General features: G+C 56.8%; 1 protein-coding gene and 1 long non-coding RNA gene across 10 annotated transcripts; one reads left to right on the forward strand and one right to left on the reverse strand.

The window, feature by feature from the left end:
• Nucleotides 1-16,522: 16,522 nt before the first annotated feature.
• Nucleotides 16,523-67,733, reverse strand: PPP2R3B (serine/threonine-protein phosphatase 2A regulatory subunit B'' subunit beta). 7 transcript variants are annotated; one of them, XM_078362883.1, is made up of 13 exons: nt 67,213-67,733; nt 42,600-42,785; nt 36,360-36,463; nt 36,051-36,153; nt 35,443-35,517; nt 30,216-30,302; nt 29,592-29,748; nt 26,118-26,166; nt 25,631-25,720; nt 24,896-25,071; nt 22,906-23,024; nt 21,974-22,080; nt 16,523-16,743 (listed from the first exon to the last, which is right to left on the reverse strand). In XM_078362883.1, exons 1-13 carry the CDS (start codon nt 67,519-67,521, stop codon nt 16,593-16,595), a joined length of 1,713 nt encoding a protein of 570 aa, XP_078219009.1. In that variant the 5' UTR covers nt 67,522-67,733; the 3' UTR covers nt 16,523-16,592. The 7 variants fall into 7 exon arrangements, with proteins under 7 accessions (XP_078219009.1, XP_078219008.1, XP_078219014.1 ...); XM_078362882.1 differs by having other exon boundaries at nt 67,210-67,733; XM_078362888.1 differs by lacking the exon at nt 67,213-67,733 and adding an exon at nt 60,444-60,516.
• Nucleotides 67,734-67,796: 63 nt separating this feature from the next.
• On the forward strand, nt 67,797-81,313 carry LOC128930582 (uncharacterized). Of its 3 annotated transcripts, XR_013531543.1 has the most exons (5): nt 67,797-67,938; nt 68,327-68,455; nt 71,414-71,488; nt 78,493-78,587; nt 81,157-81,313. It is a non-coding gene; the product is annotated as an uncharacterized LOC128930582 (long non-coding RNA). The 3 variants fall into 3 exon arrangements; XR_013531544.1 differs by lacking the exon at nt 78,493-78,587; XR_008478822.2 differs by lacking the exons at nt 71,414-71,488; nt 78,493-78,587.
• The last annotated feature ends 62,866 nt before the right edge of the window (nt 81,314-144,179 follow it).

Consider the following 144,179-nt stretch of genomic DNA (forward strand, 5'->3'; position numbering starts at 1 on the left):
TGAGTCCGTGTGTGTGGTTGTGTGTGTGTGTCTGTGTGGCTTTGTGTGTATTGGGTGTGTATGAGGGTGTGTGTCCGTGTGGCTTTGTATGTGTGTGGTGTTGTGTGTGTGGCTTTGTGTGTTGGGTGTGTGAGTGTGCATGGGGAATGTGGCTGTGTGTGTGAGTCCGTGTGTGGTTGTGTCCCTGTGGCTTTGTGTGTTTTGGGTGTGTGAGGGTATGTGTGCGTGAGGGAAATGTGACTGTGTGAGTCCGTGTGTATGTGGTTGTGTGTGTGTGAGTCCGTGTGTGTGGCTTTGTGTGTGTTGGGTGTGTATGAGGGTGTGTGAGTCCGTGTGTGTGTCCGTGTGGCTTTGTGTGTGTTGGGTGTGTATGAGGGTGTGTGTGTGGCTTTGTGTGTGTGTGTCTGTGTGTTGGGTGTGTGAGGGTGTGTGCGTGGGGAATGTGGCTGTGTGTGAGTCCGTGTGTGGTTGTGTGTGTGTGTGGCTGTGTGTGTTGGGTGTGTTTGAGGGTGTGTGTGTCTGTGTTGGGTGTGTGAGGGTGTGTGCGTGGGGAATGTGGCTGTGTGTGTGAGTCCGTGTGTGGTTGTTTGTGTGTGTGTGTGAGTCCGTGTGTGGTTTGTGTGTGGCTGTGTGTGTGTTGGGTGTGTTTGAGGGTGTGTGTGTCTGTGTGTTGGGTGTGTGAGGGTGTGTGCGTGGGGAATGTGGGTGTGTGCGTGGGGAATGTGGCTGTGTGTGTGAGTCCGTGTGTGGTTGTGTGTGTGTGAGTCCGTGTGTGGTTGTGTGTGTGTGGCTGTGTGTGTTGGGTGTGTGAGGGTGTGTGTGCGTGGGGAATGTGGCTGTGTGTGTGAGTCCGTGTGTGGTTGTGTGTGTGTGTGAGTCCGTGTGTGGTTGTGTGTGTGTGTGGCTGTGTGTGTTGGGTGTGTGAGGGTGTGTGTGCGTGGGGAATGTGGCTGTGTGTGTGAGTCCGTGTGTGGTTGTGTGTGTGTGAGTCCGTGTGTGTGGCTTTGTGTGTCTTGGGTGTGTATGAGGGTGTGTGTGTGAGTCCGTGTGGCTTTGTGTGTGTTGGGTGTGTATGAGGGTGTGTGTGTGTGGCTTTGTATGTGTGTGACTGTGTGTGTTGGGTGTGTGAGGGTATGTGTGCCTGGGGAATGTGGCTGTGTGTGTCCGTGTGTGGTTGTGTGTGTGTGAGTCCGTGTGTGTGTGGTTTTGTGTGTGTGTGTGTGTGTGGCTTTGTATGTGTGTCCGTGTGGCTTTGTGTGTGTTGGGTGTGTATGAGGGTGTGTGTGTGGCTGTGTGTGTGTTGGGTGTGTGAGGGTATGTGTGCGTGGGGAATGTGGCTGTGTGTGTGAGTCCGTGTGTGGTTGTGTGTGTGGCTGGGTGTGTGTTGGGTGTGTGAGGGTATGTGTGCGTGGGGAATGTGGCTCTGTGTGTGTGTGTGTCCGTGTGTGGTTGTGTGTGTGTGTGTGTGTGTGTGTGTGTGTGTAGTGGTTAATGTCCTTCATCTGGTCCCCGCGTCGTCTGAGCCATGGGGAGGAAATGGGGGGGCGGCAGAAGGAGGGTCAGTGAGTTCACGAAACCCCCACGCAGACCCTGAGCCGGTCCCTCCCGGGTGGTTTTGAGGGTGAGCTCTGGGGTGCGGGGGGCACGTGGTCGGGGTTGGGGGCGGGTGAGTGACAGACAGAGCTGGCTCGGGACTTGGGCGCCACCTGGTGTCCACTCGGGGACTCGCAGCCGAGCCGTTTCTGTGCCTTATTTGAGGGATAAAAGGCCGCGTGGCTCAGGCCTGTAACCCCCGCACTCTGGGCCGCATCGCGGGAGAATCGCCTGAGGCCGGGAGTTCGAGACCAGCCTGGGCAACAGCGACACCGCGTTCTCTGTAAGAACAATTTAAAAGGAGCTGCGGGCGCGGTGGCTCACGTGTGACCCCAGCACGTTGGGAGGCTCAGGTGGGCGGATCATTTGCGGTCAGGGGTTCGAGACCAGCCTGGAGAAGATGGTGAAACCCCGTCTCTAGTAAAAATACAAACTAGCCGGGCGTGGGGCGGGCACTGTAATCCCAGCTACTCGGGAGGGAGACTGAGGCAGCGAATTGCTTGAACCTGGGAGGTGGAGGATGAAGTGACTGACAGTTCCCCCCACCCTGTGCCCCCCCACTCCCCCACACCCCTCCCCCATGCTCCCCCCACTTACCTCCCTCACGAGCGCATTCACCCTTGCGGGCACCCCCCCCAGACCCCCTGACTCCTGCACATCCCTCCCCAGAGCCTGCAATCTCCCAACGCACCCCCCCCACGCTCCCCCCACACCCCTCCCCCACCCTCCCCCCACACCCCTCCCTCAGGAGCGCATTCCCCCTTGCGGGCACCACCCCCCCAACACCTGGCTCCTGCACACCCCTCCCACGCGCCTGCAATCCCCCAACGCACCCCCCCACACGTACCCTCCACATGCCCACACCCCCCCACAGGCACACTATGCACACACACACCCACGCGCGTACACATACAACCCCCCACACCCACGCGCGTAAACATACCCCCCACACACACACCCACGCGCGTAAACATACACTCCTGCACGCCCACGCGCGTACATGCACCCCACACACACCCACGCGCGTACACACATACACCACACACGTGCTGGTGATTGGCGGACGGTGCGGGCGGGGAAGGCGGGGCGGAGCAGCTTTTTGATTGGCGTTCGGCGGGGCGGGCTCGCCGTCGCCAGGCCACGGCACGGGTCGTGCTTCTCATTGGAGGTTCCGTATTAAGTGCTGGTGATTGGCGTGTGTCGCGGGCGGGGAAGGCGGGGCCGAGCAGCTTTTTGATTGGCATGCGGCCGGGGCGGCCTCATTGGCACCACCCTCCGGCACGGGACGTGCTCCTCATTGGTCGTCCCGCGTCACGTGCTGGTGATTGGCGTGTGCCGCGGGCGGGGAAGGCGGGGCCGAGCAGCTTTTTGATTGGCATGCGGCCGGGGCGGCCTCATTGGCACCACCCTCCGGCACGGGACGTGCTCCTCATTGGTCGTCTCGCGTCACGCGCTGGTGATTGGCGTGTGTCGCGGGCGGGGAAGGCGGGGCCGAGCAGCTTTTTGATTGGCATGCGGCCGGGGCGGCCTCATTGGCACCACCCTCCGGCACGGGACGTGCTCCTCATTGGTCGTCTCGCGTCACTTGCCGGTGATTGGCGTGTGCCGCGGGCGGGGAAGGCGGGGCCGAGCAGCTTTTTGTTCCGCGTGGGCCGCTCCCGCAGGACCCACCACCAGCTGCAATCGCCGCATCGGTGGGCGCCGGACCCCGGTTCTCCACGGCGCTGCTGTCACCCGCCGAGCCCTCGCTCCCGTCCCGCGCGGGGTGGGGGGATCCAAGTGCCATTGCACCGTCCCCACCGCCGTTCAGGGGACCCCGCGTCTGCCTTGGGGACTCGAGTCCCGCCCTGGGGGGGTCCAGACGCCGCTGAGGGGTCCCCAGGTTTGTCTTGGGGGCTCGAGTCCCGCCCGGGGGGTCCGGATGCCGTTCAGGGGTCACCACGTCTCTCCTGGGGGTTGAGTCGCGCCCAGGGGGTCCCTACGTCTGTCTTGGGGGCTCGAGTGGTGCGTTGGGGGGTCCCTGGTGTGGTCAGGGGGTCCCCATGTGTGTCTTGGGGGCCTGATTCCAGCTCTGGGGGTCCTGGATGCCACCCGGGGTTCCCCCGCGTCTGCCTTGCGGGCTCCAGGACCGTCTTGGGGGTCCCAGACGCTGCACAGGGGTCCTCAGGTCTCCCTTGGGGGTTTGAATGTCATCCTGGGGGTCCCAGACGCTGCCCAGGGGTCCCCACGTTTGTCTTGGGGGCTCGAGTCTCGCCCTGGGGGTCCCGGACGCCTCCCAGGAGTCCCCACGTCTGCTGTGGGGGTTCGAGTCTCGGTCTGGCGTCGGGTGTGTGTGGTGTGTGATGTGTGTGGGGTGTGTTATGTGTGTGTGACGGGCTGTGTGGGGCATGGGGGTGTGATGTGTGTGTGGGGGTTTGTGTTTGTGTGTGAGGGTGTGTGTGATGTGTGTGTGGGGCATGGGGGTGTATGTGGGCTGTGTGTGGGCGTCGGGCGTGTGTGTGGTGTGATGTGTGTGGGGTGTGTTGCATGTGGTGTGTGATTTGTGTGTGAGGGTTTGTGTGTGGGGTGTGTGTGGGGTGTGATGTGTGTGGGGTGTGTTGCGTGTGGTGTGTGTGGGGGGGTTTGTGTGTGGGGGTGTGTGTGTTGCGTGTGTTGTGTTGTGTGTGAGGGTTTGTGTGTGGGTGTGAGTGTGGGGTGTGTTGCGTGTGGTGCGTGATGTGTGTGAGGGTTTGTGTGTGTGTGGGGTGTGTGGTGTGTGATGTGTGGGGTGTGTTGTGTGTGGTGTGTGCGGTGTGTGTGGGGTGTGATGTGTGTGGGGTGTGTTGCGTGTGGTGTGTGAGGGTTTGTGTGTGTGTGGGGGTGTGTGTGGTGTGTGGTGTGTGTTGCGTGTGGTGTGTGATGTGTGTGTGGGGTGTGTGTGGGCTTCGGGCGTGTGTGGGGTGTTATATGTGTGAGGGTTTGTGTGTGGGTGTGTGTGTGGGGTGTGTTGCGTGTGGTGTGTGATGTGTGTGTGAGGGTTTGTGTGTGTGTGGGGTGTGTGTGGTGTGTGATGTGTGTTGCGTGTGTGATGTGTGTGTGGGGGTTTGTGTGTGGGTGTGAGTGTGTGTGGTGTGATGTGTGTTGCGTGTGGTGTGTGATGTGTGTGGGGGGGTTTGTGTGTGGGTGTGTGTGTGGTGTGTGATGTGTGTTGTGTGTGGGTGTGATGTGTGTGGGGGGGTTTGTGTGTGGGTGTGTGGTGTGTGATGTGTGTTGCGTGTGTGATGTGTGTGGGGGGTTTGTGTGTGGGTGTGAGTGTGTGTGGTGTGTGATGTGTGTTGTGTGTGGGTGTGATGTGTGTGGGGGGGTTTGTGTGTGGCTGTGATGTGTGTGACGGTTTGTGTGTGGGGTGTGATGTGTGTGGGGTGTGTTGCGTGTGGTGTGTGATGTGTGTGTGAGGGTTTGTGTGTGTGTGGGGTGTGTGGGGTGTGATGCGTGTGGGGTGTGTTGCGTGTGGTGTGTGATGTGTGTGTGAGGGTTTGTGTGTGTTTGGGGTGTGTGTGGGGTGTGATGTGTGTGGGCTGTGTTGTGTGTGGTGTGTGATGTGTGTGTGAGGGTTTGTGTGTGTGTGGGGTGTGTGGTGTGTGTTGCGTGTGGTGTGTGATGTGTGTGTGAGGGTTTGTGTGTGTGTGGGGTGTGTGTGATGTGTGTTGCGTGTGGTGTGTGATGTGTGTGTGGGGGGGTTTGTGTGTGGGTGTGATGTGTGTGACGTGTGTTGCGTGTGTGATGTGTGTGGGGGGGTTTGTGTGTGGGTGTGAGTGTGTGGTGTGTGATGTGTGTTGCGTGTGGTGTGTGATGTGTGTGGGGGGGTTTGTGTGTGGGTGTGTGTGGTGTGTGATATGTGTTGTGTGTGGGTGTGATGTGTGTGGGGGGTTTGTGTGTGGGTGTGATGTGTGTGACGGTTTGTGTGTGGGTGTGAGTGTGTGTGGGTGTGTGTGTGGTGTGTGTTGCGTGTGTGCTGTGTGTGTGACGGTTTGTGTGTGTGTGTGGTGTGTGTTGTGTGTGTGACGCTTTGTGTGTGGGTGTGAGTGTGTGTGGGGTGTGGAGTGCAGTGGTTCAGCCTCAGCCCCCTGTAACCTCCGCCTCCCGGGTTCCAGCGATTTTGCAGCCTCAGCCTCCTGAGTGGCCGGGACCACGTTCCCACCACGCCCGGGCAGTTTTCATAGTTTCAGTGGAGACGGGGGTTTCACCGTGTGGACCGGGATGGTCTCGATCTCGTGACCTCGTGATCCCCCCCCTCCCCCGTCCCCTGCGGTGAGTCCAGGGCTGAGCGCGCGTCCATCAGCCACACGGCGGCGCTGTGGAGCCTGAGGTGTCCGTGGTTCCCCGTGGTGAGTTCCGGGCGTCTCTGCTGCCCTCTGCTGGCGGAAACTGGAAACGTCTCCAGGCAGCCTCTGTGCTGAGAACTCCCAGTGCGGCCGGGCGCGGTGGCTCAGGCCGGTCATCCCCGCACTTTGGGGGGCCGAGGCGGGTGGGTCACGAGGTCACGAGATCGAGACCACCCCGGTCAGAAAAAAAAAAAAAAAAAAACCAAAAAGCAAAAAACAAAAAAACTCCCATTGTTTACTCAGCCCTTTAGGGAAGGGTTGGAGCTGAGTTACTTGGGAGTGATTTATTTTCATTTTTATTTTATTTTTTTTTGAGACAGAGTTTTCTCCGTGTTGGACGCGCTGGTCTCGAACTCCTGACCTCAGGTGATTCGCTACTCGGGAGGCTGAGGCAGAAAGGTCGCCTGAGCCCAGGAGTTTGAGCCCAGCCTGGGCAGCACAGCAAGATCCCATCTGTAAAAAATATATCTATATATTAGGTGGGCATTGCCGGGCGCGGTGGCTCCCGCCCGTAATCTCAGCACTTTGGGAGGCCGAGGCGGACGGAATATGAAGTCGGGAGTTCGAGGCAGCCTTGAGGAGATGGGGAAACCGTCTCTGTTAAAAATGGTGACCGGGGCCTGTAGTCCCAGCGGCTCGGGAGGCTGAGGCAGGAGGACGGCCCGGGCCAGGAGGTGGAGGCTGCCGCTCTGTTCTTACGTGGAACACGCGCCACGGGTGGTGCAACCGCAGGTGGGGGGCACGTGACTCTGCAGAGTGACAGCCGGTGGGTCTCGGGGGCAGCCCCTGAGGCCCCAGGTAGGTTCCAGCTGCTGGTGGGAGCTTGTGTGTGCAGGGAGGTGGGTTTTGGGGGGCGCACCCCACCCTTCTGCCTCATGTCTCCCTCCCCCTTTCCCTCCCCTTCTCCATCCCCCTCCCCATTTATCCTCCCCCTCCCCCTTTCCCCGCCCCTTCTCCATCCCCCTCCCCCTTTCCCCTCCCGCTTTCCCCGCCCCTTTTCCATCCCCCTCCCCATTTATCCTCCCCCTCCCCCTTTCCCTCCCCTTCTCCATCCCCCTCCCCATTTATCCTCCCCCTCCCCCTTTCCCTCCCCTTCTCCATCCCCCTCCCCATTTATCCTCCCCCTCCCCCTTTCCCTCCCCTTCTCCATCCCCCTCCCCATTTATCCTCCCCCTCCCCCTTTCCCTCCCCTTCTCCATCCCCCTCCCCATTTATCCTCCCCCTCCCCCTTTCCCCTCCCCTTCTCCATCCCCTCCCTTTCCCCTCCCACTTTCCCGTCCCCCTTTCCCCTCCCCCTCTCCATCCCCTCCCTTTCCCCTCCCCTTCTCCATCCCCCTCCCCATTTATCCTGCCCCTCCCCCTTTCCCCTCCCCTTCTCCATCCCCCTCCCCCTTTCCCCTCCCCATTTATCCTCCCCCTCTCCCCTCCCCTTCTCCATCCGCCTCCCCGTTTTTCTCCCCCTTCCCCTTTCCCCTCCCCCCTTCCCCTACCCATTTATCCTCCCCCTCCCCCTTTCCCCTCCCCTTCTCCATCCCCCTCCCCATTTATCCTCCCCCTCCCCCTTTCCCTCCCCTTCTCCATCCCCCTCCCCATTTATCCTCCCCCTCCCCCTTTCCCCTCCCCTCCCCTTCTTTCTGCTTCCCCTTTCCTCTCCCCTTCTCCATCCCCCTCCCCGTTTCTCCACCCCCTCCCCTTTCCCCTCCCCTTCTCCATCCCCCCTCCCCATTTATCCTCCCCTTCCCCCTTTCCCCTCCCCTTCTACATCCCCCTCTCCGTTTTCCCTCCCCCTCCGCGTTTCCCCTCCCCTCCCCCGTGCTCCCCCACGTGTTGTGTGTTATGGAAAGGGGGTCCCTGGGTTCCCCCCCTGGTATGTTTTTGGCGTTTGTACCTGACCTCAGCGGCCGGAACTGGCACCAGACGCCCGCCCTCCCTCCAACGCCCCGGAGGCCACAGGGCCCCTCCCCTCCCCTCCCCTTCCCTCCACTCCCGTCCTCATTTATTTATTATATTGATTTCCTTTCTTGAGACAGAGTCTCGCTCTTGTCCCCCAGGCACGAGTGCAGTGGGGAGATCTGGGCTCACTGCAACCTCCGCCTCCCGGGTTCAAGCCATTCTCCTGCCTCAGTTTCCCTGGTAGCTGGGACTACGGGCGCCCCCACCACGCCAGGCTAGTTTTTGTATTTTTAGTAGACATGCGGTTTCACCACGTCGGTCAGGCTGGTCTCGAACCCCTGACCTCAAGTGATCCACCTGTCCCGGCCTCCCAAGTGCTGGTGTGACAGGCGTGAGCCGCCAGGCCCGGCCGAATTCAGGTTTTTAACACCGCTGTGTTGTGATGGGGTGTGTGGGGTTCCTGTGGGGTGTGTGTGTGTGTGTAATGTGTTTGTGGGGTGTGAGTCTGGGGGGTGTGTGTGTGTGCGGTGTGTGCATGTTGTATGTGTACATGTGTCTCTGGGAGGTGTGTGTGTGGAATGTGTTTGTGGGGTGTGAGTCTGGGGGGTGTGTAGTGGGTTTGTGGTGTTTGGGGGTGTGTGGGGTGTGGGTTGTGTGTGTGTGGGGGGGGTGTGTGCATGTTGTATGTGTACATGTGTCTCTGGGAGGTGTGTGTGTGTGGAATGTGTTTGTGGGGTGTGAGTCTGGGGGGTGTGTAGTGGGTTTGTGGTGTTTGGGGGTGTGTGGGGTGTCTGTGTGTTTGTGTATGGGGGTGTGTGTGCATGTTGTATGTGTACATGTGTCTCTGGGAGGTGTGTGTGTGTAATGTGTTTGTGGGGTGTGAGTCTGGGGGGTGTGTAGTGGGTTTGTGGTGTTTGGGGGTGTGTGGGGTGTCTGTGTGTTTGTGTATGGGGGTGTGTGTGCATGTTGTATGTGTACATGTGTCTCTGGGAGCTGTGTGTGTGTAATGTGTTTGTGGAGTGTGAGTCTGGGGGGTGTGTAGTGGGTTTGTGGTGTTTGGGGGTGTGTGGGGTGTGTGTGTGTATGGGGGGGTGTGTGCATGTTGTATGTGTACATGTGTCTCTGGGAGGTGTGTGTGTGGAATGTGTTTGTGGGCTGTGAGTCTGGGGGGTGTGTAGTGGGTTTGTGGTGTTTGGGGGTGTGGGGTGTGTGTGTGTGGGGGGGGGTGTGTGCATGTTGTATGTGTACATGTGTCTCTGGGAGGTGTGTGTGTGTGGAATGTGTTTGTGGGGTGTGAGTCTGCGGGGTGTGTAGTGGGTTTGTGGTGTTTGGGGGTGTGTGGGGTTCCTGTGGGGTGTGTGTGTGTGTGTGGGGGGGGTGTGTGCATGTTGTATGTGTACATGTGTCTCTGGGAGGTGTGTGTGTGGAATGTGTTTGTGGGGTGTGAGTCTGCGGGGTGTGTAGTGGGTTTGTGGTGTTTGGGGGTGTGTGGGGTGTGGGTTGTGTGTGTGTGTGGGGGGTGTGTGCATGTTGTATGTGTACATGTGTCTCTGGGAGGTGTGTGTGTGTGGAATGTGTTTGTGGGGTGTGAGTCTGCGGGGTGTGTAGTGGGTTTGTGGTGTTTGGGGGTGTGTGGGGTGTGGGTTGTGTGTGTGTGGGGGGGTGTGTGCATGTTGTATGTGTACATGTGTCTGGGACGTGTGTGTGTGGAATGTGTTTGTGGGCTGTGAGTCTGGGGGGTGTGTAGTGGGTTTGTGGTGTTTGGGGGTGTGTGGGGTGTGGGTTGTGTGTGTGTGTGGGGGGTGTGTGCATGTTGTATGTGTACATGTGTCTGGGACGTGTGTGTGTGGAATGTGTTTGTGGGGTGTGAGTCTGCGGGGTGTGTAGTGGGTTTGTGGTGTTTGGGGGTGTGTGGGGTGTGGGGTGTGTGTGTGGGGTTGCGAAGGGTATGGGGTTGTGTCTACGGTGTGGGGTTGGTATGGGTGGTCCGTCTGTGTGTCTGGGGTGTGTGAGGGGCTGTGGGTGTGGGGGTGTATGTGGGGTGTGTGTGAAGGGATGGGTGGGTGGAGGACTGAGGCCGGTGCGGGGTGTATATGTTGGTCCGTGTGTGAGTGTGGTGGGTGTGGGTGTGGCGGGTGTGTGAGGGGGTGGGAGTCTGTGTGGGTCGGTGTGTGTGGCTTTGTGTGTGTCTGTGTAAGGGGGTGGGACTGTGGTTCGTGGGTGTGGGCGTGGGGTGTCTGGGTGTGTGTGTGTGGGGTCCGTGTGTGGGGGTAGGAGTGTGTGTGGGGTGTGTAGTGGGTGGGTGGCTGGGGTACTGTGTGGGGCGCATGGTGTGTGTGTGGGTCCGTGTTTGTGTGCGATGTCTGGTCCGTGTGGGTGTCTGAGGGGTTGGAAATGTGGGGCACAGGGTATGTGTGGGTGGGGTGTGTGGGTGTGTTGTGTGTGGGGGGTTTGTGGATTACACCTGTGGGGGGTTGTGTGGGTGGGTGTGGGGGTGTGTTTAGGGTGTGGGGTTGGTGTGTGCGGTGGGTGTTGTGTGGTCCGGGTGTGGGTGTGTGGAGTGTCAGGGGCTGTGGGGGGCGTGGGGGTATATGTGGGGTGTGTTTAGTGTGTCTGGGGTGTGTGTGGGGTGTGTGATGTGTGTGAGGGGCTTTGTGTGGGGTGTGTGTGTGTGTGGGGTGTGTTGCCTGTGTGTGGTATGTGATGTGTATGTGGGTTTGTGTGTGGGTGTGAGGGTGTGTGTGATGTGTGGGGCTGTGGGGCATGGGGGTGTGTGGGGTATGTTGGGTGTGTGATGTGTGGGCGTCGGGTGTGTGATGTGTGTGGGTGTGTGTGGGGCTGTGTGGGGTGTGTGGGTGTGAGGGTGTGGGCTGTGTATGGGGTGTGTGATGTGTGTATGAGGTGCTGTGTGTGGGGTGTGTGTGTGTGGGGTGTGTTGCCTGTGTGTGGTATATGATGTGTATGTGGGTTTGTGTGTGGGTGTGAGGGTGTGATGTGTGGGGCTGTGGGGCATGGGGGTGTGTGGGGTATGTTGGGTGTGTGATGTGTGGGCGTCGGGTGTGTGATGTGTGTGGGTGTGTGTGGGGCTGTGTGGGGTGTGTGGGTGTGAGGGTGTGGGCTGTGTGATGTGTGTATGAGGTGCTGTGTGTGGGGTGTGTGTGTGTGGGGTGTGTTGCCTGTGTGTGGTATATGATGTGTATGTGGGTTTGTGTGTGGGTGTGAGGGTGTGATGTGTGGGGCTGTGGGGCATGGGGGTGTGTGGGGTGTGTTGCATGTGTGTGATGTGTGTGGGGGTGTGTGTGTGTGAGGGGCTGTGTGAGGGGTGTGTGGGTGTGGGGTGTGTATGGGGTGTGTGATGTGTGTGTGAGGGGCTGTGTGGGGTGTGTGTGTTTGTGGGGTGTGTTGCCTGTGTGTGGTATGTGATGTGTATGTGGGTTTGTGTGTGGGTGTGATGTGTGGGGCTGTGGGGCATGGGGGTGTGTGGGGTGTGTTGCGTGTGTGTGATGTGTGTGGGGGTGTGTGTGTGAGGGGCTGTGTGTGGGGTGTGTGGGTGTGAGGGTGTGGGCTGTGTGGGGTGTGTGTGGGGTGTGTTGTATGTCTGATGTGTGTGGGGTGTGTTGCCTGTGTGTGGTATGTGATATGTGGGTTTGTGTGAGGGTGTGTGTGGGGTGTGATGTGTGTGTGAGGGGCTGTGTGGGGTGTGTTGTATGTCTGATGTGTGTGGGGTGTGTTGCCTGTGTGTGGTATGTGATGTGTATATGGGTTTGTGTGTGGGTGTGAGGGTGTGATGTGTGGGGCTGTGGGGCATGGGGGTGTGTGTGGGGTGTGTTGCGTGTGTGTGGTGTGTGATGTGTGTGTGTGTGTGTGAGGGGCTGTGTGGGGTGTGTGTGTGTGGGGTGTGTTGCGTGTCTGATGTGTGTGGGGTGTGTTGCCTGTGTGTGGTATGTGATATGTGGGTTTGTGTGAGGGTGTGTGTGGGGTGTGATGTGTGTGTGATGTGTGTGGGGGTGTGTGTGAGGGGCTGTGTGGGGTGTGAGGGTGTGGGCTGTGTATGGGGTGTGTGATGTGTGTGTGAGGGGCTGTGTGGGGTGTGTGTGTGTGGGGTGTGTTGCGTGTCTGATGTGTGTGGGGTGTGTTGCCTGTGTGTGGTATGTGATACGTGGGTTTGTGTGAGGGTGTGTGTGGGGTGTGATGTGTGTGTGGGTGTGAGGGTGTGTGTGATGTGTGGGGCTGTGGGGTATGGGGGTGTGTGTGGGGTGTGTTGCGTGTGTGTGTGTGAGGGGCTGTGTGTGGGTGTGAGGGTGTGGGCTGTGTATGGGGTGTGTGATGTGTGAGGGGATGTGTGTGGGGTGTGTTGCCTGTGTGTGGTATGTGTATGTGGGTTTGTGTGAGGGTGTGTGTGGGGTGTGATGTGTGGGTGGGTGTGGGGGTGTGTTTAGGGTGTGGGGTTGGTGTGTGCGGTGGGTGTTGTGTGGTCCGGGTGTGGGTGTGTGGAGTGTCAGCGGCTGTGGGGGGCGTGGGGGTATATGTGGGGTGTGTTTAGTGTGTCTGGGGTGTGTGTGGGGTGTGTGATGTGAGGGGCTTTGTGTGGGGTGTGTGTGTGTGTGGGGTGTGTTGCCTGTGTGTGGTATGTGATGTGTATGTGGGTTTGTGTGTGGGTGTGAGGGTGTGTGTGATGTGTGGGGCTGTGGGGCATGGGGGTGTGTGGGCTATGTTGGGTGTGTGATGTGTGGGCGTCGGGTGTGTGACGTGTGTGTGTGTGTGAGGGGCTGTGTGTGGGGTGTGTGAGTGTGGGGTGTGTTGCGTGTCTGATGTGTGTGAGGTGTGTTGCCTGTGTGTGGTATGTGATATGTGGGTTTGTGTGAGGGTGTGTGTGGAGTGTGATGTGTGTGGGGTGTGTTGTATGTCTGATGTGTGTGGGGTGTGTTGCCTGTGTGTGGTATGTGTATGTGGGTTTGTGTGAGGGTGTGTGTGGGGTGTGATTGTGTGGGTGTGATGTGTGTGTGTGTGTGAGGGGCTGTGTGTGGGGTGTGTGAGTGTGGGGTGTGTTGCGTGTCTGATGTGTGTGAGGTGTGTTGCCTGTGTGTGGTATGTGATATGTGGGTTTGTGTGAGGGTGTGTGGGGTGTGTGATGTGTGTGTGTGTGTGTGTGAGTCTGTGTGGGTGTTGAGTGCAGTGGTTCAACCTCAGCCCCCTGTAACCTCCGCCTCCCGGGTTCAAGCGATTCTCCGGCCTCAGCCTCCTGAGTGTCCGGGACCACGGGCCCCACCAGCCCGGCTCATTTCTGTATTTTTCGTGGAGATGCGGTTTCACCACATTGGTCAGGCTGGTCTCGAACTCCAGGCCTCGTGATCCGCCCTCCTCGGCCTCCCGACGTGGTGGGATTCCAGGCTGGAGCCCCCACGCCCGGCCGAAGGTGCCAAGTTTTGAGGGTTTTGTCCCGAAGTGGCTGCTTCGACCTCCCGGTTTCGTCCGTGGGACACGGAGCCTCCCTGTTACTGTTACTGAATCCAGGGGACCGTGGAGTTGATCTCGGTAAGTCTGTTGTATCCTCATCATCTTTTGAGATGGGGTCTTGCTGTGCTGTCCAGGCTGGAGTGCAGTGGGGCGATCTCAGCTCACTGCAGCCTGCGCCTCCCGGGTTCAAGCGATTCTTGTGCCTCAGCCCCCGGAGTAGCTGGGATTATGGGTGTCTGTCATCGCGCCCGGGGAATTTTGGGTTTTTACTAGAGACGGGGTTCCCCATGTTGGCCAGGCTGGTCTAGAACCCCTGACCTCAGGTGACCCGCGCACCCCGGCCTCCCACAGTGCTGGGATGACAGGCGGGAGCCCCCACGCCCGGCCCCGGCTGCAGTTTCAACGTGGGGTTCCCTGTGACGGGCAGCACCGTCCCGGGCGGCCACGGTCGCCACGTCTGCCTCTTCCCACCCTCGGGACACCGTGGCCGGCCTTCCTTGAGGGAAACGTGGCTTTTGGGGAGCCCGTGTCAAGTTCTGCTTTTCAGCTCTGGGGGCGGCTGGAGATGGGGAGAGTCTCAGGGACTCCCCCGGGTCTGTGTCCAAGAACCAACAAGGGGGTCCCCGGGGCCATCGTGGGGCACTGGCTTTCCTGGGCTTGCTGTGGAGGACGGGTGGGGGGACGGTTAGGGCTGCAGGTCTGAGGGGCTGGTGCATCCCGAGCCCCCAGGAGGATGAGCAGAGGCCGCACGCCACAGGTGTAGCCTCTTTGGGGTCGGGTCTGCTGGGGGGACAGCCGCGCACATGCCCACGTCTGCCACGTCTGCCACATCTGCCACTGCAGTCCAGCGTGGGTGATGAGAGCCAGACTCTGTCTCCAAAGGACACGGGCAGTGGGGAGTGTGGTTCTGAGGCTCCGCGCCACCCGGCTTCCTGCCCTGGGCCCCCAGATTCTCCTGCAGGGTTGCTCTGAGTGGGGCCGAGTCCCTGGCACGGAGGACAGGGGCTCAGGGCCTCTGTCACCCGGGGAGGGGCGTGCGTCCTGCTGTCCCGCTCAGGTTGTCCCCGTGAGCTGTTGGCCACGGCTGCCACCCAGGTCCACTGTGGTTTTACGGCAGAGCTGTGTGCTGGGGGCCGAGGGACCCCCGGGAGCCGTGTTGTCTGTGCACCTCTGGCTGCTGCTCCATGAGGTCAGGGTGTGCTGTGCTAGGGAGATGGGGTGACTCTGTCCCCATAGAGTGGCTGTTCTCGTGGCCACCTTGTGACCAGGGCACCCCATGTGGTCAGAGCCACTCATGACTCCCACGTGGTCAGATCTGCCTTGGGACGTGGTACCAGGCTGGACACAGGTGCAGCACGGGCAGGACACGGGCCAGTGATGGACCCGTGGGAGACTGCAGTGAAGGCCCGGCCACCCTGCGGAAGAGCTGGGGCAGCCCCCACCCAGGAGCTGCGTGGCCTCATCCTGTGGCTGACGGGGCGGCCGCGTGCTGCACTGCTGACACCTTAACCTGCTCCCCAGGTCCCGAGTGGCGTTTGTGGCAGCAAATCCTGGAGGGGCCGGGGCTGGGGGGTCCTCTGTGCCCTTCCAGGGCCTGCCCGTGGGTCACGGGGAACGTGGTTTGAGGCCCCGGCTGTCGAGCAGCCTCTTGCAGTGTGAGACTCTGCAGGGTTTGTGCTGGGTGGGGTCTGTGTCCCGTCAGCCACGATGTGGCACCTCAGGGCCCCTGTGCTGTGCGGCTCCAACCCCTGGGCCTGGGCCTGGCATTTAGGGGTGCTGTGTGGGGCCGACCTCGGCCTCTGTGAGTCATAAAGTCCTATCTGTCCCCGCTCCGTCCCCCCCATCCTCCGTCCTCCCTGTCCCCCCACCCAGTTCCCTTCCTCCCCAGGAGGCCCGTTTTCTCACAAAACTGCTGGCTGTGGGTGTGTCTGGGTCCGGCTCTGCCTCTGCCTCATTTCGGCATCTGATGCCCACGACGGTTCTGCCCCAGCTCCCCGTTTTTCCTCCCCTTCATCCCCATCTGCAGCTCCCCTCCCCCTCCTCCCCTCCCCCTTTCCTCAGTTCTCTTCCTCCCCTCCTCCCCACTCCTCTCCTCCCCTCGTTTCCTCCTCCTCTTGCTCTCCAATCCTCCTCCCCCAGCCTCCTCCTCCCTCTCCTGCTCCCATCCTCCTCCTCCTCCCCCAGCCTCCTCCTCCTCCCCCCATCCTCCTCCTCCCCCAGCCTCCTCCTCCCTCATCCTCCTCCCCCAGCCTCCTCCTCCCTCTCCTGCTCCCATCCTCCTCCTCCTGCCCCATCCTCCCATCCTCCTCCTCCCTCTCCTGCTCCCATCCTCATCCTCCTCCTCCGCCTCCACATCCCTCCTCCCCACCATGCCGCCTCCTCCTCATCCCTCCTCCTTCCCCCCACACGTGGACTCCAGCACAGGTGTGTGTGTGCACAGCAGGCAGAGATCCGGCTCAGGGCGTGGGTCACCCACTGGGGAGGTGGGAGGCGGGGGGTGCTTGTGGAGCGCGGGGAGCAGGGACTGCAGCGGGCACTCGGGGGACGTGCAGGGGTTTCAGCAGGGACACTGGGTGGGGAGGCCGCTGTGTTCCCTTCCAGGGCCCCAGGGAGGCCTCTGCCATCTCAGCCTGGAACCCACACGGGGTCTCCTCCTCGTGTCCCCCAGGCCGGCCCATCCCAGCCAGGCAGGTGCAGCCACACGGGGTCTCCTCCTCGTGTCCCCCAGGCCGGGCCATCGCACCCAGGCAGGTGCAGCCACACGGGGTCTCCTCCTCGTGTCCCCCAGGCCGGCCCATCGCACCCAGGCAGGTGCAGCCACACGGGGTCTCCTCCTCGTGTCCCCCAGGCCGGCCCATCCCACCCAGGCAGGTGTAGCCACCCGGGGTCTCCTCCTCGTGTCCCCCAGGCCGGCCCATCGCACCCAGGCAGGTGCAGCCACACGGGGTGTCCTCTCCTCGTGTCCCCCAGGCCGGCCCATCCCAGCCAGGCAGGTGCAGCCACACGGGGTCTCCTCCTCGTGTCCCCCAGGCCGGCCCATCCCACCCAGGCAGGTGTAGCCACCCGGGGTCTCCTCCTCGTGTCCCCCAGGCCGGCCCATCCCACCCAGGCAGGTGTAGCCACCTGGGGTCTCCTCCTCGTGTCCCCCAGGCCGGCCCATCGCACCCAGGCAGGTGCAGCCAGACCCCCCCCAGCGCCAGCAATCACCGCGCCTGTGTGAATAAATAAAAATTTATCATTCGGTACAAACGCACTCGTTTTCCACAAAACACAACGCGGACGTTTTTACAGCGGCTGCAGGTCCTCGTCCCCGCACGCGAACTCGTACAGGTCCACGGCGCCCAGGGGCGAGGGCGCCTCGAAGAAGGGCCTCTGGGCCAGCGGCGACCGCAGCGCACTCAGCTTCTGCTCCACAGGGCTGAGCTCGGCCTCGAACCTGCAACGAGGGGATGGCAAAGGCGTGTCTGGCGGCGCCGCGGGCCCTGGAGCTGCAGGTGCCGACCCAGCTGTGCGCTCCCGGCCGGCGGTGCCACCTGCACCAGTGGTCCCTGGGGAGGGGGCTGTGGTCACAGGACGGTCACACCCCCGGCGCCAGGTCCCCGCAGGGGCTTTCCCAGGGCAGGAATCCGGGGGCGCGCGTTTCTCGAAGCCACGTGACGGGGACTCAGAGCAGCGCTGACCTGCGTGGACGCGCTTACAGGTTTCTGCGGGGTCCACGCGGGAAGGCAGAACAAAACCCGGGATGTGACACGGTTTCAAAAACGGCGCGGCCACGCGTGGCTTAGGATTGTCCCAACACACGCACGGGCTCCCGGGGACCAGAACGCACAGCAGCACGAGGCCTGCACATGCGCGCGCGGTGAGCCATCCGCAGTGACAGAGGACAGTGCCCCGGGACACCGGCGTGGCCACCGGCCGCACAGACCCTCGGAGGTCCGGTGTGGACACGTCTGCTCTGCAACATGCCCCCCGGAAGCCTGGCGCTGAGATCCCCACGGTCCCGGTCACTCCCGGCCATGGACGAGAGTGCGGCCAACCAGCGCGGGAGCGGACACGGAAGGTGGCACGTGGCTACCTGAGCGTGGGGCCGGCTGTGCCGCAGACCTGGGCTGGGCGGCGATGGCGGTGGATACTGGTCAGGTGGGGAGCAGGGGGACGGAGGCGGAGAATGGGGGGAGGAGGGGCAGCACGAAAATGGGGGGCAGGAGAATGGGGAGAATGGGGGGAGGAGGGGCAGCACGAAAATGGGAAGCAGGAGAATGGGAGTGGGGAGCATGAAAATGGGGAGGAGAATGGGAGGGGGGAGCATGAAAATGGGGAGCAGGAGAATGGGAGGAGGGGGAGCAGGAAAATGGGGAGGGGAATGGGAGGGGGGAGCATGAAAATGGGGAGGAGAATGGGCGGAGGAGGGTGACCATGAAAATGGGGAGCAAAATGGGAGCGGGGAGCATGAAAATGGAGAGGAGAATGGGAGGGGGGAGCATGAAAATGGGGAGGACAATGGGAGGGGGGAGCATGAAAATGGGTGGGAGAATGGGAGGGGGGAGCATGAAAACGGGGAGCAGAATGGGAGGACGGAGAGCATGAAAATGGGGAAGGGGAGGGGGAGCAGGGACACACGGATGGCGGGGGGTGTGGGGGGCGCAGCGGGAGCCCCAGGAGCTCGGCAGGAATGGGAGGGGCGTCTGGGGAGGCGCAAGGGTTAGAACGCAGCTCCGTGGAGCCCGTGGGTCGGGAACTATAGAGTGTTTTGAGCTGCCGGTAAGTGACAACGCCTGACTCGGCCGCGCTCCCAGGGCCCACTGAGAAGAGAGGAAAGGGCTTCGGTCAGCGGCCCAGGCTGCCGCGTGAAGGCACCTGGAGAACAGAAGGAAAACCAGAACAAAGGCAACAGAAAATCAGTGGCACTCGTGGTTCCGTGACAAGACAGAAAATCGGTGGCACTCGTGGTTCCGTGACAAGACAGAAAATCGGTGGCACTCGTGGTTCCGTGACAAGACAGAAAATCGGTGGCACTCGTGGTTCCGTGACAAGACAGAAAATCGGTGGCACTCGTGGTTCCGTGACAAGACAGAAAATCGGTGGCACTCGTGGTTCCGTGACAAGACAGAAAATCGGTGGCACTCGTGGTTCCGTGACAAGACAGAAAATCGGTGGCACTCGTGGTTCCGTGACAAGACGAATCGACCGTCCTTACCCCCACTGTTCATGCAGAGAAACAGAAATGGGCATCGCGCCCGCGGGACACGCCAGCGCTGTGGATGCTGCGGATGTGAAACCCACAAGCAGGAAACGTCGCCGATGATGACGAAATCACTTGGGTGAACACACAAGGGTCTGGAGCACGGGAACCGGCCAAGCTCCCTCTAGGGCGGGTGCGGGGGCTCAGGCCGCTCTTCCCAACACTCTGGGGCCTGAGGCGGGCAGAACCCTTGAGCTCACGTGTTCAAGACCAGCCTAAACCCCATCTCCACAAAAGTTACCGGGCGTGGGGGCGCTGGCCTGTCATCGCAGCGACCCCCCAGAAAACAAAACCTCACGGACATGGCCTGAGCCAGCTTCTGATAACCGTCACTTTTGCTTTTTTGAGACATGGAGTTTCGCTCTTATTTCCCAGGCTGGAGTGCAATGGTGCAACCTCAGCTCACGGCAGCCAACAGCTCCCAGGTTCAAGCAGTTTTCCTGCGTCCGCCTCCCAGTCGCCGGGATCACAGGCATCTGTGCCACCACGCCCGGCTCACTTTGTGTCCTTGTAGTAGACACGGGGTTTCACCATGTTGCCCAGGCTGGTTTTGAACTCCCGACCTCACGTGATCGGCCCGCCTCGGCCTCCCAGTGTTGGGATTTAGAGGCGTGAGCCACCGCACCGGCTGAATTCGATTTTTAGTTAAAAGCCTCTCACAAAGCTGCCGTTCCCAACGGCTTCCCTGGCCAATTCCACCAAACAGGTCCAGGAAATTCATGAAAATTCCGGTAACGACAGTTCTGGGGGGAACAGACGGGAGCACATGTTGCCCTGACGTTAGTAACGGGTTTGTACGTTGAGGCGCAGGCATCGACACACCCGAAACTTCCGTGGTGCCACCATCGAGCACTTAATGAGAAACCGAGGCCCACACGGGGTCACTGGTGAATTCTACCAGACATCGAGGGAGAAGTAACAGGTCGGCGCTACGCACTCTTCCAGAGAACACGGGGAGACCATACTGCTCCCCATTCCCTGAGCCAGCATTACCCCAACACCAAAGCCAGACCCAGATATTGCAAAAACAGCAGCCGGCCGGGCGCGGCGGCTCATACTTGCCACCCGAGCACTTTGGGAGGCCGAGGAGTGAGGATCCCTTGAGCCCAGGAGTTTGAGGCCAGCCTGGGCAACACAGCAAGACTCTCTTAAAACAACTAGCTGGGTGTGGAGACACAGTCCTGCAGTCCCAGGTGCTCGGGAGGCCGGGACGAGAGCATCACCTGAGCCCGGGAGGTGGAGGTGAGGTGAGATCCCACCGCTGCACTCCAGCCCTGGTGACAGAGCAAGACCCTGACTCACCCCCCAGCCCCCCAAATCACACTGTAGGTTCCAGGCCACGCAGTAGGCAAGAGGAAGATGACAGGTGGCCCCCCACTTTGGGACGTCGAGGTGGGAGGATCACCTGAGGTCAGGAGCTCGAGACCGGCCTGGCCAACATGGTGAAACCCCCGTCTCTAATAAAAATACAGAAATTAGCCGGGCGTGGTGGGGGGCGCCTGTAGTCCCAGCTAGTTGGGAGGCTGAGGCCCGAGAATCGCTTGAACCCGGGAGGCGGAGGTCGCAGTGAGCGGAGATCACGCCATTGCGCTCCAGCCTGGCGCCAGAGCGAGACTCTCTCTAAAAAGAAAGAAAGAAAAAAAAAAAAGGACGTGCAGAGCGCGGTGAAAAGCAAGCGGGAAACGGGACGGAACCTGGTAAGTTTATTTCCTGGAGGTGCAGAGCACAAGGTCGATGAACGTATTTCTAGATGCTGCCGACACGTAACTGGAGACGGGAACCGCAGAAGGACCGTTTACAACACCAGAAAAGCCACTAACACCCGTGTAGACGTGTCACAACGTCCACGTAAAGTGTAGCGGGAAAGCTAGACAGTCCCGCCGGGAGAAATGAGACAGGTGACGGACGGTGCCCGTGGACGGGGCCACGCAGGGCTATGGACAGGCAGCCGGGCCCACGGGTCCGTTCACTCAGCAAGATCTCGCTCAAAGTTCGGATTTTTTTTTTTTTTTTTTTTTTTTGAGACGGAGTCTCGCTCTGTCGCCGAGGCTGGAGTGCGGTGGCACAAACTTGGCTCACTGCAACCTCCGCCTCCCGGGTGCAAACGGTGTTACCGGCACGTTTTAATAAAATGTTCAGTAGAGATGGGGTTTCAGCAAGTTGGCCAGGCTGGTCTCAAACTCCTGATCTCAAGCGATCCATGCACCTCGGCCTCCCAAAGTGCTGGGATTGCAGGCGTGACCACGGCGCCCGAGCTCAGCAGAAGTTTTTGTGGAAGCAGCTTATTTTCATGCAAAGGCAAAGCCGAATAGCCAGGACGGTGGGGAACAAGAGCACTGAGCAGCTCAGCACAGGATGGCGACAGGGGCCTCATCGCTGCAGCGTGTGCCCCTGAGGCTGGGGAGGTACAGAGTGTGGTCAGGGGCAAGCGCTGCCCCCCACGCCAGAGTCCAACACGCATTTCCACGGAGACGACGGGCTGAGTCTAAAAATCAAAAACGGCCCGACACTCCCACGTGCCACCGGAGTCGCAGGCTTCTCCCTGCAGGGAACGGACAGACGCCTGCAGCCGCGGAACACAGGCAGGTTCAGGAACGGGCGGCACCCGGCGCACCTGCTGTCACCACGCCCAGGCGACCCCGTGGCTTTGCTAACGCGGTGCTGGGACAGCTGGACACCCAGAGGACAAGGGCAGCCTCCATCCGACCGTCACAGCCCACGGGAACGGTTATGCAGGTGGACCCTAGACCCCAGTGAACACGGGAAAACGTGGAGGGGAAATCTGGGGGTTTGGCTTCGGGAATGAGTCCTCAGACCACACACCAAAAACGCAGCTGTAAAGTCACACTAGTCAGCGCCTGTCCCTCCGAGTTCACAGCACCGCGCAGACGCCCGTGAACAGGGTGAAAACGTCAGAAACTGCGGAAAACGCAAACGTGTCACAGATAAAGGGTCTGGATCCTGAGGTCCTGAGGAAGCCTTCAACCCGGGGACAAGGGGACAGGGGCCCTGGAATGGACTCAGGCCCCAGGGAGGCCGGCAGCCACCGACCCCGCAGGCGACAGCCGTGAGCTGAGAACACACGCGCACAGGGAACCCGTGTTCACTCAGCCTCCCTGTTCTCCAGGATCACAGAACCCCACACGGCCGTCCCCGCCGAACTGTCCCCGCGTCGCGTTCCCCCCCACTCCTCGTCACTGCTTCTGCGTCCCATGTCCCCTCCTCACTGCCCCCGAGTACCTGTCCCCCCACACTGCCCCCGTGTCGCCATCACTGTCCACGTGTCGCATTCCCCCCACCTCTTCTCACTGCCCACGTGTCCCCCCTCACTGCACCCCACGTCCCCACTCACTGCCCTCGTGTCCCGTCCTCATGGCCTGCCCGTGTCCCCCGTCCCTGCCCCCCATCCCCGGCAGGCACTCACCCGTCCTCCCAGGGCTCTCCCGCAGCCTCCTCGGCCACCAGGATGTCATACTCCTCGGCCGCGTACTTCTCCCAGTCCGAGAGTTCGGGGCCGCCGCTGTCACTGTCCTGGAGGAAGCGCGCATGTCAGGGACACAGCGGGGCGCAGCGCAGGCTGCCTGCCCACGTCCTGAGCACGAAGTTCTCGCGCTGTGACACGGGGGTGGGGGTGGGGGGCCTGCGGTGCTGGCCCGAGTCACAGTCAGAGTGGGGGAGCCCTTTCCTAGCTGTCCGTCACCGCAGCAGCGCTGACTCACGGCGGTCTCGTCGCTCAGACCCTCTCCCAAGGCGTCCTCCCCCCAAACCCCCGGTCCCTCCTTCCCACCTCGTCCCCCCCCCCCCCCCCCCCCGGTCTCTGCGGGCCGCGCCGTCCTCCCACCCTACGCCATCCATCTCGTCTCCTGGGACCGTCCCCGCCCCGCCCCCACCCCGTTCCCCCCTCTCCCCGGGCCGTCCCCACCCCACCCCCACCCCGTTCCCCCCTCTCCCCGGGCCGTCCCCACCCCACCCCCACCCCGTTCCCCCCTCTCCCCGGGCCGTCCCCACCCCACCCCCACCCCGTTCCCCCCTCTCCCCGGGCCGTCCCCACCCCACCCCCACCCCGTTCCCCCCTCTCCCCGGGCCGTCCCCGCCACATCCCCACCCCCGTCCCCTCTCCCCGGGCCGTCCCCTCCCCACTCCCACCCCGTTCCCCCCTCTCCCCGGGCCGTCCCCACCCCACCCCCACCCCGTTCCCCCCTCTCCCCGGGCCGTCCCCGCCGCATCCCCACCCCCGTCCGTCCCCGCTCCCCGGGCCGTCCCCGCCCCATCCCCACCCCCGTCCGCCCCCTCTCCCCGGGCCGTCCTCCCCGCCCCGCCCCCGGCCCCGGCCGTTACCCCGCGACCCCCGCTCACCCTGAGCAGGGACAGCTGCTCCTTCTGCTCGTGGTCGAGGTACTTCTCGATGTTGAAGAACGTGTCGAAGAAGACGTTGGCGAGCTTGCAGCGCTTCAGGTCCTGCAGCGTGATCCGCCCTGCAGGGAGGGAGCGTGTCCGGGGCGTGAGCCCGGCCTCACCTGCGGGGCCGCCTGCGGGGTGCGCGCCTGAGCTGTGTGGCCGGCATCGCGTGCTCGAGGACGGCTCTGGGCGGGACCAGGGCGTGGAAGGACGACGCTCGGGGTCACCTGCGCCCGAAGGATGCGTGGGCTGGGACGTGGGACAGACAGGGAGGCGCGACCAGCGCGGACCCCTGGATGTGAAATTACAGAGACCGGAGCTCCACGTGCAGGCAGCGCCAGAGACCGTCCCGGGATGCTGAGCACGTGGAGTCCCACGGCCAGGGAGGGGCGGGGCCGGGGGAGGGGCTGCAGGGAGGGGCGGGGCCGGGGGAGGGGCTGCAGGGAGGGGCGGGGCCGGAGGGAGGGGCTGCAGGGAGGGGCGGGGCCGGAGGGAGGGGCTGCAGGGAGGGGCGGGGCCGGAGGGAGGGGCTGCAGGGAGGGGCGGGGCCGGAGGGAGAGGCTGCAGGGAGGGGCGGGGCTGGAGGGAGGGGCTGCAGGGAGGGGCGGGGCCGGAGGGAGAGGCTGCAGGGAGGGGCGGGGCCGGAGGGAGGGGCTGGAGGGAGGGGCGGGGCTGGAGGGAGGGGCGGGGCCGGAGGGAGAGGCTGCAGGGAGGAGTGGGGCCGGAGGGAGGGGCTGCAGGGAGGGGCGGGGCTGGAGGGAGGGCCTGCAAGGAGGGGCGGGGCCAGAAGGAGAGGCTGCAGGGAGGGGCGGGGCAGGGGGAGGGGCTGCAGGGAGGGGCGGGGCCGGAGGCAGGGGCTGCGGGAAGGGCGGGTCGACAGGGAGGCGCGGGACAGTGGTGACCGGGAGAGGAAGGACAGTGGCGCGGTGCCGTGGCGACGGAAGAGGGGCAGTGGGGCCACGGGGAGGGACCGCAGGGAGGGTCCGAGGGCGGGGGGGGGGTGCGGTTTCAGAGCCTCAGAGCCATTCCCAACGTGAAAACCCAGTGCTGGATCCCGAGACGCAGAGCAGAGCCACGCGGCGGGGTGCGCGCGCCGCTTTGCCTTGGACGGCACTGGGTGGGGGGTGCAGGAGGAGTTGGGGCAACAGGTGGGGGTACAGTGGTGAGCGGAGCAGAGGGGTGGAGGGAGGCTTCCCTGTGCGGCATCAGCAGAAACGTGGCTACCGGTCCCTCAGCCTGGTGCCCGTGCCCCCGTGCGCCCCGGCCCTGGGTTCCGCAGGTCACTGGGGGTGCCCACGTCCTGAGCACGACGTCCTCGCACCGTGACACCGGGGGCCTGCGGTGCTGCTGACCCTCCTCACAATCTCACAGTGGGCGGGGCCGTTTGGCAGTGTCCCCTCGCAGCAGGGACATTCCCTCACCCTGGGCCATCCACCTCTCACCTGTCCCACCCTGACCTTGGGGCACCCCCTCTCACCCGTCCCACCTCACCCTGGGCCGTCCCCCTCCTCACTCATCCCCACCTCACCCTGGGCCATCCCTGCCTCACCCATCCCACTCACACTGGGCCGTCCACGAACACCCTGGGCCGCACCCCCCTCATCCACCCTCTCACCCTGGGCCATTCACCTGTCACCTGTCCCACCCTGACCTTGAGCCACCCCCTCTCACCCGTCCCACCTCACCCTGGGCCTCCCACCTCCTCACTCATCCCCCTCTCACCCTGGGCCATTCACCTGTCACCTGTCCCACCCTGACCTTGACCCACCCCCTCTCACCTGTCCCACCTCACCCTGGGCGGTCCCCCTCCTCACTCATCCCCCTCTCACTCTGGGCCATCCCCCCTCACCCATCCCACTCACCCTGGGCCGTCCCCCCCTCACCCGTCCCCCCACTCACCCTGGGCCACACCCCCCTCACCCTGGCCTGTGCCCTCCCGAGGCGTCACCTTCGGTCCTCGGCTTGACGAGGTCCAGCATCTGGCAGAGGCAGTCCTGGAAGGGCAGGGACTCGATGGCCATGCTGTCCAGCCTCCGGCACTGCTCCTCGTAGAAATACTCCAGCTCGAACATGGACAAGGCGCCATCCCCGTCCAGGTCCATGCACCGGAACCAGTACTCGATGCTGCGGCCGGAGAGCTCTGTGAGCTTCCCCCACCCCTGCCCCGGGCCCTCCCAGTCCACCCCTGCAGCCCCACCCACAGGCCCACGCAGCCGGCCCCCTGCAGCAACACCCATGGGACCTCTCAGCCCACGCTCTGCGGCCCTAAGCCCCCCAGCCCGCCTCTGCAGCCCCTGCCCCAACGGGCCCTCCCGGCCCACCCCCTGCAGCCCCTGGGCCCGGACCCTCCCAACCCGCCCCCTGCAGCCCCATGCACTGGCCGTCTCCGCCTGCCCTCTGCAGCCCCGGGCGCCCCAGCAGGCGTGCACACATCCACCCGGGACCCATGTCACAGGCGAGTCTCTGAGCTCCACCAGCAGAAGGAAAGCAGCTGGGGCAGGAACCCACCTGGCAGCCCCAACCCCGACCCTCTGCCCGCCCCCTGCAGCCCCAACCCCGACCCTCTGCCCGCCCCCTGCAGCCCCGGGCCCCCCAGCAGGCGTGCACACATCCACCCGGGACCCATCACAGGCGAGGCTCCCAGCGCCTCCAGCAGAAGGAAAGCAGCTGGGGCAGGACCCACCTGGTGGGCGTCTTCTTGTCTTCTTCAGAGATGAGAAACCACACGAAGTCGGCGTAGCTGATCTTGCCTTCCTTCTGCACTCTTCTGCCTCTTAGATTGGAGGCCAGGATGGAGTCAGGGAGGGCAGCACAGGCAGGGAGCCCCTGCCCATGGCCCCGGGGAGAGGACCCCCAAGGCCCAGCCCTCCTCCGGCTCCTCCAGGGAGGAGAGAAGGCCACACAGCCAGACGGCTTCCCCCAGGTCCAGGCTTCCCCCAAGTGCAGGTGGGGTCGGGAGCTCCCCCATCACTTCCACGGCCCCGGGTGCCCTCAGCGACCCCTTCTAGGGGCTCATGGCGCCCGACAAAAACCCCTGGCCTGGGCCATCCCCTTTCTCGGACCTCACGTGACACAGGTTCTTGTGCCACCCCCCCCCCCGTCCCACGAGAGGGCAATGGGACCCGAGCTCTCACGTGGCAGTGGCCGTCAGGCGCCTGAGTCCTACGTACCGCGTGACCGCTCCCGAGAAGATCCTGTCGATCATCTTGGTAGAAATGGCTGCAAAGGAATCGGGGTTGATGGGCAGCCCGCAGCGGGCCTCGGTCCTGATGCCACGACCCCCAGAGCCGCACCTGGGACCCAATGCCGGGAGGCGGCCTGAGCTGGGGGGGGCCTGGGGCCCCTACACCCCTGCAGGCTCCTCCCGGGTGCCCACCGCACCTTCCCGTGAAGCGGGGCGAGGCCCAGCATCAAATCCCCGGTGAGCGAAGCTGCCTGCGGTTCAAAGAGCGGAGCCTCAACCCTTCTGCTTCCAGAGGCACAGTTAGTTCCATCACAAGAAACGCGTTCCGCCGAATTTCACTCACAAAAGGCAACAGTGAACGCGCTGCGGCCGCCAGTGTCCCAAGCCGGCCGTCCCCGCGGTCACCACGGTCCCCGGGACGCACGGGGCCAAGATGCCCCAGCTTCAGGCCGCGCCACGTGAGAAACAGCCCAGCCGGCCGCACCCGCCACCCCAAGACCCAGGGTGGGCCCCACAGGAACAGAGGCCTGCGGCCGGCGCGCGTTCACAGGGGCACGAGCGCTGGGTTCTGGGCTGATTCCCAGGGGTGCAAGCGTTGGCACGGGCCACACGGGGCTGCGCTCTTTTCCCAGCTAGGTACGGAGCTCAGGCGTCTCCGTGAACTGAGTGACAAACACAGCCAGGAAATGCTGCGTCTGCCCAGGTGCGCATCCCACGCAGGCAGGGTGGGGTCCACCACGACGTGGCCCAGGGCGGGGCTCACCCTCGGGGGGCCACGCAAAACTGCCAGCGAGCTCGGAAATCCTCTTCTTGGTAATAAGGTTTTCTTTGGGGGGGGGGAGACTAAAGAAATCCTTTAGAAAATGAAAGCCACACGGGAACATGTAGGTTTCCGCTCCTGCAAGTCTCCCTGGGTCTCTGAGGACGGGTGAGGCGGTGACCGCTCGGAGGGCGGCTGGGAGGTCCCGACTCCCGCTGCTGAATCTGATCCACCTCGAAGCCTGGGGCCCCCCACTTTCAGGAGCTGCCCAGTGGGACATGGGATGGAAACTGGTCCAGGCCTTGGAGGCTGGAACCTGGAGCCTGTGAGGGTTCGGGTTCGGGTTCGCGTTAGGTCCTAACCATGAAGACCCGCGACGATGGTGTCGCAAAGGGACGGCTGTCACAGCCTCGGGACCAGCGGCGCACACTGACCCTGTAGCCGCTACGCACCAGAAGTGTGGTGCAGCCGGGACCCAGACACAAGGGGTGGCCTGGGGGGACAGGCAGCTGCAGACCAGGGAGGCCCGTGAGAGAAGGCGCTCGCTGTTTCCTCGCCCGCCTGCGCCTCTGACCCTGCGCACTGTGCTGGGCGTCTCCGCACCCCGCCCATCCCTCTGCCCCACGCACGGGGGTCATTGAGCTCAGTGCCCGCGCGCCCCGCCCGGCGCTCTGCCCCACACACCGTGGTCATTGAGCTCGATACCCCCGCACCCCGCCCGTCTCTGCCCCACGCACCGGGGTCATTGCACTCCGTGTCCCGCGCCCCGTCCGCCACTCTGCCCCACGCACGGGGGTCATTGAGCTCAGTGCCCGCGCGCCCCGCCCGTCTCTCTGCCCCACACACCGTGTTCATTGAGCTCGATACCCCCGCACCCCGCCCGTCTCTCTGCCCCACGCACCGGGGTCATTGAGCTCCGTGTCCCCAACTGCCGGTGTGCCCCACGCAGCGTCATTGCACTCCGTGTCCCCGCACCCCGCACGCCACTCTGCCCCACGCACTGTGGTCATTGCGCTCTGTGTCCCCGCGCCCCGCCCGCCACTCTGCCCCACGCACCGTGGTCATTGAGCTCGGTGACCCCGCGCCCTGCCCGTCTCTCTGCCCCATGCACAGTGGTCATTGAGCTCGGTGTCCCCGCACCCCACCGTGCTGCTCTGCCCCACACACCGTGGTCATTGCGCTTCGAGTCTCCGCACCCCGCCCGTCTCTCTGCCCCAAGCACCGTGGTCATTGCGCTCTGTGTCCCCGCGCCCCGCCCGCCCCTCTGCCCCACGCACGTGGTCATTGCCCTCCGTGTCCCCGTGCCCCGCCCGTCTCTCTGCCCCAAGCACCATGGTCATTAAGCTCGCTGTCCCCGCACCCCACCCTGCTGCTCTGCCCCACACGCCGTGGTCATTGCGCTCCGTGTCCCCGCGCCCCGCCCTTCTCTCTGCCCCACGCACAGTGGTCATTGCGCTCCGTGTCCCCATGCCCCGCCCGTGTCTCTGCCTCACGCACAGTGGTCATTGCCGTGTCCCCGTGCCCCGCCCGTCTATCTGCCCCACGCACGTGGTCATTGCCCTCCGTGTCCCCGCGCCCCGCCCGTCTCTCTGCCCCAAGCACCATGGTCATTGCGCTCCGTGTCCCTGCGCCCCGCCCGCCCCTCTGCCCCACGCACGTGGTCATTGCCCTCCGTGTCCCCGCGCCCCGCCCGTCTCTCTGCCCCAAGCACCGTGGTCATTGAGCTCGGTGTCCCCGCACCCCACCCTGCTGCTGTGCCCCACACGCCGTGGTCATTGCGCTCCGTGTCACCGTGCCCCGCCCGCCACTCTGCCCCACACGCCGTGGTCATTGCGCTCCGTGTCCCCGCACCCCGCACGCCACTCTGCCCCACGCACCGTGGTCATTGTGCTCCCTGTCCCCGCGCCCTGCCCGCCACTCTGCCCCACGCACCGTGGTCATTGAGCTCGGTGTCCCCGCGCCCTGCCCGTCTCTCTGCCCCATGCACAGTTGTCATTGAGCTCCGTGTCCCCGCACCCCGCACGCCACTCTGCCCCACGCACTGTGGTCATTGCGCTCTGTGTCCCCGCGCCCCGCCCGCCACTCTGCCCCACGCACCGTGGTCATTGAGCTCGGTGTCCCCGCGCCCTGCCCGTCTCTCTGCCCCATGCACAGTTGTCATTGAGCTCCGTGTCCCCGCACCCCGCACGCCACTCTGCCCCACGCACTGTGGTCATTGCGCTCTGTGTCCCCGCGCCCCGCCCGCCACTCTGCCCCACGCACCGTGGTCATTGAGCTCGGTGTCCCCGCGCCCTGCCCGTCTCTCTGCCCCATGCAGTTGTCATTGAGCTCGGTGTCCCCGCACCCCACCGTGCTGCTCTGCCCCACACGCCGTGGTCATTGCGCTCTGTGTCCCCGTGCCCCGCCCGCCACTCTGCCCCACACGCCGTGGTCATTGCGCTCCGTGTCCCCGTGCCCCGCCCATCCCTCTGCCCCATGCACAGTGGTCATTGCGCTCCGTGTCCCCGCGCCCCGCCTGCCCTCTGCCCCACGCACGTGGTCATTGCCCTCCGTGTCCCCGTGCCCCGCCCGTCTCTCTGCCCCACGCACCGTGGTCATTAAGCTCGCTGTCCCCGCACCCCACCCTGCTGCTCTGCCCCACACGCCGTGGTCATTGCGCTCCGTGTCCCCGCGCCCCGCCCGCCCCTCTGCCCCACGCACCGTGGTCATTGTGCCGCGCCAGGTCGTGCGCGTCGATGAGCAGGTCGTGGTCCGTGTCCAGCTCCCAGAACTTGCAGTAGATGACGTAGAAGTGCTCGTAGGAGAAGAACTCGGTCAGCTGGTTGATGTCCGCCTCCTCCTCCAGCAGCGCTACGTTCTGCCAAAGGACATGGGGCGGGGGCTGAGCTCCGAGGTGGCTGCGGGCAGGGAGAAGGCTGGGGCGGAGGGCGGGGCCGCTCCGTGGGTGCTGGGGACGGGCAGCTGTGGCGGGGGTGCTCCGAGTGGGGGCAGTTCCAGGTTGGGGGAACTGCAGCATGGAAACAGCTTGCTAGGCGGGAGTGGGGGTGCTGTAGGCCCAGGGCTCCCAGGACATGGGGAAAGGGAAGGGAGGGGGTGGGAGACAAAACGGGGAGGAAAGGGAAGGAGGGTGGTGAGAAGAGGGAGGGGACGGGGACGGGGGAGAAAGGAAGGGGGCGGGAAGGGGTGGAAAGGGAGAGGGGGAGGGACATGGGGAGGAACAGAGGAGGGGGAGGGAGAGGAGGAAGAAAAGGGGATGGGGGAGGAGAAGCGGGGGGGGGGTGGAGGAGAAGCGGAGGGGGAGGAAAGGGTTAGGGGCCGCCGCACCTGCAGGAATGAGCTCCTCCGCAGCTCAGCGCAGGTGATCCTGCCGGACCAGGACCGGTTCACTGCGTAGAAGATGCGCTGGATGACCTGCGGGGGTGCGTCAATGTCCTGGGTGTGCAGACCCCGAGGGGCCTCACCCCTCGCAGAGACGGGGAACGGGGGCAGACGGGCACTGCCTTGGTCTCAGCAGCCCCAGGCCCACCAGGGAACAGGCGGGGGCAGTGGGAAGGGCCCTGCGGGAGGCACCACCCCAGGCTGCGCTCGGGGAGGGTCTGGTCACGGGTGCCCCTGTGGACAGGTGGGAAAAGGGGCGTGGACACCCCAAAAAACCACGGTCTGCACGACAGCCTGACTCGATGAATGCTACACTCTGGCCGGGCGCGGGGGCTCACGCCTGTCATCCCAGCACTTTGGGAGGCTGAGGCAGGCGGATCACTTGAGGTCAGAAGATCGAGACCATCCTGACCAATATGGTGAAACCCTGCCTTTTTTTTTGAGACGGAATTTCACTCTTGTCACCCAGGCTGGAGTGCAATGGCGCGATCTCGGCTCACCGCAACCTCCGCCTCCTGAGTTCAGGCAATTCTCCTGCCTCAACCTCCCCAGTAGCTGGGATTACAGGCACGCGCCACCGTGCCCAGCTAATTTTTTGTATTTTTAGTAGAGACGGGGTTTCACCATGTTGACCGGGATGGTCTCGATCTCTTGACCTCGTGATCCACCCGCCTCGGCCTCCCAAAGTGCTGGGATTACAGGCGTGAGCCACCGCGCCCGGCCGAAACCCTGTCTTTGACTGTGGGGAGGCACCACGTGGGGCACCCAGGGCGGCTCCTCGCTGAGCGAACCGTGCGCTGACCACACGTGGGGCTGCATCCCGGGACGAGCAAGGCCTCCTGCCTCCCATCCAGGAGGTCATCCCACTCCCTGCGTGAGGCCTCCTGAGCCTGTCGAACCCCTGACAGCTCCAGGTTATCTGAAGTCTCAGCAGAGGAACCACAACCTATCACGTCTACTGTGTAGCCAGAATGACTGAGACAGACGTGCGGGAAAGAGGAGGCACGGACCCACAAACACCACTGCTGAAAGTCACAGGCTGCGTTTAGGATGTGTGCGCTTCCCCACCTGAGTCCTCCCACACAGCAGACATGTGCTCCCACCCACCTCAGAGTCGCACCACACAGGAGACGTGTGCTCCCACCCACCTCAGAGTCCTCCCACACAGCAGACATGTGCTCCCACCCACCTCAGAGTCCTCCCACACAGCAGACATGTGCTCCCACCCACCTGAGTCCTCCCACACAGCAGACATGTGCTCCCACCCACCTCAGAGTCACACCACACTGGAGACGTGTGCTCCCACCCACCTGAGTCCTCCCACAGCAGACATGTGCTCCCACCCACCTCAGAGTCCTCCCACACAGCAGACATGTGCTCCCACCTACCTCAGAGTCCTCCCACACAGGAGACGTGTGCTCCCACCCACCTGAGTCCTCCCACACAGCAGACATGTGCTCCCACCCACCTCAGAGTCCTCCCACACAGCAGACATGTGCTCCCACCCACCTCAGAGTCACACCACACTGGAGACGTGTGCTCCCACCCACCTGAGTCCTCCCACACAGCAGACATGTGCTCCCACCCACCTCAGAGTCGCACCACACAGGAGACGTGTGCTCCCACCCACCTGAGTCCTCCCACACAGCAGACATGTGCTCCCACCCACCTCAGAGTCACACCACACTGGAGACGTCTGCTCCCACCCACCTGAGTCCTCCCACACAGCAGACATGTGCTCCCACCCACCTCAGAGTCGCACCACACAGGAGGCGTGTGCTCCCACCCACCTGAGTCCTCCCACACAGCAGACATGTGCTCCCACCCACCTCAGAGTCACACCACACTGGAGACGTCTGCTCCCACCCACCTGAGTCCTCCCACACAGCAGACATGTGCTCCCACCCACCTCAGAGTCGCACCACACAGGAGACGTGTGCTCCCACCCACCTGAGTCCTCCCACACAGCAGACATGTGCTCCCACCCACCTCAGAGTCACACCATACTAGAGACGTGTGCTCCCACCCACCTGAGTCCTCCCACACAGCAGACATGTGCTCCCACCCACCTCAGAGTTGCACCACACTGGAGACGTGTGCTCCCACCCACCTGAGTCCTCCCACACAGCAGACATGTGCTCCCACCCACCTCAGAGTCACACCATACTAGAGACGTGTGCTCCCACCCACCTGAGTCCTCCCACACAGCAGACGTGTGCTCCCACCCACCTCAGAGTCACACCACACAGCAGACATGTGCTCCCACCCACCTGAGTCCTCCCACACAGCAGACGTGTGCTCCCACCCACCTCAGAGTCACACCACACAGCAGACATGTGCTCCCACCCACCTGAGTCCTCCCACACAGCAGACATGTGCTCCCACCCACCTCAGAGTCACACCACACTGGAGACGTGTGCTCCCACCCACCTGAGTCCTCCCACACAGCAGACATGTGCTCCCACCCACCTCAGAGTCCTCCCACACAGCAGACATGTGCTCCCACCCATCTCAGAGTCCTCCCACACAGCAGACATGTACTCCCACCCACCTCAGAGTCCTCCCACACAGCAGACGTGTGCTCCCACCCACCTCAGAGTCCTCCCACACAGCAGACGTCTGCTCCCACCCATCTCAGAGTCGCACCACACAGGAGACGTGTGCTCCCACCCACCTCAGAGTCCTCCCACACAGCAGACATGTGCTCCCACCCACCTCAGAGTCCTCCCACACAGCAGACATGTGCTCCCACCCACCTCAGAGTCGCACCACACAGGAGACGTGTGCTCCCACCCACCTCAGAGTCCTCCCACACAGCAGACGTGCTCCCACCCACCTCAGAGTCCTCCCACAGCAGACGTGTGCTCCCACCCATCTCAGAGTCCTCCCACACAGCAGACGTGTGCTCCCACCCACCAGAGTCCTCCCACACAGCAGATGTGTTCCCACCTTAGAGTCCTCCCACAAAGCAGACATGTGCTCCCACCCACCTGAATACTCCCACACAGCATACGTGTGCTCCTATCTCAGTGAGTCCTCTCACAGGGCAGACGTGCTCCCACCCAAGTCCTCCCACAGAGCTACATGTGCTCCCACTCACCTGAATTCTCACAGAGATCTGTGCTCTCACATCAGAATCCGCCCACACAACAGACGTGTGCTCCCACACACCTCAGAGTCCTCCCAGAGAGTGGCCGTGTGCCCCTGCCCACCTCACTGAGTCCTCCCAGAGAGCAGCTGTGTGCTCCCGCCCACCTCACTGAGTCCCGCATGGAGCAGATGTGTGTCCCACCCACTGCACTGAGTCCTCCCACCTCACTGAGTCCTCCCAGAGAGCAGCTGTGTGCTCCCGCCCACCTCACTGAGTCCCGCATGGAGCAGATGTGTGCCTCACCCACTGCACTGAGTCCTCCCACCTCACTGAGTCCCGCATGGAGCAGATGTGTGCCTCACCCACCGCACTGAGTCCTCCCACCTCACTGAGTCCTCCCAGAGAGCAGCTGTGTGCCCCTGCCCACCTCACTGAGTCCTCCCAGAGAGCAGCTGTGTGCTCCCGCCCACCTCACTGAGTCCCGCATGGAGCAGATGTGTGTCCCACCCACTGCACTGAGTCCTCCCACCTCACTGAGTCCTCCCAGAGAGCAGCTGTGTGCTCCCGCCCACCTCACTGAGTCCCGCATGGAGCAGATGTGTGCCCCACCCACTGCACTGAGTCCTCCCACCTCACTGAGTATCCCACGGAGCAGATGTGTGTCCAACCCACTGCACTAAGTCCTCCCACCTCACTGAGTCCCGCATGGAGCAGATGTGTGTCCCACCCACTGCGCTGAGTCCTCCCACCTCACTGAGTATCCCACGGAGCAGATGTGTGCCTCACCCACTGCAGTGAGTCCTCCCACCTCACTGAGTCCCGCATGGAGCAGATGTGTGCCCCACCCACTGCACTGAGTCCTCCCACCTCACTGAGTATCCCACGGAGCAGATGTGTGTCCAACCCACTGCACTAAGTCCTCCCACCTCACTGAGTCCCGCATGGAGCAGATGTGTGCCCCACCCACTGCGCTGAGTCCTCCCACCTCACTGAGTACCCCACGGAGCAGATGTGTGTCCCACCCACTGCACTGAGTCCTCCCACCTCACTGAGTCCCCCACGGAGCAGATGTGTGCCTCACCCACTGCACTGAGTCCTCCCACCTCACTGAGTCCCCCACGGAGCAGATGTGTGTCCCACCCACTGCACTGAGTCCTCCCACCTCACTGAGTATCCCACGGAGCAGATGTGTGCCCCACCCACTGCACTGAGTCCTCCCACCTCACTTAATATCCCACGGAGCAGATGTGTGCCCCACCCACTGCACTGAGTCCTCCCACCTCACTGAGTATCCCACGGAGCAGATGGGTGCCCCACCCACCTGAGTTCTCCTACCTGACTCCTCCCAGAGAACAGCCTGCTGCCCCCGCCCACCTCCCTGAGTACCCACGAAGCAGTGGGGACAGCCCCCGTTTTTGTGGGTGCCCTGCCATGTGTGTCCGGAAACAGGTGTGAGGCTGCCGTGGCCTCCAGCGGCTTCAGACCCGCCCGGTACTCAGGCGTGCCGGCGATTGTGACACGCAGCGGCCTGCGGCTGCCAGGGTCACCCCGAGGGCGGCACTGCTGCAGCGTCTGTAATCCGGGGATGTCCTCAGTCTCCCGCGGTGGGGAGTGGGGTCGGGGCAGTGTGAGCTGCGTGTGCCGGGGGCCTGGGCCGCGCTGAGACGGCGGCGGTGGCTGCGCTGCGCTCTGGTTCTGGGATGTGGGGCCCCATCCCGAGGATGGAGACGCGCCCAGAGCAGCCGCAGCTGTGGGCCCAGGACAAAGTCCTCCTGCACGTGTGTGGGTGGGGAGGGGTGCCGGCCACTGGGAGGGAGGGGCTGTGCGCCAGGGGTGGGGGCGCCTGGGGAACTGGGGCGGAGTCGGGCAGGGTGGGGGCTCCAGCCCCGCGCGCCCATCCCTGAGTCCCAGGCACGGCGGAGACACCCTGCCAGGTACCTGCCGCTTCCTCCTGCAGCTCAGAGCTCCCCATCCACGGCGGCAACTCCAGAAACACGCCCTCCCCACCGTGCCCCAGCCCGGAACCGCCTCCCTCGGGGGAAGCTCCCCACCCGCGGCAGGGGGGAAGCAGCAGGTGCTCACCGTGGTGATGTAGCGCGAGTGGAACTCGGACGCCTCCTTCAGGAACGACAGCCCGGGGTGCGTGTTCACCACGTCCTAACGGCAGGAAGACACGAGGCGCGGTGTGGACGCCGGCCTCTCGTGAGCGGGGATGAGGGGTGCGGTGTGGACACGAGCCCTCCCGTGAGGGATGAGGGGTGAGGTGTGGACACGAGCCCTCCCGTGAGGGATGAGGGGTGAGGTGTGGACACGAGCCCTCCCGTGAGGGATGAGGGGTGAGGTGTGGACACGAGCCCTCCCGTGAGGGATGAGGTGTGCGGTGTAGACACGAGCCCTCCTGTGAGGGATGAGGGGTGCGGTGTGGAGGCGGATGAGGTGTGCGGTGTAGACTCAGATGGGGTGTGAGGTGGAGATTTGGCCCTCCTGTGAGAGATGAGGTGTGTGGTGTAGACTCGGGCCCTCCCGTGGGAGATGAGGTGTGCGGTGTAGACCCAGATGAGGTGTGCAGTGTAGACACGAGCTCTCCCGTGGGAGATGAGATGTGCGGTGTAGACACGAGCCCTCCCGTGAGGGATGAGGTGTGCGGTGTAGACCCAGATAAGGTGTGTAGTGTAGACATGGCCTCTCACCTGCAAGAAGGGGACGAAGTCCTCCTGCACCAGATAGTTACAGCCGGGGCTCATGAGCAGGTGGACGAACTTGGCGGCATCATCGTGGCAGTTGTGGAGGATTCTGGAAGGACAGGATGACTGGGCGCCCCCCTCACAGACGCAGGCTGGACGGCAGGGCAGGTGGCCACACACACGACGGCCGGGCCTGTGCCCAGGTGCGGGTTCCCCTCTCGCTGTGGCAGCCCCGGGGACACCAATCCTGGTGCCATGCGGACTCAGGGCCGCCTCCGCCCTCCCAACACGGCCCCTGCCCGGCCCCGGACTCACTTTCTCCACATGGCGACGAACTTGTGGACGGACACGGAGCCCGTGCGCTCCCCGCCGGCGCCATAAAAGAGCGGCCCCTTCCAGTAGAGGGGGCAGCCGCAGGCCTGAGGCAGAGAGAGGGAGGGTGGGCATTCAGCGGGGCCCGGACAGCTGCCTCCTGCGCCCACCTCACGCCTGAGCCACGCTGCCCAGAGACCGCCGCTGCGGGAGCGAGGACGCCCGGCGGGGCGCGCCTGCTGTCTGCACACTCAGCGCGGGTTTTGCTCCAGCCTTTGAGCTCAGTGATGAGAACTGAGCACGGGAGTGCTGGCACACAGTACCCCCTGACCGGGGGCCGTGCATGGGCACTGGGACCGGGGCGGCTGCATCCCCAGCGTGTGGAAACCCAGCGGCACCTCCGAAGAACCAGTGTAAATGGCCACGTCGCCTGGACACTGCGTGGAATGTGACAGCGATGGACACGTCCCATGGAATGTGTGCACACACCCGCAGCAGTGACCACGGCAGGTCCTCAGCCGCAAAGACAGGTGTGAGGAAGGAAAGTTTAAAATCTGTGCCCCACACTTGCCACGCAAGGTCGCAGACACGTGGCAGAGACGGAAGGGAAAGTAACGGTCGGCTGGGAGCATCACCACGATACGGGAAACACTGCTTAAAACTCAACCCCGGCCGGGCGCGGGGACTCAAGCCTGTCATCCCAGCACTTTGGGGGGGCCGAGGCAGGTGGGTCACGTGAGGCCAGGAGTTCCAGACCAGCCTGGCCAACATGGCGAGACCCCATCTCTGCTGAAAACACGACACCCAGCTGGGTGTTGCAGTGCACGGCTGGAATGCCAGCGGCCCGGGAGCTGAGGCACGAGAATCACTTGATGCCAGCGGGCGGTCGCTGCGGTGAACTCCAGCCTGGGCGACACAGCGAGACTCCGTCTCAAAACAGTAAGGAAGAAAACAGAACTCAGCCACGTCGGCTGTAACCACGGATCCTGCAAACATCAGCGAGTCAGTGGACGCTCGGGGATCCCTCTGGACTAGCACCTGGAGCCAAAGGAGAAACCACGTCGGAAAATCTGAAAGGGCTGTTTGTGCAAAAAACTGAGTCCACAATTTAAAACCTTCCCAGCAAGAAAACGGCAGCCCCCACAGGCGGGTCCCGTGAGCGCCACCAAACGGTGAAGGAAGAAGGACACGGGCTCCCCCCGAGATAAAAGGAGGGCGTCCGAGGCGGCACGGGCTGCGCACCGTCAGGGACCCAGGAAGTCAGAGGCCGGTGATCGCCGGACAGCGGAGGCAGAAACCCTGCACGGACACACAGCGGGAAGTCCAACTCGGTGATAATTTACAGGTCACAAGCGTACAACACACCAGGAAAGCAGACAGAGGGACACGCTGATCCTAATCAAGGGTGCGATGGCCTGAATGCCCCCAAGATTCACGTGCTGAAATCCTCTCCCCAGGTCGATGGCATCGGGAGGTGGGGCCTCATGAAGGCGATGAGCACCCTTTCTCTAAGGGAACCCCGAGAGCTCCCTCACCCCTCTGCCCTGTGAGGACTCGGCGGGATGTTGCCGTCTGTGACCCGGGGCCGCAGGTCCTCCCCGTCCTGCACGGCACCATCTGTGACCCGGGCCGCAGGTCCTCCCCGTCCTCCCCGCCCTGCCCGGCACCGTCTGTGACCCGGGGCTGCAGGTCCTCCCCGTCCTGCACGCCACCATCTGTGACCCGGGGCTGCAGGTCCTCCCCGTCCTGCCTGGCGCCGTATGTGACCCGGGGCCGCAGGTCCTCCCCGTCCTCCCCGTCCTGCCCGGCACCGTCTGTGACCCGGGGCTGCAGGTCCTCCCCGTCCTGCACGGCACCATCTGTGACCCGGGGCTGCAGGTCCTCCCCGTCCTGCCTGGCGCCGTCTGTGACCTGGGGCTGCAGGTCCTCCCCGTCCTGCCCGGCACCATCTGTGACCCGGGCCGCAGGTCCTCCCTGCCCTGTCCAGCGCCATCTGTGACCCGGGCCGCAGGTCCTCCCCGTCCTGTCCAGCGCCATCTGTGACCCGGGCCGCAGGTCCTCCCCGTCCTGTCCAGCGCCATCTGTGACCCGGGCCGCAGGTCCTCCCCGCCCTGTCCCCGCCCCCGTGATCTTCCAGCCGCCAGAGCTGTGAGCAACGAATGTCTGCAGGCTGTCGTGTTTCATGATGGCAGCCTGCTGCGCTGAGACGGAGGCCGTCACAGAACACCCCGCCGCCCTCCAACGGTGACGACCGGCCTCCTCGCCACCGTGAGGGAAAGGGGGAGGCAGAGCCGTCGGGATTCACAAGTAACGCACCGTGTAGAAAATCCACGTTTAGGAAAGACGTGAACTGGGAAGTGACTTCAGCAGAGTGACTAGAAAACTAGAAAATAACGACTAGAAAAAAATACCTTCCCTATCGCCCGGGCGCGGTGGCTCATGCCTGTGATCCCTGCACTTTGGGAGGTCGAGGCGGGCGGATCACAAGGTCAGGAGTTTGAGACCGGTCTGACCAACATGGAGAAACCCCGTCTCTACCAAAAATACAAAAATTAGCCGGGCGTGGACATGGGCACCTGCGGTCCCAGCTACTCGGGAGGCTGAGGCAGGAATCGCTTGAACCCGGGACGCGGAGGCTGCGGTGAGCCGAGACGGTGCCCCTGCACTCCAGCCTGGGCGACAGAGCGAGACCCTGTCTCTAAAATAAATAAATACATAAAAATGATAAAAATAATGCCGTCCATCAAAAGCACTAAAATAAAAATCAACCTGAGGAGAAACGCAATGAAAATGACACACAGTGTCTACACACACGCTGAGAAACACACACACACACACACACACACAGTGCTGTCCACACACGCTGAGAAACACACACACACACACACAGTGCTGTCCACACACGCTGAGAAACACACAGTGCCGTCCACACACGCTGACACACACACACACACACACAGAGTGCTGTCCACACACGCTGACACACACACACAGTGCTGTCCACACACGCTGACACACACACACACACAGAGTGCTGTCCACACACGCTGACACACACACACACAGTGCTGTCCACACACGCTGAGAAACACGCAGTGCCGTCCACACACGCTGACACACACACACACACAGTGCTGTCCACACACGCTGAGAAACACGCAGTGCCGTCCACACACGCTGACACACACACACACACAGTGCCGTCCACACACGCTGACACACACACACACAAACACACACAGTGCCGTCCACACACGCTGACACACACACACACACACACACAGTGCCGTCCACACATGCTGAGAAACACACACAGTGCCGTCCACACACACTGACACACACACACACACACAGTGCTGTCCACACATGCTGAGAAACACACAGTGCTGTCCACACACGCTGAGGGACACACACACACACACACACACACACACACACAGTGCCGTCCACACATGCTGAGAAACACACAGTGCTGTCCACACACGCTGACACACACACACACACAGTGCCATCCACACACGCTGAGAAACACAGTGCCGTCCACACACGCTGACACACACACACACACACACAGTGCCGTCCACACATGCTGAGAAACACACACAGTGCCGTCCACACACGCTGACACACACACACACACACACACAGTGCCGTCCACACATGCTGAGAAACACACACAGTGCCGTCCACACACGCTGACACACACACACACAGTGCCGTCCACACACGCTGACACACACACACACAGTGCCGTCCACACACGCTGACACACACACACACAGTGCCGTCCACACACGCTGACACACACACACACACACACACAGTGCCGTCCACACATGCTGAGAAACACACACAGTGCCGTCCACACACGCTGACACACACACACACACACACACAGTGCCGTCCACACATGCTGAGAAACACACACAGTGCCGTCCACACACGCTGACACACACACACACACAGTGCTGTCCACACACGCTGAGAAACACACAGTGCCGTCCACACACGCTGACACACACACACACAGTGCCGTCCACACATGCTGAGAAACACACACAGTGCCGTCCACACACACTGACACACACACACACACACACAGTGCTGTCCACACATGCTGAGAAACACACAGTGCCGTCCACACACGCTGAGGGACACACACACACACACACACACAAACACACACAGTGCCGTCCACACATGCTGAGGGGCACACACACACACACAGTGCCGTCCACACACGCTGAGAAACACACACAGTGCCGTCCACACACGCTGAGAAACACACACAGTGCTGTCCACACATGCTGAGGGACACACACACACACACACACAGTACCGTCCACACACGCTGAGAAACACACACAGTGCCGTCCACACATGCTGAGGGACACACACAGTGCCGTCCACACACGCTGAGGGACACACACACACACACACACAAACACACACAGTGCCGTCTACACACGCTGAGAAACACAGTGCCGTCCACACACAGGCTGAGGGACACACACAGTGCCGTCCACACACGCTGAGGGACACACACACACAGTGCCGTCCACACACGCTGACGGGCACACACACACACAGTGCTGTCCACACACGCTGAGGGACACACACACAGTGCCATCCACACACACTGAGGGACACACACAGTGCCGTCCACACACTGAGGGACACATACACACACACACACACACACAGTGCCGTCCACACACGCTGAGAGACACACACACACACACACACACACACACACAGTGCCGACCACACACACTGACGGACACATACACAGGGTCATCCACACATGCTGAGGGACACACAGACCAGGACAGGAGCAGGTGATGACCCCACACAGGACAGGGACACCCAGGGCAGGAGCAGGTGATGACCCCACACAGGACAGGGACACCCAGGGCAGGAGCAGGTGCTCACCCCACACAGGACAGGAGCAGGTGATGACCCCACGCAGGACAGGGACACCCAGGGCAGGAGCAGATGATGACCCCACGCAGGACAGGGACACCCAAAAACACAATGAGAAAATCAGAGACAATCCAATTGAAAACAGGGTAAGGAGCTGAACACACATCTGTGTCTACAGAGGTACACGCAGCCAGGAAGTACATGGAAACACACTCAACATCATGGGACACGAGGGAAATACACGAGGACCACTGTGGACACAACAGCACAGTCACCAGGCCACGACATCCACAGCTGGGACAGTGAGACCTCAGTGCAGCCATCAGGCCACGACATCCACAGCCAGGGACAGCGAGACCCCACTGCACAATCACCAGGCCACGACACCCACAGCTGGGGTCACACCCCAGTGGACGACCAGCAGGCTACGACACCCACAGCTGGGGACAGTGACACCCCAGTGCACAGCCACCAGGCCACGACATCCACAGCCGGGGACAGCGAGACCCCAGTGCAGCCACCAGGCCATGACATCCACAGCCGGGGACAGCGAGACCCCAGTGCACAGTCACCAGGCCATGACATCCACAGCCGGGGACAGTGAGACCCCAGTGCACAGTCACCAGGCTATGACGTCCACAGCTGGGGACAGTGAGACCCCTGTGCATGTTCACCAGGCTATGACATCCGCAGCCGGGCAACAGTGAGACCCCAGTGCACAGTCACCAAGCCATGATGTCCACAGCCGGGGACAGTGAGACCCCAGTGCACAGTCACCAGGCCACGATGTCCACAGCCGGGGACAGCGAGACCCCAGTGCACGGTCACCAGGCTGTGACGTCCACAGCCGGACAGTGAGACCCACCTCGGTTGCTCCCCCTCCCCCTCACACGCACATGGCACCCACCTCACCTGCTCCGTCTCACCCTCACACGCACATGGCACCCACCTCACCTGCTCCGTCTCACTCTCACACACTCACGGCACCCACCTCACCTGCTCCGTCTCACCCTCACACGCACATGGCACCCACCTCACCTGCTCCGTCTCACCCTCACACGCACATGGCACCCACCTCGGTTGCTCCCCCTCCCCCTCACACGCACATGGCACCCACCTCACCTGCTCCGTCTCACCCTCACACACTCACGGCACCCACCTCACCTGCTCCGTCTCACCCTCACACGCACATGGCACCCACCTCACCTGCTCCGTCTCACCCTCACACATCCACGGCACCCACCTCACCTGCTCAGCCTCACCCTCACACACTCACGGCACCATGTCGGCCTCTCCGCATCCCGCGCGTGTGACACGCACCTTGGCCACCAGGCCCATGTCATCCATGGTGGCCCTCTCCTGGGGGAACTGCGCGAAGGTGCCCTCGATCTTGCTGATGACGGCGTCCACGTTGACGGAGTCCTGCGGGCGTCCTCTGGGGAAGTAGAAGGTCGGAATGCTTTGGCTGGTGGCCGGGCGCAGAGGCTCTTGTTTCAGCGTCTGGACCTGAAGAGTCCACAGAAGCACACGGTTAGAACCTGGGAGCCGCCGCCGCCTTCTCCACCCGGACACGGGACCAACAGCAAGGGCCGCTCTAGGACGCATGGCGCCAAAGCCAGGTGATCCCACATACTCCACTGCAGGGACCCCTCCACCCGGCCACGGGGACACTCACACACTCACCGCAGGGACCCCTCCACCCGGCCACGGGGACACTCACAAACCCACCGCAGGGACCCCTCCACCCGGCCATGGGGACACTCACACACCCACCGCAGGGACCCCTCCACCCGGCCACGGGGACACTCACACACCCACCGCAGGGACCCCTCCACCCAGCCACGGGGACACTCACACACCCACCGCAGGGACCCCTCCACCCGATCACGGGGACACTCACACACCCACTGCAGGGACCCCTCCACCTGGCCACGGGGACACACTCACCCACTGCAGGGACCCCTCCACCCGGCCACGGGGACACTCACACACCCACCGCAGGGACCCCTCCACCCAGCCACGGGGACACTCACACACCCACCGCAGGGACCCCTCCACCCGATCACGGGGACACTCACACACCCACTGCAGGGACCCCTCCACCTGGCCACGGGGACACACTCACCCACTGCAGGGACCCCTCCACCCGGCCACGGGGACACTCATGCACCCACTGCAGGGACCCCTCCACCCGGCCACGGGGACACTCACACACCCACCACAGGGACCCCTCCACCCGGCCACGGGGACACTCACAAACCCACCGCAGGGGACACCTCCACCTGGCCACGGGGACACTCATACACCCACTGCAGGGACACCTCCACCCGGCCACGGGGACACTCACACACCCACCGCAGGGACCCCTCCACCCGGCCACGGGGACACTCACACACCCACTGCAGGGACCCCTCCACCTGGCCACGGGGACACTCACACACCCACTGCAGGGACCCCTCCACCTGGCCACGGGGACACTCACAGACCCACCACAGGGACCCCTCCACCTGGCCACGGGGACACTCACAGACCCACTGCAGAGACATCTCCACCTGGCCACGGGGACACTCACACACCCACTGCAGGGACACCTGCATCTGGAGGGTTACCTGATACCAACAGGGACCCCACAGTGGCTCAGTGCTCCACAGTGAGTACCCACCACACCTGGCAGAGCAGCCAAGCAACCCAGATGCCCGAGACACCCAAGAGGACTGGCTCCTGATTCCCATGGGCCACACCAGTGACCTCACATCTGGCAGAGCGCTGGGGACAAGAGCAGCCCCACGCCCCAGACTCCTGAGGGCACTGACATGGCGAGGCACAACCCTGCCCCCGGAGCCCGGCTCACTCACATCCTGAGAGGCAGATGCAGAGCGGGCACAGACACAAGCAGGTGATGGGGTCGACCAGCAGGTACTGCTGCGGGCACAAGCCTCAGCCCCTCACCCAGTGCAGAGCCCACGCCACGGGCTCCCGGTGACACTCACCAACAGCACTCCCCTCACTCTCAGCACCCGCAGGACCCACCACAAGCTCAAGAGTCTCCCGGTTCATCTCCAGAAAACGTACGAGCTGTATATTTACTGTCATCCCGTGACAGCAAAACACAGAGAAAAACGGTCAATGACATCAGCAAGCAAACAGCGTCCTCCTCCATCAACTACCCAGGGATGGGGCTGTGTCCACCTCCTCCTCCTCCTCCTCCTCCTCCAAATACCCAGGGACGGGGCCGCGTCCTCCTCCTCCAAATATCCAGGGACGGGGCCGCGTCCTCCTCCTCCAGCTACCCAGGGATGGGGCCGCGTCCTCCTCCTCCTCCTCCAACTACCCAGGGACGGGGCTGTGTCCTCCTCCTCCTCCAAGTACCCAGGGACGGAGCCCCGTCCTCCTCTTCCAGCTACCCAGGGACAGGGCTGTGTCCTCCTCCATCAACTACCCAGGGACGGGGCCGTGTCCTCCTCCTCCTCCTCCAGCTACCCAGGGACGGGGCCGCGTCCTCCTCCTCCTCCTCCTCCAAATACCCAGGGACGGGGCTGTGTCCTCCTCCTCCTCCTCCAAATACCCAGGGACGGGGCTGCGTCCTCCTCCTCCAGCTACCCAGGGACAGGGCTGTGTCCTCCTCCATCAACTACCCAGGGACGGGGCCGCGTCCTCCTCCTCCTCCTCCTCCAAATACCCAGGGACGGGGCCTCGACCTCCTCCTCCAACTACCCAGGGACGGGGCTGTGTCCTCCTCCTCCTCCTCCAAATACCCAGGGACGGGGCTGTGTCCTCCTCCTCCTCCTCCAAATACCCAGGGACGGGGCTGTGTCCTCCTCCTCCTCCTCCAAATACCCAGGGACGGGGCTGCGTCCTCCTCCTCCAGCTACCCAGGGACAGGGCTGTGTCCTCCTCCATCAACTACCCAGGGACGGGGCCGTGTCCTCCTCCTCCTCCTCCAGCTACCCAGGGACGGGGCCGCGTCCTCCTCCTCCTCCTCCTCCAAATACCCAGGGACGGGGCCTCGACCTCCTCCTCCAACTACCCAGGGACGGGGCTGTGTCCTCCTCCTCCTCCTCCAAATACCCAGGGACGGGGCTGTGTCCTCCTCCTCCTCCTCCAACTACCCAGGGACGGGGCCGCGTCCTCCTCCTCCAGCTACCCAGGGACGGGGCCGCGTCCTCCTCCTCCAAATACCCAGGGACGGGGCCGCGTCCTCCTCCTCCTCCTCCTCCTCCTCCAACTACCCAGGGACGGGGCAGCGCCCTCCTCCTCTTCCAAGTCTTATGGAGGAGAGGTCCGGGGAGGAAGTCCCAGAACCCATGGACCACAGGTCAGCTTCTTTGGGCTCACAGTCCTGACTGCCTGATCGACGCAGGACTGGGTCCCAGATGCAGTGTCCTCAGAGAGCAGGTCCCCCCCTGCTGTCCCCATGGGACCCTTGCCCACGGTAAGACTCGGCCAGTTTTTCTCTCACCCCATCTAGGAGGAGCAGGGACCGCCTCCGTGACGTGGCGCACAGCAGGCTCCCACAGTGGGCGCCGACTGGATGCTCGTTCCGCACAGCTTTACCTGACGGGCACACCGTTCCCCGTGATTCAGAACGTGACCTCAGTGAGCGGGGGTGGGAGGTCCGTGTCTCCCCGAATCCACCATGCGTCCCCGCAGCAGCACCCTCCTCGTGTCTGGCTACGAGGTCCCGCTGTGGAGCCTGCAGCTCTTCCCCCTTCACAACGCTGGGTTCGCACAGCTCTGCGGTTTGGGTTCTGGAATTGGCCCTGTGGCTATTCCGCAGTGGGCTCTCAGGCTCCTGCTTTTGCCAATATAATGACCTGGGCACACCAACCAACCCTCTTGCTGAAAACTGACAAGAATACTGGACAGAACGTTCCACAGACGTCTTCCAGAAAGCAGCATCCGCAGGCTGGCAGGAGGGTACAGTATGTCAGGCCACAGGTGCCTGCCTGAAAGGAGGGGCCAGGGAGGCCTGGGGGGGAGGAAGGAGCAGGGAGGCCGGGGAGGAGGGGGCAGGGAGGCCAACGAAGGAGCAGGGAGGTGTGGGAGAAGGGGGCAGTGAAGCCCGGGAGGAGAGAGCAGGGAGACCGGGGAGGAGGGAGCAGGGAGGCCTGGGAGGAGTGACCACTGAGGCCCGGGGAGGAGGGAGCAGGGAGGCCTGGGAGGAGGGAAGAGGGAGGCCTGGGAAGAGGGGGCAGGGAGGCCCAGGAGGAGGGAAGAGGGAGGACGAGGAGGAAGGAGCAGGGAGGCCTGGGAGGAGAAAGCAGGGAGGCCGGGGAGGAGGGAGCAGGGAGGCCTGGGAGGAGGGGGCAGAGAGGCTGGGGAGGAGGGAGCAGGGAGGCCTGGGAGGAGGGGGCAGAGAGGCCTGGGAGGAGTGACCACGGAGGCCCGGGGAGGAGGGGGCAGAGAGGCCGGGGAGGAGTGACCACGGAGGCCCGGGGAGGAGGGGGCAGGTAGGCCCGGGAGGAGCGGGCAGAGAGGCCGGGGAGGAAGGAGCAGGGTGATCTGGGAGGAGGGAGCAGGGTGGCCCGGGAGGAGGGAGCAGGGAGGCCGAGGAGGAGGGAGCAGGGAGCAGTGTGGCCCAAGCGGAGGAGGCAGGGAGGCCAGGGAGGAGGGAGCAGGGAGTCCGGGGAGGATGTGACAGGGTGGCCAGGGAAGAGGGGGCAGGGTGATCTGAAAGGAAGGAGCAGGAAGGCCTGGGAGGACGGAGCATGGAGGCCGGGGAGGAAGAGGCAGGGTGATCTGGAAGGAGGGAACAGGGAGGCCCAGGAGGAGGGAGCAGGGAGGCCGGGGAGGAGGGTGCAGGGAGGCCTGGGAGGAGGGAGCAGGGAGGCCGGAGAGGAGGGAGCAGGGAGGCCGGAGAGGAGGGAGCAGGGAGGCCGGAGAGGAGGGAGCAGGGTGGCCATGGAGGAGGCAGGAGGGTGGCCCTGGAGGAGGGGGCAGGGAGGCTGGAGAGGAGGGGGCAGGGCGGCCGTGGAGGAGGGAGGAGGGCGGCCTGGGAGGAGGGAGCAGGGAGGCCCGGGAGGAGGGAGCAGGGCGGCCCGGGAGGAGGGAGCAGGGAGGCCTGGGAGGAGGGAGCACGGAGGCCGGAGAAGAGGAAGCAGGGTGGCCCTGGAGGAGGGAGCAGGGAGGCCCTGGAGGAGGGGGCAGGGAGGCCGGAGAGGAGGGAGCAGGGCGGCCGTGGAGGAGGGAGCAGGGAGGCCCGGGAGGAGGGGGCAGGGAGGCCTGGGAGGAGGGAGCAGGGAGGCCGTGGAGGAGGGAGCAGGGAGGCCTGGGAGGAGGGAGCAGGGCGGCCGTGGAGGAGGGAGCAGGGAGGCCCGGGAGGAGGGAGCAGGGAGGCCCGGGAGGAGGGGGCAGGGAGGCCGGAGAGGAGGGGGCAGGGTGGCCCGGGAGGAGGGGGCAGGGAGGCCCGGGAGGAGGAAGCAGGGAGGCCCGGGAGGAGGGGGCAGGGAGGCCCGGTAGGAGGGAGCAGGGAGGCCGTGGAGGAGGGAGCAGGGAGGCCCGGGAGGAGGGAGCAGGGAGGCCCGGGAGGAGGGAGCAGGAAGGCCCAGGAGGAGGGAGCAGGGAGGCCGGAGAGGAGGGAGCAGGGAGGCCCAGGAGGAGGGAGCAGGGCGGCCGTGGAGGAGGGAGCAGGGAGGCCCGGGAGGAGGGAGCAGGAAGGCCCGGGAGGAGGGAGCAGGGAGGCCGGAGAGGAGGGAGCAGGGTGGCCCGGGAGGAGGGAGTAGGGAGGCCCGGGAGGAGGGAGCAGGGCGGCCGTGGAGGAGGGAGCAGGAAGGCCCGGGAGGAGGGAGCAGGGAGGCCGGAGAGGAGGGAGCAGGGTGGCCCGGGAGGAGGGAGCAGGGAGGCCCGGGAGGAGGGAGCAGGAAGGCCCGGGAGGAGGGAGCAGGAAGGCCCGGGAGGAGGGAGCAGGGAGGCCGGAGAGGAGGGAGCAGGGTGGCCCGGGAGGAGGGAGCAGGGCGGCCGTGGAGGAGGGAGCAGGGAGGCCCGGGAGGAGGGAGCAGGGAGGCCCGGGAGGAGGGAGCAGGGCGGCCGTGGAGGAGGGGGCAGGGAGGCCCGGGAGGAGGGAGCAGGGCGGCCGTGGAGGAGGGGGCAGGGAGGCCTGGGAGGAGGGGGCAGGGTGGCCGTGGAGGAGGGAGCAGGGCGGCCGTGGAGGAGGGGGCAGGGAGGCCTGGGAGGAAGGGGCAGGGTGGCCCTGGAGGAGGGATCCAGGGAAGCCCACTGACCCTGCACAGGCTCAGCCTTCAGAAGTGTGCACCCCGAAATCTGTCACAGCCTTGCAGAGCTCTGGGGACTAGGAGGTAAAACCCAGGGTCCTCGGAGGAAGCTGCATCAAGGAAACCTCCCAGAACGCTCCACCTTCAGTGAGAAGGATGAACTGCCAATAAGACTCCCGCACACCTCAGGCCCCAGGAATGAAGGGAAGACTGTGGCCTCTGCCTGGAGCTGCAGGTGGCAGCCGGGCAGGGTGCAATTCTCCCCGAGGACTTATGGCCGACTCTCCTGCAGGTTTGCAAATGAAAACGACATCACCACGATGGTGAGAAAACCCTCCCACGGCCGGGCACACTGGCTCGTGCCTGTAATGCTGGCACTTTTGGAGGCTGAGCCGGGCAGGCTGCCTGACCTCGGGAGTTCGAGACCAGCATGGGCAACATAGCAAAACCTCATCTCTACTAAAAAAAAAAAAAATTAGCCAGGTGTGGAAGCACACGCCGATAGTCCCAGCTACCCAGGAGGCGGAGGTAGGAAAATCGCTGGAACCCAGGGGGCGGAGGTGGCAGCAAGCTGAGATGGCACCACGGAACTGCAGCCTGGGCAAGAGAGCAAGACTCTGTCTCCCAAAAAACCCCCGTCAACCCGAAAACGTAGAGTTGTTGCCATGCAGGAAGCAAGTTCCTGAGGATACCCAGGACTCAAGGAACCTCCCACAGCTGTGAGAAAAACGAGCACCTCACAGTCAAGAACCACCGACAGGCCCACAGAAGTGAGGCACAGTGAGGGAGTCTTTCTGTCCCTCACTGTGAGGCGAGGGGGCTTCTGACTCAGGAACTGCCGGGACATAACAAACACAACTCCTGCATTTTAAGAAATAAAAGAGAAGGCCAGGCGCGGTGCCTCACGCCCGTAATCCCCGCCGTCTCGCAGGCCGAGGGGGGTGGATCAACTCCGGTCAGGAGTTCGAGACCAGACTGACCAACGTGGAGAAATCCCAGCTCTACCAAAAATACAAAAAATCAGCTAGACACGGTGGCAGGTGTTGGTAATCCCAGTTACTCGGAGGCTGAGACAGAAGAATCACTTGGACCCGGGGGATGGACATTGGGGTGGACCCGGGGGATGGACATTGGGGTGAGCTGAGCTCACACCGCTGCACTCCAGCCTGGGTGACAGAGTGAGACTCTGTTTTTCAAAAAAAAAAAAAAAAAGCAAAACTGTCTCAAAACAAAGCTAACAAAAGAAATGAAAGAGGAAATTGAAACCATGAGCAAGAAACAGGTAGAAACCGACTGACACGTAAATTCTAGGGTTTTAAAACAGGCGAGCAGAGAACGCACAGAGCGGACTGGGTGACGTGGGAGAAAGAAGGGCACAAAGTCTTCACCCTGCAGCCGTAAGAGCTGGAGAGGGTCGCCGAGGCCTGAGGCTCCCGTGAGCCCCAGCAGAAGGGGAAAGGTTGTCCATCCTTCACAATCAGCGAGGAAACCACGGCCTCCAACACAGACCAAATACAATCCACAGCCAGAAACGGGGGTGCCCGGCCGGGCGCTGTGCCTCACGCCTGTCACCCCAGCACCGTGGGAGGCCGAGGAGGGCGGATCACCTGAAGCCGTGAGTTCAAGCCCGGCCTGGCCAACGCGGGGAAGCCGTGTTTCTACTAAAAATACAAAAATCAGCCGGGTGTGGTGGTCGGCACCTGTATTCGCAGCTACTCGGGAGGCTGAGGCGGGAGAATCTCCTGAACCCAGGAGGCGGAGGTTGCGGTGAGCCGAGATCGCACCACCGCACTCCTGCCTGGGCGACAGGATAAGACTCCGTCTCAAAAAAAAAAAAAAAAAAAAAAGCATGAGATGAATACGTGGACATTTTTACAGCAAAATTTACAGAGAAGATGCACGGCCGTAACACAGTGAAGCAAGAGGTGAGGAGACAAGCCGAGGCCTCCCGAACGCAGATGGGATGGAGGGCAGAGCAGGTCACAGTGACCACTGGGACAAGCTAGGCAGGCTGACCACCACACCCAGTTCAGTCCTTAAAAGTCTCAGTATGACAACAGCGTGTCAGTGAAATGGTGACTTGAATGCGTGTGTGACGGACTGTGAGTTGCAGGAAAAGACACTGATCCATGTTGGGCTTGGAAAAGTTTACGACTTGGCATTTTTTCCTTGTTTTTTTTTTTTTTAAGACACGGGGTCTCACTATGTTGCCCAGGCTGGCCTTGAACTCCTGGCCTCCAGCGGTTCTCCTGCCTCAGCCTCCCACAGTGCTGGGGTCGCAGGTGTGAGGTACGGCGTCCGGCCAGCAGCTGACATTTGTAGGATAAACGGTGACCTACTAGAAAGTTCGTACTGCAATCGCGAGGAAGAGCTGAGCTGAAAAAGAGCGGGCGGCAGAGACGCAGGAGGAGACGGCGAGAGCCGCCGTCACACAGAGGAGCAGGCGGCATCCACGTCAGCGACCACGTGCTCCAGTTTCAAGACGAGCCCCGACCGCAGGAAGAAAACAGCCTCCACGTGTTCAGAGAGCGTTAAGACAGAGGCCGTGGGAGACTGCGGAGGCCGTCGGGGAGCCACGTGCCCCACTGACCAGACAGAGGCCCGACCGCAGGAAGGAAACGGCCTCCGTGGTATGGAGAGATGTGACACAGAGTCTCTTTCAAGAAGGACATGAGGCTGAGCGAGGTGGCTCACGCCTGTAATGCCAGCACTTTGGGAGGTCCAGGAGGGAGGATCACTTGAGGTCAGGAGTTCGAGACCAGCCTGGCGAGGCCGTGGGACACGCACGAGGCTTCAGTGAGCCACGTAGTCCGGTTGTAAGAGGGAGACCTGCCTGCGGGAACACAGAGGCCGTGGGACACGCACAAGACCTCAGGATCCAGAAGCTGCACGTGTGTCTTCCAGACGGAAAAAGACACAGCAGGCAGACAGTCAAGAAACCACGCTGGTGTTGCTGTTTTAACATCCGTGACGTCGGCACAACGTGACGGACATATGTGGAGACAGAGAGGCCACCACAGAACGCTGACAGATCGGTCACGGGAGGACAGAAACAGTCCACAGGGGCTGACTCTATCCGTGCCTGGCAATGCAGCCTTAGCGCTCATCAAGTGAATGCGGCTGGACACACACTCAGCAGGCCACGGAAGGTGCAGCCCACCCATCCCGGGCAGCGAGAGGCGGAAGCCAGACCCACCCACCCCAGGAAGTTTGGGGGGAAGCCGGGCCCACCCACCCCGGGCATTGACAGGGGGAAGGCAGAGCCACCCACTGTGGGCAGTGACGGGGGGAAGCCAGACCCACCCCAGGCACTTATGGGGGGAAGCTGGGCCCACACACCCCAGGCACAGACAGGTGGAAGCTGAGCCCACCCATCCCGGGCACTGACAGGGGGAAGCCGGGACCACCTGCCCCGGATACTGATGGCGGGGGGTGGGGTAGGGGGTGGGAGTTGGGCCCACCCGCCCCGGGCACCAACAGAGGAGAGACGGAACAAGAAACAGCCCCAGCACCCCGAGGTCGCGGGCCCGGGAGATTTACAAGTTTAATCTCCGGGCCATAAATAGACCCGGCCCCGGCACAGCTGCAGAGCACACATTCCTTTCAACACACACAGAGCGAGCGCTTGGGCAGCGGCCACCTCTCGGGCGGCAGCAGGTCTCCCTGGGCTCTGAAGCAATCGCCCAGACAGCGGCCCGCCCCGAACGGAGCCGCCGGGCCAGGCATCAGCCGCAAACACAGAAGGACACGACAGCTGCGTGCGCGTGGAAGAAGAATGCTGAAGTCACCGCCTCCTCAGTAAAAAATAAGACAGACCGGAGGGGCGCCTGGTCCCAGGCAGGCACTTTCCGTCCTCCCCAGCGCTTGGTAACGCACCTGTCACGCAGGGCACGGTGGTAGAGGCGACACCCTGCCTCCCAGAGAGCTATTTCTGTTGAGGGCAGCGGGAAGGCAGCTCCTGACTCCAGGCAGTTCCACAGGTCACAGATACGCGTCTGACCCTTCCCGAGCACAGTGTGACTTAGGAAAGCACGTGCCTGCAGCAGCAGACTCAACGCCTCAGCCCGACACGGACGCGGCCTGCTTTTGTGCACAAGTGCCCGCGTGTCAGGGTGCAGGAAAGTTCCACTACACAGGTCGTCAGTGCCGCGACAGGTCCTGAGGATGCCAGCCTCGGGCAGGCCCCCCGAGTGCGCACAGGGTGAGCACAGCAGGCGGTGTGCGGCAACACGCAGACACGGCCCTCGTGCCAACCCCAGCGGGACCGGCCGGCCGGCTCACGGCCACAGAGGAGGCTCTGTGCTTCCTGGTGCCCACTTCAGACGGCGCTGGAAGCACAGCAGCTGTGGAATGGGATGTGGGGGTTCGGGCAGGACCCACACTCACGGATTCCGGCCGAGCCCCTCGCCCACCCAGCCGACGGCCACCACCTGGAAGGCAGGGCCTGCTGCAAGCTGGGAGCATCCTTCTCGGCCGCACGGGCCTCCCAGGGACCCTCCGTGAAGGCTGGTGGAAGGCTGCCAGTGACACCCGCAAACGACATGCTACATGGTAAACACGGGAGCCGGAAAGGTCAGCGTTCACCCACAGCAGCCAACACGGAGATAACAGAGCCGGGTGCCACGTGCAGGTTTACAGGGAGAACTGGTGTGGAGGGTGGACACGGAAGGTCCACGTGTCTGAGTCCACCCACTCATGTGGGCTGACACTCGATCGCACACAGGGCTGAGCCGGGCCCCGCGTGGAGGCCCTCACCTGGGCTGACGCTCACACACAGGGCTGAGCCAGGCCTCGCGTGGAGACCCTCACGTGGGCTAACGCTCACACACAGGGCTGAGCCGGGCCCCGCATGGAGACCCTCACGTGGGCTGACGCTCACACACAGGGCTGAGCAGGGCACCGCGTGGAGGCCCTCACGTGGGCTGACATTCGCTCGCACACACAGGGCTGAGCCGGGCCCCACGTGGACACCCTCACGTGGGCTGACACACAGGGCTGAGCCAGGCTGTGCTGAGCAACTGGGCCTCTGCAGAGACGTCCACTGGGCCCTGCACCCGCCGTTCTGGTGAGCTGCGCGTCTCCACTGAGCTCAGAAGGCAGGGCTGGGGGACGTGGGGATCAAGGCGTCCACCAGCCAAGGGGTGATGGGGGATGTCAGGGTGCACGGTGAGGGAGGATCGCCACCCTCCCCGAGTGCAGCAGTCCCGGCAGCTGCTCCTGAGCCTGGTCTTCTGTGTGGGCGTCCCCACCTGGGCTTCTGTTTCCTGAGAACCCCCCTTGCTGCTGCTCCCCACCAGGTGGGGAACCCCCCAGCTCTACCTTCTCCCTCACACAGTCCTGGGCAGGGTCTGGGCAAACCAAAGGCCACAAGGGGAACGGCACGTGCTCTCGCCATAGACCGGGGAGGTGGGGTGACCGTGCACGCCGTCAGGGATGTGCAGAGCCCAGGCTGTCAACAGCCGCCGTCAGCTCCGAGGATGGGGGGGCTGCCGTGTGGGGGGGGGTGCTCTCAGCCGTGGACGGTGCTGCGTGGGTCTGTGCATCCGCCCGAAGGACCCTGCGGGGACGCTGGATGGTGTCTGTGAGCAGGTCAGCAGGGCTGTCTGTGCGCTGAGCCGCTGTGTGGGGGGTGGGACAGTCACTCTCCAGGCAGGGAGGGCCAGGCTGGGGCAGCACAGCTGTCCCGCGCAGGGAGCATGGTCTGAGCTGTCCTGGAGCTGCCCAGAAACAAAGCCCTGAGAACCCCTGGGCAGGAGGATGCGGGCAGAGCAGCTCCAGCAAGAAGGGCTCGGCCACGCTCCAGTGGCATGCGGGGACTCACGGCATGAGCATGTGCCGTGTAACACACTATCATCACACAGGGGCCTCCTGGGACCCACAGTGGGACCACGTGCCGTGTAACACGCTATCATCACACAGGGGCCACTTGGGACCCACAGTGGGACCACGTGCTGTGTAACACACTATCATCACACAGGGGCCTCCTGGGACCCACAGTGGGACCACGTGCCGTGTAACACGCTATCATCACACAGGGGCCTCCTGGGACCCACGCTGTGACCACATGCCCTGTAACACGATATCATCACACAGGGGCCACTTGGGACCCACGGTGTGACCACGTGCCCTGTAACACGCTATCATCACACAGGGGCCTCCTGGGATCCATGATGTGACCACGTGCCCTGTAACACGCTATCATCACACAGGGGCCTCCTGGGACCCACAGTGGGACCACGTGCCGTGTAACACACTATCATCACACAGGGGCCTCCTGGGACCCACGGTGTGACCACGTGCCCTGTAACACGCTATCATCACACAGGGGCCTCCTGGGACCCACGCTGTGACCACGTGCCCTGTAACACGCTATCATCACACAGGGGCCTCCTGGGACCCACAGTGGGACCACGTGCCCTGTAACACGCTATCATCACACAGGGGCCTCCTGGGACCCACGGTGGGACCACGTGCCCTGTAACACGCTATCATCACACAGGGGCCTCCTGGGACCCACGGTGGGACCACGTGCCCTGTAACACGCTATCATCACACAGGGGCCTCCTGGGACCCACGCTGTGACCACGTGCCCTGTAACACGCTATCATCACACGGGCCTCCTGGGATCCATGATGTGACCACGTGCCCTGTAACACGCTATCATCACACAGGGGCCTCCTGGGACCCACGGTGGGACCACGTGCCCTGTAACACGCTATCATCACACAGGGGCCTCCTGGGACCCACGCTGTGACCACGTGCCCTGTAACACGCTATCATCACACAGGGGCCTCCTGGGACCCACGGTGGGACCACGTGCCCTGTAACACGCTATCATCACACAGGGGCCTCCTGGGACCCACGGTGGGACCACGTGCCCTGTAACACACTATCATCACACAGGGGCCTCCTGGGACCCACGGTGGGACCACGTGCCCTGTAACACGCTATCATCACACAGGGGCCTCCTGGGACCCACGCTGTGACCACGTGCCCTGTAACACGCTATCATCACACGGGCCTCCTGGGATCCATGATGTGACCACGTGCCCTGTAACACGCTATCATCACACGGGCCTCCTGGGACCCACGCTGTGACCATGTGCCCTGTAACACGCTATCATCACACAGGGGCCTCCTGGGATCCACGATGTGACCACGTGCCGTGTAACACGTTATCATCACACAGGGGCTTCCTGGGACCTACGGCGAGACCACGTGCCGTGTAACACGCTATCATCACACAGGGGCCTCCTGGGACCCACGGTGTGACCACGTGCCCTGTAACACGCTATCATCACACAGGGGCCTCCTGGGACCTACGGCGAGACCACGTGCCGTGTAACACGCTATCATCACACAGGGGCCTCCTGGGACCCACGGTGTGACCACGTGCCCTGTAACACGCTATCATCACACAGGGGCCTCCTGGGACCCACGGCGGGACCACGTGCCCTGTAACACGCTATCATCACACAGGGGCCTCCTGGGACCCACGCTGTGACCACGTGCCCTGTAACACGCTATCATCACACAGGGGCCTCCTGGGACCCACGGTGTGACCACGTGCCGTGTAACACGCTATCATCACACAGGGGCCTCCTGGGACCCACGGTGGGACCACGTGCCCTGTAACACGCTATCATCACACAGGGGCCTCCTGGGACCTACGGCGAGAACACGTGCTGTTCCCAACCCGAGGCGGGAGGTCACTGAAACTGAACACCCCCCACCTGGCCGAGTTTGGTTTGGCAAGGATGCTGGAAGTGGGCAGTGGCCAGGAGGAGGTGGAGCTTGGGTTTCACACCTGGGCAGGGAGCAGCCACCAGGGGGTTGGTGGGCAACAGAAGCCCAGGCGGGACGTCCCCACAGCAGAAGAGCAAGCTCAGGAGCCTCTGCCACGGGCTCGTGTCTGTGGCTGATGTCAGCGTGGAAGGCTGCGCCGTCACGGGACTCCTGAAAACAGCACTGTGCTGCCCTGCCTGGAGTGTCCGAGGGCAGAGGCGCCGCACCCCAACACTTCCAGTGGCTCCACCAGGGACACCCCCAGATGACCCTCCTAAGGACGTGTCCAAGTGGGGTGGACCCATGACAAACAGAACCCACGCTCATGCGGGCAGTGAAGGCAGCGAGACACACCCCCCTTCTCCCCAACACCACCCCCACAAACACCCCAAAATGAGCCTGTAACTCACCCACCAACCCTCAGAGACCACGCACTTCACAGTGTCGATTCTCACTCCCTAAAAACGTGGAAACCCGTTTTCCATAAAATGAAGCAAACGTCTGCAGAAGGAATTCCTGGTTTCCCAACGTGACTCCAGTAAAACAAACAGTCCTGCTCAAACAACGCACACTTTGGTGACTGCGCTCTGCCTTCCAGAGGCAGATACACAGGTGCTTGGTCACCACAGGCCCCACGCAGAGTCACGGCCCCGCTGCAGCCACGTCCACGTGTGAGCTAACCACAGAAGAGACACCACAGCCCTCACAAAAGACGCACATCCTCGCTGCAGCGCAGAGGGCTTCCTCATCCAGCCATGTCCACGTGCGAGGTAACCACCTAATAGACTCCACGTCCCCCACAGAAGAGCCCCACCACCCTTCAGGGTTGAGGGTTTTCTCATCCATCCACGTGTGACGTAACCACCGAACAGACTCCACAGCCCCCACAGAAGAGTCACGGCCCCACTGCAGGGCAGAAGGCATCCTCGTCCAGCCACATCCACGTGTGAGCTAACCACCTGAGACTCCACAGTCCCCACAGAAGAGTCACGGCCCCACTGCAAGGCAGAAGGCATCCTCATCCAGCCACGTCCACATGTGAGCTAACCACCTAAGAGACTCCACAGCTGCCACAGAAGAGTCACGGCCCCTCTGCAGGGCAGAAGGCATCCTCATCCAGCAACGTCCACGTGTGAGCTAACCACGTAAGAGACTCCGCAGCTGCCACAGAAGAGTCACAGCCCCTCTGCAGGGCAGAAGCCATCCTCATCCAACCACCTCCATGTGTGAGCTAACCACCTGAGACTCCACAGCTGCCACCGAAGAGTCACGGCCCCTCTGCAGGGCAGAAGGCATCCTCATCCAGCCACGTCCACGTGTGAGCTAACCACCTGAGACTCCACAGCTGCCACAGAAGAGTCACGGCCCCTCTGCAGGGCAGAAGGCATCCTCATCCAGCCACGTCCACGTGTGAGCTAACCACCTGAGACTCCACAGCTGCCACAGAAGAGTCACGGCCCCTCTGCAGGGCAGAAGGCATCCTCGTCCAGCCACGCCCACGTGCGAGCAAACCACGTAAGAGACTCTGCAACCACCAAGCACACACTGCCCACAGATCGTGCTTGAAGCTCATGTCACTCTGAACGGTATCCAGGTTAAGAGCATTTAAAGAAATCATCCTTGTAACAGACACTTACAGCCCCTACCCACTTGCAGGCAAAATGTGAAAACCTGGAAGACAGAGGTCAGATGAAAACTCTGATAGTGTCAACGCTGACGTGATCTTAGAAGAAAAGTTTCAGTTAAAGGGAAAGAAGTGGGTCTCCCTCCCCTTTCAACGCGGATGCTTTGGCTCAAGCTGATGGTCAGGGCCACTAGCTACAGACTCCTGGAACCGAGTTTGAAAAACGCTCTCCGCGCACACACACCCGGCCTGGATGAGAGTCGGGCACAGGGAAAGACGAAGCTCTCAACTGACACAGGGGTCGTCAAGGGAAGACTCACACGTGTAAACGACACGGTGCTCGTACAACTAACCCACAGAACGTACGAGGGGTACAGACACACGTTACTTCCCGGGCACTTACGGGAACTGAGATTACATTTCAAAGCCGGCCGGGGTGGAGGCTCACGCCCCTAATGCCAGCACTGTGGGAGGCCGCGGCGGGCGGATCACTGGAGGTCCAGGAGTTCAAGACCAGCCTGGACAACATGGTGAAACCCCGTTTCTCCTAAAAATACAAAAAGTAGCCGGCCGTGGTGGCGGGCGCCTGTAATCCCAGCCACTCAGGAGGCTGAGGACGAGACTCACTGGAACCCGGGAGGCGGAGGCTGCAGAGAGGCGAGATGGCGCCACTGCACTGCAGCCTGGGAGGCAGCGAGACTCTGTGTCAAAGAATAAAATAAAATACAAAAACGAGGCCAGTGAGTTACGGAACGAAACCACACTGGGCAACCGGCATGGTACGTGAGTGATATCTCAACAGACTCTTAAAGAAACGAGGAAGCCGGGGGAAGAAACGCTGCGTCTTGGAACAAGGACCGGAAAGTTTCCTACCCAACGCCTTTTCCAAGGGTGAAGGAATTTCCCCGCGTCTATTACCAGCAATCCAGGGTTTTATTTAAATGAAAAATCTGCGTGCAGCGAACCGGAGGCACTGCCGGTCCTCACACAGCCCGGCTTATCTCAGCAGGGTGCCACACTCAGGGCTGAAGTCCCGGGCAAGCAGCGAAGCCGGCTTTTCCTGCCTCGGTTGGCACAGCTTCCCAAACAGCAGCACCCTGTTTTCGGCGGCGCGTGGCCCGGGTGGATCCCCTGCGCCCACAACTAGCCCTGAAAACCTTGCGTTGGGGCCCTGCCGGGGACACCGGGTGCCAGGAGCGGCGGGGTGGGGGTCCCCACGCGGGGCACGGAGGGACAGGAGGTGTAAGGCCAGGAGCGGCGAGGTGCGGGTCCCAACGGTGCCTGGCCAGGGGTGACGGCGGGGGGGGGTCCCCACGCGGGGCTGGGAGGGACAGGAGGTGTAAGGCCAGGAGCGGCGAGGTGCGGGTCCCAACGGTGCCTGGCCAGGGGTGACGGCGGGGGGGGTTCCCGCGCGGAGACCGGGAAGGACGGTGGGCGCAGGGCCAGGGGCGGCAAGTGGGGGGGTCCCCGACGGTGCGCGGCCACGAGTGGCGGGGTAGGGGTGTCCCTGAGCGGGGACGGGAAGGACGGCGGGTGGAGGGCCAGGAGCGACAGTGAGGCGGGGGTTGGCCCCGCGTGGGGCCTGGAGGGCACAGCTTGCCGGACCAGGAGGCTCGGCCGGATTTGGGGCCGGGGCGGGGCCCGCGGGGCTGACCTGCTGAAAGGCCTTCAGCCGCTTCTTGAACCGCGAGGGCAGCACGAAGTCGCAGCCGCGGGCCAGCGAGGCCAGCTCCTGGCGCAGGTCGGGGTCCTGGCGCAGCGAGCGCTCGCGGAGCCTCATGCCGTCGGCGCGGGGGGCTCTCCACGGGCCGGGCCGGGCGCCACGCTCTCGGGGCAGGGCCGGGCCGGGGCCAGCGGGGCGCTGCAGGCGGGGCCGGGGCTCAGCGCGCTCCATGCGTCGCCCGCCAGGCGCTCTGGGCCCCGGGCCCCCGCCGCGCACATTCCTCAGGCCGCGGAAGGCGCATGGCGCCGGGGGTGTGGGCAGCCGCCCCTCCCGACCCGAGACTATGCAGACCCGGCCGCTGCCCCCGGTCCTCCGCCTCCGCTCCCCACACGGGCTCGGCTCCCTCCGGTCCCCTCTGCTGCGCTCGGCGCTGCCCGGCTGGGCACAGGGCGCGATCTGCACCGCGCGGGCCGTCACGTGGCTCGCCAGGCGCGCGCATCAACAGGTCTCCGGGAGGACAGCCTGGGGCGGCCCCAGGGACCCGGGCGAAGGCGCTGCCCCCGAAAACTGAGCCCCCCACGCCCCCCACGACGCCAGCAGAGCTGGCTGCAGGCTCGGCCCCTCCAGAGCCACGGGCACGCCGGGTGCGGCTGCGCCTCCATAAACACAGGCTGAGGCAGCCCGGGCATCCAGGCGCCCGCATCCCCGCCCCTCCCCAAGCTTGCAGACTTTCTAGAACCCAGCTGAGCGGCGGAGGCACCTAGGATCCATCTCCCGCGCCGCCGCTCACGGCGACCACGGCACTTGTTCACAGTCCCACTTAGAACAAGAGAAGGAGAGCGGCGGAGAAGCGGGACCCGCGGCTTTCCAACTGAGCTGACCTCAGGGGGCCTGCGCGTTCTTCCCACCGGGACACAGACCTCGGGCCGCAGGTCAGAAGCTCAGCACACCCCTGCCCGGCTGCACGCTGCCAGCAGAAGGCGTCCCAGCTCCCCGACCCGCACGGTCCTGCGTGGCGACGTGCGTTTGCTACAGTCAGTGGACCTCGTTGGACGGGTCACTTTCACCCCGAGTCCACGGCCTGCACTGTGCCATCCTGCTGCCGCAGGCTCTGTGGGCCTGGAAAAGCTCATGACGACGCGGATCTCCCACCGTGGGAGTCACAAGTAGTTCCCTGCCCTGAGAAACGCGCGTGCCACAGACGCACCTCTCCCTCCGACCCTCCCTTGTCACCCCAGCAGCCCCGATCTGCTTCCTGGTCTCCTTTTTCCGAGTATCCTAGACTTGGAACCACGCAGGGTGCACACAGACTGGCCTTTTCTTCTGAAACCTTACTCACTGCCTCTCCCGCCCACCAGAGCACCCAGCCCAACGCCCCTTCCAATTCTTCTGAGGGTACAGGACGTCCCCGTCCCCTTCCTTGTCCTCCAGCCATGCCCGGATCTTTCCATCCTCATTTCCTTGCTGTCCCTGAGGATTCCGAAGCCAGCCTCTGACCCTCTAGGTCTCCAAACGGAAGCTATAAGGCAGCACCGGAGGAAACGTGGTCCAATCTCCACGAGATGACTTAAACAAGGGCACCCAGTGACTTGGGTCACAGGGCACAGCTGCCGCCCGTTGAATTCACACGGGCACCACTTGCTCAGTTCAGAGCAGAACCACAGGCAGGCGGCCTTCCAAACACCTCTGGTGAAACGTGATTAGAGGCCAGCCTCCTGTGATCTCCCTCCAAAAATCAAAGATCAAAACCAAAATGTGGCTAAAGTGACACGACTGAGGCGTGCTCCTCACACTCGGGCAACACACCCCGTCCTGCCACGCCGGTGACACGTGCCCCATCCTGCTATGCTGGGTGACAAGCACCCCCTCCTGCTACACCGGGTGACGTGCACTCCATCTAGCCACACCGGCTGACATGTGCCCTGTCCTGTCACGCTGGGTGACACATGCCACTGTTCTGCCACACCAGGTGACAAATACTGTGTTCTGCCATGCCAGGTGACGCGCCCCATCCTGCCACGCTAGTTGACAAGCACCTTGTCCTGCTACACCGGGTGACACACACTCCATGCAGCCACACTGGGTGACACGCACCCTGTCCTGTCACGTGGGGTGACACACACCCCTGTGGACTCTACTGCCATGGCTGCTCTTCCCGTACAAGACTTTTGGAACATGGCCTGAAACTCCTCAAGTGCACGCATACAGAGACGTAAAGACTCTCACCTGGAATCCTCAAAGCACCTCCAGAGGCAGCCCCACTGCGTCCCTGCACTTCCACGGCCTGCCCCGCACCCGCTTCCCGACGCAGCCACAGGGCCGCTCCCGATGCAGCCACAGGGCCGTCTACGTGGGAGGGGGAGGCACAGGGCCATCCACACACATCAGGGTGGGGACAGCACCATGCGGTCTCAACAGGGACACCACGGGGAGTCTATGCACTATCATGTACAGGGCCAGGGTCGTCCACGGTGGACGGGGCTGTGTATTCACTACCGTGTACACAGACGGGGCTGTCCACACTCAACAGGGCCGTTTTTGCTCCACAGGCAGCGTGGAATCCATGAGGCCTGTTTTCAGCCTGTCTCCCCCACACTGCTACGCGGATGAGACAACATTGACACCTGGGCCCATGAAGGCCCTCACGGCACCCGAATCTCCACTCGCGTCTCATGGGGACACGATCGCACCCTTAGCCTCTAAAACTCCCCAAATGCTCAGAAGACCTTTATGCAAAACGTTCACAAGCATCTCCTCCCTTTTCATTGTCACTAAACACACATTTGTTCAGACCGTTTGAGGATAACAATGTGTGTTCAGTGAGCACACGTAAGTGCTTCTGTGAAATCCTAGGTGTGAAAGGCTCACGGTGGCGACCGAGCCTTTGTGAGAACATGTTTATCTCAACATCCAAAGCTAAGAGCATAGCTGGTAACAGGCAAAGCCACGAGCCAGGAAGGAGGCCCAGAATGCCCGTCCTCACCCCGCAGGCGCCGGGTGCAGAGCGTGGCGGCTTCCTCCCTGTTTCACAGGCCCTAACCGGACGTGCTCCAGTGGATTTGCAACCCGCCCCCCTCATCTCAGGAAACGACGTGGTTCTCTCGGTCCACAGAAGGCCAGGGAGGGAGGGAAGAGGCTCCTCACAAGAGTTTCCATGGTTGCAGAATCTCGAAGGTTCCACACTTTCCTTCCTCCTCACAACGAGATAATCATCGGTGTGGAATCTGCGGTCCCCGGGCAAGCTCAGGACTCCCGAAGGAAACCTTCAGAAACCCTGAGCCCCCACCCTGAGGGTTCTGGGTGCTTCTCTGTCTTGCATCAGGAATTCTGATGAAACGTTAAGATGAGCACACCTGTGTGTGTGTGTGTGTGCACCTCTGTGTGTGTATGTGTGTACCTGTGTGTATGTGTATGCACGTGTGTGTGTACCTGTATGTATGTGTATGCACCTGTGTGTCTGTATGTATGTGTATGCACCTGTATGTGTGTACCTGTATGTATGTGTATGCACCTGTGTATGTGTGTACCTGTATGTATGTGTATGCACGTGTGTGTATGCACCTGTATGTGTGTACCTGTATGTATGTGTATGCACGTGTGTGTATGCACCTGTGTATGTGTGTACCTGTATGTATGTGTATGCACCTGTGTGTGTACCTGTATGTATATGCACCTGTGTGTACCTGTATGTATGTGTATGCACGTGTATGCACCTGTGTGTGTACCTGTATGTACGCGTATACACGTGTGTGTGTACCTGTATGTATGTGTATGCACGTGTATGTGTGTACCTGTATGTATGTGTATGCACGTGTGTGTGTACCTGTATGTATGTGTATACATGTCTGTGTATGCACCTGTGTATGTGTGTACCTGTATGTATGTGCATGCACCGGTGTGTATGCCCCGTGTGTATGTACCTGTGTGTGTATCCACCTATGTGTGTGTGCATGCACCTGTGTGGATGCACATGTGTGTATGCACCTACGTGTGTGTATCTACCTGTGTCTGCACCTGTGTGTATGCCCGTGTATGTACCTGTGTATCCACCTATGTGTGTGTGCTCCTGTGTATGCACCTACGTGTGTATACACCTGTGTCTGCATCTATGTGTATGCCCCGCATGTGTACGTACCTGTGTATCCTATGTGTGTATCCAATGTGTATATTCACCTACATGTGTATGCCCTTGTGTATGCACCTACGTGTGCACCCATGTATGTGTATGCACTGTGGGTATTAACCTGAGTGTGTGCACCTGTATCTGTGTATGCACCTGTGTGTATGCACCTATGTGTGTATATCCACCTAAGTGTGTAGCTGTATTGTGTATGCCCATGTGCATATGTACCTATGTGTGCATGCACCTATGTGTGTGTATCCACCTATGTGTGTACCTGTGTGTGTGCCCATGTGTATGCCCCATGTATGTACCTATGTGTGAGTAAGCACCTATGTGTATCCACCTATGGATGTACCTGTGTATGCCCCGTGTGTATGTGTGTGCACCTGTGTGTATGCCCCGTGTGCGTATGTACCTATGTGTGAGTATGCACCTATGTGTGTGTATCCACCTGTGTGTACCTGTGTGTACGCCCAGTGTATGTACCTATGTGTGCACCTATGTGTGTGCATCCAATGTGTATATCCACCTACGTGTCTATGCCCTTGTGTGCGTATGCACCTACATGTGCGTGTATCCACCTGTCTGCACCTGTGTGTATCCACCTATGTGTGTGTGCATGTACCTATGTGTGTATGCACCTATGCGTGTGTATCCAATGTGTATACTCACCTGTGTGTGCACCTGTATCTGTGTATACAACTGTGTGTATGCACACATCTATGTGTGTATGTACCTGTGTGTATGCACCTGGGTAATGCACCTATGTGTGTGTATCTACCTATGTGAGTGTATACCCCTGTATGTATGTCTGTATGCACCTGGTGGTGTGTCTGTACCTATGTGAGCATATGCACCTGTGTGTGCGTGTACCTCTGTGTGTGCGCTCCTGTGTATGAATGCACCTGTGTGTATGCACCTGTGAGTATGCACCAACTGTGTGTGTATCCACCTGTCTGCACCTGTGTGTACCTATGTGTGTACCTGTGTGTATGCACCTGTGTGTACCTGTGTATATGCACCTGCGTATGCACTATGTGCGTATGTACCTGTGTGTGTGCACCGTGTGTATCCACCTGTGTGTGTATTCCCATGTGCATGTGTAGCTATGTGTGTGCATGCACCTATGTATGTGTATCCACCTGGGTATCCACCTATGTGTGTGCACCTGTATGTGTGTATGCATCTGTGTGTGCATATGCATCGCACGTACACACAGACACACACACGTGTTTATCTCCAAATAGCCCGTTCTAACGTTCTAGAATGCAGGCATGTGGTCTGATAAAAATCATGGGTTAATTGGATACCAAAACTGCAAAGCTTCCAAAAATTAAAGAACAACTAAATAAACGGACGTATTTTTTTTTTTTTGTAGATGGAGTCTGCTCCGTCGCCCAGGCTGAAGTGCAGTGGCAGTGTCTTGGCTCACTGCAACCTCCGCCTCCCGGGTTCAAGCCGTTCTCCCGCCTCAGCCTTCCGAGTAGCTGGGACTACAGGTGCCTGCGACCAAGCCCAGCTAATTTTTGTATATTTTTTCTTTTTTTTAAGACGGAGTTTCGCTCGTTACCCAGGCTGGAGTGCAATGGCGCGATCTCAGCTCACCGCAACCTCCGCCTCCTGGGTTCAGGCAATTCTCCTGTCTCAGCCTCCAGAGTAGCTGGGATTACAGGCACGCGCCACCATGCCCAGCTAATTTTTTTGTATTTTTAGTAGAGACGGGGTTTCACCACGTTGACCAGGATGGTCTCGATATCTCGACCTCGTGATCCACCCGCCTCGGCCTCCCAAAGTGCTGGGATTACAGGCTTGAGACACCGCGCCCGGCCTAATTTTTGTATTTTTAGTAGAGATGGGGTTTCAGCACGTTGGCCAGGCTGGTCTTGATCTCTTGACCTCGTGATCCACCCTGCTCGGCCTCCCAGAGTGCTGGGATGAGAGGCGTGAGCCACCGCGCCCGGCCTGACACGTGTTTCTACCACATCTGGAAGCAAGGTTTTATTACTTTAAACCGCAGAGTATAAAACGACAGAAGGCATTTTTGAAAATACACTGCTGTGCAGATCTGACGATTGGAGATGTACTACCAGGTAAACCAGGAATAAAAGTCCCAGGTTCATTAACCAAGCCGAGCAGGAGACGCAGCCCAGAAGCAGGTCACAAAAAGCAACATAGAGCACTGGAAAGAAACTCTGAGACCAGCCTGGGACCGTAACTGTGTAAATTAAAAGTAAAACCCGAAGCCCCCGAAACCGAGCAAACAGAGCCCCCCGCTCTTGATCCTTGGCCAAGAGAAATCTTTTTGGGTTTTTTTTTTATTTTTGAGACAGAGTCTTGCTCTGTTGCCCAGGCTGGAGTGCAGCCTCCGCCTCCCAGGTTCCAGTGATTCTCCTGCCTCAGCCTCTCGGGTAGCTGAGATTACAGGTGCCTTACATAGAGGCTGCGCTTCTGACCTGCAGTGAATAATCACCTTCTAAGAAATACGTGGCATTTCTTCTACGAAATACGGTAGTATAGGCTGGGCACACGGGCTCACACCTATAATCCCAGCACTTTGGGAGGTCGAGGCGGGCGGAACACGAGGTCAGCAGATGGAGATCACCCCGGTCAACACGGTGACACCCCGTCTCTAGCAAAATAGAAAACATTAGCCAGGCGTGGTGGCACAAGCCTGGAGTCCCAGCTACTCAGGAGGGTGAGGCAGGGGAAGTCACTTGAACCCAGGAGACAGAGGTTGCAGTGAGCACAGATCACGCCACGGCACTCCAGCCTGGAGACAGACAAGACTCCGTCTCAAAAGAAAAAAAAAAAAAAAAAAAGAAATAAAGTAGTATTTTGGGAGGCCAAGGAGGGAGGACTGATTGGGCCTAGGAGGTCCAGAGCTGTCTGGGTAACATGGCAAGCCCTCATCTCAAAAAAAAAAAAAAAAAAAAAAAAAAGCGGGGCGTGATGGTGCACGCCTATAATCCCAGCTAATGGGGAGACTGAGGCAGGAAGACGAGCTGTAGTTGAGCCACTGCACTCCTGCCTGGGAGACAGAGCAAGAGCCTGTGTCCAAAAAAATAAATAAAAAAAATAACATTAAAAAAGGGGCCGGGCACGGCTGCTGATGTCTGTAATGCCAGGACTTTGGAGGCCGAGGTGGGCAGATCACGTGAGGTCAGGAGTTCGAGACCAGCCTGCCTAACACGGTGAAACCCCGTTTCTACCAAAAATAAAGCAATGACCCGGGCATGGTGGCGCGTGCCTGTCACGCATGGCAGGTACTCGGGGAGCCCGAGGCAGGACAAACCCTTGAACCTGGGAGGCGGAGGTTGCGGTGAGCCGAGATCGCCCCACATTCATCAATTGTGTGACTCAGTGACGGAATGTTCACTACGTGGGACTTTGGATGGGGGCGGGGGGGACGGGTGGAGAGACTGACTATTAAACCGTTCTGGGGTCTCACGCTCTCCCGCCAGCCTCCCCCACTCTGCGGCCAGAGCCACGTGCGCGGGTGTCAGCAAAAGGAAGGGGAAACTTACTACCCTCGTGCCTGCCGATCTACGGGTGCCTCGAGCGTGGGGCGCGTTCCTGGGGCTGCAGGCGGCGCCCAGGGGCAGGGCGGGGCCCGGGCCGGGGGTCCCCGGGGGGTCGAGCCCGCTGGGCCTGGGGGTGGCGGGCGGGGCTGCGGGCAGCTCCACGTCCCCCGTGGCCGGCTGGTCTCGCGGGGGCGCCTTGATCCGGCGCAGACAGTCCTGCAGCATTCGCTGCGTGCCGGCCTCGCTGAGCCAGCACAGGAACAGCTCGTCCACCTTCATCTTCAGCACCGGCTGCAGGATCTTCCCGGGCGGCATGGCGGGGGCTGGGCCCGGGGCGCCCCCAGACTCCCCCAGACGCCCCGCCCGTCCCCGGGCGCTTCGGTTCCGCCCGGACGACCCTCGACGATGCGGGGCCCGGCGCCGGGGAACAGAACCCACGACTCGGCAACTGCGGGGACTCGCGGGGCGCGGGGACCCTGCAGAGGGGGGCGCGGTCCTGCCCGCGCTGCTCAAAGGAGCTTCAAAACGGGCGCGCCGGACGCGATCCCAAACATGGGCGCCCGCGTTGCGTCACTGCGTCGCGTCATCGCGACGACGTCATCACGACGCGACGGTGCCGCACGCCATCCGCGGACCTCGGAGCCTTTGCAGGAGGCTTTGCTGGGGTCCAAGCGGCTGCGGTGAGAACGGGGGAGACGCTGTGGCGGCCATGCAGCCAGAGATCTTTTGGCGGTTAGTATTTTTAGAGGCGCGGCCGATGGCGGCGAAGGGGCCTGAACAGCTGCGGAGACGCGAGCATGCGCAGTCCCTGCCTGCCACAGGGAGGGGAGGGGAACCCTGGGCGTGGAGCATGCGCCGTGCGTGCCGGTAGAGACGAGGCGTTCGGGAGGTTGGTGCGATGAGCACGCGCAGTGCCTGCCCGCGGGGCGCGAGCCTCAGGCCGGGAGATGTGTGAGCGGGCGGGGCTGTGGGGGGGGGGGGGATAGGACTGCGCCTGCGCAGTGGGAGGCACCGGGGACGGGAGGGTTGCGGGGTGCGCGCCCCCGAGCACGGGAGCGAGCGTGCGTACTGCGGGAGCGCGCGAGGCGAAGGCAGTTTTCAATACAAAGCTCCTCTTCAGGCCAGTCGAGGCGGCTCAGGCCCGTCATCCCAGCACTTTGGGAGGCGGAGGTGGGCGGATCACCCGAGGTCAGGAGTTCGAGACCAGCCCGACCAACATGGAGAAATTCCGTCTGTATTAAGAAAAAAAGTAAATAAATAAATTATATATATATATATATATATATATATATGCTCCCTTTATGTCAGTTTTATGTATCAAACAGTCAAGACAGATCAGAGGGGTCTGACGCCTTTAAACGCCGCAGTGTGAACTGATTTCAAAACTGCAAAAATCCTTCATGTCCAGGGAGGTGACGTTAGTTATTTAAATGACTTTTCCCATTGCATATTTCCCGTTCCTGCCTTTTTTTTTTTTCTTTTTTTTTAAGTCGGAGTTTTTCTCTTGTCACCCAGGCTGGAGTGCAATGGCGCGATCTCGGCTCATCGCAACCTCCGCCTCCTGGGTTCAGGCAATTCTCCTGCCTCAGTTTCCCCAGTAGCCGGGATTACCGGCGCACACCACCACGCCCAGCTAATTTTTTGTTTTTTGTTTTTTGTTTTTTTTTAGTAGAGATGGGGTTTCACCATGTTGCCCAGGGTGGTCTCGATCTCTTGACCTCGTGATCCCCCCGCCTCGGCCTCCCACAGTGCTGGGATCACAGGCTTCAGCCACCGTCTCTTTTTTTAAATTCTCTCTTTCTCTTCATGGACACGGGGGCCTGACTCTGTTTCCCAGGCTGGTCTCAAACTCCCGGCCCCAAGAATTTCGCTCTTGTCACCCAGGCTGGAGTGCAATGGCGGGACCTCGGCTCACCGCAACCTCCGCCTCCTGGGTTCAGGCAGTTCTTCTGCCTCAGTTTCCCCAGTAGCTGGGATCACAGGCACACGCCACCGTGCCCAGCTAATTTTTTGTATTTTTAGTAGAGACGGGGTTTCACCATGTTGACCGGGCTGGTCTCGATCTCTTGACCTCGTGATCCACCCGCCTCGGCTTCCCAAAGTGCTGGAATCACAGGTGTGACCCACCGCCCCAGGCCTACGTTTGACTTTTATTTTTGACACACGGTCTCGCTCTGTGGCCCAGGCTGGAGTGCGGTGGCACGAACCCGGCTCACCGCAACCTCCGCCTTCCCGGGTTCAAGCACATCTCCTGCCTCAGTCTACCCTGTAGGTGTCAGAGGCAGGAAGGAGCAAGCCCAGCCTGAGACACCTTGATCTCAGACTCCTGCTCTCCACTGTGAGGACAGGAGCCATCCTGTTGTTTAAGTTTCCGGGGTGTCCTCACTTGCCGTGGGAGCCCGTGGAGCACACGCTGGTGACGTGGACGTGTCTGTGTCCTCCCGTGTGCGCTGTGACTAGAAACTCCACACACCGTCCTAGAAACTCCACACACCGTCCTTGAAACACCTGACAGACGGGCACGGTGGCTCATGCCTGTGACTTTGGGAGGCCGAGGCGGGCAGATGCCAAGGCCGGGAGTTCGAGACCAGCCTGGCCGACACGGTAAAACCCCATCTCTATTAAAAATACAAAAATCCCCCAGGCGTGGCGGCAGGCGCCTGTAATCCCAGCTACTCTGGAGGCTGAGGCAGGAGAATGGCTTGAACCCGGGAGGTGGAGGTTGCGGTGAGCTGAGATCGTGCCCTTGCAATCCACCCTGGGGGACAGAGTGAGTTGTCTTCCCCCCCCAAAAAAAAACCCAAATAGCGTAGAGGGTCATGTTGGTGAGAACTGACCGGTCAGGGTGCCACGGACACCACCGAACTTCCCCCCTGCAGCCCCCCACACACACACCTGCCACGATGCAGGAGGTCTTCACCTGGGCCTGCGCCATCTGCAAGGGGTTCACCATGTAGACCGGGATGGTCTCGATCTCTTGACCTCGTGATCCACCCGCCTCGACCTCCCAAAGTGCTGGGATGACAGGCCTGAGCCACCGCGCCCGGCCAATTTTTTATTTTCATATATATTTTTTTGACACGGAGTCTCGTCCCGTCTCCCAGGCTGGACTGCAATGATGAGACCTCAGCTCACCACACCTCCGCCTCCTGGATTCAGGCAATTCTCCTGCCTCAGTTTCCCCAGTAGCCGGGATTACAGGCACACACGACCACACCCAGCTAATTTTTTGTATTTTTTTTTTTTTTTTTTTTTTAGTAGAGACGGGGTTTCACCATGTAGACCGGGATGGTCTCGATCTCTTGACCTCGTGATCCACCCGCCTCGACCTCCCAAACTCCTGGGATCACAGGCTTCAGCCACCGCCTCTTTTTTTAAATTGTCCCTTTCTCTCTTCACGGACACGGGCCTGACTCTGTTTCCCAGGCTGGTCTCAAACTCCCAGCCCCAAGAATTTCGCTCTTGTCACCCAGGCTGGAGTGCAATGGCGGGACCTCGGCTCACCGCAACCTCCGCCTCCTGGATTCAGCAGATTCTCCTGCCTCAGTTTCCCCAGTAGCCGGGATTACAAGCGCGCACCACCACGCCCAGCTAATTTTTTGTATTTTTTTTTTTTTTTAGTAGAGACGGGGTTTCACCATGTTGCCCAGGGTGGTCTCGATCTCTTGACCTCGTGATCCACCCGCCTCGGCCTCCCAAACTGCTGGGATGACAGGCCTGAGCCAACAAGCCCGGCCAATTTTTAATTTTCATATATATTTTTTTGACACGGAGTCTCGCCCTGTCTCCCAGGCTGGAGTGCAATGATGAGACCTCAGCTCACCGCGACCTCCGCCTCCTGGGTTCAGGCGATTCTCCTGCCTCAGTTTACCCAGTAGCCGGGATTACCGGCGCGCACCACCATGCCCAGCTAATTTTTTGTATTTTTTTTTTTTTTTTTTTTAGTAGAGATGGGGTTTCAGCACGTTGCCCAGGGTGGTCTCGATCTCTTGACCTCGTGATCCACCCGCCTCGACCTCCCAAAGTGCTGGGATCACAGGCCTGAGCCACCACGCCCCGGCCCTGTGTGACCCACTTTAAATAAACCCCATCCTTGTGTCAGCGCCTGAGCTCGTGTGAGTTCTTCCTCTGCTCATGACCTTGGGTGGGTGACTTGGACCAGAAGCTGCAAGTCACATTCAAACCTCAGTTCTCCCTCCGGACACAGGATTAACGGGGAGCACACCTGACGGACAGAAAGAGGGTGGATGAGATACACGCAGGGAACAGAGACAGGTGACAGGTACGTGGACCATTGATGAATCAGTAGACATTGCTAGATGATGGGGGGTGTCTAGGGATCATCAATGACACAAATATAGTTGGGCTGAATATGTAGACAGGTAGATGGATGACAGGTAGATACACACGATGGGCAGGTTGATACGTAGATAGATACAATGGATCGATGATAGGATGGATGGACAGAGACACAGAATGGATAGATCAATGATAGATGATACGCAGACACGCGGAGGGGTCGATAATAGACCGATAGATGCAATGGATAGGTAGGATGGACGGATAGATACATAGAAGGGACAGATGCATGATAGATGACAGGTAGATAGATGATAGATTGATACATAGATACAATTGGATAGATGGATGGTAGACGAATGGATAGATGAGAGATATGGGTGGATGGATGGATGGATGAGAGATTGGATGGATGGATAGATGAGAGATTGGATGGATGGATGGATGAGAGATTGGTTGGATGGATGAGAGATTGGATGGATGGATGGATGGATGGATGAGAGATTGGATGGATGGATGGATGGATGGATGAGAGATTGGATGGATGGATGGATGGATGGATGGATGAATGGATGGATAGATGAGAGATTGGATGGATGCATGGATGAATGGGAGATTGGATGGATAGATACGTAGAATGGATGAATGATAGTTGATATGTAGATGGATGGATTGATAGACATGGATGGATGGATGGATGAGAGATTGGATGGATGGATGGATGAATGGGAGATTGGATGGATAGAAACGTAGAATGGATGGATGATAGTTGATATGTAGATGGATGGATTGATAGACATGGATGGATGGATGGATGGATGGATGAGAGATTGGATGGATGGATAGATGGATGGGAGATTGGATGGATAGATACGTAGAATGGATGGATGATAGTTGATATGTAGATGGATGGATTGATAGACATGGATGGATGGATGGATGAGAGATTGGATGGATGGATGGATGAATGGGAGATTGGATGGATAGAAACGTAGAATGGATGGATGATAGTTGATATGTAGATGGATGGATTGATAGACATGGATGGATGGATGGACGGATGGATGAGAGATTGGACAGATGGATGGAGAGATTGCATGGATGGATGGATGGAGAGATTGGATGGATAGATATGTAGAATGGATGGATGATACCTGATATGTAGATGGATGGATTGATAGATATGGATGGATGGATGGATGGATAGATGAGAGATATGGATGGATGGATGGATGAGAGATTGGACGGATGGATGGAGAGATTGGATGGATGGATGGATGGATGGATTGAGAGATTGGTTGGATAGATATGTAGAATGGATGGATGATACTTGATATGTAGATGGATGGATGGATAGATATGGATGGATGGATGGATGGATGAGAGATTGCACGGATGGATGGGAGATTGGATGGATAGATACATAGAATGGATGGATGATAGTTGATATGTAGATGGATGCATTGATATGGGTGGATGGATGGATGAATAGATGAGAGATATGGATGGATGGATGGATGCATGAGAGATTGGATGGATGGATGGATGGATAGATGAGAGATATGGATGGATGGATGGATGAGAGATTGCACGGATGGATGGGAGATTGGATGGATAGATACATAGAATGGATGGATGATAGTTGATATGTAGATGGATGGATTGATAGATATCGGTGGATGGATGGATGAATAGAGAGATATGGATGGATGGATGGAGAGATTGGATGGATAGATACGTAGAATGGATGGATGATACTTGATATGTAGATGGATGGATTGATAGATATGGATGGATGGATGGATGGATGAGAGATATGGATGGATGAGAGATTGCACGGATGGATGGGAGATTGGATGGATAGATACATAGAATGGATGGATGATAGTTGATATGTAGATGGATGCATTGATAGATATGGGTGGATGGATGGATGAATAGATGAGAGATATGGATGGATGGATGGATGGATAGATGAGAGATATGGATGGATGGATAAGAGATTGGATGGATGGATGGAGAGATTGGATGGATAGATACGTAGAATGGATGGATGATAGTTGATACATGGATGGATTGATGATAGATATGGATGGATGGATGGATGGATGGATGAAACATTTGATGGACCGATGCATAGAATGGATGGATGATAGTTGATATGTAGATGGATGGATTGATGATATGGATGGATGGATGGATGGATAGATGAGAGATGGATGGATGGATGGATGAGAGATTGGATGGACAGATACGTAGAATGGATGGATGATAGTTGATATGTAGATGGATGGATGGATGGATGAGAGATTGGATGGATGGATGGATGGAGAGATTGGATGGATAGATACGTAGAGTGGATGGATGATAGTTGATATGTAGATGGATGGATTGATGATAGATATGGATGCATGGATGGATAGATGAGAGATATGGATGGATGGATGGAGAGATTGGATTGATAGATACATAGAATGGATGGATGATATGTAGATGGATGGATTGATGGTAGATATGGATGAATGGATGGATGATAGGTGGGTGGATAGATGATTGATGGAGGGATACAGTGGATGGATGGATACATAATAGGTGGATGATGGACAGATGATAAATGGATGCTAGGTGGATGGACAGATGATGGATGGATACAGTGGATGGATGGATACATAAATGGTGGATGATGGACAGATGATAAATGGATAGATGCTAGGTGGATGGACAGATGATGGATGGATACAGTGGATGGATGGATACATAAATGGTGGATGATGGACAGATGATAAATGGATGATAGGTGGATGGACAGATGATGGATGGATACAGTGGATGGATGGATACATAAATGGTGGATGATGGACAGATGATAAATGGATAGATGCTAGGTGGATGGACAGATGATGGATGGATACAGTGGATGGATGGATACATAAATGGTGGATGATGGACAGATGATAAATGGATGATAAGTGGATGGACAGATGATGGATGGATACAGTGGATGGATGGATACATAAATGGTGGATGATGGACAGATGATAAATGGATGATAGGTGGATGGATAGATAGAATGGATGGATACATGATGACAGATGATACATAGACATATAGATAGGCAGGTAGACAGTTGACAGGTGAGATCGATGGATTGGTTGGTCAATGCACGGGCGGTGAATTTCTCAGGCCACGGCCCCTGTTTGTGATCCCACTGTGCTCAGGGAGGCAGAGGTCGAAAAGATGACATGGACCAGGGGTCCTGGGAAGGGTGACAGCCCTGGGAAGGGTGACATCAGTGCAATATAATATGCAGTTTGAAATATTTAATCTATTAGCGATCTGTTTTATAAGGTACATACACATGTCACATATATAACGTGTATACGTATTGTAGCAATATAGGACAGTACATGCTTGATGTAATGCTGTTATATATTAAACATTACATGTTAAGACTGCATTATATACATATGCACATAGATAACACGTTGCATATTATACAAACATGCATATGTCTATGTAATGAGCATACATTGTATATATGCACATTATACCATGGTACATATATGCATTTTATATGTACATGTATATATGTCTGCATTCCATATGTGCACATTATAATACAGTGATATTATATATACATTATATATGCACATGTGTATCTATAATGCACATGTTATATATATGCACATTATTATAATACAGTGCATATTATATATACATTATATATGCACATGTATATCTATAATGCACATATGTTATATATATGCACATTATTATAATACGGTGCAGATTATATGTACATTATATATGCACATGTATATCTATAATGCACGTTATATATATGCACATTATTATAATACAGTGCATATTATATATACATTATATATGCACATGTATGTAATGCACATATGTTATATATATGCACATTATTATAATACAGTGCATATTATATATACATTATATATGCACATGTATATCTATAATGCACATGTTATATATATGCACATTATTATACAGTGCGTATTATATATACATTATATATGCACATGTATGTAATGCACATATGTTATATATATGCACATTATTATAATACAGTGCATATTATATATACATTATAAATGCACATGTATATCTATAATGCACATATGTTATATATATGCACATTATTATAATACAGTGCATATTATATATACATTATATATGCACATGTATATCTATAACGCACAGTTATATATATGCACATTATTATAATACAGTGCATATTATATATACATTATATATGCACATGTATATCTATAATGCACATGTTATATATATGCACATTATTATAACACAGTGCATATTATATATACATTATATATGCACATGTATATCTACAATGCACATATGTTATATATATGCACATTATTATACAGTGCGTATTATATATACATTATATATGCACATGTATGTAATGCACATATGTTATATATATGCACATTATTATAATACAGTGCATATTATATATACATTATAAATGCACATGTATATCTATAATGCACATATGTTATATATATGCACATTATTATAATACAGTGCATATTATATATACATTATAAATGCACATGTATATCTATAACGCACATGTTATATATATGCACATTATTATAATACAGTGCATATTATATATGCACATGTATATCTATAATGCACATATGTTATATATATGCACATTATTATAACACAGTGCATATTATATATACATTATATATGCACATGTATATCTATAATGCACATATGTTATATATATGCACATTATTATAATACAGTGCATATTATATATACATTATATATGCACATGTATATCTATAACGCACAGTTATATATATGCACATTATTATAATACAGTGCATATTATATATGCACATGTATATCTATAATGCACATATGTTATATATATGCACATTATTATAATACAGTGCATATTATATATACATTATATATGCACATGTATATCTATAACGCACATATGTTATATATATGCACATTATTATAATACAGTGCATATTATATATACATTATATATGCACATGTATATCTATAATGCACATGTTATATATATGCACATTATTATAACACAGTGCATATTATATATACATTATATATGCACATGTATATCTATAATGCACATATGTTATATATATGCACATTATTATAACACAGTGCATATTATATATACATTATATATGCACATGTATATCTATAATGCACATATGTTATATATATGCATATTATTATAATACAGTGCATATTATATATACATTATATATGCACATGTATATCTATAACGCACAGTTATATATATGCACATTATTATAATACAGTGCATATTATATATGCACATGTATATCTATAATGCACATATGTTATATATATGCACATTATTATAATACAGTGCATATTATATATACATTATATATGCACATGTATATCTATAACGCACAGTTATATATATGCACATTATTATAATACAGTGCATATTATATATACATTATATATGCACATGTATATCTATAATGCACATGTTATATATATGCACATTATTATAACACAGTGCATATTATATATACATTATATATGCACATGTATATCTATAATGCACATATGTTATATATATGCACATTATTATAACACAGTGCATATTATATATACATTATATATGCACATGTATATCTATAATGCACATATGTTATATATATGCATATTATTATAATACAGTGCATATTATATATACATTATATATGCACATGTATATCTATAACGCACAGTTATATATATGCACATTATTATAATACAGTGCATATTATATATGCACATGTATATCTATAATGCACATATGTTATATATATGCACATTATTATAATACAGTGCATATTATATATACATTATATATGCACATGTATATCTATAATGCACATGTTATATATATGCACATTATTATAATACAGTGCATATTATATATACATTATATATGCACATGTATATCTATAATGCACATGTTATATATATGCACATTATTATAACACAGTGCATATTATATATACATTATATATGCACATGTATATCTACAATGCACATATGTTATATATATGCACATTATTATAATACAGTGCATATTATATATACATTATATATGCACATGTATATAATGCACATATGTTATATATATGCACATTATTATAGTACAGTGCATATTATATATACATTATATATGCACATGTATATAATGCACATATGTTATATATATGCACATTATTATAATAAGTGCGTATTATATATACATTATATATGTACATGTATATCTATAATGCACATGTTATATATATGCACATTATTATAATACAGTGCATATTATATATACATTATATATGCACATGTATATCTATAATGCACATATGTTATATATATGCACATTATTATAATACAGTGCATATTATATATACATTATATATGCACATGTATATCTCTGAGGCATCTGCATTATATATGTGCACATTAGCATGGTGCATTTTATATATATATTATTATATGTGCACATGTATATCTATGAGGCATCTGCATTATATATGTGCACATTAGCATGGTGCATTTTATATATACATTATTATATATGCACATTTATATCTATGAGGTATCTGCATTATATATGAGCACATTATTTTAATATGGTGCATATTATATATACATTATATATGCACGTGAATATCTAGAATGCACATATGTTATATATATGCACATTATTATAATACGGTGCATATTATATATACATTATTATACATGCACATATATACAATACATTTACATAATATGAAACAATATTCATTATATTTATGATATTACAGTTACTGCTCAAATTATGATGGGGTTACATCCTCGTAAACTCATCCTGAGTTGAAAAATGCCTCAGTCCCAAATTCCCGTCTCTACAAAAAATAAAATATTATCCAGGTGTGATGTTCCCTGCCTGTGGTCCCAGCACTTTGGGAGGCTGAGGAGGGCGGATCCCCTGAGGTCGGGAGTTCGAGACCAGCCTGGCCAACATGGTGAGACCCCGTCTCTACAAAAAATACCAAAATTAGCCGGGCATAGTGGTGCGTGGCCGACTTTTGTATTTTTAGAGAGCCTGGGACCTGTAGTCCCAGCTCCTCAGGAGGCTGAGGCAGAAGAATCACTTGAACCCGGGAGGCGGAGGTTGCCGTGAGCTGAGGTCGGGCCGCTGAACTCCAGCCTGGGGGGGATAGAGCGAGACTCTGTCTCCAAAAATAAATAAAAATAAAGATTGAGAATTAAAATTAGGGCCAGGCGCGGTGGCTCAGGCCTATAATCCCAGCACTTTGGGAGGCCGAGGCAGGAGCATCACCTGAGGTCGGGAGTTCAAGACCGGCCAGACCAACACACAGAAACCCCATCTCTGCTAAAATACACAAAATTAGCCCAGCGCCCCAGCTACTCGGGAGGCTGAGGGAGGAGGATCCCTTGAACCCGGGAGGCGGAGGTCGCGGTGAGCCGAGATCGGGCCCCCTCTCTCCAGCCTGGGCCACAGAGCAAAACTCCGTCTCCAAAAACACAAGAAAAATGGTCTAAACACACAGGGAAGCGCTCAGAGGACACAGACAGCCGGGATGACACGTGAATCTCAGCCCTTAAACGGAAGAGCGCACGGCTGTTCACACCTGCGGTCCCGGCACTGTGGGAGGCCGAGAGTTCGAGACCAGCCTGGGCCACCTACCAGGACCCTGTCCTTACAAAATAAATAACTAAATAAAAAGGAGGTCGTAGGGACTCTGTGTCCCGGGACGCCTCGTGGGTGATGGTGGGAGGGGATTTCCTGGCCGAGGGACAAGGGGAAGAGGCAGGTGACGCCGTGCATGGCCTTTACGCTCTAAAAGCCTCCCGTGCAAAGCCCCCAGACGGCCCCTGCGGGACTAAGCTCTGCGCCCGTCACTTGATACCGGGCCTGCCCAAGTGCCACTATTTTTGGAGGGCAGCTGGAGGAAGCAGGAATGGCTGAGGTTTTGCGGTGACAGGGAAGACACTGAGGGATGCCCGAGCTCGCTGACCTGCTTGGTTTTGAACCATGCTCTTGTGGGCTTGGGAGAGAGTCCACGCGTCCTCTGGGTTCGGGGTTCGAAGGCCGGGTTGCTCGACGGACGTGGCTTTCTGAAATAGCAGTCGGCTGTGTCTCTTGGCTCCCTGCAGCCTCCGCCTCCAGGGTTCAAGGGATTCTCCTGCCTCAGTCTCCCCAGTAGCTGGCATTGCAGGGGACTCCCAGCAGCCCTGCCTAATATATATATATATATATATTTTTTTTTTGAAATGGAGTTTTGCTCTTGTTACCCAGGCTGGACTGCAATGGCACCATCTCGGCTCACCGCAACCTCCGCCTCCCGGGTTCAGGCAATTCTCCTGCCTCAGTCTCCCCGGTAGCTGGGATTACAGGCACGCGCCACCACGCCCAGCTGATTTTTTGTATTTTTAGTAGAGATGGGGTTTCACCATGTTGACGGGGATGGTCTCGATCTCTTGACCTCGTGACCCACCCGCCTCGGCCTCCCAAAGTGCTGAGATTACAGGCATGAGCCATTGTGCCTGGCCTGATTTTTGTATTTTTACTAGAGATGGGATTTCACCATGTTGACCAGGATGGTCTCGATCTCTTGACCTCCTGATCCACCCGCCTCGGCCTCCCAAAGCGCTGGGATGACAGGCTTGAGCCACCGTGCCCGGCGAGATGGGGTTTCACCATGTTGGCCAGGACGGTCTCGAACTCCTGACCTTGGGATTCTCCCGCCTCAAACTCCTGGGTTCAAGCGATGCTCCTGCCTCAGTCTCCCGAGTAGCTGGGACTACAGGCACGTGCCACCAAGCCCAGCTGATTTTTTGTGTTTTTAGTACAGATGGGATTTCACCACGTTGACCGGGATGGTCTCGAACTCCTGACCTCCTGATCCACCCGCCTCGGCCTCCCAAAGTGCTGGGATGACAGGCGTGAGCCACCGTGCCCGGCCGATCGGATGGTTTTATAGGTGGGAGCTCCCTGAACGTGCCGTGTCCTTCCCTGCTGCCGTGGAAGACGTGGCTTTTTTCCTCGTGCATTTTCCACGACGACCGCGAGGCCTGTCCACACAGGGACTCCCTTAAACCTCTTTCCTTTGGGGTTTCCAAAGGGAAACCCCATTTTTTTTTTTCTCTCTTTCTTTTTGGAGAAGGAGGTTCTCCTTGGCCCAGGCACAGTGGCTCGTGCCTGGGATCCCAGCACTTTGGGACGTCGAGGCGGATGGATCACCTGAGGTCGGGAGTTCGAGACCAGCCCGGCCAACAGGGTGAAACCTCTAATAAAAATGCAAAAATCAACGGGGTGTGGCGGCGGGTGCCTGTAGTCCCAGCTACTCGGGAGGCTGAGGCAGGAGAATCCCTTGAACCCGGGAGGCAGCGGTTGCAGTGACACCCTGTCTCCAAAAAAAAAAATGGGGCTTATACACGTCTTTCTTGTGGCTAAAACGTTTTTTTTATTAACTGGATTTACCTGTTTAGTCATATAAATTTCAGGGCCTTTCCTGGCTTGTGTCCAACCTCTTTTCACTGTTGCTATGAAACTTTTATTTTTTCCAGTTGGGGTCTTGCTGTGCTGCCCAGGCTGGACCGCAGTGGCGTGATCTTGACTCCCCGCAGCCTCCACCCTCTGGGTTCAGCCGATTCTCCTGCGTCAGCCTCCCAAGTAGCTCTTGAGAAATGTAATTAAATAAAAGCAAAAATAGTAAAAATGAAATCCTGTAATTTGGAGTTTGCTGTGTGGTGAGTTTTGCTGTTTAATACGAAACCTAACGCCCAGCTCTGCTTACAATTAACTAAGGCTGGGGGGGGGGCGGATCACGAGGTCAGGAGTTCGAGACCAGCCTGGACAACATGCTGAAACCCCGTCTGTACTAAAAATACAAAAATTAGTTGGGTGTCGTGGGGGTGCCTGTGATCACAGCTACTCGGGAGGCTGAGGCAGGAGAATCGCTTGAACCCGGGAGGCAGAGGTTGCAGTGAGCCAAGACCGCACCATTGCACTCCGGCCTGGGCGACAGAGCGAGACTGTGTCTCAAAAAAAAAAAAAATATGGCATAGTTGGGGTCTTGCTATATTGCCCCGTCTCAAAATCCTGGCCTCAACCTCCAGCGGGCCTCCCGCCTTGGCCTCCCAAGGTTCTGTCCCTACAGGTGTGACCCGGTGTACCCGGCCTCAAACGTCTTTAGGTTTCTAAGGAAAATCCCACGTGACACACACACACACCTGCCGCTGTGGGACTGTGGGTGCAGTTCAGGGGGCTGGTCCGCCCAGTGCTGCCTGTTCCCCGGGACAGTGGCATGTGGGGCGCAGCTGCTGGGCAGAGCAGGGTCAGATGTGCGGCTCTGAGCTCTGGTGGGGTCTTCTCACCGTCTCCTCGTCAGTGGTGGGACCTGGGGGGGGGTGGTTTTGAGCCTCCTCTGTGCCCCTTGCTGTGTCCCTGCCACCCCCCACCCCTCCCCGACCTCCCAGCCTGGGAAATGTCTCCCTGGAGCTGCTGTGCCCGGGTGGGTGCCAGGGACGGGCTCTCAGCAGCTCTGCTGGCCTCAGCATTCCGTGGCCACATTCCTGCCCCGGCCGGGGGATTAATCCACAGTCAGGGTTGGCGGCAGGAATGCACCCGCCCGATTTAGCCACCCCGGCCGGGCACGGCGGTCAGTCCCTGGGGCCTGGCACAGAGGCCCGGGGCGGGTGGACACCGGAGACGAGGGAGCGCTGAGATGGCCACGAGGAAATGCTTTTCCACCGGGGCTGCCGGGGAGGAAGGAAGATGCAGAGAAGGGGGGGGAGCCCCAGCACCCACATCGCAGGGCCTTGCAAAGCCAGCCGGGGGCCCCGGCCAGCGTGACCTCAGGCCTGGGGAATGTGACACCTTCCGGAATTAGAAGGACAAGGACGGCGGGTCCCACCTGCTCGTGGGAGGTCACAACAGCCTCTCCCTCCTTCCTCCGGGAGTGTTGGGGTTCACCCCGGGGTGCTTGGGAAATAGAAAATATTACACGTAGATGAGGGGAAGCAAGAAACAAGGCAGGAGGGATATTTAAATATGTCCACACACGCTGAGGGACACACACACACACACACACACACACAGTGCCGTCCACACACGCTGAGGGACAAACACACACACACACACACACACAGTGCCGTCCACACTGAGGGACACACACACACACACACAGTGCCGTCCACACACGCTGAGGGACACACACACACACACACAGTGCCGTCCACACACGCTGAGGGACACACACACACACACACAGTGCCGTCCACACACGCTGAGAGACACACACACACACACACAGTGCTGTCCACACACGCTGAGGGACACACACACACACACAGTGCCATCCACACACGCTGGGGACACACACACACACACAGACACAGTGCCGTCCACACACGCTGAGGGACACACACACACACACACACAGTGCCGTCCACACACGCTGAGGGACACACACACACACACACAGTGCCGTCCACACACGCTGAGGGACACACACACACACCACAGTGCCGTCCACACACGCTGAGGGACACACACACACACACAGTGCCGTCCACACACGCTGAGGGACACACACACACACACACAGTGCCGTCCACACACGCTGAGGGACACACACACACACACACACACACACACAGTGCCGTCCACACACGCTGAGGGACAAACACACACACACACACACACACAGTGCCGTCCACACTGAGGGACACACACACACACACACAGTGCCGTCCACACACGCTGAGGGACACACACACACACACACAGTGCCGTCCACACACGCTGAGGGACACACACACACACACACAGTGCCGTCCACACACGCTGAGAGACACACACACACACACACAGTGCTGTCCACACACGCTGAGGGACACACACACACACACAGTGCCATCCACACACGCTGGGGACACACACACACACACAGACACAGTGCCGTCCACACACGCTGAGGGACACACACACACACACACACAGTGCCGTCCACACACGCTGAGGGACACACACACACACACACAGTGCCGTCCACACACGCTGAGGGACACACACACACACCACAGTGCCGTCCACACACGCTGAGGGACACACACACACACACAGTGCCGTCCACACACGCTGAGGGACACACACACACACACACAGTGCCGTCCACACACGCTGAGGGACACACACACACACACACACAGTGCCGTCCACACACGCTGAGAGACACACACACACACACAGTGCTGTCCACACACGCTGAGGGACACACACACACACACAGTGCCATCCACACACGCTGGGGACACACACACACACACAGACACAGTGCCGTCCACACACGCTGAGGGACACACACACACACACACACAGTGCCGTCCACACACGCTGAGGGACACACACACACACACACAGTGCCGTCCACACACGCTGAGGGACACACACACACACACACAGTGCCGTCCACACACGCTGAGAGACACACACACACACACAGTGCTGTCCACACACGCTGAGGGACACACACACACACACAGTGCCATCCACACACGCTGGGGACACACACACACACACAGACACAGTGCCGTCCACACACGCTGAGGGACACACACACACACACACACAGTGCCGTCCACACACGCTGAGGGACACACACACACACACACAGTGCCGTCCACACACGCTGAGGGACACACACACACACACACAGTGCCGTCCACACACGCTGAGAGACACACACACACACAGTGCCGTCCACACATGCTGAGGGACACACACACACACACACACACAGTGCCGTCCACACGCTGAGGGACACACACACACACACACACAGTGCCGTCCACACACGCTGAGAGACACACACACACACACACAGTGCCGTCCACACACGCTGAGGGACACACACACACACACACACAGTGCCATCCACACACGCTGAGGGACACACACACACACACACAGTGCCATCCACACACGCTGAGGGACACACACACACACACACAGTGCCATCCACACACGCTGAGGGACACACACACACACACACAGTGCCGTCCACACACACTGAGGGACACACACACACACACACACAGTGCCGTCCACACACACTGAGGGACACACACACACACACACACAGTGCCATCCACACACGCTGAGGGACACACACACACACACACAGTGCCGTCCACACGCTGAGGGACACACACACACACACACAGTGCCGTCCACACACGCTGACACACACACACACACACACAGTGCCATCCACACACGCTGAGGGACACACACACACACACACACAGTGCCGTCCACACGCTGAGGGACACACACACACACACACAGTGCCGTCCACACACGCTGAGGGACACACACACACACACACACAGTGCCATCCACACTGAGGGACACACACACACACACACAGTGCCGTCCACACACGCTGAGGGACACACACACACACACAGTGCCATCCACACTGAGGGACACACACACACACACACAGTGCCGTCCACACACGCTGAGGGACACACAAACACACAGTGCCGTCCACACACGCTGACGGACACACACACACACACAGTGCCGTCCACACACGCTGAGGGACACACACACACACACACACAGTGCCGTCCACACACGCTGAGGGACACACACACACACACAGTGCCGTCCACACACGCTGAGGGACACACACACACACACAGTGCCGTCCACACACGCTGAGGGACACACACACACACAGTGCCGTCCACACACGCTGAGGGACACACACACACACACACACACAGTGCCGTCCACACACGCTGAGGGACACACACACACACAGTGCCGTCCACACACGCTGAGGGACACACACACACACACACACAGTGCCATCCACACTGAGGGACACACACACACACAGTGCCATCCACACTGAGGGACACACACACACACACACAGTGCCGTCCACACACGCTGAGGGACACACACACACACACACAGTGCCGTCCACACACGCTGAGGGACACACACACACACACACACAGTGCCATCCACACTGAGGGACACACACACACACACACACACAGTGCCGTCCACACACGCTGAGGGACACACACACACACAGTGCCATCCACACACGCTGGGGACACACACACACACACACAGTGCCGTCCACACACGCTGAGGACACACACACACACACAGTGCCATCCACACACGCTGGGGACACACACACACACAGTGCCGTCCACACACGCTGGGGACACACACACACACACACACAGTGCCATCCACACACGCTGAGGGACACACACACACACACACACAGTGCCGTCCACACACGCTGGGGACACACACACACACACACACACAGTGCCGTCCACACACGCTGAGGGACACACACACACACACACACACAGTGCCGTCCACACACGCTGAGGGACACACACACACACACACACAGTGCCGTCCACACTGAGGGACACACACACACACACACAGTGCCGTCCACACACGCTGAGGGACACACACACACACACACACAGTGCCGTCCACACACGCTGAGGGACACACACACACACACACACAGTGCCGTCCACACACGCTGAGGGACACACACACACACACACACACACAGTGCCGTCCACACACGCTGAGAGACACACAGACACACACACACAGTGCCGTCCACACACGCTGAGGGACACACACACACACACACAGTGCCGTCCACACACGCTGAGAGACACACAGACACACACACAGTGCCATCCACACACGCTGAGGGACACACACACACACACAGTGCCATCCACACACGCTGGGGACACACACACACACACAGACACAGTGCCGTCCACACACGCTGGGGACACACACACACACACAGTGCCGTCCACACACGCTGAGGGACACACACACACACACACACAGTGCCGTCCACACACGCTGAGGGACACACACACACACACACACACAGTGCCGTCCACACACGCTGAGGGACACACACACACACCACAGTGCCGTCCACACACGCTGAGGGACACACACACACACACAGTGCCGTCCACACACGCTGAGGGACACACACACACACACAGTGCCGTCCACACACGCTGAGGGACACACACACACACACACAGCGCCGTCCACACACGCTGAGAGACACACACACACACACAGCGCCATCCACACACGCTGAGGGACACACACACACACACAGTGCCATCCACACACGCTGGGGACACACACACACACACACAGTGCCGTCCACACATGCTGAGGGACACACACACACACACACAGTGCCGTCCACACACGCTGAGGGACACACACACACACACACACAGTGCCGTCCACACACGCTGAGGGACACACACACACACACACAGTGCCGTCCACACACGCTGAGAGACACACACACACACACAGTGCCGTCCACACACGCTGAGGGACACACACACACACACACAGTGCCGTCCACACACGCTGAGGGACACGCACACACACTGTGCCATCCACACACGCTGAGGGACACACAAAAGGTGTGGGAGTTTCTCCCTCTGAACAAAACCGTGGACACACAGAGGCTGTGGGTGTTTCTCCTTATGAATAAAACCGTGGACACGTGGAGGCTGTGGGTGTTTCTCCCTCTGAATAAACCCGTGGACACACTGAGGCTGTGGGTGTTTCTCCCTCTGAAGAAAACCGTGGACACGTGGAGGCTGTGGGTGTTTATCCCTCTGAATAAACCCGTGGACACACTGAGGCTGTGGGTGTTTCTCCCTCTGAAGAAAACCGTGGACACGTGGAGGCTGTGGGTGTTTCTCCCTGTGAATAAAACTGTGGACACGTGGAGGCTGTGGGCGTTTCTCCCTCTGAACAAAACCGTGGACACGTGGAGGCTGTGGGTGTTTCTCCCTGTGAATAAACCCGTGGACACACGGAGGGAGTGGGTGTTTCTCCCTGTGCATAAAACCGTGGACACACTGAGGCCGTGGCCGTTTCTCCCTCTGAACAAAACCGTGGACACGTGGAGGCCGTGGCCGTTTCTCCCTCTGAATAAAACCGTGGACACGTGGAGGCTGTGGGTGTTTCTCCCTCTGAACAAAACCGTGGACACGTGGAGGCCGTGGCCGTTTCTCCCTCTGAATAAAACCGTGGACACGTGGAGGCTGTGGGTGTTTCTCCCTCTGAACAAAACCGTGGACACGTGGAGGCTGTGGGTGTTTCTCCCTGTGAATAAATCCGTGGACACACGGAGGGTGTGGGTGTTTCCCACTGAAGGCAGCCGGTGGCCACCGTGGCCCACTGAGTCACCGTGACGGTGTCACAGGTCATTCATTCACCCCCCACTGAGTCAGGTCCACAGGCCACACTTCCCGGCTGAGCTGTGAGCTGCCACAGAGCTCCGCGCGTGGGGTGCAGAGCCGGGGGGGGGGGACACCTCGGACCCCTGGGCCTGGGACTTTGCCCGGGACCATCTGTGGAAACAGGACCCTCCTGTTGACAAGGGGGACTTCTCGGCTTCGGGGCTCAGCTGTGTTTGGGTCCCGTTGCCGGGTGACACCCGGGAGATGTAAACAGGGCTGCGGTCAGCACGGGCCGGGGCGGGAGCAGGTGCCACCGGGCAGCATGGCCGACGGGCGGCTTGGGAACATGGTCAGGCAGCAAAGCACATCGCATGTGGCGGGGGAAACGGCTCCTTTTATTCCTCCTCCTCCCCTCCTCCTCCTCCCCTCCTCCTCCTCCCCCTCCTCCTCCTCCTTCCTCCTCCTCCTCTGACCTCCCCCTCCTCCTCCCCCTCCCCCTCCTCCTCCTCCTTCCTCCTCCTCCTCCCCCTCCTCCTCCTTCCTCCTCCTCCCCCTCCTCCTCCTCCCCCTCCTCCTTCCTCCTCCTCCTCCTCCTCCCCCTCCTCCCCCTCCCCCTCCTCCCCCTCCTCCTCCTCCCCCTCCCCCTCCTCCCCCTCCTCCTCCTCCCCCTCCTCCTCCCCCTCCTCCTCCTCCTTCCTCCTCCTCCTTCCTCCTCCCCCTCCTTTCCCCTCCTCCTTCCTCCTCCTCCTCCTTCCTCCTCCTCCTCCCCCTCCTCCTCCTCACCCTCCTCCTCCTTCCTCCTCCTCCTCCCCCTCCTCCCCCTTCCTTTCCCCCTCCTCCCCCTCCTCCTCCCCCTCCTCCTTCCTCCCCCTCCTCCTCCTCCCCCTCCTCCTTCCTCCTCCTCCTTCTTCCTCCTCCTCCTCCCCCACCTCCTCCTCCTTCCTCCTCCTCCTCCCCCTCCTCCTCCTCCCCCTCCTCCTCCTCCTTCCTCCTCCTCCTCCCCCTCCTCCTCATTCCTCCTCCTCCTCCTTCCTCCTCCTCCTCCTTCCTCCTCCTCCTCCCCCTCCTCCTCCTCCCCCTCCTCCCCCCTCCTTTCCCCCTCCTTCCTCCTCCTCCTCCTCCTTCCTCCTCCCCCTCCTTCCCTCCTCTGTATTTCCTCTTCCTCCTAGCTCCTCCTCCTCACCCTCCGCCTCCTCCTCCCCCTCCTCCTCCTCTGACCTCACCCTCGTCCTCCCCCTCCTCCTCCTTCCTCCCTCCTCCCTCCTCCTCCTCCCCCTCCTCCCCCTTCCTCCTACCCCCTTCTCCTCCTCCCCCTCCTCCTGCTTCCCCTCCTCCACTTCCTCTCCCTCCTCCTCCCCCTCCTTTTCCTCCCTGTTCTCCTCCTCCTGCTCCTCCTCCTCCTCCACCTCCTCATTCTCCTCCTCCCTCCTACTCCTCCCCCTTCTCCTCCTTTCCCTCCTCCTCCTGCCCCTCTTCCTGCTCCCCCTCCTTTTCCTCCTGCTCCTCCTCCTCCCCTCCTCCTCCTACTCCTTTCCCTCCTCCTGCTCCCCCTCCTCCCCTTCCTCACCCTCTTCCTCCTCCTCCCCCTCCTCCTCTACTCATCCTTTTCCTCCTCTTCCTTCTCCTCCTGCTTCTCCTCTTCCCCCTCCTCCCCCCATTGTCGTGTTCCCCGTGCTGCTCCCCCTCCCACTCCCCCTCCCCCTCCTCCTCTTCCTCCTCCCCCTCCTCCTCTTCCTCCTCCCCCTCCTTCCCCTCCTCCTCCTGCTCCTCCTTCTCCTCCCCCTCCACCTCCTTCTCCCCCATCTCCTCCTCCTCCCCCATCCTCCTCCTCCTCCCCCTCCTCCTCCTCCTTCCTCCTCTTCCCCCTCCTCCTCCTCCCCCTCCTCCTCCTCCCCGTCCTCCTCCTCCTTCCTCCTCCTCCTCCCCCTCCTCCTCCTCCTCCCCCTCCTCCTCCTCCTCCCCCTCCTCCTCCTCCCCCTACTCCTCCTCCTTCCTCCTCCTCCTCCCCTCCTCCTCCTTCCTCCTCCTCCTCCCCCTCCTCCTCCTCCCCCTCCTCCTCCTCCTCCTCCCCCTCCTCCTCCTCCCCCTCCTCCTCCTCTTTCCTCCTCCTCCTCCCCCTCCTCCCCCTTCCTTTTCCCCTCCTTCCTCCTCCTCCTCCCCCTCCTCCCCTCCTCCTCCTCCCCCTCCTCCCCCCTCCTTTCCCCCCTCCTCCCCCCTCCTTTCCCTCCTCCTCCTCCCCCTCCTCCCCCTTCCTTTCCCTCCTCCTCCCCCTCCTCCCCCCTCCTTCCCCCCTCCTCCTCCTCCTCCCCCTCCCCCTCCTCCCCCTCTTTCTCCTCTGACCTCCTCCTCCTCCTCCCCCTCCTCCTCCTTCCTCCCTCCTCCTCCTCCCTCCTCCTCCCCCTCCTCCCCCTTCCTCATACCCCCCTCCTCCTCATCCCCCCTCCTCCTGCTTCCCCTCCTCCACTTCCTCTCCCTCCTCCTCCCCCTCCTTTTCATCCCTGTTCTCCTACTCCTGCTCCTCCTCCTCCTCCACCTCCTCCTCCCTCCTCCTCCTGCCCCTCTTCCTGCTCCCCCTCCTTCTCCTCCTGCTCCTCCTCCTCCCCTCCTCATCCTACTCCTTTCCCTCCTCCTGCTCCCCCTTCTCCCCTTCGTCAGCCTCTTCCTCCTCCTCCCCCTCCTCCTCTACTCATCCTTTTCCTCCTCTTCCTTCTCCTCCTGCTCCTCCTCTTCCCCCTCCTCCCACCATTGTCGTGTTACCCGTCCTGCTCCCCCTCCCACTCCCCCTCCCCCTCCTCTTCCTCCTCCCACTCCTTCCCCTCCTCCTCCTGCTCCTCCTTCTCCTCCCCTCCACCTCCTTCTCCCCCTCCCCCTCCTCCTGCTCCTCCTTCTCCTCCCCCTCCACCTCCTTCTCCCCCATCTTCTCCTCCTCCCCCATCCTCCTTCTCCTCCCCCTCCACCTCCTTCTCCCCCTCCGCCTCCTTCTCCTCCCCCTCCACCTCCATCTCCTCCTCCTCCATCTCTCCCTCCTCCCCCTCCTCTTCCCCCTCCTCCCCCATTGTCGTGTTCCCCGTCCTGCTCCCCCTCCCACTCCCCCTCCGCCTCCTCCTCTTCCTCCTCCCCCTCCTTCCCCTCCACCTCCTTCTCCCCCTCCTCCTCCTCCTCCCCCTCCCCCTCCCCCTCCTCCTGCTCCTCCTTCTCCTCCCCCTCCACCTCCTTCTCCCCCTCCTCCCCTCCCCCCTCCTCCTCCTCCTGCTCCTCCTTCTCCTCCCCCTCCACCTCCATCTCCCCCTCCTCCCCCTCCATCTCTCCCTCCTCCCCCTCCTCCTTCTCCTCCTCCTCATCCTGCTCCTCCTCCATCTCCCCCTCCTCCTCCTCCTCTTGTGCTCAGATGGCTTTTAACTCTTGTCCCCCAGGCTGGAGTGCAATGGCCTCATCTCGACTCACCGCAGCCTCCGCCTCCCGGGTTCAAGCGATTCTCCTGCCTCGGCCTCCCCAGTAGCTGGGATCCCAGGCGCCCGCCACCAAGCCCGGCTAATTTCCGTAGTTTCCGTAGAGACGGGGTTTCACCATCTTGCCCAGGCTGGTCTCGAACTCCCGACCTCAGGTGATCCGCCCTCCTCGGCCTCCCAAAGTGCTGGGGTTACAGCCTCACGCCCCGGTGCCTGGGGGGGGGTCTTTATTCTTAAATCTGGCCTCCCGTCCCCCCCCACGCCCCGACACCCCCAGATCCCCAACATGAGAGAGCGTCCCATGAAGCCCAAATAAATCTCCCTCCAGGAAAAAGCTGCTTTTCCTTTCCTTTCTTTGGAGATGGGATCTTGCTGACTTGGCCAGGGTGGGGTGCACTGGTGCGATCTCAGCTGACCGCAGCCTCCGCCTCCTGGGTTGAGGCAATTCTCCTGCCTCAGTCTCCCCAGTACCTGGGATTACAGGCACGTGGCCCCGTGCCCGGCTAATTTATTGTATTTTTAGTAGAGACGGGGTTTCACCATGTTGACCGGGATGGTCTCGAACTCCTGACCTCGGGGTCCACCCGCCTCGGTCTCCCCAAAGCTGTGGGATCGGAGGCCTGAGGCGTCGCACTTGCTCGGTATCTCGAGTTTGTTCTGGGCCAGGCTTCGTGGCTCACACCTGCGGTCCCGGCATTTCGGGAGGTCGAGGCACGAGGATCCGTGGAGGCCGGAACTTTCCGTCCCCCCGGCCTGGGTTCAACATCATGAAACCACATCTGTGCAGAGAACAAAAGAATTAATTACCCGGGCGTGGTGGGGGGGTTGGCGCCTGTCATCCCGGCTATTGGGGAGGCCGAGGCAGGAGAATCGCTTGAACCCGGGAGGCGGAGGCTGCGGTGAGTCGAGACGAGGCCATTGCACTCCAGACTGGGCAATGCAGTGAGACCCCATCTCAAAAACAAACAAACAAACAAACAAAAAAACCGAAATACGATTGTTTTTATGCCGCAGGCAGAGTGACAGGCCAGGGAGTCAGGGTCTCAACAGGGGACGTCGGGGAAGGTCTCGGGGACACAGAGGCCGCTGCAGCTGCACCCCATCTTTCCCGCCTGAGCGTCCCCAGGCAGCAGCCTCAGTGAGACAAACCCTCCCACAAGTGCCACCTGCTGCCTCCTCCTCTGTGTCCTGGGTCTTGGGACCCGGCCCCTTCCCATCCAGACCTCCAAGCAGGCCCAGCCTTGAACCCCGATACAGTCGTGGGGTGAAGGTTGTCACGACGGGCTCCTGTGTCGTGTATGTCGCCACCCAGATCAAGTGACTGTTTTCACAGGTGATTTGTCACCGTGAGGGAAGAAAGGAAGGACTTCGGGGCACCTGCAGCCGGGCCCGGGTGTGGACGGCCGGGGTGGGGGGGGGTCCCTGGGGTCCCCAGAGCCACAGACCACGCAGAGCCACACTTGCCAGCGTTGGGGAAAGATTGATTACCTGCGCGCAGTGAACAAAGAAAATAGTATCTAACTGCTGGAGTGAACAGACAAAGAAAATAGTATCTAACTGCTGGAGTGAAGTGACAAAGAAAATAGTATCTAACTGCTGGAGTGAACAGACAAAGAAAATAGTATCTAACTGCTGGAGTGAGCAGACAAAGAAAATAGTATCTAACTGCTGGAGTGAGGAGGCAAAGAAAATAGTATCTAACTGCTGGAGTGAACAGACAAAGAAAATAGTATCTAACTGCTGGAGTGAGGAGGCAAAGAAAATAGTATCTAACTGCTGGAGTGAACAGACAAAGAAAATAGTATCTAACTGCTGGAGTGAAGTGACAAAGAAAATAGTATCTAACTGCTGGAGTGAACAGACAAAGAAAATAGTATCTAACTGCTGGAGTGAGCAGACAAAGAAAATAGTATCTAACTGCTGGAGTGAGGAGGCAAAGAAAATAGTATGTAACTGCTGGAGTGAACAGACAAAGAAAATAGTATCTAACTGCTGGAGTGAACAGACGAAGAAAATAGTATCTAACTGCTGGAGTGAGGAGACAAAGAAAATAGTATCTAACTGCTGGAGTGAGGAGACAAAGAAAATAGTATCTAACTGCTGGAGTGAACAGACAAAGAAAATAGTATCTAACTGCTGGAGTGAGGAGACAAAGACAATAATATCTAACTGCTGGAGTGAGGAGACAAAGAAAATAGTATCTAACTGCTGGAGTGAGCAGACAAAGAAAATAGTATCTAACTGCTGGAGTGAGCAGACAAAGAAAATAGTATCTAACTGCTGGAGTGAAGTGACAAAGAAAATAGTATCTAACTGCTGGAGTGAGCAGACAAAGAAAATAGTATCTAACTGCTGGAGTGAACAAAGAAAATAGTATCTAACTGCTGGAGTGAGGAGACAAAGAAAATAGTATCTAACTGCTGGAGTGAACAGACAAAGAAAATAGTATCTAACTGCTGGAGTGAGGAGGCAAAGAAAATAGTATCTAACTGCTGGAGCGAACAGACGAAGAAAATAGTATCTAACTGCTGGAGTGAACAAAGAAAATAGTATCTAACTGCTGGAGTGAGGAGACAAAGAAAATAGTATCTAACTGCTGGAGTGAACAAAGAAAATAGTATCTAACTGCTGGAGTGAACAAAGAAAATAGTATCTAACTGCTGGAGTGAGGAGACAAAGAAAATAGTATCTAACTGCTGGAGTGAACAGACGAAGAAAATAGTATCTAACTGCTGGAGTGAACAAAGAAAATAGTATCTAACTGCTGGAGTGAACAAAGAAAATAGTATCTAACTGCTGGAGTGAACAAAGAAAATAGTATCTAACTGCTGGAGTGAACAAAGAAAATAGTATCTAACTGCTGGAGTGAGGAGACAAAGAAAATAGTATCTAACTGCTGGAGTGAACAGACAAAGAAAATAGTATCTAACTGCTGGAGTGAGGAGGCAAAGAAAATAGTATCTAACTGCTGGAGTGAACAAAGAAAATAGTATCTAACTGCTGGAGTGAACAAAGAAAATAGTATCTAACTGCTGGAGTGAGGAGACAAAGAAAATAGTATCTAACTGCTGGAGTGAACAGACGAAGAAAATAGTATCTAACTGCTGGAGTGAACAAAGAAAATAGTATCTAACTGCTGGAGTGAACAAAGAAAATAGTATCTAACTGCTGGAGTGAACAAAGAAAATAGTATCTAACTGCTGGAGTGAACAGACAAAGAAAATAGTATCTAACTGCTGGAGTGAGCAGACAAAGAAAATAGTATCTAACTGCTGGAGTGAGGAGGCAAAGAAAATAGTATCTAACTGCTGGAGTGAGCAGACAAAGAAAATAGTATCTAACTGCTGGAGTGAACAGACAAAGAAAATAGTATCTAACTGCTGGAGTGAACAGACAAAGAAAATAGTATCTAACTGCTGGAGTGAGCAGACAAAGAAAATAGTATCTAACTGCTGGAGCGAACAAAGAAAATAGTATCTAACTGCTGGAGTGAGGAGACAAAGAAAATAGTATCTAACTGCTGGAGTGAGGAGGCAAAGAAAATAGTATCTAACTGCTGGAGTGAGAAGGCAAAGAAAATAGTATCTAACTGCTGGAGTGAGCAGACAAAGAAAATAGTATCTAACTGCTGGAGTGAGCAGACAAAGAAAATAGTATCTAACTGCTGGAGTGAACAGACAAAGAAAATAGTATCTAACTGCTGGAGTGAACAGACAAAGAAAATAGTATCTAACTGCTGGAGTGAACAGACAAAGAAAATAGTATCTAACTGCTGGAGTGAGAAGGCAAAGAAAATAGTATCTAACCGGTGGAGTGAGTAGACAAAGAAAATAGTATCTAACTGCTGGAGTGAGCAGACAAAGAAAATAGTATCTAACTGCTGGAGTGAGCAGACAAAGAAAATAGTATCTAACTGCTGGAGTGAACAGACAAAGAAAATAGTATCTAACTGCTGGAGTGAGCAGACAAAGAAAATAGTATCTAACTGCTGGAGTGAACAGACAAAGAAAATAGTATCTAACTGCTGGAGTGAACAGACGAAGAAAATAGTATCTAACTGCTGGAGTGAACAGACGAAGAAAATAGTATCTAACTGCTGCAGTGAGGAGACAAAGAAAATAATATCTAACTGCGGGGGTGAACAGACAAAGAAAATAGTATCTAACTGCTGGAGTGAACAAAGAAAATAGTATCTAACTGCTGGAGTGAACAGACAAAGAAAATAGTATCTAACTGCTGGAGTGAGCAGACAAAGAAAATAGTATCTAAGTGCTGGAGTGAACAGACAAAGAAAATAGTATCTAACTGCTGGAGTGAACAGACAAAGAAAATAGTATCTAACTGCTGGAGTGAACAGACGAAGAAAATAGTATCTAACTGCTGGAGTGAGCAGACAAAGAAAATAGTATCTAACTGCTGGAGTGAACAAAGAAAATAGTATCTAACTGCTGGAGTGAACAGACAAAGAAAATAGTATCTAACTGCTGGAGTGAACAGACGAAGAAAATAGTATCTAACTGCTGGAGTGAGCAGACAAAGAAAATAGTATCTAACTGCTGGAGTGAACAAAGAAAATAGTATCTAACTGCTGGAGTGAACAGACAAAGAAAATAGTATCTAACTGCTGGAGTGAACAGACGAAGAAAATAGTATCTAAGTGCTGGAGTGAACAGACAAAGAAAATAGTATCTAACTGCTGGAGTGAGGAGGCAAAGAAAATAGTATCTAACTGCTGGAGTGAACAGACAAAGAAAATAGTATCTAACTGCTGGAGTGAACAGACGAAGAAAATAGTATCTAACTGCTGGAGCGAACAAAGAAAATAGTATCTAACTGCTGGAGTGAACAGACGAAGAAAATAGTATCTAACTGCTGGAGTGAGGAGACAAAGAAAATAGTATCTAACTGCTGGAGTGAGCAGACAAAGAAAATAGTATCTAACTGCTGGAGTGAACAAAGAAAATAGTATCTAACTGCTGGAGTGAGGAGACAAAGAAAATAGTATCTAACTGCTGGAGTGAACAGACGAAGAAAATAGTATCTAACTGCTGGAGTGAACAAAGAAAATAGTATCTAACTGCTGGAGTGAACAAAGAAAATAGTATCTAACTGCTGGAGTGAACAAAGAAAATAGTATCTAACTGCTGGAGTGAACAAAGAAAATAGTATCTAACTGCTGGAGTGAGGAGACAAAGAAAATAGTATCTAACTGCTGGAGTGAACAGACAAAGAAAATAGTATCTAACTGCTGGAGTGAGGAGGCAAAGAAAATAGTATCTAACTGCTGGAGTGAACAAAGAAAATAGTATCTAACTGCTGGAGTGAACAAAGAAAATAGTATCTAACTGCTGGAGTGAGGAGACAAAGAAAATAGTATCTAACTGCTGGAGTGAACAGACGAAGAAAATAGTATCTAACTGCTGGAGTGAACAAAGAAAATAGTATCTAACTGCTGGAGTGAACAAAGAAAATAGTATCTAACTGCTGGAGTGAACAAAGAAAATAGTATCTAACTGCTGGAGTGAACAGACAAAGAAAATAGTATCTAACTGCTGGAGTGAGCAGACAAAGAAAATAGTATCTAACTGCTGGAGTGAGGAGGCAAAGAAAATAGTATCTAACTGCTGGAGTGAGCAGACAAAGAAAATAGTATCTAACTGCTGGAGTGAACAGACAAAGAAAATAGTATCTAACTGCTGGAGTGAACAGACAAAGAAAATAGTATCTAACTGCTGGAGTGAGCAGACAAAGAAAATAGTATCTAACTGCTGGAGCGAACAAAGAAAATAGTATCTAACTGCTGGAGTGAGGAGACAAAGAAAATAGTATCTAACTGCTGGAGTGAGGAGGCAAAGAAAATAGTATCTAACTGCTGGAGTGAGAAGGCAAAGAAAATAGTATCTAACTGCTGGAGTGAGCAGACAAAGAAAATAGTATCTAACTGCTGGAGTGAGCAGACAAAGAAAATAGTATCTAACTGCTGGAGTGAACAGACAAAGAAAATAGTATCTAACTGCTGGAGTGAACAGACAAAGAAAATAGTATCTAACTGCTGGAGTGAACAGACAAAGAAAATAGTATCTAACTGCTGGAGTGAGAAGGCAAAGAAAATAGTATCTAACCGGTGGAGTGAGTAGACAAAGAAAATAGTATCTAACTGCTGGAGTGAACAGACGAAGAAAATAGTATCTAACTGCTGGAGTGAACAGACAAAGAAAATAGTATCTAACTGCTGGAGTGAGCAGACAAAGAAAATAGTATCTAACTGCTGGAGTGAACAGACAAAGAAAATAGTATCTAACTGCTGGAGTGAGCAGACAAAGAAAATAGTATCTAACTGCTGGAGTGAACAGACAAAGAAAATAGTATCTAACTGCTGGAGTGAACAGACGAAGAAAATAGTATCTAACTGCTGGAGTGAACAGACGAAGAAAATAGTATCTAACTGCTGCAGTGAGGAGACAAAGAAAATAATATCTAACTGCGGGGGTGAACAGACAAAGAAAATAGTATCTAACTGCTGGAGTGAACAAAGAAAATAGTATCTAACTGCTGGAGTGAACAGACAAAGAAAATAGTATCTAACTGCTGGAGTGAGCAGACAAAGAAAATAGTATCTAAGTGCTGGAGTGAACAGACAAAGAAAATAGTATCTAACTGCTGGAGTGAGCAGACAAAGAAAATAGTATCTAAGTGCTGGAGTGAACAGACAAAGAAAATAGTATCTAAGTGCTGGAGTGAACAGACAAAGAAAATAGTATCTAACTGCTGGAGTGAGCAGACAAAGAAAATAGTATCTAACTGCTGGAGTGAGCAGACAAAGAAAATAGTATCTAACTGCTGGAGTGAACAGACAAAGAAAATAGTATCTAACTGCTGGAGTGAGCAGACAAAGAAAATAGTATCTAACTGCTGGAGTGAACAGACAAAGAAAATAGTATCTAACTGCTGGAGTGAACAGACGAAGAAAATAGTATCTAACTGCTGGAGTGAACAGACGAAGAAAATAGTATCTAACTGCTGCAGTGAGGAGACAAAGAAAATAATATCTAACTGCGGGGGTGAACAGACAAAGAAAATAGTATCTAACTGCTGGAGTGAACAAAGAAAATAGTATCTAACTGCTGGAGTGAACAGACAAAGAAAATAGTATCTAACTGCTGGAGTGAGCAGACAAAGAAAATAGTATCTAAGTGCTGGAGTGAACAGACAAAGAAAATAGTATCTAACTGCTGGAGTGAGCAGACAAAGAAAATAGTATCTAAGTGCTGGAGTGAACAGACAAAGAAAATAGTATCTAACTGCTGGAGTGAGCAGACAAAGAAAATAGTATCTAACTGCTGGAGTGAACAAAGAAAATAGTATCTAACTGCTGGAGTGAACAGACAAAGAAAATAGTATCTAACTGCTGGAGTGAACAGACGAAGAAAATAGTATCTAACTGCTGGAGTGAGCAGACAAAGAAAATAGTATCTAACTGCTGGAGTGAACAAAGAAAATAGTATCTAACTGCTGGAGTGAACAGACAAAGAAAATAGTATCTAACTGCTGGAGTGAACAGACGAAGAAAATAGTATCTAAGTGCTGGAGTGAACAGACAAAGAAAATAGTATCTAACTGCTGGAGTGAGGAGGCAAAGAAAATAGTATCTAACTGCTGGAGTGAACAGACAAAGAAAATAGTATCTAACTGCTGGAGTGAACAGACGAAGAAAATAGTATCTAACTGCTGGAGCGAACAAAGAAAATAGTATCTAACTGCTGGAGCGAACAAAGAAAATAGTATCTAACTGCTGGAGTGAACAGACGAAGAAAATAGTATCTAACTGCTGGAGCGAACAAAGAAAATAGTATCTAACTGCTGGAGTGAACAGACGAAGAAAATAGTATCTAACTGCTGGAGTGAGGAGACAAAGAAAATAGTATCTAACTGCTGGAGTGAGCAGACAAAGAAAATAGTATCTAACTGCTGGAGTGAACAAAGAAAATAGTATCTAACTGCTGGAGTGAGCAGACAAAGAAAATAGTATCTAAGTGCTGCCTGTGACGAGTATATTTTTCCTTTTGAGCCGGAGTCTTGCTCTCATTACTGGACCGCGATGGCGCGACCTCGGGTCACCTCAACCTCCGCCGCCCGGGTTCAAGCGATGCTCCCGCCTCGGCCTCCTCAGTAGCTGGGACTCCAGGCACCCGCCACACACGCCCGGCTAACTTTTATCTTTAGTCGAGACGGGGTTTCGTCTTGTGGTCCAGGCCGGCCTCGAACTCCTGACCTCAGGTGATCCGCCCGCCTCGGCCTCGCAAGGTGCTGGGATTCGAGGCCTGGGCCGGGGACCGTGGCGTCCAGATACTGAGGAGGCTGAGGCAGGAGGATCGCGTGAGCCAGGCCTGGGCAACGTAGCAAGACCCCATCTCTGCAAAAAAAGGATATAAATCGACTCCAAATTCCGCACCGTCGATTAGTCGCTGAAGAAGGTTCCGGGGGGGGTGGGGGTGAGTTTTTGGGGGCGGCTCTGATTTGTGCAAAGAGTCCAAGGCCGTGTGCAGGGAACAGCAGCGTAGGAAGAGGGATCAGCATGTGCAGAGACTCTCAGGCCGTGTGCAGGGAACAGCAATGTAGGAACAGGGATCAGCATGTGCAGAGACTCTCAGGCCGTGTGCAGGGAACAGCAATGTAGGAACAGGGATCAGCATGTGCAGAGACTCTCAGGCCGTGTGCAGGGAACAGCAATGTAGGAACAGGGATCAGCATGTGCAGAGACTCTGAGGCCGTGTGCAGGGAACAGCAATGTAGGAACAGGGATCAGCATGTGCAGAGACTCTCAGGCCGTGTGCAGGGAACAGCAATGTAGGAACAGGGATCAGCATGTGCAGAGACTCTCAGGCCGTGTGCAGGGAACAGCAATGTAGGAACAGGGATCAGCATGTGCAGAGACTCTCAGGCCGTGTGCAGGGAACAGCAATGTAGGAACAGGGATCAGCATGTGCACAGACTCTCAGGCCGTGTGCAGGGAACAGCAATGTAGGAACAGGGATCAGCATGTGCAGAGACTCTCAGGCCGTGTGCAGGGAACAGCAGCGTAGGAAGAGGGATCAGCATGTGCAGAGACTCTCAGGCCGTGTGCAGGGAACAGCAATGTAGGAACAGGGATCAGCATGTGCAGAGACTCTCAGGCCGTGTGCAGGGAACAGCAATGTAGGAACAGGGATCGGCATGTGCAGAGACTCTCAGGCCGTGTGCAGGGAACAGCAATGTAGGAACAGGGATCGGCATGTGCAGAGACTCTGAGGCCGTGTGCAGGGAACAGCAATGTAGGAACAGGGATCAGCATGTGCAGAGACTCCGAGGCCGTGTGCAGGGAACAGCAATGTAGGAACAGGGATCAGCATGTGCAGAGACTCCGAGGCCGTGTGCAGGGAACAGCAATGTAGGAACAGGGATCAGCATGTGCAGAGACTCTCAGGCCGTGTGCAGGGAACAGCAATGTAGGAACAGGGATCAGCATGTGCAGAGACTCTCAGGCCGTGTGCAGGGAACAGCAATGTAGGAACAGGGATCAGCATGTGCAGAGACTCTCAGGCCGTGTGCAGGGAACAGCAGCGTAGGAAGAGGGATCAGCATGTGCAGAGACTCCGAGGCCGTGTGCAGGGAACAGCAATGTAGGAACAGGGATCAGCATGTGCAGAGACTCCGAGGTCATGTGCAGGGAACAGCAATGTAGGAAGAGGGATCAGCATGTGCAGAGACTCCAAGGCTGTGTGCAGGGAACAGCAATGTAGGAACAGGGATCAGCATGTGCAGAGACTCCGAGGCCATGTGCAGGGAACAGCAATGTAGGAAGAGGGATCAGCATGTGCAGAGACTCCAAGGCCGTGTGCAGGGAACAGCAGCGTAGGAAGAGGGATCAGCATGTGCAGAGACTCTCAGGCCGTGTGCAGGGAACAGCAATGTAGGAACAGGGATCAGCATGTGCAGAGACTCTCAGGCCGTGTGCAGGGAACAGCAATGTAGGAACAGGGATCAGCATGTGCAGAGACTCTCAGGCCGTGTGCAGGGAACAGCAATGTAGGAACAGGGATCGGCATGTGCAGAGACTCTGAGGCCGTGTGCAGGGAACAGCAATGTAGGAACAGGGATCAGCATGTGCAGAGACTCCGAGGCCGTGTGCAGGGAACAGCAATGTAGGAACAGGGATCAGCATGTGCAGAGACTCCGAGGCCGTGTGCAGGGAACAGCAATGTAGGAACAGGGATCAGCATGTGCAGAGACTCTCAGGCCGTGTGCAGGGAACAGCAATGTAGGAACAGGGATCAGCATGTGCAGAGACTCTCAGGCCGTGTGCAGGGAACAGCAATGTAGGAACAGGGATCAGCATGTGCAGAGACTCTCAGGCCGTGTGCAGGGAACAGCAGCGTAGGAAGAGGGATCAGCATGTGCAGAGACTCCGAGGCCGTGTGCAGGGAACAGCAATGTAGGAACAGGGATCAGCATGTGCAGAGACTCCGAGGTCATGTGCAGGGAACAGCAATGTAGGAAGAGGGATCAGCATGTGCAGAGACTCCAAGGCTGTGTGCAGGGAACAGCAATGTAGGAACAGGGATCAGCATGTGCAGAGACTCCGAGGCCATGTGCAGGGAACAGCAATGTAGGAAGAGGGATCAGCATGTGCAGAGACTCCAAGGCCGTGTGCAGGGAACAGCAGCGTAGGAAGAGGGATCTGCACGTGCAGAGACTCTGAGCCGCAAAGGAGCTCCGCGTACTCCAAGAGCTGAGAGGCAGTGAGGCAATCCTGGCACGGGAGTAAAATGGACAAAGGCGCCCCAGAGACAGGACGGGCGCCCCAGAGACAGGACGGGCGCCCCAGAGACAGGACGTGAACACCAGAGACAGGACGGGGGCCCCAGAGACAGGACGGGGGCCCCAGAGACAGGACGGGAACCCCAGAGACAGGAGGACGCCCCAGAGACAGGAGGACGCCCCAGAGACAGGACGGGGGCCCAGAGACAGGACGGGCGCCCCAGAGACAGGACGTGAACCCCAGAGACAGGACGGGGGCCCCAGAGACAGGACGGGAGCCCCAGAGACAGGACGGGAACCCCAGAGACAGGACGGGAACCCCAGAGACAGGACGGGGGCCCAGAGACAGGAGGACGCCCCAGAGACAGGACGGGGGCCCAGAGACAGGAGGACGCCCCAGAGACAGGACGGACACCCCAGAGACAGGAGGACGCCCCAGAGACAGGAGGACGCCCCAGAGACAGGACGGGGGCCCAGAGACAGGACGGACGCCCCAGAGACAGGAGGACGCCCCAGAGACAGGAGGACGCCCCAGAGACAGGACGGACACCCCAGAGACAGGACGGACGCCCCAGAGACAGGAGGACGCCCCAGAGACAGGACGGACACCCCAGAGACAGGACGGACGCCCCAGAGACAGGACGGACACCCCAGAGACAGGAGGACGCCCCAGAGACAGGACGGACGCCCCAGAGACAGGAGGACGCCCCAGAGACAGGAGGACGCCCCAGAGACAGGACGGACACCCCAGAGACAGGAGGACGACCCAGAGACAGGAGGACACCCCAGAGACAGGAGGACGTCCCAGAGACAGGACGGACACCCCAGAGACAGGACGGACGCCCCAGAGACAGGAGGACGACCCAGAGACAGGACGGGAACCCCAGAGACAGGATGGACACCCCAGAGACAGGAGGACGACCCAGAGACAGGAGGACGCCCCAGAGACAGGACGGACACCCCAGAGACAGGATGGACACCCCAGAGACAGGAGGACGCCCCAGAGACAGGAGGACGCCCCAGAGACAGGACGGACGCCCCAGAGACAGGAGGACGCCCCAGAGACAGGACGGGAGACCCAGAGACAGGACTTACACCCCAGAGACAGGACGGGAACCCCAGAGACAGGACGGACGCCCCAGAGACAGGAGGACGCCCCAGAGACAGGACACACGCCCCAGAGACAGGAGGACGCCCCAGAGACAGGACGGACGCCCCAGAGACAGGATGGACACCCCAGAGACAGGATGGACACCCCAGAGACAGGAGGACGCCCCAGAGACAGGAGGACGCCCCAGAGACAGGACGGGAACCCGAGACAGGACGGGGGCCCAGAGACAGGACGGGGGCCCAGAGACAGGAGGACGCCCCAGAGACAGGACGTGAACCCCAGAGACAGGACGGGGGCCCAGAGACAGGACGGGAACCCCAGAGACAGGACGGGAACCCCAGAGACAGGACGGGAACCCCAGAGACAGGACGGGGGCCCAGAGACAGGACGGGGGCCCAGAGACAGGACAGGACGGGAACCCCAGAGACAGGAGGACACCCCAGAGACAGGAGGACACCCCAGAGACAGGATGGACACCCCAGAGACAGGAGGACGCCCCAGAGACAGGAGGACGCCCCAGAGACAGGACGGGAACCCGAGACAGGACGGGGGCCCAGAGACAGGACGGGGGCCCAGAGACAGGAGGACGCCCCAGAGACAGGACGGGGGCCCAGAGACAGGACGGGAACCCCAGAGACAGGACGGGAACCCCAGAGACAGGACGGGAACCCCAGAGACAGGACGGGGGCCCAGAGACAGGACGGGGGCCCAGAGACAGGACGGGAACCCCAGAGACAGGACGGGAACCCCAGAGACAGGACGGGAACCCCAGAGACAGGACGGGGGCCCAGAGACAGGACGGGGGCCCAGAGACAGGACAGGACGGGAACCCCAGAGACAGGAGGACACCCCAGAGACAGGAGGACACCCCAGAGACAGGATGGACACCCCAGAGACAGGAGGACGCCCCAGAGACAGGATGGACACCCCAGAGACAGGAGGACGCCCCAGAGACAGGACGGACGCCCCAGAGACAGGACGGACGCCCCAGAGACAGGATGGACACCCCAGAGACAGGACGGACACCCCAGAGACAGGAGGACGCCCCAGAGACAGGAGGACGCCCCAGAGACAGGACGGGGGCCCAGAGACAGGACGGGGGCCCAGAGACAGGACAGGACGGGAACCCCAGAGACAGGAGGACACCCCAGAGACAGGAGGACACCCCAGAGACAGGACGGACGCCCCAGAGACAGGACGGACGCCCCAGAGACAGGATGGACACCCCAGAGACAGGAGGACGCCCCAGAGACAGGAGGACGCCCCAGAGACAGGAGGACGCCCCAGAGACAGGAGGACGCCCCAGAGACAGGAGGACGCCCCAGAGACAGGACGGACGCCCCAGAGACAGGATGGACACCCCAGAGACAGGAGGACGCCCCAGAGACAGGAGGACGCCCCAGAGACAGGACGGGAACCCGAGACAGGACGGGGGCCCAGAGACAGGACGGGGGCCCAGAGACAGGACGGACGCCCCAGAGACAGGAGGACGCCCCAGAGACAGGAGGACGTCCCAGAGACAGGACGGACACCCCAGAGACAGGAGGACGCCCCAGAGACAGGACGGGAGCCCCAGAGACAGGAGGACGTCCCAGAGACAGGACGGACGCCCCAGAGACAGGACGGACACCCCAGAGACAGGATGGACACCCCAGAGACAGGACTGACGCCCCAGAGACAGGACGGACGCCCCAGAGACAGGAGGACACCCCAGAGACAGGACGGACGCCCCAGAGACAGGACGGACACCCCAGAGACAGGATGGACACCCCAGAGACAGGACTGACGCCCCAGAGACAGGAGGACACCCCAGAGACAGGATGGACACCCCAGAGACAGGACTGACGCCCCAGAGACAGGACGGACGCCCCAGAGACAGGAGGACGCCCCAGAGACAGGAGGACGTCCCAGAGACAGGACGGACGCCCCAGAGACAGGACGGACGCCCCAGAGACAGGAGGACGTCCCAGAGACAGGAGGACGCCCCAGAGACAGGACGGGAGCCCCAGAGACAGGACTTACACCCCAGAGACAGGACGGGAACCCCAGAGACAGGACGGACGCCCCAGAGACAGGAGGACGCCCCAGAGACAGGACGGACACTCTGGCCCCACAATTTTAATTGCGTATTTTCCTTTCGGCCACACGGTGGCGCCGTCACCTACAGAATCAGTGGCCTGCAGGGCCTTGGCCTTCAGGTTTGTGGGTCCCCGGCTGTGAACTTGTCAGGGGGGACATGGGGGGGGTGCCGTGACCTTGTTGGGGGGGACATGGGGGGGGAGGTTGGTGCGGGGGGCGGGGAGGGACCCCTCGTTTCGCCTCCTAGGCTGCCCTGCAGGTTCTTCAAATTCATCCCAAGGCTGCATGAAGCCCCTTCCCTCCCACAGCCCCCCCCCGAACCCCGTGATTCACCCCCTAATTCACACCCAAGGCCAGACCGCCCTGCGGGGGGGGGCTCTGCTCCCTGAAACCCCCGGCCTGGGTCCCTCTCTGAGGCTCCCTTTGCCAAAGAAAACCCCAGCTAATTTTTTTTTGTATTTTTAGTAGAGACGGCGGGGGGGGGGGGGTCTCACCAAGTTGACCGGGACGGTCTCGATCTCTTGACCTCCTGATCCACCCGCCTCGGCCTCCCCAGAAGCTGGGACCACAGCTGTGCACCAGCACCCCTGGCTAATGTTTAAGGTTTTTTTTTTTTTTTTTTTTTGTAGAGATGGGGTCTCACTATGCTGTCCAGGCTGGTCTTCTGCTGTTAACCTTAAGCATTTCCCACTGTGCCTGCTCTATTTTTTTTTTTGGGGGGGGTACAAATCATTTAAGAAGGTCCCACGCCTGTCACCCCGACACTTTGGGAAGCCGAGGCAGGCGGATCACCTGAGGTCGCGAGTTCAATACCAGCCGGGGCAACATGCTGAAACCCCGTCTCTACTAAAAAAAAAAATACAAAATTATATGGACGTGGTGGCTGATGCCTGTAATCCCAGCTACTCGGGAGACTGAGGCAGGAGAATTGTTTGAACCTGGAGGACAGAGGTTGCCGTGAGCCTGAGGTCAGGAGTTCGAGACCAGCCTGGCCAACATAGTGAAACTCCACGTGTAGTAAAAATACAAAATACAAAAATTAGCTGGGTGGGTGCAGTGCTGGGCGCCTGTAATCCCAGCTACTCGGGAGGCTGAGGCAGGAGAGTCACTTGAACCCGGGAGGCGGAGGTTGCCGTGAGCGGACATCGCGCCACCGCGCTCCGGCCTGGGTGACAGAGCGAGAGTCCGTCTCAGAAAAGAAAAAAGTGTTTTTTGTGCAGAGATGAGGTCTCACTACGTTGTCCAGGCTTGTGTTGGAGTCCGGTGGTTGGGGTGGCTGCTCAGCGTGGCCTCCACCACGGGGGCCTCGTCCGGCCTCCCCGACACGGCGGGGCTCCCGGGGACCGTGAAACGCACGGCCTTTGAACCCCTAGGCTGTCGTCGCGGGAGCCCGATCACCTGCCCGGGCTGCAGGCAGCAAACCCAGACCTGGGCCCTTCACCGGGTCCACACGTGGCGGCTGCACACGTGGGTCCTCAAGGGACCCCTCTGAGCCACCACGATGCCCCGTACGTGGGTCCCCAGAGCCCTGGCTGTGCCCGACAGTCCCACCTGGACCCCAGGCCACGGAGCCTCCAAATTCTCCACACTCCTTCTCGGTACCTCTGAGCTCCGACTCCAGCTCTATCCAGCTTCTCCGTGTCCACCAGCTACTCCCTCCTGGGCCAGCTTCTCCTCCTGGATGAGCTTCTCCCTCCTGGGCAAGCTTCTCCTCCTGGGCCAGCTTCTCCCTCGTGGACCAGCTTTTCCCTCCTGGACCAGCTTCTCCTCCTGGACGAGCTTCTCCCTCCTGGGCAAGCTTCTCCTCCTGGGCCAGCTTCTCCTCCTGGGCCAGCTTCTCCCTCCTGGGCCAGCTTCTCCCTCCTGGATGAGCTTCTCCCTCCTGGACCAGCTTCTCCATGTCCACCAGCTTCTCCCTCCTGGACCAGCTTCTCCCTCCAGGACCAGCTTCTCCCTCCTGGACCAGCTTCTCCCTCCAGGACCAGCTTCTCCCTCCTGGGCCAGCTTCTCCTCCTGGGCCAGCTTCTCCATGTCCACCAGCTTCTCCCTCCTGGACCAGCTTCTCCACGTCCACCAGCTTCTCCCTCCTGGACCAGCTTCTCCCTCCTGGGCCAGCTTCTCCCTCCTAGACCAACTTCTCCTCCTGGGCCAGCTTCTCCCTCGTGGACCAGCTTTTCCCTCCTGGACCAGCTTCTCCATGTCCACCAGCTTCTCCCTCCTGGACCAGCTTCTCCTCCTGGATGAGCTTCTCCCTCCTGGACCAGCCTCTCCATCCTAAACCAGCCTCTCCCTCCTGGACCAGCTTCTCCTCCTGGGCCAGCTTCTCCCTCCTGGACCAGCTTCTCCTCCTAGACCAGCTTTTCCCTCCTGGACCAGCTTCTTCCTCATGGACCAGCTTCTCCCTCCTGGACCAGCCTCTCCATCCTGGGTCAGCTTCTCCTCCTGGACCAGCTTCTCCCTCCTGGACAAGCCTCTCCCTCCTAGACCAGCTTCTCCCTCCTGGACCAGCTTCTCCTCCTGGGCCAGCTTCTCCCTCCTGGACCAGCTTCTCCTCCTAGACCAGCTTTTCCCTCCTGGACCAGCTTCTTCCTCGTGGACCAGCTTCTCCCTCCTGGACCAGCCTCTCCATCCTGGGTCAGCTTCTCCTCCTGGACCAGCTTCTCCCTCCTGGACAAGCCTCTCCCTCCTAGACCAGCTTCTCCCTCCTGGACCAGCTTCTCCTCCTAGGCCAGCTTCTCCCTCCTGGGCCAGCTTCTCCATCCTGGACCAGCTTCTCCTCCTGGACCAGCCTCTCCCTCCTGGGCCAGCTTCTCCGTCGTGGACCAGCTTCTCCTCCTGGATGAGCTTCTCCCTCCTGGACCAGCCTCTCCATCCTGGACCAGCTTCTCCCTCCTGGACCAGCTTCTCTGTCTCAGTCCATTTTCTCGGACCTGGTCTGGCCACTGTACCCTGGTCAGCTTCTCCCTCTCAGCGGATCTTCTCCGTCCTGGTCCAGCCTCCCCACCCTAGTCCATCTTCTCCATCCTGGCCCAGCGGGTTTGCCCTGGGACGAGAAGCCGGGGCATGGCGGTCCTGAAGAGATTCCTTTTCTTTGTCGTTGCCCGGCTGAGAACTGGACAGGTCAGGACTGTCCCTACCACGACGCCTCGCTGGTGCGTGCCACGCTGCCCCTTTGGGCCACACCCTGACCGCGGAGGCTGCGCTTCTCACATGGAAGGGGGTGAGAACTGCAGACGGGCACGGTGCTGACTCCGGTATCCCAGGAGCATCCACAATCCTCGGCCCTGGGAGGAGAGATTCCTCCAAGCCCACGAAGGCCACACGTATCGAAGCCACAGAAAATAAAGGACACGGCAAACACAGTCTGTGGAAATTGCAAACATCCCTCTTTAAAGTTTTCTCTCTTCTTACAGAATAAGAGCTCCGATAACTTTCTTAAGCCCTGTCCTAGCAGCTGTTGGACAGAGGACAGGAACCCATCGTTTTTTACGGCTGCATAGTATTCCACAGGTTCTCATTGCTCAAGTCCCACTTATGACCGAGAACGTGGAGTGTGTTGGTTTTCTGTCCCTGTGTCCGTTTGCTGAGAACGATGGTTTCCAGCTTCATCCGTGTCCCCGCAAAGGACACGAACTCATCCTTTTTCATGGCTGCATAGTATTCCATAGAAATCCTACGTGGTTCTTAGACACGCCATGCTCATCCTTTTTCATGGCTGCATAGTATTCTATAGTAATCCAATGCGGTGTTAGACACGCCGACCTCATCCTTTTTCATGGCTGCATAGTATTCCATAGTAATCCCACGTGGCTGTTAGACACGCCGTGCTCATCGTTTTTCATGGCTGCATAGTATTCCATAGTAATCCTACGTGGCTGTGAGACACGCCGAGCTCATCCTTTTTCATGGCTGCATAGTATTCCATAGTAATCCTACGTGGCTGTTAGACACGCCGAGCTCATCCTTTTTCATGGCTGCATAGTATTCCATAGTAATCCTACGTGGCTGTTAGACACGCCGAGCTCATCCTTTTTCATGGCTGCATAGTATTCCATAGTAATCGTACGTGGCTGTTAGACACGCCGAGCTCATCCTTTTTCATGGCTGCATAGTATTCCATAGTAATCGTACGTGGTGTTAGACACGCCGAGCTCATCCTTTTTCATGGCTCCATAGTATTCCATAGTAATCCTACATGGCTGTTGGACACGCCGTGCTCATCGTTTTTCATGGCTGCATAGTATTCCATAGTAATCCTACGTGGCTGTTAGACACGCCATGCTCATCCTTTTTCATGGCTGCATAGTATTCCATAGTAATCCTGCGTGGCTGTTACACACGCCGAGCTCATCCTTTTTCATGGCTGCATAGTATTCCATAGTAATCCTACGTGGCTGTGAGACACGCCGAGCTCATCCTTGTTCATGGCCGCATAGTATTCCACAGTAATCCTACGTGGCTGTTGGACACGCCGAGCTCATCCTTTTTCATGGCTGCAAAGTATTCCATAGAAATCCTACGTGGCTCTTAGACACGCCGAGCTCATCCTTTTTCATGGCTGCATAGTATTCCATAGTAATCCTACGTGGTGTTAGACACGCCGAGCTCATCCTTTTTCATGGCTGCATAGTATTCCGTAGTAATCCTACGTGGCTCATAGACACGCTGAGCTCATCCTTTTTCATGGCTGCATAGTATTCCATAGTAATCCTACGTGGCTGTTGGACACGCCGAGCTCATCCTTTTTCATGGCTGCATAGTATTCCATAGTAATGCTACGTGGCTGATAGACACGCCGAGCTCACAGGCACGTGGGACATTCCACGTCCTTGTCCTTTCACCGAGATATCAGAGCTGGACGTGCTCACAGGCGTGTCCCAGGTGTCCGTGGCCGTCACCTGATTAGAAAAGTTTTAAGTTGTCACCCAGTCGGGTTTGAGTTTAGATGGTGAGTCTGGCTCCGGCCCACGGAGCTCAGACACGGCAGGAAGGACGACCCCACGTGCGTCACGGATACATGTGTGTGTTTTCTGTGGTTCATTGTACTCTCGTGGCACGATGGCTACTGAGGGTCCCCTCCCTGCACCCCGGGAAGTAAAAACTGCGTTGCTGAGAGATCCTCTGTCTCAGGGCTGATGTTTCTTTGTGGCACCGAGCGCCTTTTTCCAACATGAAGGCACGAGAGAGATGCGGCTTTTTCCCACGCAGCGTGCACAGAAGGTGAGTGTTGGTCCACGGAACGTGGAAACACAGGCCACGCCACGGGCATCAAGTTCGCCGCCTGGAGGCCCACGGTGTGGGTCGGTGGTAACCCTCGTGGGCAGTCTGTACTGCTGGTGGGGGATTGGGAACAAGTACCAACCCGCCTGGCTCCCTGGTGTCCTGGGGACAAGCCCTCCTGTCTCCCTGGTTTTTAGGGGGATAAGCCCTTATGCCTCCCTGTTTTTTAGGGGGATAAGCCCTCCTGTCTCCCTGGTTTTTAGGGGGACAAGCCCTCCTGTCCTGGTTTTTTTGGGGATAAGCCCTCATGCCTCCCTGGTTTTTGGGGAATGAGCCCTCCTGTCTCCCTGGTTTTTGGGGGATGAGCCCTCCTGTCTCCCTGGTTTTTGGGGGATAAGCCCTGCTGTCTCCCTGGTTTTTGGGGGTTGAGCCCTCCTGTCTCCCTGGTTTTTGGGGGATAAGCCCTCCTGTCTCCCTGGTTTTTGGGGGTTGAGCCCTCCTGTCTCCCTGGTTTTTGGGGGATGAGCCCTCCTGTCTCCCTGGTTTTTAGAGGGATGAGCCCTCCTGTCTCCCTGGTTTTTGGGGGATAAGCCCTCCTGTCTCCCTGCTTTTTTGGGGATAAGCCCTCCTGTCTCCCTGGTTTTTGGGGGTTGAGCCCTCCTGTCTCCCTGGTTTTTGGGGGATGAGCCCTCCTGTCTCCCTGGTTTTTAGGGGGATGAGCCCTCCTGTCTCCCTGGTTTTTGGGGGATAAGCCCTCCTGTCTCCCTGGTTTTTGGGGGATAAGCCCTCATGCCTCCCTGTTTTTTAGGGGGATAAGCCCTCCTGTCTCCCTGGGTTTTGGGGGGATGAGCCCTCCTGTCTCCCTGGTTTTTGGGGGATAAGCCCTCCTGTCTCCCTGCTTTTTTGGGGATAAGCCCTGCTGTCTCCCTGGTTTTTGGGGGATGAGCCCTCCTGTCCTGTTTTTTCTGGGGATAAGCCCTCATGCCTCCCTGTTTTTTAGGGGGATGAACCCTCCTGTCTCCCTGGTTTTTAGGGGATAAGCCCTCCTGTCTCCCTGGTTTTTGGGGGATAAGCCCTCATGCCTCCCTGTTTTTTAGGGGGATGAACCCTCCTGTCTCCCTGGTTTTTAGGGGATAAGCCCTCCTGTCTCCCTGGTTTTTGGGGGATAAGCCCTCATGCCTCCCTGTTTTTTAGGGGGATAAGCCCTCCTGTCTCCCTGGGTTTTGGGGGATAAGCCCTCCTGTCTCCCTGGTTTTTGGGGGATAAGCCCTGCTGTCTCCCTGGTTTTTGGGGGATAAGCCCTCCTGTCTCCCTGGGTTGTGGGGGATAAGCCCTCCTGTCTCCCTGGTTTTTGGGGGATGAGCCCTCCTGTCTCCCTGGTTTTTGGGGGATAAGCCCTGCTGTCTCCCTGGGTTTTGGGGGATGAGCCCTCCTGTCTCCCTGGTTTTTGGGGGATAAGCCCTCCTGTCTCCCTGGGTTTTGGGGACAAGCCCTCCTGTCTCCCTGGGTTTTGGGGACAAGCACTCCTGTCTCCTTGATTTTTTGAGGGACAAGCCCTCCCGTCTCCATGCTCTCCTGGGAATAAGCCCTCCTGTTTCCCTGTTTTTTGGGGGGACAAGCCCTGTTGTCTCCCTGTTTTTTGAGGACACAAACCCTCCTGTCTCCCTGGTTTTTCTGGGGACAAGCCCTCCTGTGTCACTGGTTTTTCTGGGGACAAGCCCTCCTGTCTCCCTGGTTTTTGGGGGGAGACGAGCCCTCCTGTTTCTGTGGTTTTTTTGGGGGGACAAGCCCTCCTGTCTTCCTGTTTTTTTTGGGGAAAGCCCTCTTGTCTTCCTGTTTTTTGGGGACAAGCCCTCCTGTCTCCTTGATTTTTTGGGGGACAAGCACTCCTGTCTCCCTGTTTTTTTTGGGGACAAGCCCTCCTGTCTCCCTGTTTTTTTTGTGGGGAACAAGCCGTCCTGTTTCCCTGTTTTTTTGGGAGACAAGGCCTCCTATCTCCCTGTTTTTTTGAGGGGAGAAGCCCTCATATCTCCCTGTGTTTTAGGGGGACAAGTCCTCCTGTGTCATTGTTTTTTTTGTGGGACAAGCCCTCCTGTTTCTGTTTTTTTTTGGGGTACAAGCCTTCTATCTCCCTTTTTTGGGGGACAAGCCGTCATATCTCCCTGTTTTTTAGGGGGACAAGCCCTCCTGTCTCCCTGTTTTTTTTGGGGACAAGCCCTCCTGACTCCCTGTTTTTTGGGGGTATAAGGCCTCCTAGCTCCCTGTTTATTTTGGGGGACAAGCCCTCATATCTCCCTGTGTTTTAGGGGGGCAAGCCCTCCTGTGTCGTTGTTTTTTTGGGGAAACAAGCCCTCCCGTATCCCTGTTTTTTGGGGGGACAAGCCCTCCTGTCTCCCTGGTTCCTGGGGGTACCCCCCACTCCCTCTGGTCTGCTGGGTTGGATTGCGTGTGGCTGCCTGGCAGGGGGTGGGGAGAGACGGAGACAGAGACAGAGGGAGACAGAGAGAGACAGAGAGACAGAGACAGTGAGAGACAGAGACAGAGAGAAAGAGAGAGGGAGACAGAGAGACAGAGACAGAGAGAGAGACAGAGACAGACAGAGACAGTGAGAGACAGAGACACACAGAGAGACAGAGACAGAGAGACACAGACAGAGAGAGAGGCAGAGACAGACAGAGACAGTGAGAGACAGAGACACACAGAGAGACAGAGAGAGAGGCAGAGACAGACAGAGACAGTCAGAGACAGAGACACAGAGAGAGACAGAGAGAGAAGAGAGAGACAGAGACATACACAGAGACATGGACAGAGACACAGAGAAAGAGAGAGGGAGACAGAGAGACAGAGACAGAGAGACAGAGACAGAGAGAGAGACAGAGACAGACAGAGACAGTGAGAGACAGAGACACACAGAGAGACAGAGACAGAGAGACACAGACAGAGAGAGAGGCAGAGACAGACAGAGACAGTGAGAGACAGAGACACACAGAGAGACAGAGAGAGAGGCAGAGACAGACAGAGACAGTCAGAGACAGAGACACAGAGAGAGACAGAGAGAGAAGAGAGAGACAGAGACATACACAGAGACATGGACAGAGACACAGAGAAAGAGAGAGGGAGACAGAGAGACAGAGACAGAGAGACAGAGACAGACAGAGACAGTGAGAGACAGAGACACACAGAGAGACAGAGACAGAGAGACACAGACAGAGAGAGAGGCAGAGACAGACAGAGACAGTGAGAGACAGAGACACACAGAGAGACAGAGAGAGAGGCAGAGACAGAGACAGTGAGAGACAGAGACACACAGAGAGACAGAGAGAGAGGCAGAGACAGACAGAGACAGTCAGAGACAGCGACACAGAGAGAGACAGAGAGAGAAGAGAGAGACAGAGACATACACAGAGACATGGACAGAGACACAGAGAAAGAGAGAGGGAGACAGAGAGACAGAGACAGAGAGACAGAGACAGAGAGAGAGGCAGAGACAGACAGAGACAGTGAGAGACAGAGACACACAGAGAGACAGAGACAGAGAGACACAGACAGAGAGAGAGGCAGAGACAGACAGAGACAGTGAGAGACAGAGACACACAGAGAGACAGAGACAGAGAGACACAGACAGAGAGAGAGGCAGAGACAGACAGAGACAGTGAGAGACAGAGACACACAGAGAGACAGAGAGAGAGGCAGAGACAGAGACAGTGAGAGACAGAGACACACAGAGAGACAGAGAGAGAGGCAGAGACAGACAGAGACAGTCAGAGACAGCGACACAGAGAGAGACAGAGAGAGAAGAGAGAGACAGAGACATACACAGAGACATGGACAGAGACACAGAGAAAGAGAGAGGGAGACAGAGAGACAGAGACAGAGAGACAGAGACAGAGAGAGAGGCAGAGACAGACAGAGACAGTGAGAGACAGAGACACACAGAGAGACAGAGACAGAGAGACACAGACAGAGAGAGAGGCAGAGACAGACAGAGACAGTGAGAGACAGAGACACACAGAGAGACAGAGACAGAGAGACACAGACAGAGAGAGAGGCAGAGACAGACAGAGACAGTGAGAGACAGAGACACACAGAGAGACAGAGAGAGAGGCAGAGACAGAGACAGTGAGAGACAGAGACACACAGAGAGACAGAGAGAGAGGCAGAGACAGACAGAGACAGTCAGAGACAGCGACACAGAGAGAGACAGAGAGAGACAGAGACATACACAGAGACATGGACAGAGACACAGAGAAAGAGAGAGGGAGACAGAGAGACAGAGACAGAGAGACAGAGACAGAGAGAGAGACAGAGACAGAGAGACAGAGACAGAGAGAGACAGAGAGAGACAGAAGAGACAGAGACAGAGAGACACAGAGAGAAAAAGAGAGACACATGCAGAGGGATAGAGACAGAGACAGAGCACCCTGATGTCCCTTCCTCTTTTTTTAAAAAATTTTTAATTTCCACAGGTTATTGGGGGACATGGCATTTGGTTACATAAATACGTTTTTCTTTTTTTTTTTTTGAGACAAAACGTCTTCACTCTTGTCACCCAGGCCGGAACTCAATGGCGCGACCTCCGCTCGCCGCGGCCTCCGCGTCCCGGGTTCAAGCGATTCTCCCGCCTCAGCCTCCCGAGTACCTGGGATTACAGGTGCCCCCCCCACCCCAACCACACCTGGCTAATTTTTGTATTTTTAGTAAAGACTGGGTTTCACCATGTTGCCCAGGCTGGTCTCGAACTCCCGACCTCAGGTGATCCGTGTGCCTCGACCTCCCAAAGCACTGGGATCACAGGCGTGAGGTTCGTCATCCGGCCTCCCTGAGGGTCGTAAATCACCGGGCTGGGGGGGTCTACGGTGATCCCTGGGAATGTCGGGGATCCTGGACCCCCGCCCGTCCCCTCCTTCCCCGATGTCACGTGCTGGGAGCTTCCCCCTCCCGCCCCTTTTGATGTCCGCGGCTGACACCCCGAGACGGCCCAGAAGAAAATCACTTTTACAAACCGTAAGGAACCGTAATTGAACTCAACATGAAAGACCAGACTCGGTGTTAATTGCTCCGTCTCCGGCATCACGCGGGCCCCCGAGACCACGTCCCCCGGCCCCACGCCCGACGGTCGGGACTCACATCTCTAATTCCGCGTATTAATGACCTCCGGAAAGGTGAGCTTCGATTGGGAGCGACGGATGCTACGATGACCCTCTGCCTTGACATCAATAAGTCAGACTTGAATTTGGGGGACGGAAAAAAAGATTAATTCTTATTGTAGAAACGGGGCCTTGCGATCTCGCCCAGGCTGGTCTCGAACTCGTGACCTCAAGTGATCCGCCCGCCTCGGCCTCCCAAGGTGCTGATATCACAGGCGAGACCCACGGCCCCCGTCCCTTATTTTTTTTTTAATTTTTTTTTTATGTTATTATTGTAGAAACAGCCTGGGCTGCTGTCCGGAGGGCCAGGAGATTTGGGGTTCGAGACCAGCCTAGGAAGGATCGCAAGACACCGTTTCTACAGTAATAAAATTAAAAAAAAAAAAAGGGGACGGGGGTGGTGGCTCAGTCCTGTGATATCAGCACTTTGGGATGCCAAGGAGGATGGATCATTTGAGGTCAGGAGTTCGAGACCAGCCTGGGGAAGATCGCAAGGCACCGTTTCTACAGTAATAAAATTAAAAAAAAAAAAAGGGGACGGGGGTGGTGGCTCAGTCCTGTGATATCAGCACTTTGGGAGGCTGAGGAGGGTGGATCAATTCAGGTCAGGAGTTCGAGACCAGCCTGGGGAAGATCGCAAGGCACCGTTTCTACAATAATAAAATTAATTTAAAAAAAAAGGGGACGGGGCGGTGGCTCAGTCCTGTGATATCAGCACTTTGGGAGGCCGAGGAGGGTGGATCACCTGAGATCAGGAGTTCGAGACCAGCCTAGGGAAGATCGCAAGGCACCGTTTCTACAATAATAAAATTAATTAAAAAAAAGGGGATGGGGCCGTGGCTCAATCCTGTGATATCAGCACTTTGGGAGGCTGAGGAGGGTGGATCACCTGAAGTCAGGAGTTCAAGACCAGCCTAGGGAAGAACACAAGGCACCGTTTCTACAATAATAAAATTAATTAAAAAAAAAAGGGGACGGGGCGGTGGCTCAGTCCTGTGATATCAGCACTTTGGGAGGCCGAGGAGGGTGGATCACCTGAGATCAGGAGTTCGAGACCAGCCTGGGGAAGATCGCAAGGCACCGTTTCTACAATAATAAAATTTAAAAAAAAAAATAGGGGACGGGGGTGGTGGCTCAGTCCTGTGATATCAGCACTTTGGGAGGCTGAGGAGGGTGGATCACCTGAAGTCAGGAGTTCAAGACCAGCCTAGGGAAGAACACAAGGCACCGTTTCTACAATAATAAAATTAATTAAAAAAAAAAAGGGGACGGGGCAGTGGCTCAGTCCTGTGATACCAGCACTTTGGGAGGCCGAGGAGGGTGGATCACCTGAGGTCAGGAGTTCAAGACCAGCCTAGGGAAGAACACAAGGCACCGTTTCTACAATAATAACATTTTTAAAAAAAGGGGGACAGGGGTGGTGGCTCAGTCCTGTGATACCAGCACTTTGGGAGGCCGAGGCGGGGGGATCACTTCAAGTCAGGAGTTCGAGACCAGCCTGGGGAAGATCGCAAGGCACCGTTTCTACAATAATAAAATTTAAAAAAAAAAATAGGGGACGGGGGTGGTGGCTCAGTCCTGTGATATCAGCACTTTGGGAGGCTGAGGAGGGTGGATCACCTGAAGTCAGGAGTTCAAGACCAGCCTAGGGAAGAACACAAGGCACCGTTTCTACAATAATAAAATTAATTAAAAAAAAAAAGGGGACGGGGCAGTGGCTCAGTCCTTTGATACCAGCACTTTGGGAGGCCGAGGAGGGTGGATCACCTGAGGTCAGGAGTTCAAGACCAGCCTAGGGAAGAACACAAGGCACCGTTTCTACAATAATAAAATTTTAAAAAAAAGGGGGACAGGGGCGGTGGCTCAGTCCTGTGATACCAGCACTTTGGGAGGCCGAGGAGGGTGGATCACCTGAGGTCAGGAGTTCAAGACCAGCCTAGGGAAGAACACAAGGCACCGTTTCTACAATAATAAAATTTTAAAAAAAAGGGGGACAGGGGTGGTGGCTCAGTCCTGTGATACCAGCACTTTGGGAGGCCGAGGCGGGGGGATCACTTCAAGTCAGGAGTTCGAGACCAGCCTGGGCAACACGGCCAGACCCTGTGTCTACAATATAAACAGAATCAGCAGGGCGTGGTGCTGTGGTCCTGGGTCCCCAGCTCTCTGGGGCACCGAGGCAGGAGGCTGGCTGGTGCCGCTGGGACGGGCACGCGTCTGCATTCCAGGGGTGCTGTGTCTGTGTGTGTGGGGGGGTGGCCAGCAGCACGGGGTCTGTTAGCATCAGCTTCGGCCCACTTGATGGAAGATGACGTGGACGGCAGCGGGCGGCCATTAATTAGGCCTGGATGTCAGGAGGGTTTCCTGGGGCTGGAATCGGATGCCCAGCCGGCCCCTCTGAAGCCGATACTGATATGCTCAGGGCCTCCAGCGGCCGGTGTCCACCTTGAGGGGCATCCACACCGTGCCCGGGGTCCCCGCTGAGGCCCATCAGGGCGGGCAGGCTCCTGACCTTGTGATCCGCCCGCCTCGCTCTCCCAAAGTGCTGGGTTCAAGCCATTCTCCTGCCTCAGCCTCCCGAGTAGCTGGGATGACAGGTGCCGGCCAGCAGGCCCGGCTAATTTTTTTATATTTTTAGGAGACACGGGGTTTCACCATGTTGGCCAGGCTGGTGTCGAACTCGTGACCTCCCAAAGTGCCGTGATGACAGGCGTGAAGCCACAGTGCCCGGTCACAGCTGCAGGTTTTTAGAGACAAAACTCTACTCCCCGTCCAATGTCTTTTTTTTTTTTAAGGGGCAAAAAAAAAAAAAAAAAGAAAAAAAAAAAAAAAGGAAAACCCACATTCCTCCCACCCGCCTGCTTCTGACAGTGTTTTGCTTTAGAAGGTGTCAGCGTACAAGAGGGTACATGACACGGGAGGCGTCCGGGCCGCGCGTTCCCCGCGTTTGATTTCTGACACGCGTCTGTGCGTGCGGCTGACAGGTTTCAGATGGGAGGGAGGGCGGAGGCCTTTCAAGGCTGAGCGGTATCTGGGTAAATCTATCAAGGGTGCGTCTTGGGACAACGGCGGGAAGCCTTTGTAGCGTGCCAGGGGCGCGGGGAGGCCCCCACGCTGAGTGCACCCCGGCTGGCTGACAGGTGGCCCGGGCCTCACGGTAATCGAGAATAAAAGATGGTTCCCTGCAGGCTACAGAGGGGCTGTGCTTTTGGCATTGACCCTGATACATAATTTAGACACAGAGCCCGGGCTGTGAGCACAGACATGAGGGGAGACCAGAGGAGAGGCAGGGACGGTGATGTTGGATCAGAAGTGAGATTTGTACCTGATTTGTGCAGGGGTCCAGGGATGAGAAGGAGAAGCCGCTCGGGGTGTCTCTGAGTGTCTGCAGGTGTGTGTGAATGTGTGTGTGCAGCTGTGTGTGCATCTGAATGTGTGTGTGTGCAGGTGTGTATGAATATATGTGTGTGCATCTGAATGTGTGTGTGTGCAGGTGTGTGTGTAGTTGTGTCTGTCAGGTGTGGGTGTGAATGTGCATATGCACGCATTTATGTGTCTGCATGAATGTGTGTGCATGTGTGTACACGTGTGTACTTGTGTGTCAGGTGTCTGGGTGTGAATGTGTGTATACATGCATGTGTGTGTGCCTACAGGTGTGCATGAATGTGTGCATGTGTGTGAATGTGTGTACACGTGTGTGTACTTGTGTGTCAGGTGTGGGTGTGAATGTGTGTATACATGCATGTGTCTGCAGGTGTGTACTTGCGTGTGTCAGGTGTGGGTGTGAATGTGCATATGCACGCATTTGTGTGTCTGCATGAATGTGTGTGCATGTGTGAATGTGTGTACACGTGTGTACTTGTGTGTCAGGTGTGGGTGTCTCGGTGTGTCTGCAGGTGTGTATGAATATATGTGTGTGCAGCTGTGTGTGCATCTGAATGTGTGTGTGTGCAGGTGTGTGTGTGTAGTTGTGTCTGTGAGGTGTGGGTGTGAATGTGCATATGCATGCATTTGTGTGTCTGCATGAATGTGTGTGCATGTGTGTAGTTGTGTGTCAGGTGTGGGTGTGAATGTGTGTATATAGGCGTGTGTGTCTGTGTATGTGCATGCACCTGTGTGTGTGTGTGTGTGTTGACCCTGATACATAATTTAGACACAGAGCCCGGGCTGTGAGCACAGACATGAGGGGAGACCAGAGGAGCGGCAGGGACGGTGATGTTGGATCAGAAGTGAGATTTGTACCTGATTTGTGCAGGGGTCCAGGGATGAGAAGGAGAAGCCGCTCGGGGTGTCTCTGTGTGTCTGCAGGTGTGTGTGAATGTGTGTGTGCAGCCGTGTGTGCATCTGAATGTGTGTGTGTGCAGGTGGGTATGAATATATGTGTGTGCAGCTGTGTGTGTAGTTGTGTCTGTCAACTGTGGGTGTGAATGTGCATATGCATGCATTTGTGTGTCTGCATGAATGTGTGAATGTGTGTATACACGCATGTGTGTGTGTTTGCATGAATGTGTGTGAATGTGTGTACACGTGTGTGTACTTGTGTGTCAGGTGTGGGTGTGAATGTGCATATGCACGCATTTGTGTGTCTGCATGAATGTGTGTGCATGTGTGAATGTGTGTACACGTGTGTACTTGTGTGTCAGGTGTGCATGTCTCGGTGTGTCTGCAGGTGTGTATGAGTATATGTGTGTACAGCTGTGTGTGCATTTGAATGTGTGTGTGCAGGTGTGTGTGTAGTTGTGTCTGTCAAGTGTGGGTGTGAATGTGCATATGGACGCATTTGTGTGTCTGCATGAATGTGTGTGAATGTGTGTACACGTGTGTACTTGTGTGTCAGGTGTCTGGGTGTGAATGTGTGTATACATGCATGTGTGTGTGCCTGCAGGTGTGCATGAATGTGTGCATGTGTGTGAATGTGTGTACACGTGTGTGTACTTGTGTGTCAGGTGTGGGTGTGAATGTGTGTATACATGCATGTGTCTGCAGGTGTGTACTTGTGTGTGTCAGGTGTGGGTGTGAATGTGTGTATATAGGCGTGTGTGTCTGTGTATGTGCATGCACCTGTGTGTGTGTGTGTGTTGACCCTGATACATAATTTTGACACAGAGCCCGGGCTGTGAGCACAGACATGAGGGGAGACCAGAGGAGCAGCAGGGACAGTGATGTTGGATCAGAAGTGAGATTTGTACCTGATTTGTGCAGGGGTCCAGGGATGAGAAGGAGAAGCCGCTCGGGGTGTCTCTGTGTGTCTGCAGGTGTGTGGGTGTGAATGTGTGTGTGCAGCTGTGTGTGCATCTGAATGTGTGTGTGTGCAGGTGTGTGTGTAGTTGTGTCTGTCAAGTGTGGGTGTGAATGTGCATATGCATGCATTTGTGTGTCTGCATGAATGTGTGTGAATGTGTGTGCATGTGTGTGTGCATCTGAATGTGTGTGTGCAGGTGTGTATGAATATATGTGTGTGCAGCTGTGTGTGCATCTGAATGTGTGTGACTGCAGGTGTGTGTGAATGTGTGTGTGCAGCTGTGTGTGCATCTGAATGTGTGTGTGCGGATCTGTGTGTGTACTTGTGTGTCAGGTGTGTGGGTGTGAATGTGTGTATGCACGCATTTGTCTGTCTGCAGGTGTGTATGAATGTGTGTGCATGTGTGTGAATGTGTATACACGTGTGTACTTGTTTGTCAGGTGTGTGGCTGTGAATGTGTGTATACACGCATGTGTGTGTGTCTGCTGGTGTGTATGAATGTGTGTGAATGTGTGTACACGTGTGTGTACTTGTGTGTCTGGTGTGTGGGTGTGAATGTGTGTATACATGCATGTGTGTGTGTCTGCAGGTGTGCATGAATGTGTGCATATGTGTGAATGTGTGTACACGTGTGTACTTGTGTGTCAGGTGTGGGTGTGAATATGTGTATACATGCATGTGTGTCTGCTGGTGTGTGTGAATGTGTGTGAATGTGTGTACACATGTGTACTTGTGTGTCAGGTGTGGGTGTGAATGTGTGTATACACACGTGTGTCTGCAGGTGTGTATGACTGTATGTGTGTGCAGCTCTGTGTCCATCTGAATGTGTGTGTGCAGATGTGTGTGTACTTCTGTGTGTCAGGTGTGGGTGTGAATGTGTATACAGGTGTGTGTGTGTGCAGCTATGTATGAATGTATGTGTGCAGGTGTGTGTTTTTCTGTGAATGTGTGTGTACAGGTGCATGTGTGCACCTGTGTGTGTGCAGGTGTGTATGTGTGTGGGTGTCAATGTGTGTATATACGTGTGTGTCTGTGTATGTGCATGCACTTGTGTGTGTGTGTGTTGACCCTGACACATAATTAGGCTCAAGACCAGCCTAGGGAAGAACACAAGGCACCGTTTCTACAATAATAAAATTAAAAAAAAAGGGGGACGGGGATGGTGGCTCACGCCTGTGATATCAGCACTTTGGGAGGCCGAGGAGGATGGATCACTTGAGGTCAGGAGTTCGAGACCAGCCTGGGCAAGATCGCAAGGCACCGTTTCTACAATAATAAAAATAAAATTAATTAAAAAAAAAAAAGGGGGACGGGGCGGTGGCTCAATCCTGTTATATCAGCACTTTGGGAGGCTGAAAAGGGACCTGACGTGGATTCATAGACACCCACGTGACGTGGACAAACGCCACATAGGCCTCGAACAACACACACCGTGATTGCTGAGGATGGAGGCCTGGACGCCCCTGGCCGTACTCCCTGTGAGCCCCCTGCTCTGGTGCGTAATGTTCATTTTGGGTTTTTCCTCCGCCTCCTGGGTTCAGGCAATTCTCCTGCCTCAGTTTCCAGAGTAGCTGGGACTACAGGTGCCCACCACCATGCCCAGCTATATTTTTTTTGTATTTTTAATAGAGACAGGGTTTCCTCATGTTGACCAGGATGGTCTCGATCTCTTGACCTCGTGATCCACCCGCCTCGGCCTCCCAAAGTGCGGGGATGACAGGCCTGAGCAACCGTACCCGGCCCTAGAAAAGTTCCAAGTTCTCAGTCAGTTGGGGTTTAGTTTAGATGGTGAGTCTGGCTCCGGGCCACGGAGCTGAGACACGGCAGGAAGGACGAGCCCACGTGCGTCAGGGATACATGTGTGTGTTTTCCCCTGTTCATTGTCCTCTCATGGATCGATGGCTAGTGAGGGTCACCTCCCTGCAGCCCTGGAGGTGACAACCGCGTCGCTGACAGATCGTCTGTCTCAGGGCTGACGTTTCTTCGGGTCACTGAGTCTCTATTTCCAACACTGGACATGTCCGTCTTTCCGTTACTGATTTCTGCGTGTACTTTTGCTAATTTTCCGGATTTTTAAATTTCAGTCCACAAGTCTCTCAGTCTCTTTGGACGTCAAAAGCACATCATGGAATGACTGGGTTTTTTCAATTTGCTTCCCTCCCTGCTGAGAAAACTTCTGATCTGATTCCGTCCTCAGGATTTTCCTGCAGCTCTTGCTGTGAATTTTACTACCCACCTGTCAAACTCCACGAAAGGCACGTCGGTGTTTTTTTTATGGGGTTCATATTGCATTTTTAAGTTAACGTAAGAGAGAACTCACATTTGATTACGTCAATGTGTCTTTTTTTTTTTTTTTTAAGACGGACTCACGCTCTTGTTGCCCAGGCTGGAGTGCAATGTCGAGATCTCGGCTCACCGCAACCTCCGCCTCCTGGGTTCAGGTGATTCTCCCACCTCAGCCTCCCGAGTAGCTGGGATTACAGGTGCACACCACAATGCCCGGATAATTTTTGTATTTTTAGTCGAGACGAGGTTTCACCATGTTGGTCAGGCTGGTCTCGAACTCCTGACCTGGTGATCCCCCTGCCTCGGCCTCCCACAGTGCTGAGATTACAGGTGTGAGCCATTGCGCCCGGCCACAAAATGTATTTTTTTTTTAAGAGAGAGTTTTGCTCTTGTCACCCAGGCTGGAGTGCAATGTGTATACACCTATGTGTATGCATCTGTGTGTGTGTATCCACCTGTGTCTGCACCAGTGTGTGTATGCCCCGTGTATGTACCTGTCTAACCTATGTGTGTGTGCTCCCGTGTGTATGCACCTGTGTGTGTATCCACCTATGTGTATGTATGTACCTGTGTGTATGCACCCCGCATATGTACCTGTCTAACCTATGTGTGTGTGCTCCCGTGTGTATGCATGTGTATGCACCTGTGTGTGTATCCACCTATGTGTGTGTATCCAATGTGTATATTCACCTACATGTGTATGCCCTTGTGTACGTATGCAGCTACGTGTGCACCTATGTATGTGTATGCACTGAGTGTATTAACCTGTGTGCACCTGTATGTGTGTATGCAGCTGTGTATGCACCTGTGTGTGTATATCCACCTAAGTGTGTACCTGTATTGTGTATGCCCCGTGTGCATGTGTACCTATGTGTGCATGCACCTATGTGTGTGTGTATCCACCTAAGTGTGTACCTGTATCGTGTATGCCCCGTGTGCATGTGTACCTATGTGTGCATGCTCCTATGTGTGTATCCACCTATGTGTGTACCTGTATTGTGTATGCCCCGTGTGCATGTGTACCTATGTGTGCATGCACCTATGTGTGTGTGTATCCACCTAAGTGTGTACCTGTATGTGTGTATGCCCCGTGTATGTACCTATGTGTGTGTGCACCTATGTGTGTGCATCCAATGTGTATATCCAACTACGTGTCTATGCCCTTGTGTGCGTGTATCCACCTGTCTGCAGCTGTGTGTGTCCATCTATGTGTGTGTGCATGTACCTATGTGTGTATGCACCTATGTGTGTGTATCCACCTATGTGTGTACCTGTATGTGTGTATGCCCCGTGTATGTACCTATGTGTGTGTGCACCTATGTGTGTGCATCCAATGTGTATATCCAACTACGTGTCTATGCCCTTGTGTGCGTGTATCCACCTGTCTGCACCTGTGTGTGTCCACCTATGTGTGTGTGCATGTACCTATGTGTGTATGCACCTATGTGTGTGTATCCACCTATGTGTGTACCTGTATGTGTGTATGCATCTCTGTGTATGCACCTGTGTGTGTATATCCACCTAAGTGTGTACCTGTATCGTGTATGCCCCGTGTGCATGTGTACCTATGTGTGCATGCTCCTATGTGTGTATCCACCTATGTGTGTACCTGTATTGTGTATGACCCGTGTGCATGGGTACCTATGTGTGTATGCACCTATGTGTGTGTATCCACCTAAGTGTGTACCTGTATGTGTGTATGCCCCGTGTATGTACCTATGTGTGTGTGCACCTATGTGTGTGCATCCAATGTGTATATCCAGCTACGTGTCTATGCCCTTGTGTGCGTGTATCCACCTGTCTGCACCTGTGTGTGTCCACCTATGTGTGTGTGCATGTACCTATGTGTGTATGCACCTATGTGTGTGTATCCACCTATGTGTGTACCTGTGTGTGTTCTTTGTAGGGACATGGATGAATCTGGAGAACATCGTTCTCAGCAAAGTGACACAAGAACAGAAAATGAAACACCGCATGTTCTCACTCATAGGCGGGAGATGAACAATGAGAACACCTTCCCTCCTTCCTTCCCTCCTTCCCTCGTTCCTTCCCTCCCTCCCTCCTTTCCTCCCTCCCTCCTTCCCTCCCTCCCCCTGTACTTCCTTCCTCTCTCCCTCCCTTCCTCCCTCCATCCCTCCTTCCCTCCCTCCTCCCTTCCTACCTCCCTCCCTACCTCCTTCCCTCCTTCATTCCCTGCTTCCCTCCCTCCCTCCATCCCTCCTTCCCTCCTTCCCTCCCTCCTTCCTTCCCTCCTTCCCTCCATTCCTCCTTCCCTCCTTCCCTCCCTCCCTTCTTCCTTCCTCCATCCCTTCCTCCCTTCCTACCTCCTTCCCTCGTTCCTTCCCTCTCTCCCTCCCCTCCCTCCATCCTTCCCTCCCTCCCTTCTTTCTTCCTCCCTCCCTCCCTCCCTCCCTCCCTCCCTCCCTCCCTCCCTCCTTCCCTCCTTCCTTCCCTCCTTCCCTCCATCCCTCCTTCCCTCCTTCCCTCCCTCCCTTCTTCGTTACTCCATCCCTTCCTCCCTTCCTACCTCCTTCCCTCGTTCCTTCCCTCCCTGCCTCCCCTCCCTCCATCCTTCCCTCCCTCCCTTCTTTCTTCCTCCCTCCCTCCCTCCCTCCCTCCTTCCCTCCTTCCTTCCCTCCTTCCCTCCATCCCTCCCTCCCTCCTTCCCTCCTTCCCTCCTTCCCTCCCTCCCTTCTTCCTTCCTCCATGCCTTCCTCCCTCCCTCCCTCCCTCCCTCCCTCCCTTCCTCCCTCCCTCCCTCCCTCCCTCCCTCCCTCCCTCCTTCCCTCCTTCCCTCCCTCCGTCCTTCCAAAGACTCTACTTCCTGACATCAGTTTGTTAAGGATTAAAACACAGGAATTGGGGGGAGGCAGGGAGGGAAATAGAGACTTTCAATTAAACACCTGCTACGTGGTAATCACTATCCTTACGGGGCCGGACGCAGTGGCTCACACGTGTCATCCCAGCACTTTGGGAGGCCCAGGTGGGTTCATCACGTGAGGTCAGCAGTTCGAGACCAGCCTGGGCAGCATGGAGAATCCTCGTGTCTACTAAAAATATAAAAATTAGCCGGGTGTGCTGGGCCGTGCCTGTCATCTCAGCTACTGGGGAGGCTGAGGCAGGAGAATCGCTTGAACCCGGGAGGCGGAGGTTGTGGTGAATTGAGATTTCACCACCGCACTCCAGGCTGGACAAAAAGAGCGGGACTCCATTAAAAAAAAATGTGTGTGTGTGTGTGTGTGTATATATATATATATATTTATAATTATATTTATATAATTATATATACTACATATACTATATATAATATATAATATATAAAAGTATATATAATACTATATTAAATAATAATTATATTATATATTATATACAATTATTATAATATAAATTATATAATATCATTATATATAATGTATATAATAATTATATGATCATATATAATTATATATTATATATTATATTATATATAATTATATTATATATTCATTATATGAAATCATATATTATAATTAATATATCTAATATATAATTATTATATATTACATATAATTATTATATATACTGATATAATATTTTATAAATATATTAATTATATTAAATAATTATACATTATATGTAATATGTATATACAAATTATATATATTATATATCATATATACAAATTATGTATATTATATATCATAAATATATTGTATATTGTATATAATTTGTATATACATGATATATTTGTATATATCATGTATATACAAATTATGCATATTATGTATATTATATTTATATATATAAGTCTATGTATATATATATTATGTATATTATGTATATATATATTATGTATATTATATATATATAATATATATATTATGTATATTAATATTATATATATAACTCTATATATATATATTATATATATAGAGTATATATATGTATAATATTAATATACATAATATGCAAAATTTGTATTATAAAATACAAATTATGTATATTATATATCACATATATACAAATTATGTATATTATATATAATATATAATATATATATTATTTTATATATAATTATATATAATATATTATATATAAAATATATATAACATATATATTATATATAAAATATATATAATATATATAACATATATATTATATATAAAATATATATAATATATATAAAATATATAACATAAATAAATTTATATATGTATATAAAATTATCAGAGGACCCTTTTCCCATAGAATATTCCCACCAGCAGGAGCCCCGTGACACCCCTTCCGACTCCGCGTCTCCTTCACAAAACTTTGCACAAAAAAACGCCCACAGAATAAAATCCTTCTCTTTTCACCGCGTGGCAGGGCCGAGCTAGAAAACTCTCCGAAGATGTGTTTTTCTCCTTTTTTTTTTTTTTGAGTTAGAGCAGAACAACGTTGGGCGCTTTTCACAGAACCGAGAAGCATTAATTTTTCACGGCCTCGTAAGTCAGAAATGCCTCATTTAATCTGCTTCAAACTTCCCAGCTGGGGATCGAACCCGGGACCTTTCCGGCCAGAGCAGATATCTTGTCAGAGTTGGAAGGAGGTCAGAGGAGGGCATGGATGAGGGGGTTGCCGAGGGCCTGCCCCGACCCTGGGTGCTCCTCTGATTAGCCAGAGGCCTGTTGGATTTGGGGATGGCACATAGTAGGACGGGCAGGCCCGAGACAAGGGCATCAGAAGGCAAAGCTTCCCCATCCATGGCTGTGCTTGGACAGGTGACAGGTGAGGCAGCCGGGGACCCAGCATGGGACTCAGACCATCCCTTCCTGACCCCTTGTGATTTAATATTATTAAAAACCTCACAGGGCGGACGCAGTGGCTCACACCTCTAATCCCAGCATTTAGGGAGGCCGAGGAGGGATCATCACAAGGTCAAGAGTTCGAGACCATCCCGGTCTACATGGTGAAATACTAAAAATACACAAAATTAGCTGGGCGTGGTGGTGGCCACCTGTAGTCCCAGGTACTGAGGACAGTGAGGCAGGAGAATAGTTTGAACCCGGGAGGCGGAGTCTGCGGTGAGCTGAGATCGCGCCATTGCACTCCAGCCTGGGTGACAGAGTGACACTTTATTAAAAAAAAAAAAACAGAGAGACAGAGAGAGGGAGAGAGAAACAAAAACACACAGGAATTGTGACTCATGCCTTTAATCCCAGCGCTTTGGGAGGTTGAGGTGCTCAGATCACCTGAGGTCAGGAGTTCGAGACCAGCCTGACCAACATGGAGAAACCCCGTCTCTACTAAAAATACAAAATTCGCCAGGTGTGGTGGCAGGTGCGTGCCTGTAGTCCCAGCTACTCGGGAGGCTGAGGCAGGAGAATCGCTTGAACCCGGGAGGCGGAGGTTGCACTGAGCCGAGATCACAACATTGCACTCCAGCCTGGGTAACAAGAGCGAGACTCCACCTCAAAAAAAAAAAAAAAAAAAAAAAAAATTCATTTTCAGAAAAAAAGGGAGTTTTGCCTGGGATGGAGTGGTGTGAAATCAGCATATGAAAAACCCTTTTTTCACGGAAACCGTGGTGGATTTGCATGGGGAGGAGGCAGAGCCCCTGGGAGCTGATTATTGTTAATTATTTCTAATCCGGGGTGGTGGGGAGCCTGCTGAAATATTAATTTCACTGCCAGGGCACAGTCTTCCAATTTTTTTTTTTTTTTTTTGACACAGACTTTTGCTCTTGTCACCCAGGCTGGAGTGCAATGGCGGGACCTCGGCTCACCGCAACCTCCGCCTCCTGGGTTCAGGCAATTCTCCTGCCTCAGTCTCCCCAGTAGCTGGAATTACAGGCACGCACCACCGTGCCCGGCTAATTTTTTGTATTTTTAGTAGAGACGTGGTTTCACCATGTTGACCGGGCTGGTCTCGAACTCTTGACCTCGTGATCCTCCCGCCTCGGCCTCCCAAAGTGCTAGGGTTACAGGCCTGAGCCACCGCCCCCGGCCTCCCCAAGTTTTCTTGTGCTTCATAGTTTGAGGTCTTAGATTTAAGTCTTTAATCAATTTTGATTTGATTTTTTATATTTATTATCTGAAGCACGGGAGACCCCCGAGCTGTATTCAGAATGGGGCTTGTGCTTTCCCGCTGTTTGGGCTGAATGTGGCCCTGGGTTCCCGGCCTAGGGCAGAGAATTGCATTTCTGCAGACAGATGGCCGGGCCGGGGGAAGGAACAGCACACCCTGGACCCACTTTTCCTGGCTCAGCCGTGACTGTGAAACGTAGGGCGGCCTCTGGACTCTGTTCAATTTTTTTGAGAAAGGGTCTCAGGCCGGAGGGCAATGGCGTGATCTCAACTCAGTGCAGCCTCCGCTTCCGGGTTCAAGTGATCCTCCTGCCTCAGCCTCCCCAGTAGCTGGGATTATAGGCACCCACCACCATGCCCGGCTAATCTTGGTATTTTTAGTAGAGATTGGGTTTCACTGTGTTGGCCAGGCTGGTCTCGAACTCCTGACCTCAGATGATCCTTCCACCTCGGCCTCTCAAGGTGCTGGGATTACAGCCGTGAGCCACCACACCAGACCTAGGGTGCCTATTGTTTTGAAAAATTATTATAATCATTATTTTTTATTCTTTTGAGGTGGAGTTTTGCTCCTGTTGCCCAGCCTGGAGTGCAGTGGCGCGATCTCGGCTCACCGCAACCTCCGCCTCCCGGGTTCAAGCGATCCTCGTGCCTCAGCCTCCAGAGTAGCGGAAATTACAGGTGCCAGCCACCACGCCCGGCTAATTTTTATTTTATGGTATTTTTAGCAACGAAGGGGTTTCACCATGTTGGCCGGGGTGGTCTCGAACTCCTGACCTCAGGTGATTTGCCCTCCTCAGCCTCCCAAAGCGCCGGGATGAAGGCGTGAGCCACAGCGCCCGGCCTCTTTGTGTTATTCTGGGAACATGACGTCGCTTTCAGGAGGGTGGTTCACGCAGCTACGGAGGGAACATGACGTCACTTTCAGGAGGGTGGTTCACGCAGCTACGGAGGGAACATGACGTCACTTTCAGGAGGGTGGTTCACGCAGAGATGGAGGAAACGTGACGTCACTTTCAGGAGGGTGGTTCACGCAGCTACGGAGGGAACATGACGTCACTTTCAGGAGGGTGGTTCACGCAGAAAAGCCACGACGGAGGGAACATGACGTCACTTTCAGGAGGGTGGTTCACGCAAAAAATCCACGACACAGGGAACGTAACGTCACTTTCAGGAGGGTGGTTCACGCAGAAAAGCCACAGACACGGAGGGAACGTGACGTCACTTTCAGGAGGGTGGTTCACGCAAAAAATCCATGACACAGGGAACGTAACGTCACTTTCAGGAGGGTGGTTCATGCAGAAAAGCCACAGGGACGGAGGGAACATGACGTCACTTTCAGGAGGGTGGTTCACGCAGAAAAGCCACAGAGACGGAGGGAACGTGACGTCACTTTCAGGAGGGTGGTTCATGCAGAAAAGCCACAGGGACGGAGGGAACATGACGTCACTTTCAGGAGGGTGGTTCACGCAGCTACGGAGGGAACATGACGTCACTTTCAGGAGGGTGGTTCATGCAGAAAACCCACAGACACGGAGGGAACGTGACGTCACTTTCAGGAGGGTGGTTCACGCAGCTACGGAGGGAACATGACGTCACTTTCAGGAGGGTGGTTCACGCAGAAAAGCCACAGACACGGAGGGAACGTGACGTCACTTTCAGGAGGGTGGTTCACGCAGAAAAGCCACAGACACGCCCGGCTTGGCCTGGAAAACTGACTGGGCGAGTCCTTTTACAGAATTAAAATTCAAAGTCGAAACACACCATCCTGAAAAGTGACCACAATTCAGAGGACACGTTTTGTTGAATCCCTCGAGGCGGAGACACAGATGATCAAACGCTTTTTGTGAGTCTCTTTTTCAGCCTTTGCCCAGCCCGGCCCAGCTCACTAATTGTGGTCACAGGTGACTCCCCCCCCCCAAGCAGACGGGCTCCGAACGCGTCTGTCTTCCACCCTACCGGGGTGCAAGGCCACGTGGCCGGCTCTAATGAGGGCCTGGGATTGTCTCAGGGTGTCTGGAACTTCCACAGAGGCGTAGTTTAGCCCCTGGAAAGGAAAGACTTTTGTGAGTTTTCTTTCTTCTTTAAGAAGAAATCGGGCCTGGTGCTGTGGCTCACGCCCGTCATCCCAGCACTTTGGGAGGGCGAGGCGGGTGGATCGCCTGAGGTCAGGAGTTCGAGACCAGCCTGGCCAACATGGTGAAACCCCGTCTCTATTAAAAATACAAAAAATATTGGCCAGACGGGGTGGCTCATGCCTGAAATGCCAGCACTTTGGGAGGCTGAGGCGGGTGGATCACCTGAGGTCAGGAGTTCGAGACCAGCCTGGTCAACATGGTGAAACCCCGTCTCTACTAAAAATACAAAAAATTAGCTGGGCACGGTGGTGCGTGGCTGTAATCCCAGCTACTGGGGAGACTGAGGCAGGAGAATCACCTGAACCCTGGAGGCGGAGGCTGCGGTGAGCCGAGATCGCGCCATTGCCCTCCAGCCCGGGCCGCAGAGCCAGACTCTTTCTCAAAACACAAAGAAAAGCAAGAAGAAAGGTCCACGTTCACGTCCGTCTCCTCCATGTCAACTCCTGTGTCTCCTTGTCTGAGTCCCACACTCTCTTCCGACTGTGGCAACGGGTTTATAACGGGTCACGTCCATCCCGGCCCTTTGCAGGTGCACAGGACGGGAACTGAGTCGCTTTGCACGACCCTGCTGTGCCACCATGTCCCCTCCAATGGCCCCCCACTCCCTGCTGTCCCTCCCCAATCCCCCCACCCCCTGCTACCCTCCCCAATCCCCTACTTCCTGTTATCCCTCCCCAATCCCCCCACCCCCTGCTATCCCTCCCCAATCCCCCACCCCCTGCTATCCCACCCCTATCCCCCCACTCCCTGCTATCCCTCCCCAATCCCCCCACCCCCTGCTACCCTCCCCAATCCCCTACTTCCTGCTATCCCTCCCCAATCCCCCCACCCCCTGCTATCCCTCCCCAATCCCCTACGTCCTGCTATCCCACCCCTATCCCCCCACTCCCTGCTGTCCCTCCCCAATCCCCCCACCCCCTGCTACCCTCCCCAATCCCCTACTTCCTGTTATCCCTCCCCAATCCCCCCACCCCCTGCTATCCCTCCCCAATCCCCCACCCCCTGCTATCCCACCCCTATCCCCCCACTCCCTGCTATCCCTCCCCAATCCCCCCACCCCCTGCTACCCTCCCCAATCCCCTACTTCCTGTTATCCCTCCCCAATCCCCCCACCCCCTGCTATCCCTCCCCAATCCCCCACCCCCTGCTATCCCACCCCTATCCCCCCACTCCCTGCAATCCCTCCCCAATCCCCCCACTCCCTGCAATCCCTCCCCAATCCCCCAGCCCCTGCTATCCCTCCCCAATCCCCCCACTCCCTGCTATCCCACCCCTATCCCCCCACTCCCTGCAATCCCTCCCCAATCCCCCCACTCCCTGCTATCCCTCCCCAATCCCCCAGTCCCTGCTATCCCACCCCAATCCCTCCACCCCCTGCTATCCCACCCCAATCCCCCACTCCCTGCTATCCCTCCCCAATCCCCCCACTCCCTGCAATCCCTCCCCAATCCCCCAGCCCCTGCTATCCCTCCCCAATCCCCTACTTCCTGCTATCCCTCCCCAATCCCACCAACCCCTGCTATCCCTCCCCAATCCCCCCACCCCCTGCTATCCCACCCCAATCCCCCCACTCCCTGCAATCCCTCCCCAATCCCCCAGCCCCTGCTATCCCTCCCCAATCCCCCCACTCCCTGCAATCCCTCCCCAATACCCCCACCCCCTGCTACCCTCCCCAATCCCCTACTTCCTGCTATCCCTCCCCAATCCCCCCACTTCCTGCTATTCCACACCAATCCCCCGACCTCCTGCTATCCCTTCCCAATCCCCCCACCCCTGCTATCCCACCCCAATCCCCCCACTAGCTGCTATCCCTCCCCAATCCCCCCACTCCCTGCTATCCCTCCCCAATCCCCCCACCCACTGCTATCCCACCCCAATCCCCCCACTCCCTGCTATCCCTACCTAATCCCCCCACCTCTGCTATCCCACCCCAATCCCCCCACTCCCTGCAATCCCTCCCCAATCCCCCCACCCCCTGCTATCCCACCCCAATCCCCCACCCCCTGCTATCCCACCCCTATCCCCCCACTCCCTGCTATCCCTCCCCAATCCCCCCACCCCCTGCTACCCTCCCCAATCCCCTACTTCCTGCTATCCCTCCCCAATCCCCCCACCCCCTGCTATCCCTCCCCAATCCCCTACGTCCTGCTATCCCACCCCTATCCCCCCACTCCCTGCTGTCCCTCCCCAATCCCCCCACCCCCTGCTACCCTCCCCAATCCCCTACTTCCTGTTATCCCTCCCCAATCCCCCCACCCCCTGCTATCCCTCCCCAATCCCCCACCCCCTGCTATCCCACCCCTATCCCCCCACTCCCTGCTATCCCTCCCCAATCCCCCCACCCCCTGCTACCCTCCCCAATCCCCTACTTCCTGTTATCCCTCCCCAATCCCCCCACCCCCTGCTATCCCTCCCCAATCCCCCACCCCCTGCTATCCCACCCCTATCCCCCCACTCCCTGCTATCCCACCCCAATCCCCCCACTCCCTGCAATCCCTCCCCAATCCCCCCACTCCCTGCAATCCCTCCCCAATCCCCCCACTCCCTGCAATCCCTCCCCAATCCCCCAGCCCCTGCTATCCCTCCCCAATCCCCCACCCCCTGCTATCCCACCCCTATCCCCCCACTCCCTGCTATCCCTCCCCAATCCCCCCACCCTCTGCTATCCCACCCCAATCCCCCCATGCCCTGCTATCCCTCCCCAATCCCCCAGCCCCTGCTATCCCACCCCAATCCCCCCACTTCCTGCAATCCCTCCCCAATCCCCCCACTCCCTGCAATCCCTCCCCAATCCCCCAGCCCCTGCTATCCCACCCCATTCCCTCCACCCCCTGCTATCCCACCCCAATCCCCCACTCCCTGCTATCCCTCCCCAATCCCCCCACTCCCTGCAATCCCTCCCCAATCCCCCAGCCCCTGCTATCCCTCCCCAATCCCCTACTTCCTGCTATCCCTCCCCAATCCCACCAACCCCTGCTATCCCTCCCCAATCCCCCCACCCCCTGCTATCCCACCCCAATCCCCCCACTCCCTGCAATCCCTCCCCAATCCCCCAGCCCCTGCTATCCCTCCCCAATCCCCCCACTCCCTGCAATCCCTCCCCAATACCCCCACCCCCTGCTACCCTCCCCAATCCCCTACTTCCTGCTATCCCTCCCCAATCCCCCCACTTCCTGCTATTCCACACCAATCCCCCGACCTCCTGCTATCCCTTCCCAATCCCCCCACCCCTGCTATCCCACCCCAATCCCCCCACTAGCTGCTATCCCTCCCCAATCCCCCCACTCCCTGCTATCCCTCCCCAATCCCCCCACCCACTGCTATCCCACCCCAATCCCCCCACTCCCTGCTATCCCTACCTAATCCCCCCACCTCTGCTATCCCACCCCAATCCCCCCACTCCCTGCAATCCCTCCCCAATCCCCCCACCCCCTGCTATCCCACCCCAATCCCCCCACTAGCTGCTATCCCTCCCCAATCCCCCCACTCCCTGCAATCCCTCCCCAATCCCCCCACTCCCTGCTATCCCACCCCAATCCCCCCACCCCCTGCTATACTACCCAATCTCCACACCCTGTGCTATCACTCCCCTATACCCCCACCCCCTGCTACCCTCCCCAATCCCCTACTTCCTGCTATCCCTCCCCAATTCCCCCACCTCCTGCTATCCCTCCCCAATCTCCACACCCCCTGCTATTTTATCCCAATACCCCCACCCCCTGCTACCCTCCACAATCCCCCCACACCCTGCTATCCCTCCCCAATCCCCCCACTCCCCTGCTATCCCACCCCAATCCCTCCACCCCCTGCTATCCCTCCCCAATCCCCCCACTCCCTGCTATCCCTCCCCAATCCCCCCACTCCCCTGCTATCCCACCCCAATCCCTCCACCCCCTGCTATCCCTCCCCAATCCCCCTACCCCCTGCTATCCCACCCCAATCCCCCCACCCCCTGCTATCCCTCCCCAATCCCCCCACCCCCTGCTATCCCTCCCCAATCCCTCCACCCCCTGCTATCCCTCCCCAATCCCCCTACCCCCTGCTATCCCACCCCAATCCCCCCACCCCCTGCTATCCCTCCCCAATCCCCCCACCCCCTGCTATCCCTCCCCTATCCCCCCACCCCCTGCTATCCCTCCCCAATCCCCCCACCCCCTGCGATCCCTCCCCTGGCCCCCTACCACCTGTTATCCCTCCCCTGGGCCCCTACCCGCTGCTTTCCCTCCCCTGGCCCCCCACCCCCTACTATCCCTCCATCAGACGCACCCAGTTTTCGTGTGAAAATCCACGGGAGGAAGGAAAAAAAAAACGCTCTTTTTGTGTATATGTGTGAGTGTGCGTCTCTGAGTGCTCCTGTGTGTCTGTGAGTGCATGCATGTGTGTCTGTGTGTGTGTTGGTGTGCCTATGTGTATATGTGTGAGTGTGCCTATGTGTATATGTGTGAGTGTGCGTCTCTGAGTGCTCCTGTGTGTCTGTGAGTGTTGGTGTGCCTATGTGTATATGTGTGTGCACATGTGTGCCTATGTGTATATGTGTGAGTGTGCGTCTCTGAGTGCTCCTGTGTGTCTGTGTCAGTGTTGGTGTGCCTATGTGTATATGTGTGTGCACATGTGTGCCTATGTGTATATGTGTGTGCACATGTGTGCCTATGTGTATATGTGTGAGTGTGCGTCTCTGAGTGCTCCTGTGTGTCTGTGAGTGTTGGTGTGCCTATGTGTATATGTGTGTGCACATGTGTGCCTATGTGTATATGTGTGAGTGTGCGTCTCTGAGTGCACGCATGTGTGTCTGTGTGAGTGTTGGTGTGCCTGTGTGTATATGTGTGTGCACATGTGTGCCTATGTGTATATGTGTGAGTGTGCGTCTCTGAGTGCACGCATGTGTGTCTGTGTGAGTGTTGGTGTGCCTATGTGTATATGTGTGTGCACATGTGTGCCTATGTGTATATGTGTGAGTGTGCGTCTCTGAGTGCACGCATGTGTGTCTGTGTGAGTGTTGGTGTGCCTATGTGTATATGTGTGTGCACATGTGTGCCTATGTGTATATGTGTGAGTGTGCGTCTCTGAGTGCACGCATGTGTGTCTGTGTGAGTGTTGGTGTGCCTATGTGTATATGTGTGTGCACATGTGTGCCTATGTGTATATGTGTGAGTGTGCGTCTCTGAGTGCTCCTGTGTGTCTGTGAGTGTTGGTGTGCCTATGTATATATGTGTGTGCACATGTGTGCCTATGTGTATATGTGTGTGCACATGTGTGCCTATGTGTATATGTGTGAGTGTGCATCTCTGAGTGCTCCTGTGTGTCTGTGAGTGTTGGTGTGCCTATGTGTATATGTGTGTGCACATGTGTGCCTATGTGTATATGTGTGAGTGTGCGTCTCTGAGTGCACGCATGTGTGTCTGTGTGAGTGTTGGTGTGCCTATGTGTATATGTGTGTGCACATGTGTGCCTATGTGTATATGTGTGTCTGTGTCTCTCTGAGTGCACGCATGTGTGTCTGTGTGACTGTTGGTGTGCCTATGTGTATATGTGTGTGCACATGTGTGCCTATGTGTATATGTGTGAGTGTGCATCTCTGAGTGCATGCATGTGTCTGTGTGAGTGTTGGTGTGCCTATGTGTATATGTGTGTCTGTGTCTCTCTGACTGCTCCTGTGTGTCTATGAGTGCGTGCATGTGTTTGTGTGTTGGTGTGCCTGTGTGTATATGTGTGTGCACATGTGTGCCTATGTGTATATGTGTGTCTGTGTCTCTCTGAGTGCATGCATGTGTGTCTGCGTGAGTGTTGGTGTGCCTATGTGTATATGTGTGTGCACATGTGTGCCTATGTGTATATGTGTGTCTGTGTCTCTCTGACTGCTCCTGTGTGTCTATGAGTGCGTGCATGTGTTTGTGTGTTGGTGTGCCTGTGTGTATATGTGTGTGCACATGTGTGCGTATGTGTATATGTGTGTCTGTGTCTCTCTGAGTGCATGCATGTGTGTCTGCGTGAGTGTTGGTGTGCCTATGTGTATATGTGTGTGCACATGTGTGCCTATGTGTATATGTGTGTCTGTGTCTCTCTGAGTGCTCCTGTGTGTCTATGAGTGCGTGCATGTGTTTGTGTGTTGGTGTGCCTGTGTGTATATGTGTGTGCACATGTGTGCCTATGTGTATATGTGTGTCTGTGTGTCTCTGAGTGCATGCATGTGTGTCTGTGTGAGTGTTGGTGTGCTTATGGGTATATGTGTGCGCACATGTGTGCCTATGTGTATATGTGTGTCTGTGTCTCTCTGAGTGCATGCATGTGTGTCTGTGTGAGTGTTGGTGTGCCTATGGGTATATGTGTGACTGCGTCTCTGAGTGCTCCTGTGTCTCTCTGAATGTATGCACGTGTGTGTGTGTTGGTGTGCCTGTGTGTATATGTGTGTGCACATGTGTGCCTATGTGTATATGTGTGACTGTGCGTCTCTGAGTGCTCCTGTGTGTCTATGAGTGAATGCATGTGTGTGTGTGTTGGTGTGCCTGTGTGTATTCGTGTGTGTACATATCTGCCTATGTGTGACTGTGTGTCTGTGTGTCTCTGAGTGCTCCTGTGTCTCTCTGAGTGCACGCATGTGTGTCTCTGTGAGTGTTGGTGTGCTTATGGGTATATGTGTGTGCACATGTGTGCCTATGTGTATATGTGTGTCTGTGTGTCTCTGAGTCCTCCTGTGTCTCTCTGAGTGCACGCATGTGTGTCTCTGTGAGTGTTGGTGTGCTTATGGGTATATGTGTGTGCACATGTGTGCCTATGTGTATATGTGTGTCTGTGTGTCTCTGAGTCCTCCTGTGTCTCTCTGAGTGCACGCATGTGTGTCTGAGTGTGTCTTGGTGTGCCTATGGGTATATGTGTGTGCACATATGTGCCTATGTGTGACTGTGTGTCTGTGTGTCTCTGAGTGCTCCTGTGTCTCTCTGAGTGCATGCATGTGTGTGTGCGTTGGTGTGCCTGTGTGTATTCGTGTGTGCACATATGTGCCTATGTGTGACTGTGTGTCTGTGTGTCTCTGAGTGCTCCTGTGTCTCTCTGTGTGCATGTGAGTGTTTTTGTGCGTTGGTGTGCCTATGTGTATTCGTGTGTGCACATGTGTGCCTATGTGTATATGTGTGACTGTGCATCTCTGAGTGCTCCTGTGTCTCTCTGAGTGCATGCATGTGTCTGTGCATTGGTGTGCCTGTGTGTATTCGTGTGTGCACATATGTGCCTATGTGTGACTGTGTGTCTGTGTGTCTGTGAGTGCCCCTGCGTCTCTCCGAGTCCATGCATGTCAGTGTGTGTGTGTGTGTGTGTGTGTCTGTGTGAGGTGGGGGTGCCTATGCATGGATGTGTGTCCGTGTTCCTGTGTGTCCGTGTGTGCGTAGGCCTCTGTGCGTCTCAGCCTGCTTCCTCGGAAGACAGTTCCACGTTAGGAAGGATTCCAGGATGAACGGGGAGGAAAAAAGACCTCGGATAGACTCACGTAGCCGAGCTGTGCCACGGCTGAGCCACGCGCACACACAGGCCACTTACGTCTCTGTCTGTGCTGGGAGCCGCTTGCAACCTGGGACTTCAGGGAGAGCTCACATTACACAGTTATTTGGGGATTTAAGGCTCATTTAAACATGCCCCTCAAAAAAGTTTCCGGAGTTTTTTTGATACACGACTTTTGTTATCAGGGTGCTAATAAGCGGGGCACAGGTGCGGGGACGGATGGAAGCCGCCGGCGTGTCAGCTCCACGGGGCTGAATTTTCGTGCTGATCATCATTGTTGGATGTGTCTCATTTACGTCTAAATGCACTGACTAATTCCGGCGCAATCACGTCAAGAGTGATAGGTAGTTTGTGGAAGGAGATGACAGACGTAACCGGTGCACCTTGCCAGAGTGAGAGTCCCTTGGGGCGATGATTTAATGTCCCAGGCACCCAGGCCTGTCACAATCGGAGGCCAAATTATGACACATTATCTGCACGACTGGCCCGCACGCCTCCCCCAGCCTGCGGCAGCCGCTCGCCCCCCTCCAGCCCCGGCAGCCGCCCTGTGCCCGGTGACACACGAGGCTTTGCCGGGTTCCAACCGCACATGGGGTGTTTGCAGGAAGCTGGATGGCTGCTACGTGCAGTCTGGGGGTGCGTGGGGGTGTCCGTGTGTATCTGTGTGTGGGCATGATGTGTGTGCACATCTGTGTATGTGAATGGTGCATGTGTGTGCATAGTGTGTGTGCACATGTCTGTGTGTACCTGTGTGTCTGCATGGTGTGTGTGCACATCTGTGTCTGTGTGAAAGGTGTGTGTGTATATGTGTGTGTGCATGTGCATGGTGTGTGTGCACATGTGTGTGGTGTGTGCATATATGTGTGTGTATCTGTGTGTGTGCATGGTGTGTGTGTTCATCTGTGTCTGTTTGTGAATGGTGTCTGTGTATGTGTCTGTGTGTACCTGTGTGTGTGCATGGTGTGTGTGTCCCTCTGTGTGTGTGAATTGCCTGTGCATATGTGTGTATCTGTCTGCGTGCTGTGTTCACATGTGTATGAATGGTGTGTGCATGCGTGTGTGCACATCTGTGTCTGTGTGAATGGTGTGTGTGTATATGTGTGTATATCTGTGTGTGTATGTGCATGGTGTGTGTGCATCTGTGTCTGTGTGTGAATGGTACATGCGTATATGTGTCTCTGTGTATCTGTGTGTGCACAGTATGTGTGCACATCTGTGTGTGAATGATGTGTACATATATATGTCTGTGTGTGTGCATGGTGTGTGTGTATGTGTCTGTGTGTACCTGTGTGTGTGCATGGTGTGTGTGTCCATCTGTGTGTGTGAATTGCCTGTGCATATGTGTGTATCTGTCTGCGTGCTGTGTTCACATGTGTATGAATGGTGTGTGCATGCGTGTGTGCATGGCGTGTGTGCACATCTGTGTCTGTGTGAATGGTGTGTGTGTATATGTGTGTATATCTGTGTGTGTGTGCATGGCGTGTGTGCACATCTGTGTCTGTGTGAATGGTGTGTGTGTATATGTGTGTATATCTGTGTGTGTGTGCATGGCATGTGCACACATCTCTGTCTGTGTGAATGGTGTGTGTGTATGTGTGTACATCTGTGTGTGTGCATGTGCATGGTGTGTGTGCACATGTGTGTGTGAATGGTGTGTGCGTATATGTGTGTGTATCTGTCTGTGTGCATGGTATATGCACATGTTTGTGTGTGTCAATGTTTGTGTGCGTATGTGTCTGTGTGTACGTGTGTGTTCATGGTGTGTGTACATCTGTGTCTGTGTGTGAATGGTTGTGTGCGTATGTGTGTACCTGTGTGTGCATGATGTGTGTGCATCTGTGTCTGTGTGTGAATGGTACGTGCCTATATGTGTCTCTGTGTATCTGTGTGTGCACAGTATGTGTGCACATCTGTGTGTGAATGATGTGTACATATATGTTTGTGTGTGCATGGTGTGTGGGCACATCTGTGTGTGTGAATGGTGTGTGCATATATGTGTGTGTATATGTGTGTGTGAATTGTCTGTGCATATGTGTGTATCTGTCTGCGTGCTGTGTTCACATGTGTATGAATGGTGTGTGCATGCGTGTGTGCATGGCGTGTGTGCACATCTGTGTCTGTGTGAATGGTACGTGCGTATATGTGTCTCTGTGTATCTGTGTGTGCACAGTATGTGTGTACATCTGTGTGTGTGAATGGTGTGTGCATATATGTATGTGCATGTGTGCATGGTGTGTGTAGACATCTGTGTTTATATGTGTGGGTATGTTCCTGTGTCTGTGTGTATATGCTTGTGAGCATGTGTGGTGTGTGTGCACATCTGTGCCTGTGTGTATTTTTTTGTGTGGGGCTGGCAGGCCCCAGAGTGTGATGCTCCCCTCCCTGTGTCCACGTGTTCTCATTGTTCAACTGAGAAGGCGGGTTTCCAGCTTCTTCCACGTCCCTGCAAAGGACATGAACTCATCCTTTTTCATGGCTGCGTAGTATTCCACGGTGTATATGTGGCATCTGATAACAAATCCAGGAGCCAGGAAGTAGGATGTGTAAAGCGTTCCCTTGCTGTGTTGTCTGTATAGAAGGGAGGGTGATGGCGATGGGGTCACACGTGAGCCAGCACCTGCTCCTGAGCCCCGGAGCTCACCTGCACCCCAGCGTGGACAGAGCTCAGATTGGGTGGCGGGTATTTAACCCGGCGTGCAGATCTCCTGCAGCTGCTCTTAACCAATGGCCTTAAACCAGGGGCTTTAAAGAACCCACGTCTCCCACCTCCCGGGGGCTCCAGCATCCCTGGACTTGCGGCCACGTCACTCCACTGTCTGCCTCCGTCTCTAAGAGGAAGGACGCGCCGTAGGCACAAATTTTCCTTTTTCTTTTGACACAGAGTCTTGCTCTGTTGGCCAGTCTGGAGCGCAGTGTCGCGATCTCGCCTCAGTGCACCCTCCGCCTCCCGGGTTCAAGTGATCCTCCTGCCTCAGCCTCCTGAGTAGCTGGGATTACAGGCACCCGCCATCATGCCTGGCTAATTTTTAAAAAATTTTTTTTTAGTAGAGACAAAGTTTCACCATGTTGGCCGGGCTGGCCTCGAACTCCCGACCTCCAGCGATCCACCCACTTCAGCCTCCCAAAACGGTGGGATTACGGGTATGAGCCACTGCGCCTGGCCCGTGCGTGGCTGTTTTGTGTGTTTTCATGTCGTTATTTAGTTTACGTTAAAGTTTTCCGTGTGTCTTGCATCCTGGTGAGCGGCCTCCACGTCTGAGGCTGAGGAGAACCTTCCTCCCCAGCCTCCTAAGGCACTAGGGATGCAGGTGACGGGCGACAGGCCTGCTTCGTATTTTTTTTATTATTTTTGTTTTTGTGGTGACAGGGTCTGTCGCCCAGGCTGGAGTGCAATGGCGCGATCTCGGCTCACCGCAACCTCCGCCTCCTGGGTTCAGGCGATTCTCCTGCCTCAGTCTCCCCAGTAGCTGGGATTACAGGCACCCACCACCAGGCCCAGCTAATTTTTTATATTTTTAGTAGAGATGGGGTTTCACCAGGTTGGCCGGGCTGGTCTCGAACTCCTGACCTCCTGATCCTCCCGCCTCGGCCTCCCAAAGTGCTGAGTTTTATGTGCTGCGATTTGTGCTGAGCTTCACATAATACAGTTTATGTCACCTCGGTGAGAAACGAGGCGGTTCCAGGCCTCCTTCGGCCCCTTCCCCGCCCCCCACCATGTCTGCAGCCCGTGTCCTTCAGGCGATGAGGACGCTGGAGACGGTTCTCTCCCCATGTCCCTGTCTTACCCCCCCTGCCCCTGAGGATACTGGAACGGATTCCCTCCCCGTGACTCTGCTTTCCCCCTACCCCCCCCAAGAATGCTGGAGGGAATCCCTCCTCATGCCCCCGCCTTCCCCCTACCCCCCCAGAATGCTGGAGGGAATCCCTCCTCATGCCCCCACCTTCCCCCTACCCCCCCAAGAATGCTGGAGGGAATCCCTCCCCATGCCCCCCACCTTCCCCCTACCCCCCCAAGAATGCTGGAGGGAATCCCTCCCCATGCCCCCGCCTTCCCCCCACCCCCCCAAGAATGCTGGAGGGAATCTCTCCCCATGCCCCTGCATTCCCCCTACCCCCCCAAGAATGCTGGAGGGAATCCCTCCCCATGCCCCCGCCTTCCCCCTGCACCCCCCCCAAGAATGCTGGAGGGAATTTCTCCCCATGACCCCGTCTTCCCCCCACCCCCCCAAGAATGCTGGAGGGAATCCCTCCCCATGCCCCCACCTTCCCCCTACCCCCCCCAGAATGCTGGAGGGAATCCCTCCCCACGCCACTGCCTTCCCCCTACCCCCCAAAATGCTGGAGGGAATCCCTCCCCATGCCCCCACCTTCTCCCTACCCCCCCAGAATGCTGGAGGGAATCCCTCCCCATGCCCCCACTTTCCCCTACCCCCCCAGAATGCTGGAGGGAATCTCTCCCCATGCCCCCGCCTTCCCTCTACCCCCCCAGAATGCTGGAGGGAATCTCTCCCCATGTCCCCACCTTCCCCCTACCCCCCCAGAATGCTGGAGGGAATCTCTCCCCATGCCCCCACTTTCCCCTACCCCCCAGAATGCTGGAGGGAATTCCTCCCCATGCCCCCACCTTCCCCCTACCCCCCCCAGAATGCTGGAGGGAATCCCTCCCCACGCCACTGCCTTCCCCCTACCCCCCAAAATGCTGGAGGGAATCCCTCCCCATGCCCCCACCTTCTCCCTACCCCCCCAGAATGCTGGAGGGAATCCCTCCCCATGCCCCCACTTTCCCCTACCCCCCCAGAATGCTGGAGGGAATCTCTCCCCATGCCCCCGCCTTCCCTCTACCCCCCCAGAATGCTGGAGGGAATCTCTCCCCATGTCCCCACCTTCCCCCTACCCCCCCAGAATGCTGGAGGGAATCTCTCCCCATGCCCCCACTTTCCCCTACCCCCCAGAATGCTGGAGGGAATTCCTCCCCATGCCTCCATCTTCCCCCCACCCCCCCAAGAATGCTGGAGGGAATCCCTCCCCATGCCCCCGCCTTCCCCCTACCCCCCCAGAATGCTGGAGGGAATCCCTCCCCATGCCCCCACCTTTCCCCTACCCCCCCCAGAATGCTGGAGGGAATTCCTCCCCATGCCCCCATCTTCCCCCCACCCCCCCAAGAATGCTGGAGGGAATCTCTCCCCATGCCCCCACCTTCCCCCTACCCCCCCAGAATGCTGGAGGGAATCTCTCCCCATGCCCCCACCTTTCCCCTACCCCCCCCAGAATGTTCGAGGGAATTTCT

Source organism: Callithrix jacchus, chromosome X (genome assembly GCF_049354715.1).
Source record: "Callithrix jacchus isolate 240 chromosome X, calJac240_pri, whole genome shotgun sequence".
Classification (NCBI taxonomy): domain Eukaryota; kingdom Metazoa; phylum Chordata; class Mammalia; order Primates; family Cebidae; genus Callithrix; species Callithrix jacchus.

Excerpts from the sequence above, each read along its gene's own strand:
- PPP2R3B (XM_078362882.1), bottom strand. The coding sequence starts at position 67,521 with ATGCCGCCCGGGAAGATCCTGCAGCCGGTGCTGAAGATGAAGGTGGAC. Across the intron at positions 26,167-29,591 it reads GGCGCGGCACAATGACCACG|CCATTTCTACCAAGATGATC; the intron begins GTGCGTGGGGCA and ends ATTCCTTTGCAG. Across the intron at positions 16,744-21,973 it reads GGAGAGCCCTGGGAGGACGG|GTTCGAGGCCGAGCTCAGCC; the intron begins GTGAGTGCCTGC and ends CCCTCGTTGCAG.